This window comes from Ovis canadensis, chromosome 12 (assembly GCF_042477335.2).
Source record: "Ovis canadensis isolate MfBH-ARS-UI-01 breed Bighorn chromosome 12, ARS-UI_OviCan_v2, whole genome shotgun sequence".
Classification (NCBI taxonomy): domain Eukaryota; kingdom Metazoa; phylum Chordata; class Mammalia; order Artiodactyla; family Bovidae; genus Ovis; species Ovis canadensis.
The window spans coordinates 33,976,536-34,097,506 of record NC_091256.1 but is presented as its reverse complement, the minus strand read 5'-3'; the positions used below and the strand labels follow the sequence as shown (position 1 = coordinate 34,097,506).

Below are 120,971 nucleotides of genomic sequence, written 5' to 3'. Positions count from 1 at the left end.
ACCGACCTTTGTTGTCAAAGTAATGTCTCTGCTTTATAATATGCTGTCTAGGTTGGTCATAGCTTTTCTTCCAAGCAAGCATCTTTTAATTTCATGGCTGCAGTCACCATCTGCAGTGGTTTTGGAGACCAAGAAAATAAAATCTGTCACTGTTTCCCCATCTATTTGCCATGAAGTGATGGAACCGGATGCCATGATCCTGGTTTTTTTAATGTTGAGTTTTAAAAAGCGAGCTTTTTCAGTCTCCTCTTTCACTTTCTTCAAGAGGCTCTTCAAAAAAAAAAAAAAAAAGAGGCTCTTCAGTTCCTCTTCAGTTTCTGCCATAAGGATGGTGTCATCTACATATCGAGATTATTGATATTTCTCCTGCCACACAATGGAATATTACTCAGCCTTAAAAAAGAATGACATTTGTGATTTGAGCAACAAGGATGAACTTGGGGGTCATTATACTAAGTGAAATGTCAGAGAAAGACAAATATTGTGTGATATCATTTATATATAGAATCTAAAATATACAACAAACTAGTCAATAAAACAGAAAAGAAGCAGACATAAATAAAGAAAAACTAGTGATGGGGGCAATATAGCAGTAGAGAGAAAAATGTTATTATGGGATTATATGAAACTATGCATGAAATTTTTGAAAATTGTAAAGCACTATAGAATTTAATGAATCTTCCTTCAATTTAAAAAACTGAAAAGAAAATAAAGCATATGAAACTAGGGGGTAAAAAGCAAAGGCCTGAGCAGATGGCTGTGGAGTCTTTCAGTTTTTTTCTGTTTGAGCAATGAGACTATGGTCATGGGTTATTTATTTAATTTAAAAATGTTTAAAAATAAAGTATCTTTATTAATATGAAGGATACTTTTAACAATGCAAACTCTTGTTCCCTTTGATAATTTTTCTTAGCCTGAATTCTACTCTGATAAAACAGTGGGTTTGGCTTTCTAATGAATCAGAGAATTTGTCTTTAAATGGATGAGTTTAAACATTTTACCTTTATTATTGCAACTGATACGTTTGCTATTAACTCTGCCATATTATTTTATGCTGTCATATTCTAATCACGGTGCCATGCTTTTGAATACTGGGGAAAAAAAAATAAAAAACATTGCTGTTTTCACCACAGGTCAGCTCTCCCGTGCACCAGAAATACAGCCTAAAAAAATACAGACAATATTTGTTTTGGCTTGTTTTAACTTTTGGCAGTGCAATAAAAATCGTGATAGGGTTGGGTTGTTTTTTTTCCCCGATGCCTCAGAAACAAAACAAAACAAAACAAAAAAACTAATATGGTACATTCTACCAGGAAGACAGAAAACCTTCCAGGACTTACCATCAGGCAAATGAAAGTCACAGGCACTTTTATGAATTTGGTAAGTGCTTTAAAAAAAAAAAAAAGTAAGCGCTAGTAACACACTTCTTTTTTTTTAACATTGTTTTTTTTTTTAATTTATAATTTTTTTTTTTTACTTTACAATACTGTATTGGTTTTGCCATACATTGACGTGAATCCTCCACGGGTGTACTTGAGTTCCCAACCCTGAACCCCCCTCCCATCACCCTCCTCAGTAACACACTTCTGCATAAAATTTTCTTTAGGAGAGCAAAGGTGGGGTGTCCAGGACGCCCAAGGTTTGAAGGTTAAGCAGCTGGCCCACCGCCGCAGGGCGGTATCAATAATCCGACGAATATGTTAAGGATGAACTGTGCACACAAAGTGGATTGGAGGACACCTGAAGCCAGAATGATTCCTGAATAGTTAATACACCTTTCGTTTTGACTTCAGGAGACTGGCACCTACGTAGAGCTTGAAGAAAACCCGGAAAGTGGAGTGCAGAGTCCGAGCAAGTGGGGAGTCAGAGCCGGCGACAGGCAAGCAGCTGTTCTGAGCCTGCGCGGAATTAGCCGCATGCTCAGTAGCCGGGGTAGGGTTGCTCCGCATCTGCTGTTGACCTAGCCCAGGAGGGTGAACGCTGCTCGGGACCTGGTGCCTGGTATCGCTCTTCTGGTTACCCCTGAAGGGTGTTTCGTCTGACTTGGTCCCAGTCTTGTCACCGTAAGTAATTTTCTCCCCTTTGGGTCAGCGCAAGGGCCTTAGGCAGATCTGAGTAGTTTACTCGTCCCATTAACTCCATCCCTCTGCACAGATACGAAGAGTTTCAAGGGGGTTATGTAAAAAATAGTAATAATACTAGTAAAAATTACGTCAGTCAGGGTGCCTCTCCAGATACTTCAACTTTGGACCGAGATTCTTGAGGGTCAGTATTTTGATTGTTTATCCATGCTATTATTTTCATGCCCCTGCGTCTTTTTATGGCTCTATATTGTTGAAATAACAAGGCAAACCTGGATGGAGTTTAATACACTCAAATGTAGAGACTGCCTTACGCCTAAAATTAAATTTCGTAAAATTAGCAGACGTTTTTCCTACTGTCTTTTCTGGTTAGTTCACTTGCTTGATATGTTTGGATCTCCTGAAAATGTAGTTGTTAGTTTAAGAGGTGTGTATATTTTACTGCTCATAAGATTTTCAAAAAAGAGGTTTGGCCACTTTATATCCTTGGTAATAATGATCAGGAGGATTTTCCCTCACTCTAGAGCCAACATTGGCCGAATTTTCTTACCTATGCCTGTCTTACAAATGAACAATCATTTCTCATTGGTTTAGATTGCCTTTCTTTCATAATTAGTGAAGTTGAGGGTTCCCTGGTGGCTCAGATGGTAAAGAATCTGCCTGCAGTGCAAGAGACTTGGGTTTGACCCCTGAGTGGGGAAGATCCCCTGGAGAAAGAAATGGCAACCCACTCCAGTATTCTTGCCTGGAAATCCTGTGGATAGAGGAGACTGGGGGGATTACAGCCCATGGGGTCACAAAGAGTTGAACATGACTGAGTGACTAACACTTGAACATGTCATGATTTAATGGCTTTTACTTTTATTTTTCTAAGACTTGCCTATTGTTGGTGTCATTTACCCAGTTTTATTGGATTATTCATCTTTTGCATATTGACATATGTAAGTCCTTTAACAAAAATTAGCTCATTTGTCTAGTACGTAATACAAAATTTTTTCTCTGTCACTCATCCATTTGCTTACGGTATTTTGATTATATAAATGTTTTAATTTTTATGCAGTCAGATATATCAATTTATTATATAATGGATTCTTGGTTTTAGTCATGTTTAAAAGTCATTTTCCAAATTTATAAAACATTTCAGTCATGTTTTATTCCTATGCTTTTATGTTTTCATTGTTCAGTCTTAAAATCATGCTTTGGTCTGGAATTTACATTGCTATAAAGAGTGCAAAAAGATTCCAACATTTTTTTTTAGAAAATTAGCAATTAACAGTGTTTTGCACAATTAACTTTCCTCCATGATTTAAGTTACAACCTTTAGTGGATTTGGATATAACTCTGGAATTTGATGTCATTAATTTGTCTCAAATTCTGTCCAGGACTACACTTTTAATTACTATAATTTTATATCATATCCTATTTTGATAACTGGTGAGGAGAGTATCTCTGCCCATTGTTTTTTTTTTTTGCTTTGCCTTTTTTTTTTTTTTTTTTTTAGAATTTGCTCTGTTACAGTCAGGTTCCAAAAGAGAAATAATCTTAGTATTTTGATAGGGAATTCATCATGTATTTTAAGTTCCTAATCTCCATATGTTCACCACATTATATTGAGTTCAAGAAGCCACTCCCAGGCTCTGGGAAGAAATGGATCATTTGATTTCTATTATTTCTGTCCTTCTGAACGAACTCTGTTAGCAATTATAAAGATTTCTTAAGTGATAGGATGTTAGGTTGACTGCCTTAAATGTCATACAGTTTTTTTTTCCTGCTCTAAGCCCAGAATGTTGTGAAAAAGACCCTGAACTGTGTGTGATTCAAGGTCATACTGGTTATCACTTTATATCCTCAGTCAAAATAACGTCGCAGAAGCTATAGGGATTTTTTGCCCTTAACGCTGTCCTAATGTCCCTGAACTGAATGTCCCTGCAGGATAGTCAGTAATGAGAACAATCATCGTAATAATGGTTAGCCAGCATTACTTAGTGTTTACTTTGTGCCAGGACTGATTTAACATTTATAAGGACTCTATGTTACAATATTATTGTTAGCTCCATATTACCGCTTGAGGCACAGAGAATTTTAAGTGGCTTTCCCAAGGTCACAAAGCTAATGTGTGCCAGAGCGGGGAATTGAACACAGGAGGTAGTCTCCAGTGCCTGTGTCTTTAACCCCTGTTGTGTGGTTCAGTCCCTCAGTCATGTCTGACTCTTTGTGACCCCATGGACCGCAGCATGCCAGGCTTCCCTGTCCATCACCAACTCCTGGAGCTTGTTCAGACTCACGTCTGTTGCGTCCGTGATGCCATCCAGCCATCTCATCCTCTGTCGGCCCCTTCTCCTCCTGCTCTCAATCTTTCCCAGTATCAGAGTCTCTAATCCCTGTACTGTTTTTGAGTGAGCTTTCAGAGAGACATGCTCACAAAAGATAGTGTTTTAGGACCCAGAAGGTGTAAAATTGACAGAGAAGGAGGTACAGCGGATGTAATCTGAACTGCTGTAAGGAAGTGACAAACTTGCCGAAGGAGCTTTTTGGCCTTGCTTTGCCTTCACCTTTGCCATCAACAGGTAATTCTCATTTTGGGTGTGGGAGGGGACTTATCCTGTCTATAATAGGAAGGTCTTTTACAGGTTTTGCAATAATATGACTAGCTATATTTTCTTTACACAAAGAGCCAAAACTCTGTTCATTTATTTTAAAAATACTTAAGAAAATTACTAGGGCTTGGGGATAGCCTAATATCTTATCAGTAGTTCAGTATGGATCAAAAGAAGTACTTCAGAGGAAATAATAGAAATATTCTCTCCTTTGCTAACTAAAAGTGATTTGCAAGATCTCTTTATAAATCATTGTGCTTTACATCAAACCTGATTTTTTGCATTCTTATAAAACTGGTGTTTGTTTTAAAGGGTGATTCATAAGTATGGTACACATTCACTTTCTGAAGAATGTAGTAAGAAGACAAAGCCTAAAGCTGTTCTTTAGAAAGAAAATACTGTGGTCTTGGCAAGCAGAAAAGGAAGTGGCTTTAGTCATATATAAAGCTTGCCAAGGCTGGGACGGTTACTGAACTGGTTCAAAGGTAAATGATATCTGTGAAAAGTTAGAACATTATGCAGTGTGAGAAAATGATCTGCCTTTCACAGATGGCATTGTATAAAACATGGGGACTGAAAGAGCTCACGAGCACGTTAAAATATCCTCAGTGGTTAAGACACCTGGGGAGTAGAGATCAGCTACCTGAAGACTACTTTTTCCAGCACAGAAAAAAATCAGTTCCATGGCTGATCATGGATATAAGGGAGTAGAGATAGGTCAACAAAGTGTTTGCTAAGTCCTTCTCCTGTGTTCTGAGTTATTGCTGAAGTATTAATAGTAATCATTGTAAAGAGTTTTCCACATTAGTGCTCAGTATGCCAAGAAAACGAATCTAACCTGATTATAATGTAATAAGATAAACAGGATTCAGATACAAAGAACCCATTTTGTTTTTATCTTAGTTGCAGACAATTTCTACGTGTTCACATACATAGAAACCCATTTTATTTTTATCTTAGTTCAATACTGGTCCCAGTATGATATTCATTACATCAGTTTCAGTTGTCTTCCTTCTGAGGGGTTTCACATGTTTATTTCACATGTTTATTGTCTCAATTATGTTCATAACCCCCGTGAACAGAATGTGAATGATAGAAAAAAAGGTGTCAAGAGGTTAAAAAGTGCATCAGATTAAATATGCAGTCAGAAATTGGTGGGAAAATGATGGCTATTGCTGAATTAAGGTTAATAATGTCTTTTCTTTCTGTGTTGTGTTCCCTTATGGCATTGAAATCATGGTGACTTGATTTGGTCAGAAGTGAGAGAGTTTTTGTCCCAGATTGGTTCCCCCTAGGCCCAAAATACAAGACAAAGTACAGGGACTGAGCACAAGAGGGTCATAAGGGAGTGTTCTCAGGATTCCTCATGGGAAGTGTGAAGGAACTAGGAATGAGCCAGCGGGCAGTGGGGGTGGGAAGCTGGGCCGTGGTGCAGCCCCAGCTAAGGCTCAGCTCACCCAGTGGGCATTTGGAAGCTAGGATGGCCCATTGGAATTGGGGCAGCAGCCCAGTGGAAGTGAGCAGTGGCCTTTTTGTCTGCCTGTTGACCTGTTTTGGGTGAAATGACCCTTCTCAGATAAATTCCCAAAGAAAAGTGGCAGCCAAAGGCCATCTGTGGATGGCCCTTTCAGCAAATGGGGAAGTAAGCGATTCAGCCTCAGAGGGGACATGAGTAGTGTATTTCAGCATCAGCATCAAAATCACCAATAAGAATATACAGAAGAATGTATATGTATAACTGAATCACTTTGCTCTACAGCAGAAATTGATACAACTTTGTCAGTCAACTATGCTTTAATTTTTAAAAGTCAGTGAGGTTGCAAGATTTGAATCTGTATTTTCAAAGAGGAATGTGTTTGATCCTGGTGGTGGTGGTTTAGTCGCTAAGTTGTGTCCGACTCTTGTCACCCCATGGACCATAGCCCACCAGGCTCCTCTGTCCATGGGATTCTCCAGGCAAAAATACTGGAATGAGTTGCCATTTCCTTCTCCAGAGGATCTTCCCGACCCAGGGATCGAACCCTGATCTCCTGCATTGCAGGCAGGCAGACTCTTTACCAACTGAGCTACAAGGGAAGTCCCATACTTGATCCTAAAGACTGTTTTTCGATATTTTTTGTTGGGCCAGGGGCTACATGACACTCCTCACTTTCCCGAATGATTGGTCTTCACTCCTGTGACCATGCTATCTGTTCTATTTGTCTGCTGCTGAAGTGTTAGTTGCTCAGTCGTGTCTGACTCTTTTCGATCCCATGGACTGTAGCCCCTGAAGTTCCTCTGTCCATGGAATTTTCCAGGCACGGATACTGGAGTGGATTGCCATTCCCTTCTCCAGGGGATTTTCCCTACCCAGGGATTGAACCTGAGTCTCCTGCACTGCAGGCAGATTCTTTACCATTCTAGTCACCAGGGAAGCCCCTGGTTAAATAACTAGCGGATGAAATTTTATTTAATGTCTAAAGGAATATTCATTGGGTTTCAGAAACTAAATGTAATTACATGCAACCCCTCCCCTTTTAAACTATTAATACGTCCCACATAAGGGCTTCCCAGGTGATACAGTGGTAAAGAATCCACCTGTCATTGCAGGAGATGCAGGAGGCTTGAGTTCTGTTCCTGGGTTGAGAAGATTCCTGGTAGGAAATGGCAACCCACCCCAGTATTCTTGCATGGAAAATTTCATGAACAGAGAAGCCTGACGGGCAACAGTCCAGGGGGTCGCAGAGATGGATACGACTAAACACACACACACACATACACACATACTTCCCACGTATACACACATCACTTATGCTATTCATCCCTCTCTTGGCATTACCTGTTTTATAGACATTAGGTTATAGCATCTCACCCGCAGCCCAACAAAATATTAGCTCTCATTAGGGCACATAGTATATTTTTAGCCCCTGAACCACCTTTTAATGCACAGGATTTGCACATTACACACATCATACATCAAACATTTCACATGCTCATAGGCCTAAACCAGTTACCTCTATGCCTCAAAGTGTCCCACCTGCTGAGAAAAAGAATACTGCTGAATTTATTGGGAGAGCTGATGCTGAAATGGAGCCTTTTCCCAAGTCTCTTTCAGTAGATGTTTATTAGAGAATCCACACAGTTAATTGAAGCAGTCCCAAGGAAGAGCTCAATATCTATGTGTTGAACTGAATTCAGGTAAATGAAACCAGCAGCTGGTTTTGAAAGTAACAGAATATTTCTCTTGATTTCCCTTTAGGGCCCATCATGGCATCCAGTCCCACTGTGTTGATGCGGTTGGTGGCTTCGGCATATTCTATTGCTCAAAAGGCAGGAACGATAGTCAGGCGTGTTATCGCTGAAGGAGACCTGGGTATCATTGAGAAGGTACTGAAAGTCTAATCTCATTTCATACTACCTCCATTATTGTTCCTTGAGGTTTAGGTAAAAGGATGTACTAATCTAGACACACTCAATAGTTGAAATAGTCAGTGGCTTCCTTGTGGAGACTGCAAGACCCTTAGTTCAAATGGGTTCCACTTCTGCTCTGAAAAGGACTCCAGACTTCCTACATCCAAAGCTTTCATTTGTATGACCGGATCTTCTGACCACTGTCCAGCTCCAGAGCACTGGGACCAAGCTTCATATCCTGAAATAATCTACTTCAGATAGAGTCGTGCTGTCCTTAGTGAACTTGACATATTTGGTCAAGTCTGGTATTTAAATAAATATCCCTTATATTCAAAGCTTTTGATGTTTTCTTTTTTTTCTTCATGGAGAAGACACCTAAAGCAAAGTTTTTCTTTCCAGTATGATAACTAAAAACTTGAGTAAATTATCGGAAAGATAGTTTAGAATGGTAGTTGATTCTTAAAAGAAGTCTCACCCTGTATGTGTTCTAGTTTAAAACATAATTTCTTCCACAGGATTTGTTATTTCACATTACAAATTTGACTTCTCATCATAATCTTTAAGAAAGATTGTATTGTAGTTTTACAAAAGTGGGAAAATTTTAGGATATTATAAACATTTTAATGGTTTGAAATAGAGATGTAGTTAAAACACTACTTTATGATAAGTCAAGCATCTACTTAAGGCTACTTATATAAAAAAATAAGGACCTTATATACAAGTGAAAAAAAAAAACAACTTAGAAATAAGTTCCTGTGAACTAATTATAAGATTTTTAGCATAACTTCTTTTAAAAATTAAGACTAAAAATCACAAGAACAAGTAAAATAAATCTCATTTCTTTTTTTGATAGATTCATGGCCTTAATAGTATAGGAAAGAGATATATAGGGTATTTTGATCTTGAAGTCAAAATTGATTTTGAACCAACCTTTTAAAAAAATATTATAGTACCTCATTTTCCATTTTCAGAAAGTACTCATTTTATATAATATATAAATGACATCTTCCATCCCTTATCCTGAACCTTGGTTGATGTACTCATAAACTCTGAACATTGTCAGTGTTACCCCCCAAGTTTTTTTCGTTATTCAGTTTCACCCTGGAAAAGGGTCATTGGTGACAGATCAGAGGATTCTGCTCTCTTTAGCCATTAACTTAAATACAGTATAAAAACTTTATTGAATGCATATTTCCCAAAGTGTTGTTGAAGAGGAGGCTGAAAAAAAGGATGCTGATCAAATTTGTCAATAAAAATGAAGCTGGGAGGGCTAGTTAATGTATTGAATCACAGAATAAGTATTCGAAATAGTTGCCAACTCTGAGAAAGATGGGCCAAATTCAACAATATATTACAATAGGAATAATTATAGAATCCCATATTCTGTGTTCAAGTACTTAGGAGTGAGTCTGATTCAAATTTGTTTGAAAAAGAGGTTTTAGTTGATCACATACATGCTCAGTGACAGATTAACAGTGTAAAACAGCTACTTTAGAAGGCTACTGATCTTGCTATCTTTTCTTTCTTATCATTTTCTCTATTATGAAACATAGGAAGTGGAAAAAATTATTAAAAAGTACAAAATCATCTATCAGGCCACCACTGCCAATATTTTGTATCATATCTTTGCGTATTTTCCCCTTAGCATCACTTTGTTTAAATTGATTTTCTGTTGTGATTATATTAGATGGGCCACTTTGTAGTGTATAGCTAAAGAGTAATAGAAATACAGTGTTCAAGTTAGAAAAAGAGATAATAGGGACTTCCTTGGTGACACAGCAGCCAGGACTCTGCACTTCCAATGCAGGGGACACAGGTTTGATCCTTGGTTGAGGAACTAGATCCCATATGCTGCAGCTGAAGGTTAGCTTGCCATAGCTAAAAGGATTTACATGCTGCAACAAAGATCAAAGATCCTGCCTGCTACAGCTAAGGGTTAGCTTGCCATAGCTAAAAGGATTTACATGCTGCAACAAAGATCAACGATCCTGCATGCTGCGGCTAAGACCTGGCACAGCTGAATAAATAAATACATATTTTTTTAAAAAAGAAAGGAAAGAAAAACAATAATAACTTCACTGTCCTCTCTACTGGTCAGATACTCTTGGTACTTTATATCCACTTGTTTACACCTCATTTTAAAAGAGACAGGACAAAATCAGATTTGTCACACAAAATATCCAGAATGGTGAGGTCTGGCACTGTGTCAGTAGAAAGAGCAGAAAATGTCTTTCCTAGTGAGTATTTGGGATAGCTTTCCTCATAGAGTTGAATGACTGTCATTGCTTCTTTCCCTCTGAAGCAGTGGTCCTTAAACTTGACTGCTACGTGAGTAATCTTCAATTTCAACAAACCTTTATAGTAGTTTCATTCCACAGTTATTTTCAGAGCACCTACTATGTGCCAGGCACAGTACTTTAGGAAATAGAACAAAGTTCTCTGCCTTTGCAGCACTGCATTCTAGCACAATTGTTCTTTGCATTGAGATAAGCAGCAAACTTCAGTGTTGCAGAAAAAAATTTGATTTTCACAATCATTCCTTATCTCATTACAAAGTATTACCAAAGTTCTTCCTGTTGAAGATAATCTGTTCAGTTCAGTTTAGTCGCTCAGTCGTGTCCAACTCTTTGTGACCCCATGAATCGCAGCACGCCAGGCCTCCCTGTCCATCACCAACTCCCGGAGTTCACTCGGACTCACGTCCATCGAGTCCGTGATGCCATCCAGCCATCTCATCCTCTGTCGTCCCCTTCTCCTCCTGCCCCCAATCCCTCCCAGCGTCAGGGTCTTTTCCAATGAGTCAACTCTTCGCATGAGGTGGCCAAAGTACTGGAGTTTCAGCTTTAGCATCATTCCTTCCAAAGAAATCCCAGGGCTGATCTCCTTCAGAATGGACTGGTCGGATCTCCTTGCAGTCCAAGGGACTCTCAAGAGTCTTCTCCAACACCACAGTTCAAAAGCATCAGTTCTTCGGCGCTCAGCTTTCTTCGCAGTCCAACTCTCAATCTGTAAATCCACCTAAACAGGCATGTATAAATTGCGACATATCCTAACTGGTTGAAAACAAGATGACAAAGCGGTCACTGTGTTTCACAAGTGTGATTTTACGACACGTGGATTGAGTTGAATGCCATAGGTGAGCTAGGTAGTAAATATTACTGCTGTTCACTTTCATATTTTTTATAGTTTTAAAATAAGAATTTTGAAATAAATAATCATTCTGAGGACCTCTTGAATTATTAGAATTAGGATTAGTGAGTGAAATTTATAGAAGAATCCATATCAGAATACTGTTAACTGCCTTGAAAAATGTATAAATTTCCTGTCAACCTGCTTGAGCCAAAGATGAATGTAGAGATCTGATAAAAGAAATTTGTGAGCTGGGGCAGAAAATGTTCTAAATAATTTAAAAGTTCGTTTCCAAACTTTAGCCACTAGAGGTCCCATGAGGAAAACCAAGCCAAGAAACTAGCTGACTCATATGATGTTAAGCTCCATCAGTCTTAAAACAGACTGTAATTTAAATGGATATAGATAGTCACATGAGACATCAAAGAACAACTTTATTAGTTCTGCTAAAATGTACTTTCTTTGTTGCAGACCTGTGCAACAGACCTGCAGACCAAGGCTGACCGATTAGTTCAAGTGAGCATATGTTCTTCACTGGCACGGAAGTTCCCCAAACTAACAATTATAGGGGAAGAGGTGAGACTTGTCAGGGGTACCATGGTTTTTTTTTTTAATCCCTGTTCACCATATGGATTTGTAATTGTCACTTTTTATACACTACTTTTATGATTGCAAGCATTATATGTTTGTGTTTTAACATAAACATAACTGTGATGTTCCTTGGACTTTCAGGAAAATGTCTGCTTTTAATATTTTGGTCTATTTCTAGACCAGATGTCTCAGTTCTTGACCATAGACAATGTGGTTATGCTTGTGACATTCAGCATACAAAGTATAAGATGAGCAGAATTATCCAACTTTGAAATAAAATGAGTTTTGTTCCTGTTTTTTTGGTGTTTTTTTTTTTTTCAATTAACACTTACTTGCCTATTTATTCAAAGACTAACACTGTGAAGGTGAAGGAACTGACATCTCATATATTTGAGAGTAAGACATAGCTGATATCAGAGCCACTTGTGTAGATAAGTGTATAATACTTGAACATTCTTTTGTTTTTAATCCTTGTTCAGGATAATGAAGTTAGGACCCTCTGTAATCAACTTTGATGAGCCATATGTGATTTGTTTCTGCAGTTTTTATCCATTAGCTTTAAAAGCTCCAAATAGAAATGGTAAACAGAACTAGCGAAACCTATGATGCTGTGTTACTTGTTACTGAGACAGAGGGTATTCTGTAAACAGGAAATAGCTTCAGTCATCACCAGTATTCCCTGCTTTAGGATCTGCCCCCTGAAGACGTGGATCAAGAGCTGATTGAAGATGGTCAGTGGGAGGAGATACTGAAGCAGCCGTGCCCATCACAGTACAGTGCTATCAAGGAGGAAGATGTATGACCCATACTATTACTTACCTCTCTATTAATCTTCTGTTTTTGTTGTAGTAAAGGAAATAAAATCTGCCATCATAATAAAAAGTCGGTAGTTATTAAAAACAGGGCAACCAGGAACCTGAAATCTTTTAGAGCCAACATAGAAATGTCTGGCGACCATATGGGATATCTCACCTATTAATTTTAAGTTCATTTTCTTATTCTATTGATTTCCTCTTCACTCTAAAACTGTTACTAAAAATACATTTGGGGGAATTCCCTGGTGATCCAGTGGATAGGGGCTCTGTGCTTTCATTGCTGGGGCCCAGGTTCAGTCCCTAGTCAGGGAACTAAGATACCACAAGCTGCATGGTATGGCCAATAATAATAATGATGATAATGATAATACTTTTAGGGAGAAAATCTAATATGTTATTTAGTAGATTTGATAGTAAAACTTTTCATGGGTAATTGGAAAGTGATAAAATGGATCACTGCCTTATATTTTTGGAAGGCCGTAAAAATTACCCCTCTTGCTTTTTATAGTTACTTAAATCTGTGACTTCAGATAGCTATCATACTTCTTTAATGTTGGCGTTTTAGTTTATGTAACACACATTCGCTGAGCACATACTATGAATAAGGTGCTTTGTTCTGTAATATGGAGTATAGAAAGAAAAGACATGATGTCTTCCATCAGAAATATGCCCTTATAAATTCACATCAAGTGTTGTAATTCTAGTGGTTCATGACTGTGTATCCTGAATCATTAGAAGTCCTAAGAAGAGACGATTTTTTATCTATTCTATTTCAGTCTTATAAATGATTCATTTTTCTTGGCCATATATACACTGTGTCCTTAAGAGAGTCAAACTGTCATTATTTTTTCTAAATCAGCATTTATATATTAAAATGAGTAGTATCCGCACAACACATTTTTGGTGCCACTTTAAAGGTTTCCTTGCATCACAATCTGGAGCTCAGGATGTTCATGGCAATGTGTTGTAGTTGTTTAGGTGACAGTAAATTTTTACCAGTTCAGCATTTATATATTGTAAAAAGTTTTGTTGAAGTACAGTTGATTTATAGTGTTGTGTATCTTTGATTACAAAATACTTTTTTACTATTTTTCTTTCATTATTACAAAACTGATGACATTGGCTTAAGTCTCCCGTAATTTCGGAAATGAAAAAGATAGTTTTTAGTTTATCTATTTAAATCCTTTTTTTTTTTTTTTTAATTTCTGGGGGTTTTTTTTGACTGTCCTGTGAGGCTAGCAGGATCTTAGTTCCCCAATCAGCAATCAAACCTAGACCCATGGCATTGGAAGTGAGGAGTCTTAACCACTGGACAATCAGGCTATTTCCACTTTTTAAAATTTTATATGCTTAATTTGGACACGTCCTCTTTTTCAGCTTGTGGTCTGGGTTGATCCTCTGGATGGTACCAAGGAATATACCGAAGGTTAGTATCTCTTTTGTATTTGTCGTTTATATCTGTATTTGGCAGCAATAGGACTAGTATATGACGTCCAGTTCAAATACCAATCCCCCCAGTACTCCACCAGTCCCACCCAGAGGTCCCATACACAAGGATAACTGACATTAAGCCAGTATAACCAAAGAGACTGTACTGAACCCCCAACTTTATTAGGTAGAAAAACAAGAGCATTGCTGCACTGCCTTGCTCTGCCAGCATCCCGTGGTGCCTGTGCCTCACTCCCGTCCTCTGAGAACTGCTGTCTCACTTCACAGCATCACCTCTAAAGATGGGTTTTGAAACATAGTGCAATATTTCTCCCTCCTGAAGTGATCTAAGATGAGCAGACTTAGAAAGCAGCGAATTAAAGTTGGCAGCATTGAAGGGAAATGGACCAGGCTCGGAGCCAGAGTGGTAGATTTTAGGAGCACAGCATAAGCTTAGACTCTTATTTTTGAAAGGAAGATTAGCGTAGGTTTTCTTGTATTGGTTCTCAGCTTCATGGCTTAAAAAAAGAAAATGTCTCATAATCCCTAGAAAAAACTTTCTCTGTCCTTGGACGAGACACATCTACAAGTGAATTCCATAGTGTGTATGTGTATTTGTCCAGAAAACGCCTCTATAATCCATTGAGAAATAGGAGAGCTCTAGACAGTTTCAGTGAGTATAAGAGCGGCTAAACAACTGGTTCACATCTCAGCCCCCACATCCAGAAAGGTTGATTAACTAGCTCTGCAGAGGAGCCTAAGAATCTGTATTGAAAAAACGGAGCCAGTTCATTCTAATGCCATCTTCCCTGGTGGCTCAGATGGTAAAGAATCTGGCTGCAATGCGGGAGACCTGGGTTTGATCCCTGAGTCAGGAAGATCCCCTGGAGAAGGGAATGGCAACCCACTCCAGTATTCTTGCCTGGAGAACCCCATGGACAGAAGAGCCTGGAGGGAAACAGTCCATGGGGTCACAGAGTTGGACACAACTGAGTGACTAGCACTTTGTTTCACTTTCATTCTGATGCTGCTTGTTAGTTCATCGTCCCCACTGTGAGACATCTTAATTTAGAGACTTGAAATACAAATCTAGATGGGAATCCTCAATCAAGAGTGATCTAGTAGGCAGAAGTGAGTCAGATGGTGATAGAGAGGGACACAGAGGAAGTGGAGTTATGGCTGATGTACTTAATTGGTTTACAGGTTATTACTAATGAGACCGTGTGTATCAATCAATTCAATTAAGTGGCCATAGTTCCTACTCCTATCCCTGGTCAGCACTCTCTTATAATTTGTGTATTTTGGCAGAAGTAGGTTTAATCAAGGATGCTGCTGCTGCTGTCGCTTCAGTCGTGTCCGACTCTGTGCGACCCCATTGACAGCAGCCCACCGGGTTCCACCGTCTCTGGGATTCTCCAGGCAAGAGTACTGGAGTGGGTTGCCATTGCCTTCTCTGTAATCAAGGATCAGTCACTTCAGTTCAGTTCAGTTGCTCAGTCATGTCCGACTCTTTGCTACCCAATGAATTGCCGCACGCCAGGTCTCCCTGTCCATCACCAGCTCCAGGAGATCACCCAAACTCATGTCCATTGAGTCGGTGATGCCATCCAGCCATCTCATCCTCCGCTGTCTCCTTCTCTTCCTGCCCTCAATCCCTCCCAGCATCAGAGTCCTTTCCAATGAGTCAGCTGTTCGCATGAGGTTGCCGAAGTATTGGAGTTTCAGGTTTAGCATCAATCCTTCCAAAGAAATCCCAGGGCTGATCTCCTTTAGAATGGACTGGTTGAATCTCCTTGCAGTCCAAGGGACTCTCATGTGTCTTCTCCAACACCACAGTTCAAAAGCATTAATTCTTTGGCGCTCAGCTTTCTTCACAGTCCAACTCTCACATCCATACATGACCACTGGAAAAACCATAGCCTTGACTAGACGGACCTTAGTCAGCAAAGTAATATCTCTGCTTTTGAATATGCTGTCTAGATTGGTCATAACTTTCCTTCCAAGGAGTAAGCGTCTTTTAATTTCATGGCTGCACTCACCATCTGCAGTGATTTTGGAGCCCCCCAAAATAAAGTCTGACACTGTTTCCACTGTTTCCCCATCTATTTGCCATGAAGTGATGGGACCAGATGCCATGATCTTAGTTTTCTGAATGTTGAGCTTTAAGCCAACTTTTTCACTCTCCACTTTCACTTTCATCAAGAGGCTTTTTAGTTCCTCTTCACTTTCTGCCATAAGGGTGGTGTCATCTGCATATCTGAGGTTATTGATATTTCTCCCGGCAATCTTAATTCCAGCTTGTGCTTCTTCCAGTCCAGAGTTTCTCATGATGTACTCTGCATAGAAGTTAAATAAGCAGGGTGACAATATACAGCCTTGACGTACTCCTTTTCCTATTTGGAACCAGTCTGTTGTTCCATGTCCAGTTCTAACTGTTGCTTCCTGACCTGCGTACAGATTTCTCAAGAGGCAGGTCAGGTGATCTGGTATTCCCATCTCTTTCAGAATTTTCCACAGTTTATTCTGATCCAGACAGTCAAAGGCTTTGGCATAGTCAATAAAGCAGAAATAGATGTTTTTCAGGAACTCCTTGCTTTTTCCATGACCCAGCAGATGTTGGCAGTTTGATCTCTGGTTGAATCACCGTAAAATCCTTACCTTTATTGCAAAAATAACTCGGGAGCCATTGATGTGCTGCTGCTGAGTCATGACGTGAGTTATGTAATTGATATGAATTTTCTTCTTTTTAGGTCTTCTTGACAATGTAACAGTTCTTATTGGAATTGCTTATGAAGGAAAAGCCATAGCAGGAGTTATTAACCAGCCATATTACAACTACCAGGTATTACTCTTAAATGATACCAAAATATTTTTTCAGATAAATAATTATGGTGTTCTAAGATTCTTAATGCTATCGAATCTAGTGGTTTCTAGCTTGGTTGCACCTGCAGTCAGGGGGAACTTTTCAAAGTAAGGATTCCCAGGTCACACCCCAGATGTACTGAGTCAGACCTCTGGGGGGTGATGATACCAGGAATGTGTATGTATTTATGGGACTATACACAGACACACTGTATGTGTTGTATATGTTTTTTTTTTTACATATGCCTTATGATTCAAATCATAAGCAAAATTTTGGGAATTACTGCTATGGTTCTTGATTAGCTTGGTCATTAAGGCACCTGATTTACAGGTGGTGCTTGAAGCACGTTGAAGAAATGAACCATTTCAACCAAGAAAAGAGGCTAGCTGTGTTGTTTTGCAGGTAATTGCACATAATGCCTAAATTATGGTCAGCGTTAAATAGATGTGCTCTTGCACTGTTTCCTCTTATTTTGTCTCTCTAATCTGCTTTGACTTTCTACTGTACTCTCAAGAAATTGTCTTCTGTAGAACAAGAGGCTAATGTACTTCCAAATCAGGAATATTACCATTAGATCACACAAAATGTTAAAGGAAATTGTTGAAATAAGAGATTTACGTTAGTAAATCTTCAGAGAAAAAAGATTTAGTAGATCTTTAGAGAAAAAAGTAACCAGAGTGGGGACTATTACTTCTGAATCTCTAAATTGAGTTAAGAGCAGGATTTCTACTTCTCAGATAACTTTGGGTTTTTCCTACCGTGTATATGATTATAACTTTTTTAGTTACAATCATGTGTTTCTTAAGAGTGTCATGTAAACTTTAAGGTAAGCTAATACTGTTACTTAAAAGAGAGGCATTTAATTCATAGATAATATTGCAATGCATGGCACCTTTTTTCGAAAAAAAGGTTTAAGTGCTTTGGAATTACTAAAAATTTCCATCATTTCTTTCTGAAGTTAGAATACTTGTATTCACTTTCCACAGAACGATGAAAATCAGAAGTTAAGGGAATCCAGGAATGACGCAAAGGTGAGAAAAATAGCTAGGCTTTTGGCTCCACTGGTAGGTAGAAAGAAGTAGGCAGTTTGTGATACCCCAGGCAGCCAGTGTCTATGCCATTTCCCAGCTCATTTTCCCCTGTTCTGCTTCTTTCCTTTGTTACTGTCCCTTTACCGCCTTTCCTTCTGTATACTCTCTTTCTCTTTGTCTCGTCCTTCTCTCTTGCTTATGCCTTAAAATTTGTTGCAACAAGGAGAAAAGTCACACAGCTTTGTTGGTAGTTTTCAAGGCTGAATGTTCAACTTAAAATCTTCATCATTTATCAAGAGCTTCCTGTGTACTGCCAGACTCAAGGATCTACATGCATTATCTCGTTCTGATACACACCATCATTCTTTAAGGACACCTTCATCCCCATTCAAAAGATGAAGACACTGAGACAAATAACTTGCCCTGGTTGGTCACTGGCAGATCTGGAATCTAAACCACAGTCCACACGCTATACCACTCTCTTAGTCACATAAAGGACTTCTCACAATTCAGACTGTATTATTGCTTCTAACAGATACTGAAGCTGGGAAGTACTCAAATTGAAAGAGCATGGCAGAACCTACTGTACAGCACAGGGTACTCTACTCGGTGCTCTGTGATGACCTAAATGGGAAGGAAATCCAAAAGAGAGGGCATATATGTGTATGTAGAGCTGATTCACTTTGCTGTATAGCAGAAACTAACACAAGATTGTAAAGCAGCTATCCTCTGATAAAAACTTTTAAAAGAAGAATTCTGAACAGGATTAAATTAAAAAAAAAAAAAAGAGCATGGCATAGTGCAAAGAAACCCAGTCTGTCTGAACATCAGAGCTAGCTCCTTAACCATTATGAATCTTACTTATCTCATCAGTAAGATGAAAGTGTTAGCCTTTATTACACCCAGACTCTGGGTACTCTGAATGAGAGAGACAGTGAGAGAGGCTGAGAGATCAGGAGCTCAGAGGGAGGCTAGCCGGCTGCCTCGTGGGGTTTGCATTTACCTTGCCAGGACGCCAAGAGTCCATGGTCTCATCCTCTTTGCCTTCATGTTCATTTACACAGGGCATGTGAGCTTTCTATGGCCCAGAATACTCATGTCCCCTATTAAGTATGCTTTCTTTTGTTTTTCAGAATGATTGGAGAGCTGAATTAATAAGTAGGGGTTTTTAAAAAATGTTTTTATTTACTAATTTTTTTAATATTTTTAATTTTTTGGCCACACAACACGTGGGATCTTAGTTCCCCAACCAGGGATCTAACCCACACCCCCTGCATTGGAAGCATGGATCTTGACCAGTGGACCGCCGGGGAGGTCCCCATGAATAGGTTTCTTAAGAGTATGAAGTTGGTCTTGGCAATTGAGCTGAAGTGTAATGAGCACCAGAGCCCATCAGTACGCTGAAAAGTCCAGCCTCTCCTACGGTGTAGACACGAGAGCAAACAGGAGAAGCAGGCGAGCATGCACTGAGCCCCAGTGCCTGTTCTTTGGTTCCTCTGTTTCCCCATTTGCAGAGTGCTCTCAGCACTTTGGAGGCCAGCCTCCTCCTCGCCTGTAAAGAACCACCTTGCCAGTGACATGCCCCTCCCCCAGGCAGTCAGTCCCTTTCCAGGTGACTGATGATTGGATAGGTGTAAAGGCCTGGCATTTCATCCCAGTTTGCAATATGTTCTCCCCAGTTTGGTACAACCCTGAGGAGCCATTCGGGCTCCAGAGCTCCCCCTGGGGTCGGCTGAAGCTGTGGCTTCATAGCTCAGTTTCTCCCTCTGCCCACTCACACCACCTCCCCTCCTTTGCACAGTGTGGGTCCCAAGGGCACTCCTTCACAAACACCCTTCTTAACTCAGAGCCTGCTTCCCAGGGAATCCAACCCTGCAACACAACCATCTTTCACTGTAACAGCACCCAGAATACTGCTCTAGGGTAAACAAGATGATATGTGTGAAAACATTTTGGCAAGTGCACAGAGGTAGATAGTCTAGTTCAGTGATGACAGATACTGGCTTTGAACACAGACGAGCCTCAGTTTGATTATGATCTCCCTAGAGTCCTTGGAGAAGGAAACGGCAACCCACTCCAGTATCCTCGCCTGGAAAATTCCATGGACAGAGGAGCCTGGTAGGCTGCAGTCCATGGGGTCGCAAAGAGTCGGACATGACTGAGCAACTTCACTGTACTATATACTATAGAGTCCTTGGTCAGGTTACTGAAAGATTCCAAAATTCATGCTCCTCATCTGTAAAATAAGGATGATAATACCTATTACATGGGACTGTTCTGAGGATTAAATGAGATAATACATGTAAAGCTCTTAGTACTAAACATGCCTGGTACATGTTTAGTATTCAGTAAAAATACATGTCTGTATATCTACTCTATTGCTATAGTGATATTTCGATGACTTTGTGTTAACCATTTTAGGCATCAGGTTTAGTTTCCTTGAAATACAGGTTATGTTTTTCTGTGCAAAGCCTATCGTTATAATAATGTGGTTGAAAATTCTTTGAGCTCTGCAAAGGAAAATACAGATTCTGGGATTGCATTGTCATTGTCATTTTACCACCATAATTGTCAGTGAGATTTTTTAACCCTGACCCCATTATCCATGGCCACTTTTCAGCATTAGCTTCTTGAGTCACTTTGTCTCTATAGCAGCCAAATATGTTATTACCATTTCCTGTTCCCGTAGTAATGTGATCCCTGTTGTTCCTTGGACAATCAAAAGTAATCAATACATGGTATTTCATTTCCTGGGAATTTATGTACCTTTTGCAAAACAGCTCTTTGCAAATACAATAATGAGGCCGTTGGATTATCCTAAGAGGACCAGGAATCAGTATGTGATATTGCCTTTCCTGAAGACTCCAGGCAATAACCAGAAGTTTCTTTCCATACTTTTGAAGTCCAATTATTATTATTATTATCATTTTGGCTGTGCTGCATGTCTTGCAAGATCTCAGTTCCACAACCAGGTATAGAAACTGGACCATTGCAATGAAACCCAGATCCTAGCCACTAAGCCACGAGGGAACTCCCAATTATTAACCAAAACAACAATGAGAATAATCAGTTGATCCTCTCAGGAAAATTTCTTTGTCGATGATACTGTTTTGTACTTTATAACATTACCATTTTTTTTTTAAATCATGCTGCTGATATAACTAAATGCTGTATTTATAATGAACCTTTTTCTCTACATGATGACAAGCTTTGCTGTTGTTTCATCTGTTTACACAGGCAGGACCAGATGCTGTGCTGGGGAGAACTATCTGGGGAGTTTTGGGTTTAGGTGCCTTCGGGTTTCAGCTGAAAGAAGTGCCCGCCGGCAAACACATCATCACAACTACCCGGTCTCATAACAGCCAGTTGGTTACAGACTGCATCACAGCTATGAACCCTGATGATGTGCTGAGAGTGGGGGGAGCAGGAAATAAGGTATGCAGATCTGTCCATCATCTCCTCTGAAATGCAACTGAATCACTGAAAGAAATAACTGAGCTTTTACAAAATGTGAAATCAGTTTGGGAGAAGAGAAGAAGGATCGTTATTTGCCATTAAAGACACATTTCAGTAACATTTGATTTTTTTTTTTTAACCTAAGAGAGTTCAGTGATAATATAAGTCATTTGCATAAAGCCCCCTGCCTGTTGCCAGTCCTTATTTTCTCAAGGACCCTCTTGGATTACTTTCTAGATCTTCTACAGACTCTGAGGATGGGCCTGCCTGCCCCTCCCTGGATGCCTCCCCGCTTCATTCATTTAGGCCCACATCCTGAGAACATGGTGAAATGAAACACAGTTTGATCTCCATCCCTGATCTCCTCTCATCTGATTGCCCCTTGGTTATCATCATGATGACATCCTTCAGGCGTCTCAAATTCAGCATCCCCAGCTGGAGCGCATCCTCTCTCTACCAGCGCCCAGATGTGTTCCACTCGCTACTTCCTGTCTGCTTAATGGCATCGCCATTTTCCTACCTCTTCTAGCCAGACACCTGAAAGTCATCCTCCTTCCTTCCTCACATCCTATCAATCTGATCCTACTTCCAGATCTTTTTAATTCTCCTCTAAAGTCTCGTCCATCTCAACTGCCAGTGCCCTAGTTGAAACCTATCAATTGTCCTGCATCCAGACTTTACAGCAGCTTCCAAAGTGGTTCCCCATTCAAGGCCATGTCTCACAGTGCCGCTAGAGCGATGAGAACACACAGCCTATCATGGCACTCCCCTGCACCACATCCCTGGGTGATTCCACCTCACAGCAGTTGAGAATGGGATGTAAATTCCTCTATATCCTGACAGCCAAATGCCCCTAAGCATGTGTTTTTCACACTTGTGTGTCAGGGGCAACAGATGATAAATATTTATTGAACTGAATGGAATTCATTTCTCCTCCCTTATCCTTTGGAAGTGGGCTTCCCTGGTGGCTCAGATGGTAAAGAATCTGCCTGCAGTGCGGGAGACCTGGCTTCAGTCCCTGGGTTGGAAAGATCCCCTGGAGGATGGCATGGCAACCCCCTCCAGTATTCTTGCCTGGAGAATCCCCAGGGACCGAGGAGCCTGGCAGACTACAGTCCACAGGGTCGCAAAGAGTTGGTCACGACATGAGCGACTTTGTAAGCAACTAAGCACACACACCCTTTGGAAGCAATAATCAGCTATTTCTAGATTTTTCAAAAGCATTTGCTTATAAGAGGGTGAAAATTGGAAGTAACAGTATTTTGAAAAAAAAATTTTTTAAACATCTCAAAGTAAAAATATATTCTTGAAAAAAAAAATATATATATATATTCTTGGTATTCCCTGAAATATGATTTCTCTTTACTCCTACTTTTGTAACTACAAAACCCATTACCTCTTTTATTCCCAAGGGGTACCACTCCCCATTGGAACAAAGTCCCCATCCTGCACAACCTCCCACCTCTTTTTCTTCTATGAAAAGACTTTGTTGGGCAGTTCTTAACCTTTTTGCGTCAAGGACTTCTTTGAAAATCTAACAAAAGTTACAGCTAGCCCCTCTTCTCTCAGAAAGTATTCCTGGCACAGTTCTTGGCACATAATAAAGACTTGACGCAGATTTCCTCAAAGAAAGAGAAAGCTCTTACTCAGAAGTCTACAGCAAGGTTTAATGGTTTGAAGGTGTTCTTGAATATAGTAATCCTAAAAAGAATAGCAGGTTACCTTGTGTTCACTGACATTCTTTCTCCTCATTCTCCTGGGCTGGTCTTTTCATCTCAGTATTTGCAGTCTGAATTTTATAGTACTAGTTATTTCACAGTGTAACCAAAAAATAAGCCAAGTGGCAAGTTTATGTCTAGAGTCACACAGTTTCTATTGGCAACCTTATTTTTATATGAATATTACAGGTATTAGTAACATGCAAAATTCACACTTTGGTAGCAGAAATAGTAACAAGTATGATTCTAAAACGTGGCTTCCCAGGAGGCTCAGTGGTAAATAATCCACCTGCACTTCAGGAGATGCAGGAAGTGCAGGTCTGATTCTTGGGTTGGGAAGATCCCCTGGAAAAAGAAATGGCAACCCACTCCAGTATTCTTGCCTGGAAAATTTCATGTTCAGAGGAGCCCAGTGGGCTGCAGTCCATGGAGTGAAAAAGAGTCAGACTTGACTGAGCATACACACACGCATGATTCCTAAACAAAGACTTATGAAACTGCTTGTTGGATTAGTCAGCATCACACATCTATTAGAACTTATCACAACCTATACACTACTGTGCTGGCTGATATTTCTGTCTTCTTTACATAGTAATGGTCAAATTTTTACAAGACTAAAAAACTTTACTTTTTCTACAACAAAATATATACAGTTTTCACAATAAAAAGAAAAACAACATAAAAAAGGGAAAACTTTATTTTCCTAACTTGGAATATGAAGAGGCTTCAGATAGCCTTCTTATAGCTTATTTGACTACTTCCCCCCCACTCAGATCACTGTATAATTACACATGTACTCTGTATGTTTCTTCATAATACGCGTGTCATTTATACCTGCTGAAGGCTTTAACCTAAGTTGAGCCTGATTGAGGAATCGAAATGCTTGAGAAAAAAAAAAAAAAACTAGCAGTTTCTCTTTATTGGTACCTCAGTCATTTCATAGTCAAGGGGTTATTACTCTCTTAACCTTACAGATAATTCAGCTGATTGAAGGCAAAGCCTCTGCTTATGTATTTGCAAGTCCTGGATGCAAGAAGTGGGACACCTGTGCTCCAGAAGTCATTTTACATGCTGTCGGAGGTTAGTCCATTTTATTTGGGGGAATTACAGATTTTATACAGTTTTCATATTATGCTGGGACATAATATTTCAGTAGTATTATTTTACCTAGACTCTTAAAATGTAAATAATAGAAGGAAAGTTAGAGATTATACGGTCTAACCCCTGCATTTTATAGGTAAGAAAATAGATTTCCAGTAAACTCATTCTTTAGTTAGTTTCTCCTTTGGACCTTGATCTGCATGTAGTTAACTTAATGAAATCCTTATTAATGTATGGCTTTAATGCTTTTAGGGGTTTTTTCTCTTGAAAAGCAGAATATTTATTGTGATTATCCTCACCTCAGTTTCTTCTACGCCAATATTGATAAATGTCTCAGGGCTAGTGCTGAAGATCATAGACTTGGAATTTTTTTTCTGACTCCAAAAATACTACAAATATATACATAGCAAGATGATTTTTCACATTCAGATAGACATCAGATCACATCTGTATTGTGGCAGGGGGTACCACAACGTGTGGCTCATGGGATGTTAGTTCCCCAGCCAGGAACTGAATCCGGCCACAGGCTTCCCTTGTGGCTCAGCTGGTAAAGAATCCACCTGCAATGAGGGAGATCTGGGTTCGATCCCTGGGTCAGGAAGATCTACTAGAGAAAGGAAAGGCTACTGACTCCAGGATTCTGGCCTGGAGAATTCCATGGACTGTATAGTCCATGGAGTCGCAAAGAGTTGGACACAAATGAGCAACTCTCACTTTCACAGCAGTGAAAGCACAGGGTCCTAACCACTGGATTGCCAGGGAACTCCTGTGATCTCATCGACTCTTAAACGCTCGATTTTCAGTCTCTCATTTCTCCTGGTACATTATTGCATCAGTGCCTTGTTAGCACATTACATGACAGGGAAGTTAAATGCATCACAATCCGTTCTCATTCTCATTAGGGCTTCTCTGGTGGTCCAGTGGCTCTGCACTGCCAATACAGGGAATGCAAGTTCAGTCCCTGGTTGGAAAACTCAGATCACACATCCTGCACCTGAGCCTGCCCATTGCAGTTACTGAGCCCATGCCTGACAACTGTAGAAGCCCGTGAGCTGCAGCAAAGACCCAGTGCAGCTAAAAATACACTTTAAAGGGGGAGAGGGGCTGGCGGGAGAAAATGCAGAAAACAAACAAAAATATTAAATGAAACTGTAATATGACAGTTATATTTTATGAACATACTTCAACTGTTACCAAATGAAGTGTTACTGATAAATGGTAAAATGAAGGAAATACTTTAGAAAGGAACTGTGGGTGATGGAATAGAATCAATAGGAAAATAATCACTCCAGAAAAAGAGAAGTTAATTGATACCAAGAAATAAATTGAAAAATTCCTGTTTTGTAAACCAGATTTCTGTAGGGTACAGAACCAGTTGTTACCTGAATTTCATTCTTGTCTTTCAGAGGAAAGTAAAAAGTTTCCCTACTCCCACTGGACATCCCTGATGGTCCTGTGGTTAAAATCCTGCGCTTCCAGTGCAGGGGTATGGGTTCAATCCCTGGTTGGGGAAATAAGATCCCACATGCTGCACAGTAAGGCAAAAAAACAAAAAAAAAAAAACTAAATTATTTTAATCAAGGAGGAGAAAATAATGACAGCCTTTAGTTAGTCTTAAACTGCAACAGAAATTAACACTTAACCTTTGCGGTCCCTCCTCATCTTCCTTATTTTATCCAACATTCATTGTATATTATTACATAGGGAAGCAAGAAACGCTTAGATGATCTGATCAGTCATTGACATTGTATTGATGTTTTTCCACAGGCAAGTTAACCGATATCCATGGAAATGCCCTTCAGTATAACAAGGAGGTGAAGCACATGAACTCGGCCGGAGTCCTGGCCACACTGAGGAATTATGACTATTATGCAAGTCAAGTTCCCCAGTCTGTTAAAAATGCACTTGTTCCTTGAAGGGAAATCTCGTCAACTCAGCCAGGAGAAGGACTTGGTTCTCAAAAATAATACATTTTAAAACTAATTGAATGGAATTTGAGCTCTACTTTTACTTCATTGTTGATCACCAGTTTACATTTGATTACTTAGGAGGAGGAAGTAGAATTTTTAAATGTCTTGATAAATCAATCACCCAGACCAATTTTGACATCTGGAAAATTTGCAAAGTCACTCTGTGTCACATTTCTTTTCTTCCTTTTATTTGGTGCAGTGAAAGAAAAGTTTATTTCCAATTTGCTGTCCTGATCCATTGTTGAATCAACATTCCTATTTTGTAAACCAGATTTCTCTAGGGCATAAAACCAGTTGTTAACCTGAATCTCATTGTCTTTCAGTGTAATGTAAAAAGTTTCCCTACTCCCATCCTGAATACATTAAAATGTCATTGTATATGTTGAAGAAACAGATTTTGGAGAAATGTTTCTTTATAATAAATTATTTACTTTTAGCTCTTTCTCTTATTCACCAGCTTTTTTTGTCTCAAGTTATTTGAAAATGATATATTTTCTACTGTGGGCATTACTTTAATCTTACAGCATCATAATGCAACCTAACTCTGGAAAGTTGGGTAATTGACCCTAATCCTTCCAAAGGGAGATTATAATACATGCTATCAAAATTATTTGAACATTCTGCCTACATTTTTATATTTTAAGTCTCTGTCCCATACTTTTAAATAATTTTTCTGTTATTGGACTAAGCAATTGGTTTAAATTAATCATCCCCTAACCCACTCCAGTGTTCTTGCCTGGAGAATCCCAGGGACAGGGAGCCTGGTGGGCTGCCGTCTATGGGGTCGCACAGAGTCAGACACAACTGAAGCGACTTAGCAGCAGCAGCAGCAGCAGCAACCCACTACATGTCAAAATTACCTGGGAAGCTTTTCAGAAAATATGAATTCACAGCCCAGTGATATTGATTCTTTGTTTCATCCTGCATAATACTTTAAAATGAGTGAAAATTTTACACTCTATATTTCCAAAATAAGATCATTAACACATTTGAACAGGGTATGTCCATATCATGATAATGATATTTGGCTTACCCTTATAGTTTTAACTGCATATTTCCAATATTTCTTACAGAAACTAAATTTTGATTCACTGTTTTTTCATTTTATATTTTACTGGAGTATAGTTGATTTACAACATTGTCTTAATTTCAGGTGTACCACAAACCCATTCAACTATACATATACACACACTGGGTTTCTCTGGTGTCTCAGACGGTAAAATATCTGCCTGCAATGCAGGAGACCTCGATCTGTGGGTTGGGAAGATCCCCTGGAGAAGGGAATGGCAACCCACACCAGTATTCTTGCCTAGAGAATTCCATGGACAGAGGAGCTCGGCAAGCTACAGTCCTTGGGGTCCCAGAGTCAGACAAGACTGAGAGACTAACACCCACACACACATATACATACATAGATTCTTTTCCCATATAGGTTATTACAGAGTATAGAGTAGAGTTCCCTGTGCTATAGAGTAGGTCCTTGTTGGTTATCTATCTTATATATAGTAGTGTGTGTATATTAATTATAAGATCCTAATTTGTAACATCTCTCCCATCCCATGTTTCCCCTTGGGTAATCATGTTCAGTTCAGTTCAGTCAAACTGAACTGAATGTCTATCGAGTTGGTGATGCTATCCAACCATCTCATCCTCTGTCGCCCCCTTCTCCTGGCTTCAATCTTTCCCAGCGTCAGGATCTTTTCCAGTGAGTCAGTTCTTTACATCAAGTGGCCAAAGTATTGGAGCTTAAGCTTCAGCATTAGTCTTGCCAATGAATATTCAGGACTGATGTCCTTTAGGATTGATTGGTTTGATCTCCTGGCAGTCCAAGTGACTTTCAAGAGTCTTCTCCAACACCACAGTTCAAACGCATCAATTCTTCAGCACTTAGCTTTCTTTACAGTCCAACTCACATCATACATGACTACTGGAAAAACCATAGCTTTCACTAGACAGACCTTTGTTGGCAAAGTCTCTGCTTCTTAATATGCTATCTAGGTTGGTCATAACTTTTCTTCCAAGAAGCAAGTGTCTTTTAATTTCATGGCTGCAGTCACCATCTGCAGTGATTTTGGAGACCAAGAAAATAAAGTCTCTTGCTGTTTCCCCATCTATTTGCCATGAAGTAATGGGACCAGATGCCATGATCTTAGTTTTTTTGAATGTTGAATTTTAAGCCAGCTTTTTCACTCTCCTCTTTCACTTTCGTCAAGAGACTCTTTAGTTCCTCTTTACTTTCTGCCATAAGAGTGGTGTCATCTGCATATCTGAGGGTGATTGATATTTCTCCCAGCAATCTCGATTCCAACTTGTGGTTTATCCAGCCTGGCATTTCTCATGGTATACTCTGCATTCTAAAGGAGATCAGTCCTGGGTGTTCTTTGGAAGGAATGATGCTAAAGCTGAAACTCCAGTACTTTGGCCACCTCATGCATAGAGCTGACTCATTGGAAAAGACTCTGATGCTGGGAAGGATTGGGGGCAGGAGGAGAAGGGGATGACAGAGGATGAGATGGCTGGATGGCATCACCGACTGATGGACGTGAGTTTGAGTGAACTCTGGGAGTTGGTGATGGACAGGGAGGCCTGGCATGCTGCAATTCATGGGGTCGCAAAGAGTCGGACACAACTGAGCGACTGAACGGAACTGAACTGAAGCAGGGTGACAATATATAGCCTTGATGTACTCCTTTCCCGATTTGGAACCAGTCTGTTGTTCCATGTCCAGTTCTAACTGTTGCTTCTTGACCTGCATAAAGGTTTTGCAGGAGTCAGGTAAGGTGGTCTGGTATTCCCATCTCTAAGAATTTTCCACTGTTTGTTGTGATCCACACAGTCAAAAGCTTTAGTGTTGTTAATGGGGACTCAGCAGTAACTTGAAGATAGCGCTCACTAGAGAAGATGATGGAGTGCTGTTTTCCAGGACACCCACCGTCCAGCAGGAAGTCTTAGTGGCTTTGACACCATTGGCCCCTGCCCCTTATAACGAACTCTTCGCACTGTCCTGCTTTTCCTCTTCTCCCTACTGGCCACTCCTACTCAGTCTCCTTTCTTGGTTTCTCTTTGTCTCCCTTTCCATGATTGTCAGTATTCACCATGATTCTGTCCTAGGTTCTCGCTAGGTGGTCTAATCCACAAATAATGACTTCATTGATGGGTCTTTTACCTAGAATTCCAATATCTGTGTCTAGTTTAGAATAATCAAACTCTAGATTTCTACACCCAAAATCCTACTTTGATGTTTCACAGGTGTCTCTGAATTTTCATGTGTAAAAATTCTTAATTCTTCCCAGTGTGTACTGCTGCTGCTACTAAGTCGCATCAGTCATGACTGACTCTTTGTGACCCCATAGACAGCAGCCCACCAGGCTCCCCCGTCCCTGGGATTCTCCAGGCAAGAGTATTGGAGTCGGTTGCCATGCCTCTCTCCAGGGGATCTTCCCAACCCAGGGATCGAACTCAGGTCTCCTGCACTACAGGCAGATTCTTGCCTACTCCTCTTTATTTTACAAATGCCCAAGTCGATCCTGATAACTGGCCATGTTTGGCAATTACCTCTTTCTAAGAATAGAGTTCTCTATCTAAAAACAGTGAACTAAACCTAATTTTAAAAAAAATCTAAATGCAATGTGAGAATAACTCTGAAGGGATTTTCTGTAGGCTCCTATATAAAAACTTGAGTTATCCAGGTGGCATATTTGGAAGTCTGCATCCTCTCTTCACTCCCATTGCTTCTATATTAACTCACACACTCATACCCCTTTATTTCTTCCTTGAATCACTTCAGTGTCTTCCTGACTAGTCTCCTTTCTACACTTATTCCTCTCCAACCCATCTATCGCTGGCCCCATGTTGACTTTAAAAAATAAAGTAAAATCCATTAATATCACTCACTTCCTCAGAAATCTTGTATTGCTTGCTATTGCCTTTAGGATAAAATGCAAGTGAAGTATAATGACATGAATCCCTCTTTTTTGGCATGCAGCGTGTGGGATTTTAGTTTTCTGACCAGGGATCAAACCAGGCACCTGCTGCATTGGAAGCATGAAGTCTTAACCATGGGGCCACCAGGGAAATCCTGACATATGAGCCTCTTGATGTGACAGCTTCTTCCTTCTCTGGGTTCACCTCTGATTACCAGCTTAACACTGCAGCCAGGCTCAACCATTTAAAGTTCCCCCATGTTTTCTCTCACCTTGGCCTCTATTCCATCATTCATTTAGTCGACAAATATTTTTTGAGGGACTTCCCTGGTGGTCCAGTGGTTAAGACTCTGCTCTTCCAAATGCAGGCAGCAGATTTGATCACCTGCTGTATGTTAGGCATAGCTCTCGGTATTGAACACTTCAACAGCGGATGTAAGTCTGTTTGTTGAGTCATGGTCTTGTAAAGCAATGACAGAGAGAATATTATACATAATATGATACAGATAAGAAGGAAATGAAATTATTTTAGATTGTGGAAAGTGGCTAAACAGGAAACCAAGGAGGAAGAAGAGCTGGGAAGCAGCTGGGGCCAGGAAGGGGGGCCAGGAAGAAGATACCCTCTAGATAGAGCGGGGATGTCTTCTCTGAGGTGTGATGTCTGAGGTGTGATGTCTTTGTTATACTAAAGAGGTTAACAATATCAAGAGCTGGGTTTACTAATGCAAATAATTGTCTCTGAGGAGAGAAAGAAAAAAACAAAAACGTAAAGAAAGCCAGAGTAGGCTGAAGTAAGGTGAACGAAAGGAAGAGTGTTAACAGTGAGGTTGGTGAGGTGGGCAGGGGCCACGTCATTAAAAGCAAAAAAAAAAAAAAAGGTTTTTTTTGGGGGGGGGAGGTGGGCATGTGGGAATTCCCTGGCAGTTCAGTTGGTTCGGACCCCAGTTAGTTACAATACTGTGGAGGGCCTGGATTCAATCCCCGGTTAGGAAACTAAAATTCTGCAAGCCAAATGGCACTGCCAAAAAACAAATAAAAGCTCTTTTTTTAAAAAAAATTGTAAGGGTTGAAGTGAAATGAGAGTGATTACTAGAAGGTACAGATATTTCAAGTTTAGAAGATAATAGTATTGAAATACTCCTTTACCTTATCTTAAAGATTTCGTCCAAAGGGAATTTTAATGGGGAAAAAAGTAGATTTCTCATGTGTGTGGAGAGAGATTGATGGACATTCTACTTCAGCTATTAAATTCTTAGTGATGACTATGATATTGGAAAGGGAAATGAAGCAAAGAGAACCCATCATATCTAGCAATCAATTTACTGGAACCACTTTGTGAACTTTTCCCAAAAGTACGACAGCCTAACAGCATCTAAAGAGAAGAAGCATCTGCCAAAGAACATGATGCTGTTGGTTTTATTAATGCTCGATAAAGAGAAGGGTGATCACAATAGCAACTTTCATAAATTGGTAATGATGCTGGAACACTTTCCATGCCAATGGTAGCTGCAGCCTTTACGTCCTTCTCAGTCACCTCCAGATAGAACTCGTGCAGGATTTTAGATACCATGGTGCCTGAGGAGTTGGTGTCCTACTGACTGAAGGGGTCCACCATCCCCAAGTCTCCCAAAAAGGCCTTGAGGCCCCAGTTCTTTTCCAGTTTCAACTGAGGTTAAGTACAAATCCAGATCACTCTTTTCCATATTCTGTGAGCTTGGCCCAGGCTATTACTTTCTCAGTGGTGAGTTTATCCTCAAGCTTCTGCAGACAATTTACTCCATTTGGCAGCAGCAAAGTCACTCTTGGCTCAGCACGATCAATGAAGCTTGGATCAGCAAAATGATGCTTGCTTTGTATGGTATTTCCGGGATCTTGGCTTGCACATCGTTTAAGAAGGTGAAATTAAAGGACTTGCTTTGTTTTATCCTCTGCATGGATTTGCTCACATCCTTGTTCAGCTAAGATTCTCCCCCTTCTGTGTTTTCTTTATCAAGGTCCTGGTTGTGCTGCCCTTTAAAATAACTATGTCCCACCAGAGCCAGGTTGGCAGAGTGAAGCCTTAGAAAATGATATTTTTTCATTTGTTTGTTTTCCACCCAGGAATTAATCTTATTACTTTCTTCTACAGTATTTGCAACAGCAGATTCCATGCTGACTAGGTAAAATTTCTTAACAGTATCCAAGTACTCCTGAAGAAATTGACACATCATTTCTCTATAGAGCCTGTTGGTGATGTTCAGTTCAACATGAACTGGGTTTCTTTAATTTGTGGGTTTCTTTAATTGAGTCAGAGGCTTTTGGAAAACGGAGATGCACATTTCCTGGCTTTTTGGCATGATCTATTGTAGCTCTAAGTCTTGTGTTCATTAAAGTACTTCATTTTGGATGCAGTGTTTTCTGAAGCCTCTACACAGAGCTGGCCTCAGGCTGATGAAATACTGATGATGAAAAGAAAGCATTGCCCTCTTTTGACTTTTTGAATTTATGAAACAGATCAAATGCAAATTGGGCATTTGCTTCACTGAGTCATGTGCTATCATTTTCAAACTGAAGACCTATTATACTTGTAATTTTTTAATCTATATTTTCTTCATCTCAAGTTTTCTTTCCCATGAATTATTGAACTGCAGAATTTTTACCTATAAGTATTTTAAAATAAAATATTCCTTTTAAACTTGAAAACAATATGTATTCACTAAGGATATTTTCGCAGTCTACATAAGCTTTCTAGTAGCACTTTCACAGCAGTTGTGAAGAAAAACAAGTTATCCATAATCACCATTTTCTTTTTTAGTATCTGCTAAATCTGGTACATATAAATGACAACTTTTGTAGACAACTTTTATAATTATGGTTTTCTCTGCACTGCCTTCTATAAGAGGCACAGCTAGAGGAGAGGACTGCTGTTGATGCCAAAAATCTTGACTCTCTGTGCACCAACGCTGAAAAGAAATATGGAGACAGAATTTTGGAGAAATGAGAAAAATGGATTCTATCTTTGCCTGGCAGGGGGGAATACACAGCAGGCAAGTGCCTCAAGAACTGTGCCCCCTTCTCTGGGGAATAGGGGGATGTTTTATATGTCAATGAAAGTCTTGCTTTTTTTTTTTTTTTCTTTTGCAAAGTTTCAAAATGGCCACAGCAGGCATCAGTCAAGTCAGTAATTGGATCTGGTGTCACGAAGTTATCAGACCTGACCATCTTTCTGAAATTGCAGAATGCTCCCAGAGAGTATAGGGGGAGAAGAAAACCAGGTGCAGAGTACAATTCATATGGAGTCGGAAAGTAATCAGCTTTGTTTAGCCTTGTGAAGAGTGAATCCAGCCACAAGTGTTTGTCAGTAGCAACAGCTAAAGAATAGCCAGGATTACTTAACTCTTTCAGGCCTGTTTATTTTGTTTCCCCAGCCTGTTCATTGTTTCCTTACTTTCTTTGTGTATCAGAAAATCAAAGTCTCATTTTCCTTTAAGAAAAGTTTCACCTTTATTTTTGCTGCAATACTCTGCAACACAATCAGGTGCATGATTTTAAAAATCTGTATACAGTAAGACGGTGAAGAATTTTAAAACTTTTGTTGACTTAAAAAAATGTACAGTGTGAGAGTTGCTAGTGAAGTTTTATCTGGGGCAAAATGAAGACTGCAGCTCAGAAGACAGCGCCACAGATAGCTCCGAGAAACTGCTCCAAAGAGGCAGGAGGGAAGGTCAGTATACACGTGATTTTGGTGAAGGAACAGTACATGTAGTCGAGCACACATCTTTTGTAGAAGGTTACTGCTAGTTACAAGGAACAGTCATCACCAGGACGGATATTAGTGCTTTTCTAGAGATGAGATACAAGAATTGGGTTCATAGAATCGGCTTCTGAAAATATCTAACTATCTGAAGACCTGTCCTGCACGCTTTTCCCAGAGCACAAAATGCCTCGTTTCTGCACTCCACCCTGAACTCCTACCAGGGGGTGTTGAAGGTCAGCAGCTGCACATAATTTAATCCCTGTAGCGGTAGATGGCAAGTGCCCACGGCAAGTACCAATTTGTAGTTTACACTTCGTAACAGCTAGTCTGCAAAGATTGCCCATTTATTAATTTCCGAGAACTGCTGTCAGACATGACCACACACCAGGTGGCTTAAAGCAACTGAAATTTATTCTCTCACAGTTCTGGAGGTCATTAGTCAAAAATCAAGGTGTTGGCAGAGTTGGTTCCTTTTGAAAGTTCTGAAGGAGACCATCCCATACCTCTCTTTCACTCCTGGACATTTCAGTAATCCTTGGCATCCCTTAGCTTGCAGCTGCATCACTCTGCTGTTTGTATCTGTCTTTCCCTCCATGAGTCATCTCCTTCTCCTTTCTAGGATGATGTCCTCATGAGATTCTTAACTTTATCACACACGAAAAGCCTCTATTTTCCAACAGTCACATTTACAGGTACTGGAAACTTGGACATATCCTTTCCAGGGAGCACAAGTCCACCCACTACAGTCCCCTGTGAACCACACCTCCTGGCAGTCATGCTTTTTGTATAGTCAGCCCTCTCTTTGGCATCTGTGAGGGCCCTGTGACTCGTTGGTCACCAGTCTAGTGCCACAGAAGTGATGCTGTGTGACTCCCGAAGAAGACTTGCAGTCTTCACCTTGGTCATTAAAAAAAATATATTTATTCTTATGTTTGGCTGTGCTGGGTCTCCATTGCTGAAAGTCTTTTCTCTAGTTGGGTAAGCATGGGCTTCTCACTGGGGTGAGTTCTCTTATTGCAGCATGGGCTCTAGGGCACATGCGCTTCAGTAGTTCTGGCTCCCAGGCTCTAGAGCACAGGCTGAATAGTTGTGGCACGCGGGCTTAGTTGTGGAATCTTCCCGGATCAGGGAGCAAACCCGTGTCCCCTGCATTGGCAGGTGGATTCTTTTCCATTGAGCTAACAAAAAGGTCCCATCTTGGTCTTTTTGAACCTCTACTCCTGGGGCAGCTAGCCACTACTTATAAAGTCTTTTCTGCCCTGCCTGAGGTATAGCATGGAAAGGATCTGAGAAAATGTGGAGAGTAAGCAGAGCTTAGGCTTCCAGACTTCCCATTCCAAGTACCAAGTAAGAGTTTATATTGTAATTTCACAGATGGCGCTAGGGGTAAAGAGCCTGTCTGCCAATACAGGAGACCTAAGAGACATGGGTTCCATCCCTGGGTCAGAAAGATCCCCTGCAGGATCCCACTCCAGTATTTTTGCCTGGAGAATCCCATGTACAGAGGGACAGGCCACAGTCCATAGGGTTGCAGAGTCAGACACAACTGAAGCAACTTAGCACATCTGCCAACAATCTCCAGTTAAATAGCACCAAATGACCCTACCCAAATTCCTAACCCACAACAATAGGCGATATAATAAAACAGTGGTATTGCTTTAAGCCACTAAATATTATGGTGGTTTGTTAATAGCAAGAGATAAACAGAAAAACGTACTTTGAATTTCTCTTTTTTTTCTATTGAAAATAAATAAATCACATATTAAAATAAGGAGATCAATAAGTTACATAAATTTAATTATAAAGAACCGGCTTCTAAATAAAGCATCAAGAATCCTGTTAGGTTAGGAACTAGTTTAAATTATTCCTCTTCCAGTTCTTACAAAACCATATATGCAGTTTACATTTAACTCATGTTTTTAGTTTGCAGGTCTTCATGTCTGTTATTAGGTGGGTTACTGAGCAAGCATGGTGTATTATAGATTGCTTTACACACATTCATCCACTCATTCATTCATTTCAAACTTAAAAAAATGTTAAATAAACAATGTATCAGTTTCTATAGTATGTGTTGAAACATTTTATGGTCCCCTCTCTATAAGACAGTTTGAGAATGTCTCTGTATTTAATTCTGGTCTATTAGCACAGCTGTGGCACCCCATTTCGGTACTCTTGCCTGGAAAATTCCAGGACGAAGGAGCCTGGAAGGCTGCAGTCCATGGGGTCGCTGAAGGTCGGACACGACTGAGCAACTTCACTTTCACTTTTCACTTTCATGCATTGGAGAAGGAAATGGCAACCCCACTCCAGTGTTCTTCCCTGGAGAATCCCAGGGATGGGGGAGCCTAGTGGGCTGCCGTCTATGGGGTCGCACAGAGTTGGACACAACTGAAGTGACGCAGCAGCACCAGTAGCAGCACAGCTATGTTTTCTTCATCATACAGTAAATATTTTTCCTCTTGGCTTTGATTCTAACTTTTTAGATCATCCCAGGTGGTATCAGTGCTAAAGAACCCCCCTGCCAATGCAGGCCACATAAGAGGCTCAGGTTCGATCCCTGGGTTTGGGAAGGCCCCCCTGGAGGAGAGCAAGGCAACCGACTCTGGTATTCTTTCCTGGAAAATTCCTTGCACTGAGGAGCCCGATGGGATACAGTCCACGGGGCTGCAGTCAGACATGACTTAGCAACTGAATACACACGTAGCTTCTCTCTTGGTGTCACCTTTTACATTCTTATTGTCTGTTTTCCTCAATTAAAATGATGTTTTCATCCTGTTTCTCAATGAGCAATTGAAGGATTTACTCCTCAGAACAAGATGAGGCAATTAAGTAAATAGTTCAGTTCAGTTCAGTTCATTTCAGTCGCTCAGTCGTGTCTGACTCTTTGCGACCCCAAGAGTTGCAGCACGCCAGTCCTGGTGGGCTGCCATCTATGGGGTCACACAGAGTCAGACATGACTGAAGTGACTTAGCAGCAGCAGCAGCAGCAGCAGCAGCAGCAGCAGCAGCAGGCCTCCGTGTTAATCACCAATTCTCGGAGTTCACTCAAACTCACGTCCATCGAGTCAGTGATGCCATCCGCCATCTCATCCTCTGTTGTCCCCTTCTCCTGCCCCCAATCCCTCCCAGCATCAGGGTCTTTTCCAATGAGTCAGCTGTTTGCATGAAGTGGCCAGAGTACTGGTGTTTCAGCTTTAGCATCATTCCTTCCAAAGAACATCCAGGACTGATCTCCTTTAGAATGGACTGGTTGGATCTCCTTGGAGGCCAAGGGACTCTCAAGAGTCTTCTCCAACACCACAGTTCAAAAGCATCAATTCTTCAGTGCTCAGCTTTCTTCACAGTCCAACTCTCACATCCATACATGACCACTGTAAAAACCATAGCCTTGTCTAGACAGACATTTGTTGGCAAAGTAATGTCTCTGCTTTTGAATATGCTATCTAGGTTGGTCATAACTTTCCTTCCAAGGAGTAAGCATCTTTTAATTTCATGGCTGCACTCACCATCTGCAGTGATTTTGGAGCCCCAAAAAATAAAGTCTGACACTGTTTCCCCATCTATTTGCCATGAAGTGATGGGACCAGATGCCATGATCTTCGTTTTCTAAATGTTGAGCTTTAAGCCAACTTTTTCACTCTCCACTTTCACTTTCATCAAGAGGCTTTTTAGTTCCTCTTCACTTTCTGCCATAAGGGTGGTGTCATCTGCATATCTGAGGTGATTGATATTTCTCCCAGCAATCTTGATTCCAGCTTGTGCTTCTTCCAGCCCAGTGTTTCTCATGATGTACTCTGCATATAAGTTCAATAAGCAGGGTGACAATATACAGCCTTGACGTACTCCTTTTCCTATTTGGAATCAGTCTGTTGTTCCATGTCCAGTTCTAACTGTTGCTTCCTGACCTGCATATAGGTTTCTCAAGAGGCAGGTCAGGTGGTCTGTTATTCCCATCTCTTTCAGAATTTTCCAGTTTATTGTGATCCACACAGTCAAAGGCTTTGGCATAGTCAATAAAGCAGAAATAGATGTTTTTTTCTGGAACTCTCTTGCTTTTTCGATGATCCAGCGGATGTTGGCAATTTGATCTCTGGTTCCTCTGCCTTTTCTAAAACCAGCTTGAACATCTGGAAGTTCACGGTTCACGTATTGCTAAAGCCTGGCTTGGGGAATTTTGAGCATTACTTTAAATAAGTATGCTTTAAACTTGGTTGAGATCCCAGGTGACCTTGTTTTCCATTTTGCAGGTCTCTCATAGATCTGGTTTCCTGATAGCACTCAAACTAGTTGGTCATGAAGCAAGCTCACATTTCTGTACTTGCCCCCAAATGGAATAAATAAAACCAATTCTAGTTTGTTGGTGAATTTTAATAGGCAAACATATGCAAGGTTTTGTTCTTAAGTCCTTTCTAGGCAGTGCTTTCCACAAGGACAGCTCTTTAGCTCCAGGCCCAGAGCTCTTGCCTCATCCTCTTTGCTCAGCAAAAGCCAAACAGTAAAAAGAAACATTCAATATTTAATATATTCTTTGTTCTAAGAAGAAGAATTAACACATAGTTGCAAGAACACCTAAATTTTGTAAGATAACAGATGCAAATTTATTTTCCTTGTTTCCCAATTTGTAATTGTATTTTTCCAAGTAAATTCTGTATCACTCCCACTCCCTGGGCAATCAATGATTTTGCATCCTCTTTCCCATACCAATTATGATAGAGTGGGAGGGACCCCCAGTATGTGCCAGGCACTGTGGGGAATCCAAGGATGTCTAAGATAAGGTTTCAGCAAACAAGAACATAGAGAGCTAGAATTGTGCCGCAAAGAAATCAATTCAACAAAGAGAGGCAGAAAGGCAGAGTGTGGTATGCATATAATCACCTGGAGAACTTGATAAAATGAGATTAGGGATCTCATCCTCAGAGAGTCTAATAGGAAGGTAGGGTGAGGGAAATGGTCCTATTCTGATGCAGGTGTCTTAGCTTCTGGAGGCTGGCCACAAGTAAGATGTAGCCATCTGGTGATGGGTTGGGACAGGCACAGATGACGCCTTACTATATAGCTTACTATATAGCTATAGTAAGCACTCGAGGCTCATATTTAATGTAAGCAGCACTCCTTAGTGAAAACAGAGATGTCTTTAGGAGGCTGAGATGTATTTTTGTAATCAGTTCTTGGCCCCTTGAGCTATAATACCAGCCCCTGGAGTATGCTTGCAGGGCACTTGCCAGCACACACGTCACGAAGTTTAAGAGGACAGATGACCTCTGAAAAGCATGCTTGCACAGCCCAGGCAAATAGAGCCAAGACAAATCGGGGCAATGCCTTTAAACAATGCCTTTTTATAAATAAATCCTTCATTTTTCAAGTTCGAAGGTAATTCTTGAAAATACACTCTTCTTTTGAAAACACTGAGGAAACATCATAAAAACCCTCCCCCATCTCCCATGTAACCATGGCTGTTGGTGTACATGCTTCCAGGACTTTTTTGGTGTCTATATACAGTGCCCCGGACAGTATGATCTCAGGTGGCCTCGGCTGCAGCGGCCTGAAGCAGAGTTTCTGGTTCCCAGCTAGAGACCGAGGTTGGGTCGTGCAGTGAGAGCTGCCAAATCCTAGCCACTAGACCAGTGGTCAGGCCCTGGCCCTTCAGCTCTGCAGAAATGAATTCCCACAAAGACAGAAAGTAGGGAAATAAAGTGTTTATTAGGAGGTAAAGAGAACAGTACATATGGAGAGACACACAGGTGGACTCAGACAGTTGCACCTTCGTGGCAGTTTAAATCACTTTTGTGGGGCATTTCTTCCAGGCTTCCTTTGGCCAATCATCTTGCTTTACCTGGTTCTGAGTCTATTTGGTTTATCTTGGGATCCTCCCATCTGTGCATGTGTATCTCTCAGCCAAAATTGATCTCTCAATCTCTTCCAGCAAAGAGGCCTATGGGTAGCTTGACATCACTCCCATTTTGACCTCCAAGCTTCCCAGTCAGCAGTCTCCTTGACTTCAAGAATAAGAAATGTATAGTCTCTTATCTTTTATCTGAGCAGGGCCCAGCCTCCTCTCTTGATTGAACTGCTATGGATATTTTGGAGTTTCTGTCATAGGGAACGAACTCCAACTGTTCACCCTGGTGGGGGGCCCATCACTCTCCTGCCTCAAATCCTCCCTGAGAGATGTACACCCCAAGAAAACTTTATTGGGAAGATGAAGGGCGAAGGTCTGTCTTCTGTAGCTTCTTCAGGCTGGCAAGGGGCTTGTAGACCCTACCTAGCTGGGGTCACACAGCTCTTACCCTATCTCATTAAAGGGGCCTCAAGGTGGCTTCTGTTGTGATTGTGGCAGGATCTGCCTTGGGAAGTGGCTGGAGTCCCTGCATCACCATTGTCCTGTGATGCCCTAGAGAAAACAAACTAAGTAATTAGCGAAGTAGGGGCTAATGATCAGTAAGACTGTTAAAATCAGAGGCTCAAGCACGGTTAGGAATAAGGTCAGCATATGGGCCACACTGATTTATATTTTTCCTAGTGCCCTGCTGTCTTCTCTACTGTTGCAAATCTGCAACTAAGACGTTTCAGTCCAAGAAGCAGGCCTGGGACCAACAGGTTGAGGCCTTCCTTCTTGAGAATAGAGAAATACTAAACGTTTAACATAAATCAGTATGGCTGAAACCATGAAGAAGGTTATAAGAAAATGGAAACATCCAATCAGAAAGTTTTTCATACCTTGCGGGATCCAGGAGAACAAGTTAGAGAACCAGCTTTCAAATTCCCCACCCATACTGAATAGTGAGGATTGGTGGTCAACTGTCTGTTGAAGCCAGGTGGCCTGCTGTTGCGTTTTCTTAATGTCGGTCTATACCTGGGAAGAGGTGTTCATGTATGTGCAACAAGAAATGTTGGCAACTGTCATACCCCTCCTTGTTTTGCCAACAGATAAACCAGGGCCAGACGGTTGTCAAATACCACGTTGGCCAGTGAATCTAGAGACTTCTGTAAATTAGTAAGAGAGTTAGTGGTATTTTTAGCTATGGTGGTTAAGAGTAAAAGATAAGTTTTGAAGAACATGTTGATGGCCGGCTACCCCCCACCATGGTAACAAGGTGTATGCAAAGAAATAGGCATCTCCATCTAGGATGCCACCAGGTAAACCTAGAGTTAATCGGGTAAACGGGTTTAGTAAACTTAAATTCATTTAAAGAGTGAATTGAGAAAGGAGTAACCAAAGTTGCCAGCATATACTGTGTGGACATGGAGTTACTGTGCAGGCAATTAGTGGCCCATGGTTTCTTATCTACCTGGCATACCAAAATGTATCCTGGTGGGGTACAATAGACTAACAAGTTTAAGGGTTTAAGAGCTAGCCATCCAAATCTATTGTTACAGAAATGTTCTGCAACCATATACCCAACGCCTTCCATCCATGTTTGTCCTGGTATCTGTTCCCTTAATGCGGATCCTTTTTCCTTCCAACTTTTCTCTTATTAGGACAAGCAGCTTCAGGCCTAAGGTGAATTCTTACAGGCTGGGCATTTATGGCCATTCTAGGGATTTCTTTGTCCCCACACTGCTGGACCCACTTTCTGTACAATATCGCTGGGAATAGGACCTTGCTCTTCTGCCTGGTCTGTCTTAGTCAGTCAAGGGAAAGTATTGCAGCCTCCTTACTGGAGTATGGCCCTGATAGAGCTCAGAAGATCTCTTTCCAGTAGTGGGGTGGGACACTCAGGCACAACTAAAGAGGCACATGAAATCAACTGCTGCTCACATTGACAAGTGAGAGGCCCAGTAAAATAATGGCTGTGAGGCTTTCTATTGATACCAGTTACAGTACAGCTTTTGGAAAAGGGAGGTCCAGTGTGAGAAATTAAGACAGACTAAGTGGCTCCCATGTCATGTCAACTAAGAAACTGATTTTCTTACCTGCCATGTCAAGGACTACCCGGGGCGCCTTGATGGAGATAGACCTCTTGTTAGGGGGAACCATCAGAAGCTACAATCTCTGGACCACCTTAGTCATCCAGCATGGCCACTTCAGGAGTGGGAGTCCCTCTCCCCCTTTGGGACTGAGGGCAGTCCCTCTTCCAATGACCTGCTTGTTTGTAGGCTAGACATGGCCTGGGGGAGGGAAGCGGGGTTCTTTCTGGCAATCTCGGGCCCAGTGGCCAGTTGACTTGCATTTGTAGCATTCCTCCTTGTTGGTCTTACCTCCAGACGGACAGTTGGACTTTTTTGGACCCCTTGGGTTGTCCTGAGGTCGCAAGACGCGGCCGACAGCAATGGTTATCAGTTGTGCATGAGCCCTGGAGTGTCTTTTCTTCAGCTTTCCCTCTGAAGCTTGGTCTTGATTATTAAATACTCCAAGGGCCACATCCAGGGGTTGAGGCATGGAAGTCTGTGGGTCAAATTCTAACTTTTGAAGTTTCCACATATTAATAGTATCAGGGGAGGGCTGGCTGATAAAAAGTGTTGTCCCAGCAGGGACTGACCTTTGGAAGTAGAGGGATCAACTTCCTAAAAGCCTCCACAAGCTGCCTGTGATAGAGGGAGCTGGATTTTCTTTTTTTTCCTGGGTCACTCCTTTAACCTTCTCACAGTTAAATGACATTTTGATATACTTTATCATCTCTTTTAATACATGTTAGATCATGAGCTTCCTGGCTTCTGTCCCTGTCCAAGAAGTATAATTCTGAGGAATTATGTTTGGGACTGCATCTCCACCCAGAGCGTATTCAGGTTGGTCTCCGGCAAGTTACTCAGCAAGCCTCTGGGCTGCTGTCCAGATTCTGTTTTTTCTCAGAAGTACAGTAAGTATTAGGTTGGCCAAAATGTTCACTCAGGTTTTTCCATAACATCTTATGGAAAAACCCCAATGGACATTTTGGCCAACCCGACAGGACTCCTTGGACATCCTACCAAGTTAAGTCATAACCAGAATTAGAGCATGACTCTTCATGAAATCCTACTTGGGTCTTCAGAAAATCATTTGTTTGCTTTGGTCTAAGTTGGTTATAAAAGGGTACTCTGAATGTCCCACCATTTGCTACTTCCCTAAGAGGGTGCAACTTCCCTGATCCTGGGTGATAGGAAGCTCCACTGGCGAGAGGACAGAGGGACTAGTCTCTCCTTCCTGGGGTAACTGAGGGGATGAAGGGACATGGGGAGGTAGAGTTTGGGTTCGGTCAGATGGATCTGGAAAAGGAGGGATACTGTCAGGAGCAGGGGGAGCTCCAGGTATCCCCCTCAGAGATGGGAGAGCTTTGAAGGGGATCATCTAAAATGATGTTGTTTTTTTTTTCCTGGTTCCCCAGGTTTTGAATTACAAGAGCCACATAGGGTGGAATTTTGGTAATGGACCATGAAAGCCTGACTAGAGGGACCCTCAGTCCACTTTCCCATCCAGTGGCAATAAATATGCAATTGCAGAATGGCATTATAGAGACCCGCCTTCAGGTTGTTTTTTTCCATTCCCCAACTTATATGAAGGCCAGGCACTGTTACAGTAGAACTTAAGTTTTCCCTTTCCTAGACTTTCTGTTAACCTGCAACCGAGAAAGCTCCAGGAAATGGAATTTGTTGTTCCAGAAACATTTGCTAGGAGACTTTGACCTGAAGGAATTCAGGGTGCCCCCCCAAATTCCTTCCTAACCTGATGGAGTTTCCAAACCTCTACCGTCCTATAGGCTTCTGAACACCTCTGGTTTCCCTGAGTACCTTTAGAAGGTGTCTTCCCCAGGTGGCCAGGGGAGGACATTTGAACCACTGCTGACTGGCTGCTAGCACTTTCCTTAGGAGGGATCCCTCGTCTGTACAGTTTATGTCCTATGATAAGTCTTCTTACGCTGGGGTGTGTTCCTCGTGACTGAGCATCTACCAAATTTATAATTCTGGCTTCTGGGTAGCGGCCAGCCTGATAAGCTGTCTGTAGCAGTGTGTATGCTGCCAAGGTCTGGAGTGAAGGGGGTCCATCAGTTGCAAAATAGAACCCTTGAAGAAACTGGAGTCGGGCACTATGGAAGATGGCACAGGGTTGAAGGCTCAAGGGCCGGGAGGCAGAGAAATTCTCACAGTAAATTTCTGGGCATTGAGTGAGGTGAGACACTAGACAGCAGAAAAACCCAAAATCCTTTGCCCTTTCGTCCTGGCAGGTGTAAAAGAACTGGGCTTCAGCTGATGACTTGGTTTCACAGGCAGCATTGGGTTTGGCAGTGGCGGGGACGCAGTTTAGGAATAATATCCAGGAAATCCTTCCCTAAAAGGTTGCCAAGAGATGAAGTGAGAAAGAGACCCTGTTGTGCAAGTAAGGTGGGAAGGAAAAGCCTGGTGGAAGGTTCCATACTGGACAAGGACAGAGGGAGAGTGGGTGAGAAAGACCCCTTGAGCTCCTGCACGTTTGGAAATCACATTTCCACCATGTCCCAAAGGACAGAGTCAACTGTCACCCAAGTGTTATTTGAATCTGCACGGCTTGGGGGACCCCTCTGCCATCCTCAGTGTTGAGTAGACAAAAATTATGCCCTGTGGGTCTTGAAAGTGAAACGGAGAGTGAGAAAAAGAAAGCAGGAGCGAAAGTCAGTGGCCTCAAGCCACAGCTGGGTGAAGCCCAAGGTTTACCTTGAATTCCTGGGTTTCAGCACCAAATGTGATCTTGGGTGGCTTTGACCTGCCACGGCTTGAAGTGGGGCTTCCTTTCCCCGCCAGAGATTGAGATCGGGTCTCCGCGGTGAGAGTACTGAATCTTAGCCACTAGACCAATGGTCAGTGACAAGGCCCTGGCCCTTCAGCTCTGCAGAAATGAATTCCCATGAAGACAGAAAGTAAGGAAACAAAGAACACGTTTATTAGCAGGAAAAGCATACAGTTCGAGTGGATACACGGGTGGACTCAGAGAGTTGCACCCGCTTGGTAGTTTGAAGCATTCTTGTGGAGCATTTCTTCCGGGTTTCTTGGGCTAATCATTTCCATTTGTCTGGTGCTGAGCCTGTGTTCGGTTTAACTTAGAATCCTCCCACGTGTGCAAGTGCATCTCTCAGCCAAGATGGATTCCAGTGAAGAGGCCTACGGGTAGCGTGACATCACTCCCCTTCTAACCTCCAAGGGGCTACAGGGGAAGGTCTCCCCGATTTTGAGCATGATAAATACGTGGTTTCTAGGCTTTTATCTGATTAGGGCCCAACCTCCTCTCTCAATCATTCTGCTATTGATATCTTGAGAGTGTCTGGGGGTGGGGCACCGAGGGGGCGCAGCTACCTCCTGCTTCAACTATACGAGCCCGTTTGTTTCAATTCTGGCTTCTGGTGACCACCCATCACACTGCAGAAACCATCTCACCATTTACTTTTCTCACTTTGGGATTCCCTGGTGACTCAGATGGTAGAGAGTCTGTCCGCAATGCGGGAGGCCTGAGTTCGATCCCTAGGTCAGGAAGATCCCCTGGAGAAGAAAATGGCAATCCGCTCCAGTATTCTTGCCTGGAAAAGCCCATGGACCGGGGGAGCCTGGCGGTCTACAGTCCACAGGGTAGCAACGAGTCAGACACGACAGAGCGACTTCACTTTCACTTTACGAAGTGTCGTAAAACGTCTTCCGCTTCAGTGTCTCTCCTTGGTCACCGGCTTGGAGCCCGTTGGCCACGTTGGCCCTCCTGACCCTAGGAGACCTCCAGGGCCTACCGCTGGAGGGAGGGGCGCGCGGTGATGACGCACTGCGCTGTGCGGCAAGACGCCGGCCGCGGCGCGGGGGAGGGGCGAGGGTTGCGGCAGCGTCAAGCCGGCGCACACCACGTTGCAGCTTCTTGCTTTGGGCAGTCGGTTGTGTTTCAGGTGGCCGGGCAGGCGCGCTGACAGACCGGCGGACCGGTGCAGATGGCGACGCTCTGTCTGACTGTGAATTCGGGAGACCCTCCGCTAGGTAAGGGGCCGCGGCCGCAGACCTGTGTGGGTTGCATCAGCCGGGGGAGGGAGCGGGGCGGGGAAGGTCGCCGCGCCCGGGCTTGGCGCAGTGGCGGTCCTGGTCTGGGAGGTTAGGCCTGCCTGTCTCCCCGGAAATGTACACGCGGTGGGCTCTGCACCCCTCGCCCTCGGTCCCTGGTGGGTGGATTTGCTCCTGAAGACCTTTCTGGGCGTGGAGGTGGGCGCGGCGTGAGCAAGGCGACATGGGGCTCAGCTTCGGACCTTCTCCCCCAGAAAGATGACTCCTAGCTTACTCTTCTCTCCCTTTTAGCAATAATGTCCCCTGGATACCAAGAGCAGGACGTAGACATTACATTTTTAAAACTTAAAATCCTAGTACTTCGTTCCCTCTCTTTTAGCGCTTTCCTCCAACTCCACTTATCTTTATTTACCTCCCTTGCTTCGTTCTCAGAAAAGCTTGTCAGTTCCATTAACTCAAGTTTTCTTCACGTTTCACTGGGTTCAAAGGAAACGAGGAAGATGATCATAGAAGCATTTAAAATTTTAACCGTGGTTGCGCTTATAGTAATTAAGGTGGCAGGGTAATTGCTGGAACACCCAAGTACACTGCAGCCTGATGGGGTTGCTTTACTACACACCCGATGGATGTAGTAAATGTCAGAGCAAGGGTGGGACTTGCCATCTTCCTGATACATCTTAAATTCGATTTGGAATTGCTTATTTAACGTGGCTAGGGTTACTGTGGGTAGATAGCTTAGACTTTCAGCTATTTTTTTAAATTGCTTTGAGAAATTACACAGAATAATTTGATCAGTTTATTGAGCTTTTATTGTTAATGCATTTCTTAATATAGACACGCAAGTACTTTTCTAATATTTGAAAGGCCCAGATATAGTCGGCCACATCGGGCTGATGCACTTAGTACTGATGTACTAAGTATAGTACATTCTCGTTACAGGGTGTTTTGAGCCTTTTGGAACAAAAAGCACAATTGAATGTTGTTTAAAATTATTTTTTAAATGGTGTTTTAGCATATTGGTTCCAGTAATTATGGGCTAGCCTTACACAAAAATCAATAAACTCTAATAAAAGAAATGGGTTTGATTCTGCAGTTGAAAAGCGCTAGACAGTGTGACCTCATGGTTAAGAGCAAAGACATTTGGTTCCTGGAGATCTGGGTCCATCCTGCCTGCCATTTGCTAGTTGTGGAACCTTGGCAAGTTCCTTGTTTGGCATCTTCACAGCTTCCTTGTTTAAGAAACAAGGAATAATGTCTTCTACTTACTGTTGATGGCCAAAATCAATGAAAACTGTAGGTCAGGTTCCTGACACACTGTAGATTTTTAATAAATAGCTAGTTTTAACTCATGTCACTTAGAAAAGCACCATGAAGATGATAGACCTGTTTCCTTAGTAAATTATGAATTTGAGAACCATATCTTCAGTATTCTGGAAGGAGGGTCTTGAAAATTTTTGTTGTCCTTATGAATTATAGACCAATTATAGGATATATAGTTCTATTTGCTTTTCTTCATCTTTTTTGTTTTTGATTTTATTGTTCCTAGTTGTTTAATTCGAGTACATTTTGTCTTTAATCAGTAACATTAGATGAAACATTTAGAAAAACGTTGCATTGTGAGAATTTCTCTATTTTATATGCATTTACCATCGTTTTTTTTTAATGCTAATATAATTTTAGACTTAAAAAGTACAAGACTAGAACAGGGAACCTTTTTTTCTCTAATGCCTTTGAAGAACATACTGCAGATAATACTGCTTCGACACCCCAGAGTACACCAAAGTGCATCTCTCTCAAGTAAGAAAGCTCTTTATGACCTCACAAGGCCATAAAAATCAGGAAATACTCGATACAATTCTCTCATCTAATGCGCAGATCCATTCAGATTCCTACACTCACTGTTCCTGTGTTACCTCTGTAGTTCAAGGATCAGAATCTAGGGTCATGCTGTGTGCCTGCTTCTCACGTCTGCCCAGTTTCTTTCAACCTGGAATGGTTTTCTAGTCTTGCTTTCATGGGTTTGACCTCCATGGAGATTATACTTACTTGAAGAATGTCAAGGTTGTTTCTCGTGGCTTCTCATGACTAGACTGAGGCTCCGCGTCTTTGGCAGAAGTAGCACAGAAATGATTCGTTGTTCTTCACTGCAACCCATTGATTAGTGCCTGAGTTTTTTCCCATTAATGATGATCTAATCTTGAGTACTTAAGGTGGTTTCTGACAGCTTTCCTCACTATAGAGTTTTCCCTTGTGCAAACAAGCTTTTTGTGGGGAGATGCTCTGGGACCAGGTAAACATTCTACTCCACATCAAACCTTCACCCACTGGTTTCAGCATCCACTAGTGCTTCCTCCCCAACTTGATTATTAGTAAGATGACGCCAGATGGTGATCTTCCATTCTGCTACTTCTTCATGTATTACTTGGAAATTTTTGTGTGTGTGTGAGATCTTTTTCTCATTAAAAAAATATATATAGGAAAATATACTCAATAGGTTATACTCCATATTATTTTTCATTTTCACTTTTTTCACATTATCAATTTCTTTTTTTTTAATAATTTCTTTTTATTATGTAACATTCAGTTCTTTTTCAGTTTCCCCTGGCTGTCTCAAAATTAACTTTGTACAATTGGCTAGCTTTGCATCATTTTCAATTGAGCGTTTTTATTTTCGAAATTAGTTTTGAGTTCTTTTTTTTTTTTTTTTGGTGAATTGCCTAAAGTTCACCAGTTTTAAGTTATAAATTGATTGACAGATATGTATAATGTGTAACCACCACAGTTATGAAGTAAAATATTTCCCTCACTTCAGAAAATATCCTCATAGAACTTCATATACATCGTGTGTGTGCTGGTCGCTCAGTTGTCTCCGACTCTTTGCGACCCTGTGGACAGAGGCCTGCCAGGTGCCTCTGTCCATGGGGTTGGTTCTCCAGGCAAGAATACTGGAGTGGGGTGTAATTCCCTTCTCCAGAGTTCATATACGTTGGGTCATGTCAAATTATTTTGTGCATAGGATAATTTTTTGAGATTCATCTATCTTGTTGCTTGTAATAGATCATTAAAAAATTCTGCTGTGTAGGATTCTTTGCTATGGATACTCTAAAACTTAGATTTTTTACTTTAGTGGTTAAATTGGCCCTGTTTGCCAGTGGGAGCCCCTCCGAGCTGGCCAGTGGGTCCTCTTGGCGTATCTCTTACCATTCTTTGAGTACTTCTTGGTTTCCAGCACAGTGAAATTTTCCAAGTTTGTTTTATACCTTCTCTAGCACAGCCCTGTCCCCAGTGGACCGTGGTATTTAGAAACCAGTATCTGGGTGCTTGTTGTCTGTCTTTGATAAATTAAGGACAAAGGATTAATGAATATTTAGTAAACTTTATGATATGCTGAGAGACAGATGACACTTCTTAAATTTGAGTTCTGGCCTGCATTAGACCTGCATTCAAAGCCTGACAGCTACATATTTACTCAAGGGCTTTAAGCTAGTTGTTTAACCCCTCCACACCTCAGTTTCTTTGTCTATAAAACAGAGGTAAAGGTGCCTACCTCTTAAGGTTACTCCAAAGATTAAAAGTGTTAATGAAGGTAAGGCACATAGCACAGTCCCTGCCATATAGTAACCTCTAATGCTTTCAAGGATAGCTTTTATACAAAGTACTATTCTAATTTATTCTTTTCTCCTGAGGGAGGGAAAGGTTCATTTCCCTGTCCCTAGCTGGACACTGAGCATTTTCAAAAGCGGTTGGATTATGCCAGGGAATGGTTTCTGGTTTGTTACTTCTCTAAGACCAGAAGGCCATACTTTGCATCTGCAGACTACTGGGGAAAAAATTTACTCCTCACAGTACTTAACATTGTTTTGTTGACTCATCCTTATTGCTTTATGATTCAGGTTTTAAATACTGCACTGTTTATAAAGAAGTCTTTTCATCTCATTATTTTTAGGAGCTTTGTTGGCAGTGGAACATGTGAAAGACAACGTCAGCATTTCTGTTGAAGAAGGGAAAGAGAATATTCTTCATGTATCTGAGTAAGTGTATCTTTGCTTTGGGTACTCAGCAGCATTTTTTAAATATTTAGAGTTAAATGTTGCATGCTTGTTTTACTTGCTGACTGGTAGACTATCCCTAAAAAGGAACATACTTTTCTTTCTTATTCAAGAAGAATTATATCCAACCAGCACAGCATTGTAAAGCAATTATTCTCTAATTAAATAAATGTAAAAAAAATTAATATCCAGAGACTTATATTTGTCGGCAAAGTATCTGATCACATGTATAATCTGTCTAAAAGAAACTGGAAATGTACAGAAAGGTATATGTACATGTGTTTTAATTCTTTTGTAATTCTGGTGGAAAATTAGAAGTTTAATAAAATTAATAAGGGGAAATAAATTTGATAAGTCCACAGCATAGAGTATTAGACATCTGTGAAAAAAGACTTACAAAGAATTTCTAATGTGGATATGTTCATAGTCTAATGTTAATAAAAAAGCAAGAAATAAATGTGAAAGTATATATCTCCAAAGAAAAAAACTGAAAAGTATGCAACACCTTTAATAGTATTTCTGAGTTTTAGAGTTGTGGGGTGTTTTTTCCTTTTTACTTCTCTGTGTTTTCAAAATTTTCTATAATGAAGGTATACTGTATATTCTTTTTTTTTATATTGTATATTCTTGATTAAGATGGATTATTTGCATCTCAGGTATGTGGAAGATGGCATGCCCTTGGATTTACCTCTTTCTTTTGGAACTCACTGAAAATAATTGAAACGGAAGGGAAATAATTCTCTTGTTTAGGAAAACTGAGACATAGACACAACCAGGTTTCAGATTCTTTTAAGGAATCTTTGCCAGATCGTGGCACTTGAACCAGGTTGAAAGCAGGCTTCAAGGGTATTCTCAAGCACGGTACAGATATGGAAATGGTTTAAATGGTCTGTAATGAACTGACAGAAAGACTTGTATTGGAGAAAAGGCAGCATACAGAAAACATCCACTCAAACACACCCTCCTTCTCCCCCTGACCTCCTTCCTCCCATTGTAGTTGCATCAGAACGTTGATTAGATCACTTCGTAGTGTTTATACTGGGAGGATCCTGTAAGTTGGAGCCACTGCTGAGCTACATACCATGATTGCTTCTCGTGTACAATTTTTACTTTTCCGTGGAATGGTTGTTTGCCTTGTTCTCTTCTGAAACCTTTCTGATCCCTATGTTTTCTGTGGGACTTGAGGAAGCTTGTGGGCATCTTCTCTTAGGATCCAGTATTCAGAAATTTCATGATAATATGCTTTAGTGTGAGTCCATTTTTCATCTGTTCTACTGGGTGCTTGCCTGCTCCCTCTAATATGGAAACTTAGAAATCCTCTTTTGGGGATTAGAAAATTTTTTCTTTGATAACTTTCTATTTTCTGTTCTTTATGTGTATGTTTGGATTAGTCTTACTTTCTTCAAGGATCACCTTCATTTTCCATTTTTTTCCCCCCATTTTTTTTCACTTTCTGGAGAGGTCTTCAACTTTATTATCTCATTTTTCTATTGAGTTTTCCTTTTTACTGTTGTATTTTTCGTATCTGAGAGTTCTGTTACTTACTATCTAGGTAAAGCATCCTGTTCTTATTTTATGATTACAAACATAATCATGTTTTTTCATTGCTCAGAGGAAATTTATGTATTCACTTTTAAACTTTTCTTTTCCTTGATTTGTTCACTTTACATGTGTGTGTTTATTTTGATCACTATCTTTTGAGTTACAGGCTTTCTTTAAATGTTTGGTAACTCTTGATGGTTTTCTAAGATTTTGACTGGGAGTTTTAGACTCCAAAGTTCTGAACTCCAAGGTGGACTTGTCATTTGTGAGCTTCACTCTGGGTAATCTGACTGAACAACTTTTCATTTGAAGGAACTTTTGGTGTTAGTATCCTTGGTTCTTTTCCTCCTGGGTAGATCAGATTGTGCAGAGAAGACTTCCAGTGTCCTGTTTGGAAGGTGAGGATGGGCTGGGGCCAGCATATTTTGGAAGCTGAGGGTGGGAAGAAGGCTGAGAATCTCAGCATCCAGTGTACGTTTATTCTCTTGTTATCTCTGTCACCCAGCTTGCCACCATGCCACATTACCCCCAGATTGAGAGACCGTCTCTTTTCGTCTTTAGAGAATAAAGCTCCAGTTTTTGCCAGGACTGGGTAAGAGGAGTAGCCAAGCTGTAAAGAATAGGGGTTAGAGGTATCTGTATTTCTGGGTAAGTTTTAAGTAGACTTTTAACCAAGCCTCCTTTAGTCCCTGGTTTTATTGATTTGTAAGTCTTTTGAGGATCCTGAAGTTTAGATTGGATTGGTTTTCAGCTTTGTCCATTGTCCAGTTAAGATTCAGTTTTTTCAGGCCTGGTAACTCCATCTGCTTTCTAGCTTCTGAAAATTTATTGCTGTTGTCTCTTCTACCTCATCTCTTTTTCCTGATGAGTTTGTGTCTGTGTCTTTTTAAACGTTTTACGCGACAGTTTTGGTGAGGTTTGATCAACTAGCTTCTTTATGACAGCATATCCTTGGCTTCATTGCCTTTATTTATTTTAAATCACTTTATTCTTGATATCCCAATTGTATTTTTATATTTTCACCACTGAATAGACATGTAGAAACTAATAGTGAGAAGGATCAAACATCATATAGAGGACTTCCCTGGTGGTGCAATGGACAAGAATCTGCCTGCAGACACAGGAGACTGGGGTTCAGTCTCTGGTCTGGGAAGATTCCACATGCTGAGGAGCAGCTAAGCCCGTGCGCCACAAGTACTGAGCCTGAATGTGACAACTGCTGAAGCCTGCATGCCTGGAACCTGTGCTCTACAAGAGAAGCCACCTCATTGAGAAGACTGCACCACAACGAAGAGGAGTCCCTGCTCACCGCAGCTAGAGAAAGTCCACTCACAGCAACAAAGACCCAGTGTAACCAAAAGTAGAATAAATGATTAATGAAAAAAAACCAACAAAACACCATATAGATAGTGAATTCACTGAAGTGAATTATTTTATTTAGCTGAACATCTCAAAACAAATTAGTGTTTGATAGATTTTAGAACCAACTAAATCTATTTTTTTCATTATAGTAGAAAATACTTGCTATATATAAGATTTCTGTTTTTACATTTTTCACATGTCTCATGACTTACTGATTTGTTAGAGCCACAGTGATATTTTATCTCATGCTTATATTCCAGAAATGTGGTGTTCACGGACATAAACTCCATACTTCGCTACTTGGCTAGAATTGCAACTACAGCAGGGCTCTATGGCTCTAACTTGTTGGAACATACTGAGGTAAGGAAGGAACATTTCCTTGGGTGTGTTTTGGTTTGGTTTGGTTTGGTTTAGGCTTCCGATTTTTTGGACTATTACTCTGTTTAAGGGTATTGGATAGTAACAGAGTATTAATCATAGACCAAGTTAGGACTTCTCATCTGACTTTATTTTCAGAAAGAAAGTCTTTGCTCCTAAGTTTCTACTTTCACACCCGTACTAGCTGTCCTTTTGGGTCACTTAGTTCTGTCTTCCTCTTCCTGGAGTCCTAGAATTTCATAGCTGGATGTGACTGCATAGGTTATCTTATATAGCTTTCTTACTTTACAAATGGGGGAGCAGGCCTTGAAAAGTTACATGGGCCCAGGGTCATACACATTTTCCTTTTTAAGTATACAGCTTATTTAGTTAACTATAGCAATAGCAGATTATCTTTCAGTATGGCACATGAGATGCCTTTTTTTTTTTTCCTGTTTGCATTCAGCTCTAACTTTCGTAAATCTTATAAAATTCAAAATACAAAGAATAGTTAGTTTCCAAGTATTTACTTTAAAATTCTGCAAGTGGATAAGTATGTTTGGCTGGGTACCATTTGTTGAGTTTGGTCAGGCTTGTTATTCCTTCCTGCTTCCAGTTCTCATTTTCCTTTTTCTTCCCTGAAGTGCCTCTTCACACTCCTCGGGGGAAAAAGAGAAAACATAGGAAGATAGCACAATATGTGTTTAAGTGCCAGTTTAGATGCCTGCAGACAATCACAGTCAAATCCACGTAATGGTAAATTCTTTGATTGAGATAAGATAGGCACGTTTCTCACTGAAGTTGTTTGTTTGCTTATTTGTTTAAGTCTAAACCCTGGGATGCATTTCTTTTCACAGATTGATCACTGGTTGGAGTTCAGTGCCACAAAATTGTCTTCTTGTGATTTGTTTACTTCTGCAGTCAACGAGCTCAATCATTGTCTGTCTCTGAGAACATACTTAGTTGGAAACTCCTTGAGCTTAGCAGATTTATGTGTTTGGGCCACCCTAAAAGGTATCAGTAATTCTTGAAGAATTTCTGTTTAAATTATTTAATATTTTGCTGGGTCAGGAGTACACATATTTCTGTGTATGTGAACATCTATCTGTCTACCTGGTGGTAGTCACTTAGGATTTTCTGATGAAGGAGTGACCTCCCTGGCTACTTTCTTCCTAGCCAGTTGCAAGAATTCCCCATCCCCTGCTGTCTGTGGAGGTTGGCACTATCTTGCTGCCTGCAGCCCCTCTCTTGCCTTTGGAACTGTCCTTGTTCCTCATCGTTTATGTCAGCATCTCTCCTGCCTCAGCCATTGCTTGACTCCAGTTGCTTTGCCTCTGATTGCTCAGTATGTGGGTGAGGGGAGTGAGCTGGAATTGTCTCTCTGAGAGATCACTTTTTCCATCCTCTATGAGTAGTTTTCAACAGATCAGAATATGGGATTGATTGAGAGAAAGAGGGCTTGAATTTTCCCGGTTTATTTAAAAGAAAAAAAGAAAAACTGCAGATGCAGCAAATATGCTAGAATGTTTTATCATTCTTTAAAGAGTCAGACACGACTGAGCGACTTCACTTTTACTTTTCAAATTTGGGTTATATGAGGATTTTTTTTGTTTAATATTCTCGTTTTTTTTTGACTGTGCCCTGTGACTTGTGGGATCTCAGTTCCCAAACCAGGGATATTGAACCTGTGCTCTTGGCAGTGAATGTGCAGACTGCTGGGTAACTCCCTCTCTGTACTTTTTTGGTGGCTTAAACTTTTCTCTAAATTAAACTGTTATAATAACAAGCAACTTAAAATGAAGGACTTTTCTAGTTACAACTTTTCATCTATAGGTTTATGACATTTTTATCTACTTTGATTTTTGAATTAATATTCATAAACGGAAGGTAGTATCTTATGGAGGCAGCTTTGTGATGCTAAAGAGTTGCATAAACTCCTTCAGTACCATTTTTGATACTACATCTGAAGAAAAGAGCTACTTCTTGATGTTGATTTTTTTTTTTTTCCTGTAGTTGATACACTCCAAGCTTTTCTTAATTATGGAATGTAACATTGGCCTAGTGTGTGTGTGTGTGGCAGTGGTGAAGGCAGGATTTAGGATTCACCTTAGTGAATTAAAATGAAAAAAAAATTTTTAATTAATTTTTGTGAATTCTTAAAATATGCCAAGTATTAGAAATCATTGCCATGTATACCCAGATTTTTAAAATTTCATTATAGAAGCATAGCTTTAAACCATCTCATTTACTTAAATTAACCATGACTAGAACTTTGCTTTTGATTTTTCTGATATATTGAGTGCTTTTAAACTTACGTTTGCTAATAGGAAATGCTGCGTGGCAGGAACAGTTGGGACAGAACAAAGCTCCAGTTCATGTAAAACGGTGGTTTGGCTTTCTTGAAGCCCAGCAGGCCTTCCAGTCAGTAGGTACCAAGTGGAATGTTTCAGCAACCAAAGCAAAAGTGGTAAGCCTTAAAAAACATTTTTTTAATGCTGACATCTTATCTGCCTGAGATCCTAAATCTGAGAAGAAAATTATGTTCATAGTTTCCCCACCCCCATCAATTAAAAAGGATCTTCTTGGAAGAATCTGCTGTTGAATCTTGCGTTGTTTTCACCTGTTTGACTATATTAAGCTTTAATTTCATAATTATATTTCTAGAAGATTGTGATCATCCAGTGTGTGTTCCTTTGGAAATCCAAAGTCCATGTTACTAAAATCTCACTATTTTATAGCTCTACCATCTTTTCTTCCTCCTATATCTTCTGTTCTCTGATTTTTGAACCATTGTGACCATTGAGTCCTGAGCTTCTGTAGAGCCTTTTTGTTTATTCTGTAGGAAGATGTAACATAGAGAACAGTAGAAAAAGGTCCTCTTCTTCAGCTACAGTTGCTCCGGTTTGATCTATTTTACATACTACGCGTGTGTAGTCAAGTTAATTTTTCAAGGTTTTCTGATGCTGTAAAATTTGAAAACTACTGCTTGCTTGTATAAAGACACTAGAGTCATCTCAGTTGTTCTGCTAAAAATCCTCATTCTGCTTTCACCACTGTCCACCTCTAATTAGTCAACAAGCTCTGTTATTACTTCTCCTATCTAGAGATTGATTTTTCTGTCTCCAGCTGTCGATTTTTATTGACACCTCATTACCCTCTGCATGTTTTAAGACCGTAGGCTCATCACTGAACTTTTTTCTTTAGTCCCTTTTATTCTGGTTGAGCCTTTGCACTGTCCCAGGTATCGTTTTAGAAAATACAGATAAGTAGTTCTGTACCTCTGACGATTCCCCATTGTCTGAAACATAAAAGTCAGCATTATAAGGACCTTCAGGTTTGGACTTAGTCGACTCTCTAGTGTCTTGCCTGCCCACCCGACATGCGTTCCTAGCTCTCCCTCCCTTTGAGTCTTACCTGTTCTGTTACTCCTTCCCTTAGAATGACTTCCCTTGTACACTCTCCATCTGATACACTTCCACTTATTTTTTGAGGTCCACCTTGGTTCGTGCCTCCTTTTAAGCATTTTCCTGATGACTTTAAATGCTGTTGGTTGACTTCAGCTGATTTTGAGTCTTCAAGTGCGGGGACAATAATCTAGTCAATTTTTCCTCATAACCATACTTGGTGCATAGTGGGTACTGATATTCAGTGAATTTATTCTTAAACATTTAACCATGTAACTGTTTTTGTTGTTTTGCTTTTCAGGTTCCTGAGAAAAAGCAAGATGTTGGGAAATTTGTTGAGCTTCCAGGTGCTGAGATAGGGAAGGTTACAGTCAGATTTCCTCCAGAGGCTAGTGGGTAAGCAAATATAACTTACAATTGGATTCATTTAGTAGAAAAGCTTTAAGACAATTACCAAATATTTTATAAATCAATAGGTTAATATATAGAAGAAAACTGGTAGGATTTTTAATTTCGGGAGTTAAAATTCTAAATATGTTAATGGTTGTTAAATTATTGATACTTAATTTCTAAAAATTTGTAGTTTTAGCTTATTAAATCAGTAGGAGAGATAGCATTTTAATTTCATTCCAGGCAGAATTTTAATTGTAAGTAGAAAAATATCCATTAATAGGGAAGTTTTATTTACATTTTGAGATTTTGGGGGATGTCCTTTAATAAGGGTTTGTATTTGTACTCTCAGCATTCCTTTCAGTTATCAGAAGTTATGGTAAATTTAAGTTATTTTTTTCCCAAATAAAGCAGGTGGAATCCTGAAAAGCCAGTCTTACTCATTTCTTTCTACTATTAGTAGGCAAAACCCTTTTCACTCTTGGCAGTCATGGAAAATAATAATATATGACTAGCTGGTTAGGGCAAAGGCTGTTCTGGCTGGAGCCACTGGTGTGGGTCTGCCTGGGTCCTTGCCCAGCACCCCCTAAGGCTGAAGGATGTCTGCCTTTGCACGTGTGTCAGCCTCTGTGAACCATCCTGGACAAGCTTTGTGAAAGAACATGGCCAGTGATGCTAATATAATAAAAGGCCTTTTATTAAAGCACTTGGGAATCTCCAATGGCTCAGCTGGTGAAGAATCTGCCTGCAGTGCAGGAGAAACAGGAAACTCGGGTTCGATTCCTGGATCAGGAAGATCCCCTGGAGAAGGAAATGACGACCCACTCCAGTATTCTTGCCTGGAAAACCCTATGGACAGAGGAGCCTGGTAGGCTACAGTCCAAAGGGTTGCAAACAGTCAGACACAACCGAGTGACTAAGCACACACACACAGTCAAAGCAGTTAGCCTCAGAAACTTAGCCACTGAGAAAATATTGTGCCATGTTTTATAAATCAGATGGGTTCCCCCCCCCCCCACATTTTGTTTAATTTGAGATTTTGCATTCTATAACCTAGTTCTTACCCATCTGTGCCAAATGCAGTATGTAGACAAAAGGAAGTGGCAGATAACGAAACGGTTCTATTTTAGCTGTTCTTACTGTAGTTCTTCCCAAACTATTTCATACGTGTCATTAATAGCAAAACCAGTTTTACAATTCCACAGTTTCCCTTTGCTGATTTAGGTGGTGAATAAAGGATAAGTCAGAAGGAAATGAAAGGCAGATAATGGTTCTGGAACAGACTGGATCATTAAATGACTGACCGGTGGAGTCAGTCATAAATAGTCCTTATTTTACATTGTTTAATTCCCTCAAACGTCCTGGGTCCCTACCATCCAATATCCTGCCCTTGTGTTCTTGGTGTGAGGGGTCATGGTTGTCTATTGGGTGGTGACTTGAGTGGTGTGATAAAAGTTAGTTTTTTAGCCGTAGTTATGCTATTTGAACATTTGTACCTTTTGAGTTTTTTAATATTTTCTGTCACTTCTTGGAGTCATGAGCTCTGCATTTTATTATTTACTATATAAAATACATTTATTCTGAATTACATCAGCTGAATACAGTTTGGGGGTTTGGAATATAAGTCAGTGTTCAGGTTTAGAAACATTCAAAATCTTGATTATATCCCTTTACACTGCAAAACAAATTGTCTTTAATTAGTTTTTTCATCTTTGTTTTTTCCTGTGTCATTCATGAAAGGCCAGAAGGCTTGAATTTTGCCTTTTATTTGTATTCCTATCTAACACACAGATAGATAGCACCTGTTATGTGCAGATACCTAGCAAACACTTTACATGTAGTAACTTATTTAATCGTGTCAGCCCTGTGAGGAAGGCACTGTTGTTATCTCCAGTTTTACAAACGGTGTAAGAAACTGATTCATACAGCATTTTAGCAGCTTGCTAAATCCAAACCTACGCTGTCTGACTCTAGAGTCCATATGACTAAAATTATATGCCTGTGTGGGAAAAGCCCAATATAGCATCAGTACTCACTAAATGCAGCATGGAGCTTATTTTCTTTACCTCTCAGGTTGTCTGTTGAGCGAGATAGTGGTCTTATGAATATTTCATAGTCCTGTTTGCTTTTTTGCAGGTTAGAATTGCACACATTTCAGATTCAGAAATACTATCCTTAAGTAAATAGTTTGATTTCATTACTTCTCTTAAGATTGTATGTAAAGCACATTAACTGTCAGTTAGTAGTTACTGATTATTAGTCTTTTTCTTTCTCTTCATAACATGTTATGGGGTGTAACACTTTCAGTGAAAACTGCACAAAGTATTTCTGTTTCATTTTCAGAACTCACATTCCTTTGTTTTGTTTTTAATAAACTTTAAGTTTGGAAATAGTTTTAGATTTATAGAAATATTATAGAAATAGTTTAAAAAAAGTTCCCTTGTACCTGTACTCAATTTTCTCTAATGTTAACATTTTTCATTACCTTCGTCAAAATTAATGAACCAATTTTGATATATTGTTAACGTAAACTCCATACTTTGTTGTATTTCATTAGTTTTTCCCTAATGTCCTTTTTCTCTTCTAGGGTCTTATCTGGGCTGCCACTTTGGTGGTTTATTTTATGCAGAGAGTTTTGAATGCTTTGCATTGTCCTTGTCTGTGTTAACCTGTGCATATAAACCCTTTAACATTGAATCATTGATCTAGAATGCTGCATGAGTATCTTCAAAAATGATTGATTTTACAAATGATATAAAGGCATACAAGTGGTTGTGCTTTTCCCTCCTCTCTTGACATCAGCTGAGATCAGAGGTGTGCATGAAATTAGGTGACTTGGAATGGTGCAGTTGTGGCTGCTGTTACTGATGAAAAGTCTATTTCCAACAGTAGTGGTGTAGAATGTTGCTATTGCCCACTTCACTGAAGAGGAGGATGTTGATATGTGATATTATTAGCCATGCCTCTTATTTATTTTATTCTATGTAATGGTCAACTGCCCATAGAATAGAAAGTGTTTTCATAGATTGTGATCTGTGGAATGTTGGTACTGGATGAAACCTTTAAGATCATTTAGTTAAAGTCTTTTTGTTTTGGGTTCTGAGAAAACAGAAGCCTAGAAAAGTAAAATGGCTTTCCTGAGGCTTCCTAATTTTCATGTGCTCTTCTATTTAATTATCAGAGCAACGGTGGCATCCTCAGGGGCCTCTGTCTTCTGTGTGGAGAGCGGGTGTCCAGTTTTCGATCGCATCAGGTCTTATTAAAGAGACATACTGCCGGGTGGCATAAGCAGTTTTCCCGTAACTAAATTACCTTTCGTTCCTCAGTAAAGAAGGAACATGGAGATTAGCCTTAAGGTTTGATGTTTGCAAATAACTTGCTCCTTTGTGATTTTTTTTTTACATACGAAGTTGTGTCTTACAGTAATTTACTAAATGTTGTAGTTTTTTTTTTTTTTCCTTCCTCAGGGTCAGATTTTCTATTACAGTATTTCTTGTTAGCTACTAACATAAGACTGGAATACCAACTAGAAGGGTTTTTGTTTAGTTCTCCTCTCCTCGAAAAGGTGAAGTTTAGGAATGTCGTTGAAGCCTGTTACTAAGTCTCCCTGTAACTGTTTCTGCTGCAGTTACTTGCACATCGGGCACGCAAAAGCTGCTCTCCTGAACCAGCACTACCAGGTCAACTTTAAAGGGAAACTGATCATGAGATTCGATGACACAAATCCCGAAAAAGAAAAGGAAGATTTTGAGAAGGTAATTAAACGTGTACTAATGACCCTTTGTCGGTAAAGTTAATTAAAATTAGAGGGTGACCTGATACCTTCATGGTGTGAAAATAAATCTTGTTCTCATAACTTCTTTTGCTCTTCTGTAAAAATATATATTTGTCTGAGACTTAAACCAAGAGTTACTCAGTTCCCATATGAAAAAACTTCAATTTATCTTTTTTCTCTTCAACTGTTACAAAGTTTATTTAAGTGCTACATTTTCTTACAAGTATCAGTTTCTTAAATGAATTGGTTCCTAGAGTCAGATTTCCTTTTTGTTATATAATTTTATAAACAAGCAAACACTAAGTAGGTATTGGAAAATGTGATGGTTTCCTAGCCTCTTATATCGTCTATTTAGAAGCACTGTATTTCTATTTATTTATTTTATTTATTTATTTTTTGTTGTTGTTGTATTTCTATTTAAAGAGAGGACGAATAATTGTCAGCACAGCCAATAATAATCAGCTTTTTCAGAATAAATGGAAAGCACCATGAGATCAGCTTTCTCAGCTGAAAACTTGGAGGCTAGTATAACAAATTTCTCTCTCCCTCTCTCTCTCTCTTTTTTTTTTTCCTTTTTCTTTTCTGGTCTAATATACAACTTCCACAACCATTTTCAGGCTGTGTAAGACTGATGGTGTATTATTACATTTGTCCAAATGCAGTATCAAGGATTGAAAATACACAAGAAAATAACAAAAGATAAACTGGGGATTATTTTGGATTCTTACTGCAGGTTATTTTGGAGGATGTTGCAATGTTGCATATCAAACCAGATCAATTTACTTACACCTCGGATCATTTTGAAACTATAATGAAATATGCAGAAAAGCTAATTCAGGAGGGGAAGGCTTATGTCGACGATACTCCTGCCGAGCAGATGAAAGCGGAGCGTGAGCAGAGGATAGAATCCAAACATAGAAAAAACTGTAAGGCGCATTTAGTGTTCTATATTTTAATTGATATTCTTCTTGTATTCCGCTTCAGTAGAAAATTTCTTTTTCTAATGAAAGATGTTGGTTTGAAACACATTTGGGAATATGTTTCATACATTAATTCATCTCTTAGAAATCTTTTCCCTTTCTCTGCCATCTTTACATTGTTACTTACTGGCATCACAAGTGCATGTGAAGTGTGTATGGTCTCAGCGTCTCACTTGCTACCTGTAGTCTTTTTTTTTTTTGTAGTCTTTTGCATTGCTGTTCAGTTCTTGTGAATGATTTCTTCTGCAACTTTCTGTGATTCTCTCAATTTAAATATTTAGCCTTTCTAATTAGAATGTTTGATGGTAATGTTAGCCATACCCAAATCTTCCTGTCAGCCTGTACATGTGAAGATGCTATGTAAGCCTCATGCTACCCTGTGTCTGAAATACCACTTGACAAAAAAAGTATGTCTTGGTTATTACTTATCCCTGAGCTTCTGAGTCTGGTTATTTTTATTCTGTAATTATGTTGCAGAACATCTTGAGTGTCACATTTAGGAAATACAGTAGTAAATTCAAATTGTTACAGAAGTCTTGTCTTTCTTTCCCACCTCCCCGTTTTACAGTTTCTTTACATTTTCAAAAATGATTAGCAATTGGACTTTAGACCTCACTTGATTCTTTGAGAGTTGGTAATGTGTCCCTTGTATCTTCAGTAGTTTCCACCGAAGAATCGTTTAACAGTTCTTTCTTACTCATACGAGGCATATGAGTCCTAATATAGATAAGACTGTGTAGTCAGTAGGGATATAGAGATCTTCTCCCCCTGGGATAAACTTCTGTTACTCTGTTTTCTGTCATCTCTCTTTTTTTTTTCCTGAATCTTCAAGAGTAGCCTGTTTTCCAGTGGAATGGCCAAAGGTGCTTTTGGGGAGCCCGCTAGCTCAGGCTCTGGGCCCAGATTGTGTTCTTTAGATGGACATGGGCTGCAGCACCAACCCCTGGGCTGGGTCAGACCAGTGTGTCCTCTGGGCAAGAGGTGGCAAAGGAATAGAACGCTTCTGCTTCAGACACGCAGTGTTCAATCTGAGGAGGCCTGGCCAGTTGTGTCAGGATGGGAACATGGAAAAACTGGATAAGAGAAACCTTCAGGCCTCAGACATCCAGTCTTACCCCTCACCACTACTATATTAGTGGAATATATTGACTTCTAAAATAGAGCGTATTCAAATGTTTTGTGGGACTTCTTTATTAAAAAAAAACAAACACATTTTCACTTGGTATCAGATACTGGAACTATTAAGTACTTTTAAACTAGTGGAGTGTGCTTATAATATAAAGTCAGAATGTGAAAATTTTGTATCAAATTAGAAGACTTAAAATAATTTGTTTTCAACCAGATTAGCAGTGCTGATTAGGTAAACTGTAGTATAACTCTCATTTTATAGCTGTGGAGAAGAATCTGCAAATGTGGGAAGAAATGAAAAAAGGAAGCCAGTTTGGTCAGTCCTGTTGTTTGCGAGCAAAAATTGACATGAGTAGTAACAATGGCTGCATGAGGGACCCGACACTTTATCGCTGCAAGATTCAACCCCACCCAAGAACTGGGAATAAATACAAGTAGGTGTATTGCTTTCGTTATGCTCAGTAGCTTCCTGTGCTTTTGCTTTGAGGTTCTCTGTAAACTCGGGGTAGGGAGTTACTGCAGAGTAGTCAAGAGAGCTGGATTTTTGTTCTTCCATGGATTAAGTGGCCAGTAAGGCAGGCAGCCTAGCCTCCTGGGCTGTCATTCACTTGTCGATTAAGATTATACTCGGTTATTTTAGGATGGTTTCCATCTATAAAGTTTCCTGAGTTTGCCGAAAGTTGCTTTTTATGTACTGATTAGGTATACCATGGTGTGTATTTTTAGATGAAGATACTTCTTTTCCTGTTATAAACTTTGATTCTGCTAGGTGTAAGTTGATTCGTAAATGTGATAGAATTGAAAATTTAAAGAAATGTGAACATTACCAAAAAATATGTGTTTTTTCTACTTTCGGTTGATTTTCTGTGTGGGTTTTCAGGTTAACAGATTTTTTTTTTCCTTTAAATGCCCCTCACCCTGCCATTAATTTATATAATAAGCACAGAATGTATTTTCTTATACTTTGAAGAAGCCTGCTGCTGCTGCTAAGTCGCTTCAGTCGTGTCCGACTCTGTGCGACCCCATCCCTGGGATTCTCCAGGCAAGAACACTGGAGTGGGTTGCCATTTCCTTCTCCAGTGCATGAAAGTGAAAAGTGAAAGTGAAGTCATTCAGTCGTGCCCGACTGTTAACGACCCCATGGACTGCAGCCTACCAGGCTCCTCCATCCATGGGATTTTCCAGGCAGAAGTACCCGAGTGGGGTGCCATTGCCTTCTCCTGCCTATTGCTTACAAATACTGAATTGTAACTCTTGAAGAGATGGGTGACTGTAAATGATTACCTGGTTTCCTAATGTGATTTTCTTTAAACTTGGGGGTGCAAATGTGTACGTAGACAAACACTTCATGTATATATGGGTGTGTGTGTGTTTATATGTCCATTTTTAACAGGGTATTTACTCCTTGTTTTGCTAAACAAATACTCTGAGTACATTTGGAAAAGTATATTTGGATGTACATTTTTAGTGTCAAATAATCTGAAGCCATAGTGTAGTAGCATCTTAATTAAATTGTATCTTAAAAATTAGAAGGTATAATGCAGTGATATACCTTAAAAAATTCAAATGAAAATGCGTGTGTTGTATACATTTTTTAAGACAGAAATTGTTTTTACAACTGTTCCATTTCAAGTGGAATTACCTACTGATTTTCTTCTCTTTTACTTTGTCAGAGAAGGAAAAACACTGTTCTTGAATGCATTTTTAATTGTGAAGGTATTAAAGCTAGAGATTTACTTGTGTGGAATTTATTTAAGATACTGAAAAACTCAATTTCCTCAAATTATTACTTTCCTTCCATGGTATACATTGGCTATTACAGAAGTATGATTATAGAATTCACTGCAGCAATATCCAATTATTTTATAAATTGCAAATTAGCCTTTTTGTTTGTTTGAATGTTGAGTAACTGATTGATTGTCCTGAACATCTGATAAAATATTTTGATGTACTTTGAGTATTATGACTCATAACACCTGTTGTTTTAAGAAACTCTTATTTCGTAAAGAATTATATTTTAGTATTGTTGCTTATAATGTCTAAGATGAAAAGGGTAAAATTCTTTACTGATTTTCAAAAATACTCTTTTTCTAGTGTTTATCCGACATATGATTTTGCCTGCCCCATAGTTGACAGCATTGAAGGTGTTACACACGCCCTGAGAACAACAGAATACCATGACAGAGATGAACAGTTCTACTGGATTATTGAGGCATTGGGCATAAGAAAACCATTTATTTGGGAATACAGTCGGCTGAATCTCAACAACACAGTGCTGTCCAAAAGAAAACTCACGTGGTTTGTCAATGAAGGACTAGTAGATGGATGGTATGTTTGCTGTTATCTAGAATTGAGAGGAAGTAAAACTAATTTTAAACTGCTTAGAGGTTTGGGGAGGATGAATGGGAGGGGTTGAAATGGGTATGCCTGTTGGGTTTCTGGTCCTTCTCTTTCTTTTATCCAGTTTCTCAGGTATTCCCTTTTGTTTTAATGCTGCAAACATGGAGTGCCCATGTTTGGGACTAGAAAAAGTTTGAAAATCTCTGAATGAAATCTGTTCAGTTGCGTCACCATACTTAAAAGCCTAAGAATATTTTTTTAACCTGAATTAACTAGAATGTGTGTATTTTTGTTAGCATCATGTAATAGTGACACATACTAAGTATGTATTGAATAATGTGTAATTTTAGATAATTACTCTGGAGCAGAATTTGATAAAGGGCAAGTTTACCTTGGGCCCCATACAAAGGGTGTTATTGCAAATGTAACTGAAAATTGCAAATCTCTACAGAATATTAATTAACCAACATATATCTTTTTTACAACCCAGAAGACTTTATAAAGTGCGTTTGGACATGAATGCCAGAATAACCGTCTCTTATCTGTGTCTCATGGTCATATGTAGAATAGAGACCTTGAATGTTTGTTAAATGAAAAGCAAATGAGAATGTTGTAGTGCTTGGGTTTTCTGTATTTGAAGATGTCCCCTCTGTGTCTTTTTTTCAAATGTACTTTTACTGTTTGCAGTAGTACATTTATTTTACTTAGTAATAATTGACTAGTAATTAGTATTCTGCCTAATTACTGTAACCAGCTGTTAGTTCAGATCCTTAAGAAACTGACTATAATATTCAGAAAGGTATTTTGTACTCTCTGTACCTACATGTTGGAAACATCTCCTGGGTTCTTAAAGCTTGCCTGTTTCCCAGGGATGACCCACGGTTTCCTACAGTTCGTGGTGTGCTGAGAAGAGGGATGACGGTCGAAGGACTAAAACAGTTTATTGCTGCTCAGGTGAGTTACGGTTTCTTTTCCAGCTTCTCAGTTTGGACTTTGAAAAGGATTTAATATCCTTTTGGTCTTTATTTCTGTTGTTCTTTCTACTCCTTGCTTGTTCCTTGCAATGCAAGAGCAGAGTGTTTTTGAAAAAAATAAAATAAACCCCAATAATAGTGGAAAATTGAGAATGTCCTAAACTCCTATGCTAGGGTTGGACAGAGGCAGCTGTGGTGTTTCTACCCAGTGAAGTGTATGACTGTTGACGCTTAACTGTTCAGGGTAACCAGATTGGTTGTACACACTTAACTGTTCAGGGTAACCAGATTGGTTTGTACACACTTCCACTTCCAGTGGAAGTAAACTTGTGATTATTGATTGGGTTTATTTTCTAGCTTGCTTAACATAAAATATTCTAGTTCATACTTCTTTCCCTTGAAGCCATTTTTTAAATTGTTTTTCTAGGGTTCTTCACGTTCAGTTGTGAACATGGAATGGGACAAAATTTGGGCATTTAACAAAAAGGTACATGTTTTGACTCTTGGTCCTCTTTTCTCTTGTCTAACTGCTAAGTAATAGAATATACGTAGAATTCATTAGTGTGCTCATAGTAGTGAAAACTTTGTGAAGAATAGTGTAATTTTGCAGATTTTCAGGAAAATGGAATGTTTTTACTTTTTAAACATGTAACGTGCATTAAGCTGATAAACTATACCAAACAAGTAACAATGATCAAAACAGACAAACTTGGAGTATTAGGGAATGGTAATAGCTTTTTCCTTGAATCTTTTTTGAACACTTTGCATTTCATTTTTCTGCTTTCAAGCTGCGAGCTCTCTGTAAGAAGGTATTACTTAATGCTTTTATTTGGCTTACTTATTTAGCACATAGCTTTTAGCATATTACATGTTATAACTTGAGATGTTATACAGCTTTGAAGCACAATCACATTTATATAAGGGACTTGCTTATACAAACCCACTGAAAATGCATTATTCCTAGATTAAAATAACATGTCCTCTAGTTTTCTTAGTGGCAAAGGGAAGACTTGGCTAACTCCATTCACCTATTCCCTTGTGTACTTAGAGGACATAGTTTTAAAGTTACATGTTTCGTTGAATTATATCAGAGGTTCGTTAATTATAATTCCTGTGTATTATTGAATCTAGCTTTAAGAAAAAAACTGTCTTGAATAAAAGTCAAATGAGGAATACTGCATATTGACCTTGTTAATTGGAAGCAGATGCTTAGACACTATAATAAGGCAAATCATTAAAGTGCCATGTTTTAAACTATGGTTTCTGTGATTGTGTTCTGTAAATTCTCTTTTTTCCTTTTTAATTTGTATTGCTGCTTGATTGTGCTGATGCCTTGCTTCAAAAAATAGATGCTTGTCTCGCATGTGTCTTGAATTTATTTTATTTAGTCTTTTGTGTTTAGTCAGTTTTTGTATACATAAGGGAATTATTAATTGGTTCTCTCTGTTGCTGCAGTTACTAATAAATGCACGCAAAATTAACAGGCAAAGTTAACATTGGTATTTGTTACATTAATAACCCATGTACACTTGGGTTCAAATATGAGAAATACATTTCACTACAGGCCAGTAATTCTGCAGGGTCTGTTACGTGAACACCATATTCCCCTATCTTTCCTTCCATTTTCTTTCCTTAGATAAATCACATTCAGCTCTTTCAGACAGTTTTTTTGGGTATTAATTGCCCAGATCTCTAAATGACGTGTGTGTTGCTACTTCTTGATTTTTGTTTGTTTGTTTGTTTTAGGCATCATCACAATGGAAGATGAGAATTTAGGTGGTCTGCTTTTTCTCATAACTTGTTGGCTTTCTTGTGGCTAATCGTTTCATTTTGTTTCCCTCATTTATTTCATTTCTCATTCTGTCTTCGACTCTGCACAAGCTGTCTAAATTTTCTACCAGCATGTTCACACGCCTCAGGTATCTTTTCACTCTGGAGACTTCTCTGCCAGGGCCTTCGGGGCTGCACACATCTGATCCAGATGAGAGAACCGCTAACTTCTGAAGCCCCGCCGTCTTCACAGGTTGTCCTTCCTCCTCATCCCGGAAATTCCCTGTGCGTCTGTTCTGAGCTGGGTCACCTGGTTCATGGGTCTTCCTTTTCTTCTTCTTGCCTTTTTGCTTTGCTGTACTGTATCCTCTGTACCTCCCTGTGAAGGGGAGCGTGGGATGAGGATTGTTGAGACGGTGTACAGGAGCAGCTTCTTCGCTTTGAAATTTCACAGGGATGCGCCTGGGCTGGGTCTGTTTTCACTCCTGTGCATTGGAAGAACATGTGGCTTCCAGACTGAAAACTCATTCCTTCAGTTCTGGGAAAGTTTCTTGAAGTCTGTTTTTTTTTTTTTTCTCTACTGTTTTGTCTGTCTTCTCTCTGAAATGTTTCTTGAGCACATGTTGGGCCTCTTGGACTATTTCTCTAGTTTCTTTTTTCTCTTATTTTCCATCTCATCTTTTGGCTGTCCTTTCTGGTAGATGTACTCAGCCCTGTCTTATCAGCTTCTGTTGAGGTTTTCATTCATGCTCTCTTGTTTCCAAGATTTCTCTTGTGCTCTGAATTTTCAGAATAACTTCCTGTTCCTATTTCATGGTTGTAATATTATCAAATGGCATTTGTTTCTCATGTAACATCTCTTTCCTCCAGGTTGTTTATTTTGGTTTTTCTTTGATAATAAAGGGATTTCTCAGATACCTGGCTGGTGAGCCTTGGTTATCTGCTCATCTTTAACACATTGACCGAGAGAAGCCCTGAGAGAAGACTAGGCTTGTCAGCTGTACCCCTCTGTAAGGTAGTCTGGTGGGGCCAATTAGTTGAAAAGCCTCCATTCAGTAACTTTCTATCTTATCTCTTGGACTAGGCAGTTTTTCCAGAAGAACTTCTTTAAGCTGCCAGAAGTGTGAAGGCCTGACTGCCGGGGTTTTGGAGCTGACCAGGGGAAGACTCGGGCCTTGATACCTAATATCACACCTTTTCTTAATACCCTGGTCTTAGTGCAGAAGCTTCAACTTCAGAGGAAGAGACTCTGGACTCTTTGGAGTAATTTGAAACCACTGATCCAGAGATTTTGAGAATTGTGTACAATTTCAGACTGAAAAAAACTCAAAATTTTTTTATTTTTGACCATGCTGTGTGACATACAGGATCTTAGTCTCCCACCCAGGGATAGAACCTGTCTGCCCTGCATTGGGAGCATAGAGTCCAACATAACCACTGGACTGCCAGGGAACTCCCAAGACTTTAAAATCTTCTAGTCAAGACATCTCAAACTTGTCTGATCCTAACCATCCTGTGGAATGCTTGTTTAAAAATAGATTTCTAGACTTCAAATAATTAGAATCATAGTCCTTCAGGGTTAAGTAGCCTAAAAATCTCTGCCAGCAGGCTTTCTTGGTTGCTCAGTGGTAAAGAATCCGCCTGCCAATGCAGGAGACACGGGTTTGATCCCTGGTCTGGGAAGATCCCACACATGTGGAGCAGCCAAGCTCCTGCGCCACAACTATTGAGGCCCTGCTCTAGAGGCTGAGATCAACCACTGAAGCCTGCACGCCCCAGAGCCCGTGCCCAGCAAGAAGAGAAGCCGCTACAGTGGGAAGCCCATGCACCGCAGCTAGAGAGCAGCCCCCGCTCGCTGCAACTAGAGAAAAAGCCCGTGCAGCAACGAAGACCCGGCACAGCCAGTGACTAAATAAATAAAATTTTAAAAAAGCTGTGCTGGCCAGTGCCCTAAGTGGGCGTTGTTAGTCAAGTGTGAGAAGCTGTCTTCTGCTCTCTTTGTCAGCTGAGGGAACTGAACTGAAGTAAGTTTCTCAGGTTGGGTCAGCTAGGTTTAACATCTTTAAGAGGAGAAACTGAATCTTACTGGCATAAATAACTAAACTGAGTAGTCACGAATTAAATCTGTGATCATTCTAACCAAGTAGACGCTGAGGGAAGGAACCTCTTAACCAACAAGGATGACTTTAAAACCTCAGGGAAGGACAGGATGAAACAGTAAGTTTAGAAGGAGGCTGACGCTGATTTAGTACTGGCATGAAATGTTAATATAAGCAGGTAAGGAGTAGCAATCAAGGTGAAGTTAGATGGCTTTTCAAACTTTTCTTTCTGACCCTCTGCACGTGGTTTCTTCTCTGAGTACATCAGAGTTTTACAGGGAAGCAGAAAAATGCTGTCAAAGCAATCAACAACAGCATAATACCAGCCAAACAATAGCAACAACAAAAACCCCAATATAAACCCAAACAAACAGAACCAGGTTTAATTAGCCATACCACTATTTCCTGCATCCTTCTAATGGGAAGAAAGTGATTTTTATTACTTTACTTATCTGTTTGACTTGTCATGTGCTTCTGTCTACATTTTTCTTGCAAATGCTTTATCTAAATACTGCTGTTGTGATTGGTCATCATGGATAATTTTAAATTGAATAGAGAAGTGAGAAAAATATATCAGATCCAGAAAGGGATGCTGCTTCTGTTTTGGTGGTAGAGGAAGCTAGAATGTAATGGTTACCACCATTCATTCATTTCACCTGTAAATACGTATCCATTTCATGTATGTTCCAGGCCCTTGCTAGGTACTGGGAACACAGTGGTCCCTATATATGTGTGTATGTGTATATATATAGCATGCAGACCAGGAGAAATATCACGTTTACTTTTAATCTATATAATTGCCTTATTATAGTGACCTAACGCTATTTGCTTCTGGTGGTGGGATGTCGCCTAACACTGCTGATAGAAAATATCTCTATTCCTTCACAACAGTCTTCCCTAACAGTACAAAATGGAGTATCACATTTACCTGTAGGATTGCTATATCACCCCACAGAATAATTTTGCTTTCAAATACCAGAGTTAAAAAATTATTTTCAAAATATCTCTTCTCATATTATGCTTTATCTATTGGTTTCTTTTCACTTGTTGGTAGCTTTTCTTGGAGAGGAACTCTAAATCCTTCAGGTAGTCTTTGCTTATGATTATTTTTTTTTCCCTACTTGACAGCTTAAACATTAGATAACAGTTGGCAGGTAAACCAAAAATTAGTAAATGCAGTAACAAAGAATACCAGTTAGTAGTTCTGTGCTATTACTTATTTTATTGATGAAGTTTTAAAAAAATGTGTGACTTGTTTTCACACAAGGATGCCTTTGTTGCAGGTTATTGACCCAGTGGCTCCACGATACGTTGCATTACTGAAGAAAGAGGTGGTCCCAGTGAACGTCCCCGAGGCCCAGGAGGAGATGAAGGAAGTCGCCAAACACCCGAAGGTCTCCCTGCAGTCTTACCAGTGATGTCCTGTCTGTTAAAAAAGGAGCAGGATAATCACAGGGAAAATGTGCTGAGGTGGCAGTAGCATGACTTGGGGATAATTTCTATCCAGCATCATTTGTCAGGATGTCACACTAATTTTTAAGTTTTTAAAAATTTTTTATACAATTTTTAAAGATTGCTTTCTATTTATGGGCTTCCCTGGTGTCTCAGATGGTAAAAGAAATCTGCCTGCAGTGCAGGAGACCTGAGTTCGATCTTTGGGTTGGGATGATCCCCTGGAGAAGGGAATGGCTACCCACTCCAGTATTCTTGCCTAGAGAATCCCCATGGACAGAGGAGCCTGGTGGGCTATAGTCCATAGGGTCGCAAAGAGTCAGACACGACTGAGTGACTAACACTTTTTTGTTTACACTTACTACATAGTGGCTGTATTCCCCATGTTGTACATCCTTGAGCTTCTCCTACACCTGTTAGTTTGTAAGTTTGTATCTTTCACTCCCTCACCCCTGGATTGTCCTGCCCCCGACCTGTTCTCCACTGGTAACCACTGGTTTGCTGTCTATGTCTGTGAGTCTGCTTTTTTTGTTGTTGTTGTTATATTCACTAGTTTGTTTTGTTTTTTAGATTCCCCGTAGAAGTGATATCGCACAGTATATCCCTTTATTTTACTGTGTTTTTATCTGACTTACTTTGCTTAGCGTCATGCCCCTCATGTCCTTCCGTGTTGCTGCAGATGACAAAATCTTTTCTTTTTTATGACCGTATAGTATTCCTGTGTGTGTGTGCGTGTACATGTACACACCACATTTTCTTATCCATTCATCTGTTGATGGGCATTTAGGTTGCTTCCATATCTCTGCAATTGTAAGTAATGCTGCTGTGCACATTGGAGTTCATGTATCTTTTTGAGTTTGTGTTTTGGGTTTCTTTGGATATACCCAGGAGTGGAATTGCTGCATCATATGGTAGTTCTACGCTTAGTTTTTTGAGAACCTTCCATACTGTTTTCCACAGTGGCCGTACCGACTTACATTCCCCTCAGCAGTGTGCAGGGGTCTCTTTCTCCACATACTCGCCAACAGTTGCTATTTGTGTTCTCTTTTTGATGATGGGCATTCTCAAAGGTGTAAGGTGATATCTCATTGCGGTTTTAATTTGTATTTCCCTGATGATTAGTGATATTGAGCATCTTTTCATATACCTGTTGGCCATTTGCATTTTCTCTTTGGCACAACATCTGTTTGCTGCTTCTGTCCATTTTTAAATTGGCGTTTTTGTTTTCTTGATGTTGGACTGTATGGGCTATTTAAGAATTTGACACTAAGTGAAAAGTAAATAATTTTGTGGATTTCTTACTGAGGAAGTTTATTCTCGTAGTATTGTTAATACTGTCCACTGAAGCGACTTAGCAGCAGCAGCAGCACATCATGCAGAACTGTTACACTCAGTTGGTGCCTATTTTTTATTTTGTAGAAATAGCACATTAGCATATAATAAGAATTTATTTCTTCCTGGAGATCTTACATAATCCCTGCTCTTATCTCTGTGTGAAAGCTGAGATACATTTTTTATTAACTGGGTTGCTCACTGTTGCCTTTGCCTTTAAGCCAAAACATTTGACCTAGTAGTATTGAATCAGAGCTGTGTCCACAGTCTATCAATCACACAGCCATTGGCTCTGATTTTGAAAATATCAGTGAAGTGAAAATGATACCTATTTGTCTAAATTGTGACTATAAATCTAAATACAAGTAGCATACAGTTTCTCTTAGTTAAGCCCTGGTCGTTGTCTCACGTGGTCATGACTGCTAGGTTGATAATCTTGAAGCAAAAATAGATACTTTGGTTCCAGTTTTGTGAGTTGTCTGTAAATATCCTTGTTGTATAATGAAGCTTATATCCATAGACTAACTCAGTTGTATACTAATCCTCTCATAACTATGTTATGCTCATAGACTAACTCACATACTGATAGTATGCTTCATTGTTGCTGTCTAGTTGCTCAGTTGTGTCCAGTTCTTTGGGATCTCAGGGACTGTGGCCGGCCAGGCTCCTCTGTCCATGGGATTTCCCAGGCGAGAATATTGGAGTGGGTTGCCATTTCCTTCTCCAGGGAATATGCTTCATGAAGAGCTATAAATGTCCTGAGTTGTAGCTTTATGATTGCCTTTCTCCGTATGACATTAGCTTCTTTTAATTTTGAAGACTTTGTTTAATGATACGCCTAATGAGATTTGGGGAATGTCTGTCTCTCTGTGTGTGATTGATTAATTTGGCTTTACCTTTGCCTTTGTTTTTATCTGATTGGTTCAACCAGGTGAATGGTGGTTCCTGATATGTGATATCACCCACTACAGTTAGCTTAAATGTGAAGCTAACTTAATGTGTTAAAATTGAAATAGTGGTAATAAAGCTTTTAAGGGTGCTTGTTTGTTAAAATGATAGTTATAGTCAGATAGCTTAGTTAATAGTTAAAGAATCTGTAATAATAAAGAATAGGTAACAGTTAAGTAATTGATTAGGAAGCACTGATGACTGTACCACCCAGTTTGACCTGTGGAATTTTCATTATAATTTTCCTCACAAAATGTTCTATATTTAGCCTGTCAGTATTCTGTTCTGAGCCCAGCATAGCATAAGTTGTTGCAGCATACTTATTTTCCTCAAGGGCATTGGTTCATTCAATGAACAGTTATTAAATACTGGTTATTTAAGATTTATTCGAAGGATCTTCTTATACTTTTTTCTTTTGATTTTGTTCAAACAAGAATCTGAAATTTAACCAATGTAGCATTCTTCTTCTTCCGCATGTCTCTTTTCTTCATATAATACATACTGAAATGGCAGAAAGTTTCTTTCTTACATGTATACTGCTGTCCTTAAAATTTGTCTCTAAAACGTGAAACATCTGTTGTTTCCTGCTAGGATGACATCTGTTCTTATAATGTTCTATAGCCACTGATGAGAAATGACTTTATTTTCCCCTTTGCTGCAAAAGCAGTGAGATTTTGAGTCTAGCTGAGCAGATTCTGGTTGGAGGGACACAGAAAAGTACAGCTTCAGCCCTAAAAACAAAGAATGAGTGTTTTAGGCTGGAAGTAATCTTGGGGCAGACCACCTCATCTGACTCGATTACATTATTGTGCAGGCATCTCCCAGGGTCAATTAACTGGGAATCAGATTGATATAGAGGACTTCTCTTTGTGTGAAGGAATAAAATGAATACATATAAATTTGCATACTGAGTTCAATAGTTAAATGTTGCAACCAACACACTCTCTTTTTTTTATCAATCAGAATCCTGATGTTGGCTTGAAGCCTGTGTGGTATAGTTCTAAAGTTTTCATCGAAGGTGCTGATGCAGAGACATTGTCAGAGGGTGAGATGGTTACATTTATAAACTGGGGCAACATCAACATTACTAAAATACACAAGTAAGAACTTTTTGTTTGTTTTCAAATAAATATGGGAGAGAAGTCTGTGATGTTTATTGATTTATTGAAAATTACCTAATTCAGACCGATTTCATGATGCTGGCTATTAAATCTCCCCATGCATAGATACTGCAAATTCTGGACACACTAAATTTTTTCCCCCATGTATGTTTCAGTTATGTTTATAGAATATTAGAATATTAAGGTGTCTTTTGCTTGTGATGTTGGAAATGACTACCGTGCTTAGTCACTCAGTTGTGTCCAGTTCTTTGCAGCTCTGTAGACTGTAGCCCACCAGGCTTCTCTGTCTGTGGGGATTCTCCAAGCAAGAATATTGGAGTGGGTTGCCATGCTCTCCTCCAGGGGATCTTACCAACCCAGGGATCAAACCCAGGTCTCCTGAATTGCAGGCAGATTCTTTACCATCTGAGCTGCCAGGAAAGCCTGAAAATGACTACATGTAGATATAAAAAATAGTTCTACTATTTAGGGCCCCCCTTTTATTATCTAATTCTCAGTATACAGTTGCATGATGGGAGAGATCCTTGGGAATGTATATATAGCATTCTTTATCCTAAAATCTACTTTAAATTTAATTAGCTTGCCAGTTATTATAGTGGGACATAGTATGTTAAGATTAATTTAGTAGACTCTGAAATCTCAGTTGTCCCATCATTACATATATTTTGAGTAATTGCTAAATGTTTTGAAAACAGTATTTTGGCTTTTTTAATGCTTACTTCAGGTGACTTTAAGATTCATAAACATGTTCATGTTCTTTATTGGATGTATGTGGGTCTGGCATATACTACTATTTTGATAGTAGGGCTTATACTTTATTCATCTCTTAACTAGTTCATGTCTGGTACCTACCAGAAACTCAGAAAGTGTTTGATTGAAATTTTTCCAAAGAAAATTCCTTATTTATTACAGGCACAGAACAAAATAATGCCCTTATGACAGTGAAGGTTTGTTTTCTGAAACTACTTTTCAATCTTATTTTTAGAAATGCAGAAGGCAAAATTGTATCTCTTGACGCAAAATTGAATTTAGAGAACAAAGACTACAAGAAAACCACTAAGATCACTTGGCTTGCAGAGACGGAACACGCGCTTCCTGTCCCAGCAATCTGTGTCACGTACGAGCACTTGATCACGAAGCCCGTGCTGGGAAAAGATGAGGACTTTAAGCAGTATGTCAACAAAAACAGTAAGGTAGCCTCCTAAAAGAAACCCTATTTCATCTCCCTCTGTGTTAACTTTTCTTTAGAATTTAAAAATATATATATATTTATTTATTTATTTTTGGCTCTCCTTTGTCTTCATTGCTGGGAGGGCTTTTCTCTAGTTGCAGTGAGTGTGAGTGGGGGCTACTCTGTAGTCGCGGTACGTGGGCTTCTCATTGTGGTGGCTTCTCTTGTTGTGGAGCATGGGCCCTGGGGCACACAAGCTTCAGTAGTTGCGGCTCCCAGGCTCTAGACTCAGTGGTTGTGGTACGTGGACTTAGTTGCTCCAGGGCGTGTGTAATCTTCTGGACCAATTATTGCTCTTGTGTCTGCTGCATTGGCAGGCAGGTTCTTATCCACTGTACCACCAGGAAAAAGCCCAGTGCTCTGATAATTTTAAGACCGTGTATTTTGGCCTAATATCATCTTTACAGCATGAAGAACTAATGCTGGGGGATCCCTGCCTTAAGGATTTGAAAAAAGGAGACATTATACAACTCCAGAGAAGAGGCTTCTTCATATGTGATCAACCTTATGAACCCGTTAGGTAAATCAGTGTAACCAGACATTTAAATGAAAATGCTTTAAGTTCTCAGAGTAAATAATATTTCAGAAGTTGAAGTGCCACTAAAATAATGTACCTGACATTATTCTCTGTTCCTGTTTCATCTGTTACTCTGTATTTTTTTTTCACTTTATTGTAACAAGTGTTAACATTGAAATAGCATAATATTAACAACTTTTACTTCTAAAACGAAACCATCTTATAATACATCTTCATGTGGTCCAAGTAAAAAGAAAAAATTTCAATGTTATCTTTAGATTAAATTATAGCTTAACTATCTTTTCTTTATTGTGTATTTTGATTAGGTATATTGTAAAATATAAATAGTGCAACAGGGCCCAGAGGAGTGGGAGACTGGAAAGTGATAAATGCAGAAGGCAAAATTGTTTCTTTTTAGGGTGATGTAAACGTTGTAAAATTAGATAGTAGTGATGGGTTGCACATATGTAGCCATTGAATTGTATATTTTCAAAGGGTGGATTTTTTGGTATGTGAATTATATCTCGGTAGGGCCATATTAATGGCAACCCACTCCAGTATTCTTGCCTGGAGAATGCCATGGACAGAGGAGCCTGGTAGGCTACAGTCCATGGCGTCGCTAAGAGTCAGACACGACTGAGCGACTTCACTTTCACGCATTGGAGAAGGAAATGGCAACCCACTCCAGTGTTCTTGCCTAGAGAATCCCAGGGCCAAAGTAGCCTGGTGGGTTGCTGTTCATGGGGTCGCACAGAGTCGGACAGGACTGAAGCAACTTAGCAGCAGCAGCAAGGCCGTATTAAAATATACTGAAGAGATATATAGGATTCTCTTGTTATCAAATTCTCTTATTTTTACTCTGTGGCATTTACTATAAAATTTGAATTTTTTTTTTTTTGCACAGGGATAGTTTTAGGGGTGGTGGATTCTGCTAATTACTGTACCCTTTAGAATTGAGAAATTCTAATAAAATAAATGTTTTATAGAAATTTTTCTGCTTATAAGCAGATTAGTTGTGGTACGTGGATGCATTTCCTTTAAATCAAGAGTGAGACATGAATATCCACTAATGCCATTTCTGGTGGCCAAAGTAGATATACCTTTGTCCTGCACTTATTTAGCAGGTTTATATCCATGAAAGTTCATAAATTGAAAGTTTATGATTAGCACTGTCAATTTTTATTTATATATTTGTTTTAAAACTACTCCGAAGAAACTCTGATGTGAGTAACAGAATGGACTATCTACTTATACTTTGAAAAGCATTAACAGTGCCATTGAATTAATGCAGGAATTCAGTTGCTGTTCAGATAAACTTTTTTGTCCCTTCATTTTCTTTTCAGTCCATATAGCTGCATAGAAGCCCCATGCATTCTGATATACATTCCTGATGGACATACGAAGGAAATGCCAACATCTGGGTCAAAGGAGAAGACCAAAGTAGAAACAACAAAGAATGAGGCAAGTAACTGACTTCTATGGATATGTGTCTAATCAGTGATCTTTCTGTCCTAGGATTTAGACTTTATTTCTTTTTCTTTGCTTTTAAATAAAGTCTTTAATATATATATAATATGAATATAGAAAAGTATGCAAATTATAAATGTCAATCTTTTAAAAAAGTAAAAGCCTTAAGTGTTAATAACTAATTCAGGGTTGCACTGCTAGTATGTTGGTACTGGCAGTGGTTTATTCTCAGATTTGTTGGGTGTGTTATAATTTCTTGGGCTTCCTTGATACCTCAGTTGGTAAAGAATCTGCCTGCAATGCAGGAGACCCCGGTTTGATTCCTGGGTTGGGAAGATCTGCTGGAGAAGGGATGGGCTACCCACTCCAATATTCTTGGGCTTCCCTTGTGGCTCAGCTGGTAAAGAATCTGCCTACAAGGCGGGAGATTTGGGTTCAATCCCTGGGTTGGGAAGATCCCCTGGAGAAGGTTACGGCTACCCACTCCAGTATTCTGGTCTGGAGAATTCCACAGACTGTGTAGTCCACGGGGTTGCAAAGAGTCAGACATGACTGAATGACTTTCACTTTCACTTTCTCATTTCTTTAAATAGTCTCCTAATGGTAAAGATTTAGCTTCAGGTTTTTACTATGATAAAAAGCACTTCATGAATATCTGTGTACCTCTACCTTTGTTTATTCCTGTTACTTTTTATTAGGATACTTTTTTTTGTTTTTTTAAGGAATAAGGTTGTTCATTTGAACTTTAAGAAAAAAAGTTTTTTGACTGCGTCACGTGGCTTGCAGGATCTAAGTACCCTCATCAGGGATTGAATTCAAGTCCCCTGCAGTGGAAGCACAGAGTCCTAACCACTGGACCACCAGGGATTTCCCTAAACTTTTTAAAGAGATTAGCATTTTAAAATTTTGTGTTTATCTTAAAATATTATAAAATAGTTGATAAAATTTTGTGTAAAGCTATTTAACACAAATTAATAATTTTATTTTTGGTTTTCTGCGTCTGTAGGCATCTACACCTCTCAAGACAAGATCGGCTCCTTCTTTGAGTACTTGTGCTACATCTGAGGATTCCTTGGTCCTTTACAACAGAGTTGCTGCCCAAGGGGACGTGGTTCGTGAATTAAAAGCCAAGAAAGCCACAAAGGAAGATATAGATGCAGCTGTAAAACAGCTTTTGGCTTTGAAGGCTGAATATAAGGAGAAAACTGGCCAGGAATATAAGCCTGGAAATCCTCCCGCTGCAGCAGGACAGAATGTTTCTTCTAAATCATCATCAAATATTGTGGAAAGTAAATCTCTGTATGATGAAGTTGCCGCACAAGGAGAAGTGGTCCGTAAACTGAAAGCCGAGAAAGCCCCTAAGGTCAGTATCCTGGAAGGAGTTTAGACATGTTGTTGGTAACCTCATGAGGTCCAGCAATCTGGCCAGTCCCATTTTCTCATAAGACGTGTTGTCTGTAGACTGTCTGATTCAGTATTTTGATGTAACAGTCAACATTTACTGATGCATGCTTGTGCCAGGCTCTGGAAATACTGATGAGACACAGCTGACCATCTAGAGGGGGAGAGGGGCTGAGGAAGAACCGTATGCAGGCTATAATCCTGGGTGATATATGTAAATTGCTCTCAGAAGTGTCTGTGGCTGTAAGTGGCAGGGAAGGAAGAAACAGAAAGAATATTGAAACCAGTCCTGAAGTAGAAGAAGCCCTTTAAGATGAATGACTTTCAGAGGAGGTACTGAAAGTCCAGCTCTGTGGTTCTCAAACTTTATTGTACATCAGAATTATTGGAGAGCTCGATCAGAAACAGGTTGCTGGGTTCCACCTCTTGAGTGTCAGCTCCAGTAAGTCCAGAGTGTGCAGAGGTTGTGCATTTGTAAAAAGTTGTCCAGGTGATATTGATGCCGCTGTCCTAGGACTGGATATAGAAGATAGCACAAGCAAAAGTTCAGGGTGCATGCAGGGAATAAAGAATTGTCTGTCGGTGACTATTTCAGATTTTTTGTAGGGGAGCCCTCAAGTGATACCACGTTTTGACTGAAGTATACATTTCATTGGGCTTCCCTGGTGGCTTAGTAATTAAGAATCCACTTGCTGATGCAGGAGACATGAATTCGATCCCTGGGTCAGGAAGATCCCCTGGAGAAGAAAATTGCAACCCATTCCAGTATTCTTGCCTGGGAAATCCCATGGACAAAGAAAGGAGCCTGGCAGGCTACAGTCAGGACTTGGAAAAGAGTTGGACACCACTGAGCGACTAAATAACAGCAATACATTTCATTTCATTTCAATAATATCTTTAGGCAAAACGTTTAGCCAAGTGGGTGGTAGCACTGATTTTGGAACAGGATTGCTTGCTCAAAATAAGAGACAAAAGGAATGGCATCTGTGATAGAAAAATCATGTTTAATAATCAGGGTATGTAGTTTCTATACTCAGAAAGTAACAAGATCTAAAATATCAAGTTAACAGTACTGTAACTGGATAAGCTACCAAAAATTATAGAATGTGGGTTGTGGCATGAACATGGAGAGATGTGATGGACCACTGGGCCTGACTTACGTAACTGGAGATTTGTTCTAAAATCCTCCTGGGGATCTGTTGTCTCATCAGTGTCCTGGGCTTGGGTTGGAGAATGATTGAGTGACTTGTGATTGTAAATTCCTCACCTCATTAACGAGTTTTTCTGCTTCTGACTGGAGACTCTGTACCCTAAGAGTCTTCCATCTGTGGACCTCTGCCTTCTGGTGAGGAGAGAAAATGCTTTGGGGAGATCTTGGGACTTTGCTCCAGCAGTTATTATTGGTATTTTCCTGTCTCTCTCACTGTGAAGTATGAGAAAGTTTTTCTCTTTAATTAGCCTGTTGAAGCTCTGCAGAGCTGTGATGCGCTAAAACAGCTTTGCTTCAAGGAGTGAAGACTGATAGATGTATTGTTGGGGATATAAATCCTTGCTATTTCCTGTCTTGTGGTGAGGTTAGGAGCATTTTGTACTCTTCGTATATCTCATTTACTAAGCATGGTCCCCTTTCTAGATGTAATTTGAGGGGAAGGACTTTGATCTTTAAACTCCTTCATTCTTAGTAGAATACATTGATATCCTGGGCTGATTTTTAGTCAGCTGCTTGTATGTGGGGTAGTAACAACAGCACCAAGTATATTGAGTTGGCCTAAAAGTTCATTTGAGGTGGTCCATACCATCTGAATGAACTTTTTGGCCAACTCACTACTTAGAGTAGCAGCCAACTATGTCTCCCATCTTGTTGGGTTAATGGACAACATCCATTGAACAGCACTGTTATGAAAGCCAACCTGTGGGTCAAAAAATCACCTAAATTTCTTTGGAAATTGGGGAGGTACTTTGACTACATATTTTTTGATAATGGTAAGTGTGGTACTGCATCTTACTTCACTGTAGTTTGCATATTGAATGCCTACAGTGTACCATATCTGTTTCAAAATGTTACTTATATATCTATATTTTTTTCTCTAAATGCTGAAATAGTAAATTGCTCTTTTTCCTAGAGAACCAACTCAGTTACTAGGAATGGAAATTGCTAGTCTAGTCTCAGTTACTAGACTCCATTTGGAAAGGCGCACTCTGCACTGATGCTTTTTTTGCATTTAATCCTCACAACAACCTTGTCAAATAATACTCCTTTTTTTTATTTGTTGGTTTTAGTAGCCAATGAGAAACTGCTTCCTGCAGTGAACATAAAAGTAAAATGTGAACATACAAGTAACTTCATGAAGTTTGCGAAGCCTAGATTCCAAGTTACTTCCAGTTTACTTCAGTTCAGTTCAGTTCAGTCAGTCTCTCAGTCGTGTCCAACTCTTTGTGACTCCATGAATCGCAGCACGCCAGGCCTCCCTGTCCATCACCAACTCCCGGAGTTCACCCAGACTCAGGTCCATCGAGTCCGTGATGCCATCCAGCCATCTCATCCTCTGTCGTCCCCTTCTCCTGCCCCCAATCTCTCCCAGCATCAGAGTCTCTTCCAGTGAGTCGACTCTTCGCATGAGGTGGCCAAAGTATTGGAGTTTCAGCAGTTAGAGGCATTCTAAGCACCTGTGAGGGGTGGGGGTCATGGTTTTACTAGTTTGTTACTATTCATTAAGCAAGTTTATGCTGGTTTTACATTAATGATTTGTCTAAGCCTCTTAATCATCCATTTCCCACAGAAGTAGTTTCTCAACCACGTCATGTTACCACTCAAGTAAGGAAAGTGGTCGGCTGTGGCTGAGGTTTTTTTTTTTTTTTTTTTTAAGGGCTGAGGAAATAGAATCCACCTTTAATGAAAGGATGTGGCTGAGGTTTTATAGTTACAGGTTTCCATGAGAGTTTCTTTCTCTCTTTCTCCCACTCCCCTTTTCTGTTTCACGATCAGATTGGTGATTCTGTGTAAGAACCTTGAGGCATGAAGGCAGAGTATTAGCATAACGCGGGCAAAGAATAACAACCTTCACGTTCACCCTCAGTGCCCCTTCCAGTCTGCTTTGTGCTCCTCTCTGCTCTTCCGCCTGCCCAGGAGGCTTCTGTGTTAAAGTGGTAGATCGGGCAGATAGCGTGTGAGGTGAAATTCACGAATACGCCCAAGATTTCATAGCTCTGACTGCTGAGTTACTTTCATAGTTAAGGTCACTATTCAAATTTTACATATTAACTTGTAAAAGTTTTAAAGCCACAGGTCCAAAAAATAAAGTTTTGGTTTTGAACAGATTTCTCTGGTCTGAAATTTGAGTGAAACGTTTTGAACATTAAATAATACCTTATGGAAAAATTTGAACAAATCTTCTGGCCAACCCAATATTTTTTGAATTGGGAGTCAGGAACTGGTAAATCAAAGTTTTTATGGAACACTTGTGACACTTGAGGACAGGGCTAGCCAAGCTGACCTACACCTGTGTTTTGTGAGTGAAATGTCACTGGAACACAACCACACTTACTAGTTTACATATTTTGTCTATGGCCGTTTTTGTGTTGTAATTCCAGAGTTGCATAGTTGCAGCAACCTTGCAGAGCCTAAAATATTTACTGTTTGGCCCATGCCCTTTATTGAAAAAGTTTTCAGAACATCTATAGTTGAAGATTTTTTAAATTGGAGTAATAAATGGCAGCAAAATCAGATGATTACTACATTAAATACAAATAATAATTCACAGTACTTCTGTGACAGTCCAGTGGTTAAAAGACTTCACCGTCTAGTACAGGGTGTGTGGGTTTGATCCCTGGTCAGGGAGCTAAGATCTCACATGCTTCAGGGTCAAAAAACAGAGCATAAAAAACAAGCAAATTGTAAAAGATTCAATAAAGACCTACAAAATGGTCCACATAAAAAAAATTCTTAAAAATAGTTCATAATTGTCTGGTCATGTCAAACCTCGCCTATGTGGTGGGGGTGATGGCACCTTTCACTTCTGCAGTTGTAGCATTTTGATTCTCAGTACCTTGTATTTAAAAAGTATTTTTTAAACCTTTTTTTCCCACTGATCATTGAGGTGCTAAGGCTATTTTGAAAGGTTCTGTTCTTGCTAATTTTTGTTTTTGTTCTTACTATTTTAAAATTGGTTAACTTTTTATTAAAGTTCCCCCCTTTTCCCATGGGGAAATGTTTCCACAGTGGCTGCTGCAAAAATAGTTTGTATACGTCTCATGTGTTCCAGCCAACTGTGTTCTCATCCACTTTGTCCATTTTCAGTCATATTTTAATATCCTACTCTCAGGGTTGTTTTTACTTCCTCAAATTCCCATTTTAAACCTTTACTGAAGGTTTTTCAGTAGGCTGTTTTCGTTCTCATTTATTTGCATCAGCAATTATTTATTGAAAACTTTTTTTGTCTGTGTTGGCACATTAAGTAAGTTTAGAACAGTCTTTGTCCATTAAAGACTTAAAATCTATTAACAAGTGCTAATGCTGTTGTATAGTCGTGTACTGAGTAGTATCATCCAATTCTGCTTTGTAAATGCCTTTTAATACAGAAAATTAAAATATTAAAAGAAATTATTTTTTTCTCATTCTGTGAGACATATTCAGTAATAATCACAGATCTCTTTTAAAAAAGCAGTTTTTGTGGCTCATTAGCAGGATTCAGTTCAGTTCAGTTGCTCAGTTGTGTCCGACTCTTTGTGACCCCATGAACCACAGCACGGCAGGCCGCCCTGGCCATCACCAACTCCCAGAGTCCAGCCACACTCATGTCTATTGAGTCGATGGTACTATCCAACCATCTCATCCTCTGTCATCCCCTTCTCCTCCTGCCCTCAATCTTTCCTAGCATCAGGGTCTTTTCAAATGAATTAGCTCTTCACATCAGGTGGCCAAAGTATTGGAGTTTCAGCTTCAACATCAGTCCTTCCAATGAACACCCAAGACTAATCTCCTTTAGGATGGACTGGTTGGATCTCCTTGTAGTCCAAGGGACTCCCAAGAGCCTTCTCCAACACCACAGTTCAAAAGCATCAATTCTTCGGCACTCAGCTTTATAGTCCAACTCTCATATCCATACATGACTACTGGAAAATCATAGCCTTTACTAGATGGACCTTTGTTGGCAAAGTAATGTCTCTGCTGTTTAAAATGCTGTCTAGGTTGGTCATAGCTTTTCTTCCAAGGAGCAAGCTGCTTTTAATTTCAGGGCTGCAGTCACCATTTGCAGTGATTTTGGAGCCCAAAGAAATAAAGTCAGCCACTGTTTCCGCTGTTTCCCCGTCTATTTGCCATGAGTGATAGGACCAGATGCCATGATCTTAGTTTTCTGAATGTTGAGCTTTAAGCCAACTTTTTCAGTCTCCTCTTTTACTTTCATCAAGAGGCTCTTTAGTTCTTCACTTTCTGCCATTAGGATGGTGTCATATGCATATCTGAGGTTATTGAGATTTCTCCCAGCAATCTTGATTCCAGCTTGTGCTTCTTCCACCCCAGCGTTTCTCATGATGTACTCTGCATGTAAGTTCAATAAGCAGGGTGACAATATACAGCCTTGACGTACTCCTTTTCCTACTTGGAACCAGTCTGTTGTTCCATGTCCAGTTCTAACTTGCTTCCTGACCTGCATATAGGTTTCTCAAGAGGCAGGTCAGGTGGTCTGGTATTCCCATCTCTCTCAGAATTTTCCACAGTTTATTGTGATCCACACAGTCAAAGGCTTTGGCCTAGTCAATAAAGCAGAAATAGATGTTTTTCAGGAACTCTCTTGCTTTTTAGCAGGATTAAAATTACCTTTTAAATTTAGATCACTGTCTCATATTTTCTGTAATGTAATGCATACTATAGTGATTAAGATCAAAACTCTAGAACAGCAGTCCCCAGCCTTTTTAGTACCAGGGACTGGTTTCATGGAAGACAATTTTTCCATGGACTGGGGGGTGGGGGGGGGGTGGTTTCAAGATGATTCAAGCACATTACGTTTATTGTGCTCTTTATTATTATTACATCAGTTCCACCTCAAATTATCAGGCATTAGATTCTGGAGTTTGGGGATCCCTGTGTCTAGAATAAACCCTAGATTAAAATTCTCACTCTGCCACTTACTGTGTAACTTTGGGTATGGTCCCTAATCTTTCTAAACTTTTATTTTTATTTTTTTTATAGAGAATTAACTAAGATGGTCCATAAAAAGCACTTAGCATCATATCTGGTACAGAGTAAATAGGCCATAAAATGATGGTGACTTATGTTTTATGCGTCTAATCCCTTTCTCTCAAGAATCTTTGGTTACCTTCTAAATCATCAGAAAAGACTGCATAGCAAGTAGTATGATTTCACCCTGTTTTGAAAAATAATCTGAGTAGATTATTTAGATGGAGAAGGAAATGGCAACCCACTCCAGTGTTCTTGCCTGGAGAATCCCAGGGACGGGGGAGCCTGGTGGGCTGCCATCTATGGGGTTGCACAGAGTCAGACACGACTGAAGCGACTTAGCAGCAGCAGCAGATTATTTAGATATCTAGAATGTTCCATTTCCCAATTGGAGAAGTATATATAATTTTGGTCTTTTAGAATATTTCATTCAGTAATGAAGTGGTTTTCCCATACTAATTTTCTCCTTTGCCACACAAGGGTTTTTTCCTTTGTGAAGTGTGTGCCATCTGACTTTGAACTGTAGTCAATAACTGCTTGTGGTGTAAAATGGAACTTCTTTCAGATAGGTGTCTTTGTAGAAATAGCTGCAGGGGAAGTCCCTTAACTCTTTTTTCTATGTTCTTTCATTTAGCTGATGGAAGATTCTTTTTTTCTCAATTCTTATATGTCTGATTAACTCTCTGTCTCTTTTCTTAGACAGATAGATTTTGCTTTGAAAACACTTGCAGTTCTAAAGACGATATAAGCAAGAGACAGGTCAGAAATACAAATCAGACAACCAGCTCTTTGCAGTTTCTCCTTTTATCCTCCTCTGTGATACCTGCTGCGGCACTCTGACAGGCAGGAGAATTGTATCATAAATTGCGGCACTGTGACAGGCAGGAGAATTGTATCATAAATAGCTGGACAAGGAAATGTCATTTGCTATTTTGTTGATGCAATTCTTTGAAGATATATGGATTCTTCCTGCTTCCCTTTGACCCCATCTTAACATTCTTTCTGTTTCTCTTGGGTTCTTCTTAGCTATTTGGAGCATTGTTAGAATGTAGCAGTAAAACTTGTGTAAGCTATTTGGGAGGCACTTTTTCTCTGATGGGATTGATGCTTCGGCTTTCCAGCGGTAGAGTATGCAGTATAAGTATGTATGTAGTGTAGTCTGTGGTTAGGTGGTGTCTCTATGAAGTATCCAGCTTGGCCTGTGTTGATGTCCTCTGCTGAAGTCACAAGAATCTTCCTTTTGGCTGAGTGTTTCATTCGTCTTCACCATAATTAAGTGGAGGTATCAGAGGCTGATATATATATGAAGTGAATATCTAAAACCTCAACATACACTCTCATTTCATTGTAAATTTTTAAGAGTGATGTAGTTATTCTTTAGGTGAGCTCATACTGGTTTTTTCTAATGGTATATTTTGTGTCTGTTAAATGGGCTGAAGAAAATAAGAATTTGTACAGGCAAATTATGATTTTGCAAATTCTGACACTATTACAGTTCTAAGACTTGGAAACTGACTATTTGCTTGGATGTTCTCCACTTTGTCTGTTTACATATATGAAGTTAAAAGTTACAGTATTATATGTGTATGACATTTATGCTTATTTTTATGATTTGCATATAGATTTATGATACTTATATTTTCAACTTTTCTCTAGCTTTGATGTGTTACTTTAGGCTGATTATTTGACTCCTTTGTGCTTGGATTTCTTCATGATGATTATTTACAGGGATATTTTGCAGTAATTAATGATTTTTAATACTAATTGAAATTTTCAGAAATTTCAGAAAGCATTAAATATTTGTCTTTTTTCCCCCTTTTCTCACAGGCTAAAGTAAATGAAGCTGTAGAATGCTTACTGTCCCTAAAAGCTCAGTATAAAGAAAAAACTGGGAAGGAGTACGTTCCTGGTCAGCCCCCATCATCTCAAAGTTCAGATTCAAGTCCACCCAGAAGCTCTGAGCCTAGTGGTCCAGAAACACCAGAAGCCAAACTACTTTTTGACAAAGTAGCTTCTCAAGGAGAAGTAGTTCGAAAACTTAAAGCTGAAAAAGCTTCTAAGGTTGGTGTGGTATTACATTTGTGTGTTTGTTTTGTACATTACAGGCTACTTTCTTTGTCTGGAACGCTTTCTGCCCATCAAACCTAGTTATCCTCTACTCTTAATGTCAGTTCTCAACTCTTTTATCTTGCCTTTTAGGCAATCGTTTGTTGATCCTTTTCCCACCAACTAGGGTTGACTGGACATGCTCATGGACTCTGCTGTTCTCTGACGTAACACTTCAGTTCAGTCACTCAGTTGTGTCTGACTCTGCAACCCTTCTTACTACAGCACGTCAGGCTTCCCTGTCTTATCACTAACTCTCAGAGCCTACTCAAACTCACGTACATTGCATCGGTGATACCATCCAACCATCTCATCCTCTGTCCTTTTTCCACCTTCAGTCTTTCCCAGCATCAGGGTCTTTTCCAGTGAGTTGGTTCTTTGCATCAGGTAGCCAAAAGATTGAAATTTCAGCTTCAGCATCTGTCCTTCCAGTGAGCATTCAGGACTGATTTCCTTTAGGATAGACTGGTTTGATCTCCTTGCAGTCCAAGGGACTCTCAAGAGTCTTTTCCAACACCATAGTTAAAAAGCATCAATTCTTCGGCAGTCAGCTTGCTTTATAATCCAACTCTCACATCCATACAGTGACTGCTGGAAAAACTGTATCTTTGACTAGACGGACCTTTGTTGATAACTGTCTCTGCTTTTTAATATGCTGTCTAGGTTCAGTTCAGTTGCTCAGAGGTGTCTGACTCTTTAAGACCCCATGAATCGCAGCCCGCCAGGCCTCCCTGTCCATCACCAACTCCTGGAGTTTACCCAAACTCATGTCCATTGAGTCAGGGATGCCATCCAACCATCTCATCCTCTGTCGTCCCCTTCTCCTCCCGCCTTCAATCTTACACAGCATCACGGTCTTTTCAAATGAGTCAGTTCTTCACATCAGGTGGCCAAAGTATTGGAGTTTCAGCCTCAGCATCAGTCCTTCCAATGAACACCTAACACTGATCTCCTTCAGAATGGACTGGTTGGATCTCCTTGCAGTCCAAGGGACTCTCAAGAGTCTTCTCCAACACCCCAGTTCAAAAGCATCAGTTCTTTGGCTGGCGCTCAGCCTTCTTTATACTCCAACTGTCACATCCATACACGACTACTGGAAAAACCATAGCCTCGACTAGGGACCTTTATTGACAAAATAATGTCTCTTCCTTTTAATGTGCTGTCTAGGTTGTACATTACAGGCTACTTTCTTTGTCTGGAACGCTTTCTGCCCATCAAACCTAGTTATCCTCTACCATTCACATTCTTGTGAATGTCATAGCTTTTCTTCCAAGGAGCAAACGTCTTTTAATTTCATGGCTGCAGTCACCATCTACAGTGATTTTGGAGCCCGAAAAAATAAACTCTCTCACTGTTTCCACTGTTTCCCCATCTATTTGCCATGAAGTGATGGGACCAGGTGCCATGATCTTCATTTTCGAAATGTTGAGCTTTAAGTCAACTTTTTCACTCTCCTCTTTTACTTTCATCAAGAGGCTCTTTAGTTCTTCGCTTTCTGCCATAAGGGTGGTGTCATCTGCATATCTGAGGTTATTGATATTTCTCCTGGCAGTCTTGATTCCAGCTTGTGCTTCTTCCAGTCCAGCGTTTCTCATGATGTACTCTGCGTATAAGTTAAATAAGCAGGCTGACAAATACAGCCTTGATGTACTCCTTTCCCGATTTGGAACCAGTCTGTTGTTCCATGTCCATTTCTAACTGTTGGATCTTGACCTGCGTACAGGTTTCTCAGGAGGCAGGTCAGGTGGTTTGGTATTCCCATCTCTTTAAGAATTTTCCATAGTTTGTTTTGATCTACACAGTCAAAGGCTTTGTCATAGTCAATAAAACAAAAGTAGATGTTTTTCTGGAACTCTCTTGCTTTTTTGATGATCCAGTGGATGTTGGCAATTTGATCTCTGGTTCCTCTGCCTTTTTGAAATCCACCTTGAACATTTGGAAGTTCATGGTTCATGTACTGTTGAAGCCTGGCTTGGAGAATTTTGAGCATTACATTGCTAGTGTCTGAGATGAGTGCAGTTGTGTGGTAGTTTGAGCCTTCTTTGGCATTGCCTTTCTTTGGGATTGGAATGAAAACTGGCCTTTTCCAGTCCTGTGGCCACTGCTCAGTTTTCCAGATTTGCTGGCGTATTGAGTTCAACACTTTCATAGCATCATCTTTTAGGATTTGAAATAGCTCAACTGGAATTCCATCACCTCCATTAGCTTTGTTCAAAATGATGCTTCCTAAGGTCCACTTGACTTTGCATTCCAAGATGTCTGGCTCTAGGTGAGTGATCACACCCTCGTGGTTATCTGGGTTATGAAGATCTTTTTTGTATAGTTCTTCTGTGTATTCTTGCCACCTCTACTTAATATCTTCTGCTTCTGCTAGGTCCATACCATTTTTGTCCTTTATTGTGCTCATCTTTGGATGAAATGTTCCCTTGGTATCTCTGATTTTTTGAAGAAATCTCTAGTCTTTCCCATTCTGTTGTTTTCCTCTTTTTCTTTGCGTTGAGGAAAGCCTTTCTTATCTCCTTGCTATTCTTTGGAACTCTGCATTCAAATGGGTATATCTTTCCTTTTCTCCTTTGCCTTTAGCTTCTCTTCTTTTCTCAGCTATTTGTAAGGCCCTGTCCTACAACTGTTTTGCCTTTTTGCATTTCTTTTTCTTGTGAATGGTCTTGATCACTGCCTCCTGTACAGTGTTGCGAACCTCCGTCCATAGCCTTCAGGCACTCTTTCAGATCTAATCCCTTGAATGTATTTGTCACTTCCACTGTATATTCGTAAGGGATTTGATTTAGGTTGTTCCTGAATGGTCTAGTGGTTTTTCCTACTTTCGTCAATTTAAGTCTGAGTTTGGCTATAAAGAGTTCGTGATCTGAGCCACAGTCAGCTCCTGGTCTTGCTTTTGCTGACTGTATAGAGTCTCTTCATCTTTGGCTGCAAAGAATAGAATCAATCTGATTTCAGTATTGACCATCTGGTGATGTCCATGTGTAGATTCTTCTCTTGTGTTGTTGGAAGAGGGTGTTTGCTATGACCAGCGCGTTCTCTTGGCAAAACTCTGTTAGCCGTTGACCTGCTTCATTTTGTTCTAAGGCCAAATTTGCATGTTATTCCAGGTAGCTCTTGACTTCCTACTTTTGCATTCCAGTCCCCTATAATGAAGAGGACATCTTTTTGGGATGTTAGTTCTAGAAGGTCTTATAGGTCTTCATAGAACTGTTCAACCTCAGCTACTTTAGCAGTACTAGTTGGGGCATAGACTTGGATTTCTTTGATACTGATTGGTTTGCCTTCTGTCATTTTTGAGATTTCATCCAAGTACTGCATTTTTTGGACTCTTTTGTTGATCATGATGGCTACTCCATGTCTTCTAAAGGATTCTTGCCCACAGTAGTAGATATAACTGTAATGTGAGTTAAATTCACCCATTCCAGTCCATTTTAGTTCACTGATTCCTAAAATGTCATCTTGTCATCTCCTGTTTTACCACTTCCATTTTGCCTTGATTTATGGACCTAATATTCCAGGTTCCAATGCAGTATTGGACTTTACTTTCATCACCCATCACATCCACAGGTTAAACACACTATATTTTAATTATTGTCTTTCTTGGCTGTAAGAATAGAGACCTATATCTATCAGTGCCTGGCACAGTGGAGACACTTGATGCATACTCTTTGCGTGACTCATCCTCCTAAAGCTCTGTCAGTCTCAAATGGCAGCTTTTACTTTGAACTTTTGGCGTAGTTTGCACTTGTCCTGTTATACTATAGGAGTAGGATTTTTGGTACAAATTCACAGGAGTAGAAAACAGTCGTTACAGGTTTTGAAGTTTAACCAGTAATATAGAAGCTTGATTATTGTCATTTTTATAATTGTGAAATGTTCAACTTCTGTCCTTTACAGACTCATGTTAAAATGCAGAATACATGTTATACCTTGTGCTTTCCAGTAGAACTTTCTGAGATGATAGAAATGTGCTCTAACAGTTCTGTCCAGTACCATAGTCACTAGCCTCTGGAACTGTTGAGCAGTTGAAATGGGGCTATTGTGACTGAGGAATTGAATTTTAAGTTTTATTTACTTTAAGTAGCTGCGTTTGGCTAGCGACTATTCTTTAAACAGAGCCATTATAGTACAATTTTTTAGTAACTTTTCAAGTTCTCTTCCTACTTACCATGTTCTCTTATTCATTTCAGCAGTTAGTGTATTTAACATCCTCCACCGCTAGCCCTTACCCCTCTGCCTTTGTGTTTTCAGATGTGCTTGTAAAACATCGGACGTCGGTGCTTAGATAGCGATTGGAATTAAATGCTCTCTTCTCTTTTTCCTCTCTGTTAAAGGATCAAGTAGATACAGCCGTACAAGACCTCCTTCAGCTGAAAGCACAGTACAGGTCTCTGACAGGAGTAGACTATAAGCCTGTCTCTGCCACTGGGGCTGAGGAGAAAGATAAGAAAAAGAAAGAAAAGGAGAATAAATCTGAAAAGCAGAATAAGCCTCAGAAGCAAAATGACACCCAAAAGAAAGACTTCTCTAAAAACCAAGGAAGTGGGCTGTCACCAAATGGAGCAGGGGAAGGACAAGGGCCTAAGAAGCAGACCAGGTAATAAACCGGAAGCTTCAGTTGAAGTGAAGCAAAGTTTTAGATGAATTCAACTTTATTGAAAAAACCTTCTTTTTGGTTAGTTTGACTATCACATTAAATTGGAGAATGCTAAATGTATAATATCAGCAGATAGCTTCTGTTCATTTTCTGTATATTTAAATGGTAACACATTCATTTGCTTGGTTCAAGAATCTTAGAATATAAAAAGCTCAGTGAAATCTCAGTCCTATGCTTGTTTCCCATTTTCCCAGTTCCTCCAACCACCATGATGAACTGGTCACCAGTGTTACTAGTTTCTTCTCTATCCATCAAGAGATTTTCATTCGATTACACAAGTAAAAACAATTACATGTATATGTATGTATTTTGGGAGAAGACCCGGATGCTGGGAAAGATTGAAGGCAAAAGGAGAAGGGGGCGACAGATGAGATGGTTGGGTAACGTCACTAACTGAATGAATATGAGTTTGAGCAAGCTCCGGGAAACAGTGGAGGACAGGGAAGCCCAGTATACTGTGATCTATGGAATTGCAGAGTTGCCTATCCACAATGTAGCGACTGAACAGCAAAAATGTTATTTTTTTCTCTTTTTCCTCCCTTTAACACAATTGTTAACCTAACTATACATATTGTTTTTTACTTTAGCAGATTTTTCAAATGAAAATCTTTTGTGAGGACTAAATGAGAACTTCATTTGAAATAGGTTTTTAAAATGGTTGGTTAAATATGAAACAAACCTGGTTTAGAGATGACACCCACTGTGGAATAAACAGTGTTTCGATATTTCCAATCCATGTGAACAATAAGATTCCTCCATTATCCCCATCCCAAAATTAGAGTGAACTCTATGTGAGATTCTCTCGAAGCTAAACCTGAGCTAAGCTGATATTAGCAGCTACTACTTAGAGATACTTTGGTGTTAAGATTTTTTGGCTGAATTTCAAATCCTGCCTCTCATCTCTCATGGCATCCTGTCTCTCGTCTCTCCTTAAACAAGAGAATACAACTGTGCCTTTTCTTGCACATCGACTAGGTGATCAGAATTATAGAATAGTAGAGGCGAGAACTCTGATGCGGGGAGGAATTGGGGGCAGGAGGAAAAGGGGACGACAGAGGATGAGATGGCTGGATGGCATCACTGACTCGATGGACATGAGTTTGAGTGAACTCCGGGAGTTAATGATGGACAGGGAGGCCTGGCGTGCTGCGATGCATGGGGTCACAAAGAGTTGGACGTGACTGAACTGAACTGAACTGAGAGACGAGAACAGAACATTTTACCTTTTACCTTCTGACTGCTTGTGAAAGGGCCAGACTTCATGTAGACATTTTGCTGAGATGTGTCAAAGTGAAAAATGGAGAATTCAAATGTAAATACATTCAGCTTTTAAGCTAGTAAGCCAATAAATTCTAAAAAGATGGACCTTTTATAAGACATAACTACTGGGTAGACTTTCTGTGTGAATTTTAAGACTGCAGTTTGCTGAATAATTGTCAGTGTTTCAAAAAAAAGATTATTGCCTAGAATAGTTTTGTATTGTAGACCTAATTTATTTTGGAGGTATCTATCTCTGTGACTTTTATTGATTGAAATTAAAAACTTAAAGAACATGTAAGGATATATATACACACACACATATACACATTTGTGTATTGACATATGTATATATATATAGCCATTGTTTTTTACTATTTACAGGTTACTTACAGTGAGACACTGATGTTACTCTAATTTATCTGGATTGAGATTGGCAAAAACTTCCTTTTATTTTTTAGTGAGAATAAATTCTGTCTTTACTACAAATAAGTAGTAATTTATAAAGAACTTATAAAATAACTGGGATTCCCTGGTGGCTCAGATGGTAAAGCGTCTGCCTGCAATGCAGGAGACCCTGGTTCGGTCTCTGGGTCAGAAAGATCCCCTGGAGAAGGAAATGGCAATCCACTCCAATACTCTTGCCTGAAAAATTCCATGGACGGAGGAGCCTGGTGGGCTACAGTCCATGGCGTCACAAAGAGTCGGACACGCCTGAGTGACTTCACTTATGAGGTAACTTATAAAGAACTTTGTAAAGGAATGTCTGCGTTAAAATCATAGCTTTTTGTTAGGTTTAGCTTTCCTAATTTTTGTGGACAGTATCACACTACCCTTTAAGAAATGACTATTTTCTAGGATGAAAATATAGGGATGAATACAGAAGAGATACAAACATAGAAATAACTCATACTGAAGAAAAACAAGCCATTTTGAAGTTTTGGGGTTTATTTCTGTTCAGCCTCAAAGCAATTGCTGGATGGAGAGATTTATATTTTATTTTTATATCTACAGGTTGGGTCTTGAGGCCAGAAAAGAAGACAGTCTTGCAGATTGGTATTCTCAAGTGAGTATGGGCTCAGTTGGTTTCTTCTTTTAAATTTCTCACAGGCTGCTTACATTTAGATTCTGAAATCCAGATACAGAGCAGTAATGTATAATGCCTTTAGTAATCCATGGTATAGTCATGTAACGTGTTTTCAAAGCATGCTCACAGAAAGTATTGAACCGAGAAGTGGATCTATGAGATAGTCATTATTTTTGTTTTGTTTTTTTTTGGTGAGGTGAAAGTATTAGTCCAAAGTAACAAAACAGTAAAACAGCAGAAGCAAGATTAGGATTCAAGTCTTACGAATTTAGAGCACTCTTGTTTCTGAGAAGGGTCTAGAAAGATCCATCTTAGATGCATATAAAGAGGATTCACCAGCAGGGAAAGCCTCCAGACTTGAAGCTTGACTCTCATACTCTTGGCACTTACACTGTGATTTTGGTTCAATTTAGGCTTCATAGAATGTATTTTTCTTTTAAAAAGGTCATCACAAAGTCAGAAATGATTGAATACCATGATGTAAGTGGCTGCTATATCCTTCGTCCCTGGGCATATTCCATTTGGGAATCCATCAAGGACTTTTTTGATGCTGAGATCAAGAAACTCGGTGTTGAAAACTGCTATTTCCCCATGTTTGTGTCTCAAGGTGCATTAGAGAAAGAGAAGACTCATATTGCTGACTTTGCTCCTGAGGTAAATTTTTGCATTTTTCTCTTATAAAGTCAGAAGTATATTTTCAATTCACACTTGAATAGTAATTTAAAAGACAGGTTACAGCAGTCAACTTAGAGAAATGTAAAGCGATTTTAAAAAATTATATTTCTTTCATCAGTGTAAATCATGATTCTTTTTGTTACATTAATTAATTAACCGGCTTTTACCTTTCAGTAAAAATTACAAATGCTGTATGAATTATAATTTATAAATTATAAAATATTATGATTTTCTATTATGAAATATAAAAAACTATAAAGACAGTAAATACCTTTTCTCACAGTGAACAGTAATGGTTATTTTAACTTGCTTAATTGATATATAGCAAAACTTGAAATAGAAATTTGCCTACATCTGTGTTCTTTCTCTAAAGTGCTGTTTAAAAAATGTATGAAAAATGATTTTATGTTGCTAGGTTGCTTGGGTGACAAGATCTGGCAAAACAGAGTTGGCAGAACCAATTGCCATTCGTCCTACCAGTGAAACAGGTGAGGATGGGCCTTGAACACAGGAGAAAAGCTCACTGAACATTAGAGACAGCTTCCAGAGTTGAGTTTCACCTTTTATTTTGTGATATTTATAGTTCCTGTTAATGATACAAAATTTAATGAATTTTAATAAAGATGAGTGCAGATTTGAGTGGCATAGAATTATGTTCTCTGATAGTATGCTTTGTGGAGCTCTTTGTCATCCAGATAAAGTTTTTAAAAAAAAAAACCAACAAAAAACACTTGTATCATTTTTAATTTCATGCTATAATTTTTCAGAACTTCCCATAGAGTCTTATTCTTGGAATTGATTATAAAATTGCAAACACTAGTGTTTTATGCCATATTGACTTGAAATTAATCATTTTCATGTTACATTTATATAGAGTTTTTATAGGTTAAAAAGTGATTTCATTTACACTTTGTATTATTCTCACAAATGTGTAGTTAGGAAAGTAGAGACAGCTACTGTTGTCTCCATTTTGCAGGTTAAAGAAAAAAGCTCTCTGACGGGATAAATGGTTTTCCTAAAACTACACATAAGAATTGGCAATACCACTTGGAAAGTTCAAGCCTTTGGGCTTGTCAGTGTCTTTGAAAGTGGTTATCCATCTTTAGAGCTAATGGGATTGTTTGCTCTTTATTTGATACTTTCAGTGATACTCTTAATAATGATGCATTATTAAAATTGACACCAACTTTTTATTTTCACATGGCAGATTGGCAGAGTTTTCTTTTTATTTACTAATTGTAGATAATCCTGAATAGGCTATGATAAGACAAGTGTCTTCACTTAAATTATCAGTTCATGGCAAGAGCTTTCAGACTCTGGGTAGACGCAGCAGATAGATTTAATGTAAAGTTTGAGAGCTGCTGCATTTAGCAGGTTATTTAACTTCTCTAAGCTCAGCTTCCACATTTTCATTGAGGTGATATTTATTTTGTGGGTTGAATGTGAGGATTGAACAGTGTAATGAATGCCAAGAACTTAATCTACAACATAGTATATACTGTAAGATGTTCACTTAGTGTCTTTATAAACAAAACACTGAGAAGTTGTCAAATGTAAATCTCATTGTGAAGAACATAAAATACGGTCGGGTTTTTCCTTGACTAATCCATTTTATGAACTACAGTACCGTTCACTCACTGGCACAGATACAGCGCTTTTGTTCCTATTATGTTGCTGGTTTAATGGTACCAGCCTTCAAGGGGAATGACTAACTGCCCATGCTTCCCTCTGTCTTTTCAGTAATGTATCCTGCATATGCGAAGTGGGTGCAGTCCCACAGAGACCTGCCCATAAAGCTCAACCAGTGGTGCAACGTGGTGGTAGGTGCACTCCCATCTTACAATTCTTCATTCTTCCTCTTAGCCATTAAAAAAAAAAAAACAACACATTTTTTTTTCTTGCTTTTATAGTCAAAGGATTGGGAATATGAAAGCATTTTTGAAATATTGATATTTTGGATCACAATTAGGATTTCTGATTGCTTACCACATAAAGTTGTCACTAAAAATTGAAAAGCTCTAACGATCAAACTGTGTTCTTGCCTCTTCCAGCGTTGGGAGTTCAAGCACCCTCAGCCTTTCTTACGTACTCGTGAATTCCTCTGGCAGGAAGGGCACAGTGCCTTTGCTACATTTGAAGAGGCAGCAGAAGAGGTAGAACAGTTGTGTTCCGTATCAATTCTGTTCTGATTCTTTGTCCAGACAATGCATTGCCCCCCCGCCCGCCCCCAGCTGTGAGTAATGCAGTGCTGTGTACATAGTAGTAATCATTCAGTAAATAAGTAAGTTGAAATTTGGTCTGATTTCGAAGTGACATTATAAGACAGCTTTCTGGTATAAATTGTTTTGTTCCTTAAAATTTACCTATCACCTCTTAAAGTTAAAAACAGGTTAATTCAAATGTGTTAATGTTCGTTGCTCAGTCACGTCTGACTCTATGCGACCCCATGGACTGTAGCTCACCAGGCTCCTCTGTCCATGGTATTCTCGTGGCAAGAATATTGGAGTGGGTTGCCATTCCCTTCTCCAGAGGAATCTTCCTGATCCGGGGACTGAACCTGGATCTTCTGCATTGCAGGCAGATTCTTTACTGTCTGAGCATGAACTTAAGGAACTGCTTACTGAAATTTTATTAGAAAATGTACTGCTTCAAATTTTCAGATGAAAATAGTTTTGGACTTCAACGTATAGAAGAAATTATAATATCATGGGTGAAATTAATTATTCTTCAGGATGTCTTCACCCAGGTTACTGTGTATCTTTCATAAGCATTCATTTTTCTCTTATATTCTAAATTTATGTACATTATAAATTATTCTAAAACATAACTAATGAGAACCTACTGTATATCTCAGGGGACCTTATTCAGTGCTCTGTGGTGATCTAAATGGGAAGGAAGAAGAGGGAATAATACAGCTAATTCTCTCTGCTGTACAGTAGAAGCTAATGCAACATTGAAAAGCAATTATACTCCAATAAAAATTAATTTAGAAAAATGCTCCATTTCTTTGAGTTCTGCTTTGTCTCTCGTAATGAATTCACGCTGGCTGCTTTAACCTTTCCAAGAAAAAAGATTTTTGTTGTTTGAAGTGCTTTCCCCACCACAGTTAGTTTTAAATAGTATAGTTATTATAGATCTATAACCAATAAATATAGCATAAATTTGAACACTTTTACATTTAATGTGTTACAGGTTTTGCAGATACTTGACTTATACGCTCAGGTATATGAAGAACTCCTGGCAATTCCTGTTGTAAAGGGAAGAAAGACTGAAAAGGAGAAATTTGCGGGAGGAGATTACACCACTACAGTGGAAGCATTTATATCTGCCAGTGGAAGAGCTATCCAGGTATCAGACTGCCACAAAGGATTCCTAGGTGACTGAAAGCATAGCCATGAGCCAATCTGATAAGTTTCTTCTGCCATCAGAGAAGTAGACTCTTTTTAAAAAAAAATCAATGTATCACATGTTTCTAGGTCGTATTATAATTTCAGGCCAATCTGTTCCATTCCCCCCAAATCTCCGATGTCAGGTAAGTCAAGCTTGTATCCTGAATTACCAGATCATGGATATATTTTTTTAAACCTTTGTAATTAAAGTTACTCCTATGAAAGGGTCTGCTCACAGCAGAAGAGGTATAATAGTTGTCTTCTGTATAAATTCTGATAGAATTTTTTTTTTTTACTAATCTTAACTCTTTTGTATCAGTTATGTTTTAAAAACTCATTTAACATAAAAAATCAGGGAAGATAAAGCAGATCTAGTGCCATGCTAAGGTGTGTGGTCTTAACAGTTGTTATTTTCAAAGGCAAAATAGGTTGTTAAAAGACATGTTTCTCTATTCTAGGGAGCAACATCACATCATTTAGGACAGAATTTCTCGAAAATGTTTGAAATCGTTTTTGAAGATCCAAAGACAGCAGGAGAGAAGCAGTTGGCCTATCAGAACTCCTGGGGCCTGACGACTCGAACTATCGGTGTGATGACCATGGTTCACGGGGACAACGTGGGCTTAGTGCTGCCGCCCCGTGTAGCCTGTGTTCAGGTAGGGAAAGTGTTCCTGCTCATCATCTCTTTTATAAAATTCAAGCCACATTTAGTGAAGAAAATTGAAAAGTGTGCTTTTCTGAATGTCATTCAGGTAGGTTTTGCTAATATGGAAACAACACAGAATACAGTCTAGATTTCAGTGTGTGTAACTGTGTATTATTCATGTCACTGTTTTCTGCCCTTTAAAATTTTCTACCTGCTTTATAAAACTTCTAGAAATTATTTTTTGAAATGATTTATAATAAGTTAAATGAGAAACAAAAATGCATTCAACATGGACAAATAATATGCAGCTCATTGCTAGATGTTCTGTGTAGACCACAGAAGTTGATTTCTGTGAAGATTTATAGTCACCAGGAGGTTTTGATTTGTGAGTACTAGGTGGTGATTGTGGCTTCATTATTTTTGTATGATGCTGCTTTGTATAAATTTGTGATATCATGCTGGATTCTAGGTGGTGGTTATTCCCTGTGGCATCACAAATGCACTTTCTGAAGAAGACAGGGATGCTCTACTTGCAAAATGCAATGATTATCGAAGGCGGTTACTCAGTGTCAATATTCGAGTTCGAGTTGATTTGCGAGATAATTACTCACCAGGTTGGAAATTCAATCACTGGGAACTCAAGGTAAAGGCTTCCCTTGCATGTTTTACTCCCACTCTCCCAATTTGGCAGTTTGTTGTTTGAATAAAAATGAACTTGAAGACCTTGTTTATGGTTAACAAGCCCCCTATGGTTGTTACTAAAACGTTTATATCAAGAATTCATAAAATAAGTTATTTCAGTAGTAAGACTATCAGAATCAGGGTGCATGGACATCAGCTATTAATAGCTGTCATTGGTGCAGCTAGTCAGGCAGTAATTTCACACTACAGTTTCACAGTGGTTTGTTCATTCTTTGTATGTTCAAGTCTAGTCTAAATTTTGGTTTAAAGTTTTTGATTTAACTTTTGTTGCACAGTCATTAATAGGTGATCTGCATTCTTTATTCCATTTTTCAGACTTCTGGGATTTAACTTTTTCTTAATGATGAAACAGCAAATCTTGTTAGAACTAGCAGTTAGGAGTCAAGAATTTATAAACTCATATTACAGGCAGTGGATAGGAAGAGGTAGTGAGGTTGCAGGTTCAAGCTAAGCAATCTTAGCCATACTGGGATTATTCAGTATTAATGCATGTTGGGTTCCCAAAGTTGCTCATCTCTATCTCTTTATTTGTTTTAAATGGCCCCTCAGATAAATCTCTGCTGAAGGATAGTAGTTATATTGATGCTGCTTTCCTTTTGTGATATATTTTTTCCTTTACCTACTCTCCTACCTTTAATAAAGACTTTAAAGTTGTGTAAATTTCCCTTTAATTGCAGTCTTTTTTACTTACTTGGAAATAGCAAGTGTGTGATTTCAGTAATACCTTGTTTAAACCCATTTGTACTTGCCCAAGGTACCAAAAAGAAACTTCTCTCTTGCTACTAACTGGACTGAAAGGTAAAAAATAGTCATCCACGCTTGTGGGCCTCTCCTTTGGCTTCCTCTGATCTGTCCCCGCTCTCCCTTGCCCAGGAGAGGATGTAGTCTTAGTGCATTTTTCTTGTCATGTCTCTTTAGTTTCTTTTAATCAGGAGTAGTTCCTCAGCCTTTCATTGTCATCTGTGGCATTTACATTTTTGTAGATATAGGTCAGTTATTTTATAGAACGTTCTTCTGTTTTGATGATTACTCATTAACTTTTGCCTTTTCCAGTAACTTTTCTTCTCTCTTCCTGCTGAGGGTAGTCTCCCACTTTTGATTTTCTGATTTTCTGCACTGATTTTTATTTCTTGCCTGGAAAATCCCATGGACGGAGGAGCCTGGTAGGCTGCAGTCCACGGGGTCACCAAGAGTCGGAAACGACTGAGCGACTTCACTTTCACTTTTCACTTTCATACATTGGAGAAGGAAATGGCGGCCCACTCCAGTGTTCTTGCCTGGAGAATCCCAGGGACAGGGGAGCCTGGTGGGCTGCCGTCTATGGGGTCGCACACAGTTGGACACAACTGAAGTGACTTAGCAGCATGCATGCCTTAATTACCCTGCAAAACATGAAGCTTTGAGGACAGGATCTCTTTCTTATTCATCTTTTTAAATCTCACTGCACTTAACACTATTTCTTAATGCATGTATCAGTTCAGTCTCTCAGTCGTGTCCGACTCTTGAGACCCCATGAGCTGCAGCAGGCCAAACCTCCCTGTCCAACATCAACTCCCTGAGTCCACCCAAACTCATGTCCATTGAGTTGGTGATGCCATCCAACCATCTCATCCTCTGTCATCCCTTTCTCCTCCTGCCCTCAATCTTTCCCAGCATCAGGGTCTTTTCAAATGAGTCAGCTCTTCGCATCAGGTGGCCAAAGTATTGGAGTTTCAGCTTCAACATCAGACCCTCCAATGAACACCCAGGACTGATCTCCTTTAGGATGGACTGGTTGGATCTCCTTGCAGTCCAAGGGACTCTCAAGAGTCTTCTCCAACACCACAGTTCAAAAGCATCAATTCTTCAGCACTCAGCTTTCTTTATAGTCCAACTCTCACATCCATACATGACCACTGGAAAAACCATAGCCTTAATTAGATGGACCTTTGTCAGCAAAGTAATGTCTCTGCTTTGTAATATGCTGTCTAGCTTGGTCATAATCTTCCTTCCAAGGAGTAAATGTCTTTTAATTTCATGGCTGCAGTCACCACCTGCAGTGATTTTGGAACCCCAAAAAATAAAGTCTCTCACTGTTTCCACTGTTTCCCCATCTATTTGCCATGAAGTGATGGCACCGGATGCCATGATCTTCACTTTCTGAATGTTGAGCTTTAAGCCAACTGTTCATGGGGTTCTCAAGGCAAGAATACTGAAGTGGTTTGCCATTCCCTTCTCCAGTGGACCGCATTCTGTCAGACCTCTTCACCATGACCCGTCCATCTTGGGTGGCCCCACACGGCATGGCCTAGTATCACTGAGTTAGACAAGGATGTGGTCCATGAATGCATATATACATTGGATGAGTAAAGGGAAACAATAAAATAATGTGAAAGTATACAGTGTTTTGTTCCAGAGTGTTGTTATTTTATAAAGTAAGTCTTCTCTAGGGGTTAAATCTTTTTTTTTCTAGAGTAACATTTACATTTTTTTCTTTGGCTTCGGTTTGGGGGACGACTGATCAGCTGAACTGTGTAGACAGGCTCCTAATTTAAATTCAAAACAATTATAGAGGATCATTCACTCAAAAAAGAAAAACGTGTTAAAGTTTTATTTGTCAGGAAGTTTCTAGCCCCTTAAAGTAGGTTCTCTCTTAAGCCTTAATCCACTCAGAGAAAACTCATTATGTGGATTCACAAGGATGGAACATCCACAAGGCTTAAACTTGCATATGCTCCTTAAGCTCCTTTGTAAGAACCCTGGGCTCCTGGGGAGTGGTTCTCAGAGTGCAGTCCCAGGACCAGCAGCTCAGCATCACGGGAGAACTTGGTGAAAGGGAAGGGAGAAGGCACTCAGGCGTGTCCAACTCTTTGTGCTCCCAGGGACTGTAGCCCGCCAGGCTCCTCTGTCCATGGGATTCTCCAGGCAAGAATACTGGAGTGGGTAGCCAGTTCCCTTCTCCAGGGGACCTTCCCAACCCAGGGATAGAACCCACGTCTCCTGTACTGCAGATGGATTCTTTACCATCTTGGAACTTGATAGGATTACAAATTCTCGGGCTGCGTCACTGGCCCTACGGTGTTCAGAAACTCAGGTGGCGGAGCCCAGCAGTGTGTGCTTTGACAAGTCCTTCAGTAATTCTGATGCTCAAGGGAGCAGCCAGAGCCAGGGCCTTCTCACCAAAGCACACCATGTGCCATGAAGGGGCCCAGGATGTGCCATGAAGGGGCCCAGAATGTGCCAAGGAGCCCACTCTGTTTACCCCCGTGTGCCGTGCAAGTGTGATTTTCCATGTGTGCTGTTATGTGAGAGAAGTTAGGAACAGCAAGCTGGACAGCTGCCCTCATGTTTCCCCATTAAACTCTTTCCCAGCTCAGAGCCACTCGGGCAGTACCTTCTTTCCTTAGGTTTATGCCTTCTCATTGGAATACGTTTCTGAAGTGTATCAGGAACATTCCCTTCTCTTTAAAATGGTTTGCATCTGTCCTTGTGTTTCGGATGCTTGTGATTTATAGCAGGTAAAGCCATGACATCAGTCTGTTTATTCAGTTGGAGATGGGCATGTGCCATTTTTCACTGCTTTTTTGCTTTCTAGGGAGTCCCGATTAGACTTGAAGTCGGGCCACGTGATATGAAGAACTGCCAGTTTGTAGCTGTCAGACGAGACACTGGGGAAAAGCTGACAATTGCTGAAAATGAGGCTGAGACGAAGCTTCGTGCTATTTTGGAAGACATCCACATTAACCTTTTTACCCGGTCAGTTCCTGAGAGTTGCTTGTATCTCCCGTCTTCTCATTGTGCTCAGCCTTTGAGATCTCTACCAAGGAATCCGTGATTGTCCCCACGGGAAGTCATCTTTCCCTCCGAACTCCCATGGTTCTTAATTGGCCTTTCTGTTTGGTTTTTTGACTTGTATTGTGATTATTTTCTATATGCTTTCTGCTCCCTATTGGGTTTGGAGTGATGGACTCTTTGTCCCTTCGACTGATTTGGGTTCATTTTAGATCCAGGCTTTTACGATACATCAGATTTGAGGGGCAGAAGTACTGATTCTCACTTGTTGGGTACACATTAGCAGCACCTGGGGAGCTTTTCAAACTACCTGTGCCTGGGACCCTCCCCGAGAGGTTAATTTAACTGGCCTAGAGGGCCTGGCACCTTAAGTAGTAAACGCCCTCTGGTGGTGATAATATGTCACCAAGGCTAAGAACCTCCTGAAGGGGGTTGGGTGATGGCAAGGCTTGAGGCTGCCCTGACCTCTGGAGAGGGGACTTTTAGAATCACAGATCTCAAGGCAGAGGCACTAGAAGATGGGTGGCCTATGGGTGGCACCTTATTTTCTTTCCTGTCCACCTGAAGCAGAGAGGAAGACCTGTGGCCACTGGGGATAGAGGCTCAGTTTGGGGTGGGGGCCCTTGCCTGCACCTTCCTCGTTTATCCTCTAATACCTGTGTCTCATTCATGTTCATCTTCAGTAAATCTTGCACATAAGGAGTGAATCAATTTTATCCTTGGCTTTGGTGCTTTTATGTGATGGTACGCAAGTGAACTTGCTTTTGTTGGCTGGTTTGCCTTAAAAGGCGAATGATAATAGGTCTCTTGAGGATGACTTTCATGGATTTATTTGGCCAACAAATGCATAATCCATGTGAAGTTCATCTGAACTCCAAGCAGGAGATACTGTCCGAGACGCAAGATTAGAAAGCTGCCTGTCCTCGTTGCTGTCGCCTGAACAGTGCTCTCAGTGCAGTGATCCTTCTCCAGAGACTCTCTTCAGAGTCTCCTGGGAGCTTTGAGGACAGAAAAATACCTGGGCCTTACACTTGGAGACTCTGATTGATTAGTTTTAAGATAGAGTCTGGTCATCTGTATTGTTAAAATGCTCTGTGTGATCCAGATGTACACCCCTGGTTGGAAAAAACACTGCTTTAATGGCTAAAAAAACAGGACTTTTTAAAATTGACATTAAAAAAAATTTTTAATAGGCTAATTACTTTATAATATTGTGGTGGGTTTGCCATACATTGACATGAATCTGCCACGGATATACACGTGTCCCCCATCCTGAACCCCCCTCCCACCTCCCTCCCCATCCCATCCCTCAGGGTCATCCCAGTGCACCAGCCCTGAGCCACGCTGTCTCATGCATCAAACCTGGACTGGCGATCTGTTTCACATGATAATATACATGTTTCAATGCTGTTCTCTCAAGTCATCCCACCCTCACCTTCTCCCACAGAGTCCAAAAGTCTGTTCTTTACATCTGTGTATTGACATTTTAATTCAGTAAATTTATTAATGTAAGTTGCTTACATTAATAGTGCATTTTTTTCCCCTTCTTAAGGCTTCAGCCCTGGAAGTGGCATATTCCTTTCTGTATCTCATTGGCTGTAACTTAGCCACTTGGGCCCACCCACCTCACTGCAAAAAAGTCAGAAGAAAGGGAAACAGGTTTGGTGGACAGCGAATAGTCATGGTCAGGGTTCCCACAGTCTAGCCCTGAGGTTCAGAAAAGAAACATATGCCTTCTCTTCACTGGTCCCACCCGTGAGTGCTCCTGTGTGATGTGTGACTGTCAGTGTGGAAGAGAATACTTATTTCATTTCTGGAACCTGAGGTTCTTACAGAAGACTTACAGAGTATGTGAAGATAGCTTGAATAATGTATATTTATGTGTTTTTTCCTTTTTAAAACATTTTCATGCCTTTGTGTTTGATTCTCACAACAATTTGATCTGGTGGTTAGATGAGTATTTTTCCAATTTTATAGAAGGGAAAACTAAGACCAGAGAAGTTTAAATAATAACCTAGACTGGTAGGTAATAAGTGGTAAAGCCAGGAGTTAGAATATTGATCAGCAGATATTTAATGACTATGACAAAAGTAATTGTTACCTGCGTGTGCTTGGCAAATTTTTTAACATTTCCAATAATGGAATGATGAGCTAACTAATAACTAGTGATGAAGTTCACTGAATGTCACTGCTGGAGACAAATTGAAGTTCATGTTGAATTCTTCTCAATTCCAAGGTGTTATTCTTTCATTACATTATGCCATTAAAAAAAACTTTGTCATATTAGTAAGAAAAAATATGTATTCACTTCTAATTCTGGGTAGCCTGTGGCTCAGTGGCAAAGGATCTGCCTGACAGTGCAGGAGACGCAGGAGATGCAGGTTTGATCCCTGGGTCGGGAAGATCCCCTGGAGGAGGAAATGGCAACCCACTCCAGTATTCTTCCCATGGTCAGAGGAGCCTGGCGGGCTACCATCCATGGGGTTGCAGAGAGTGGGACACAACTGACCTCACGTGTGCTTTAGTTTATTAGTAAGAAAAAATATGTTTTCTGATTACTTGATAGGGCTTCTGAAGACCTTAAGACTCATATGGTTGTGGCTAATACAATGGAGGACTTCCAGAAGGAGCTCGATTCTGGGAAGGTAAGAGAATTCTGAAAATTTTTTAATATGAACATATTTCAGTGAGTGGTATTTTAAGACTCATTGAATTTATGTATCATGTTAATCCCTTTTTCAAAGCCTGTCGCATAAAAGGTTTATATATTATTCAGCCTCTATTTTCCATTGACTTTCCTGCAGCAGTAAAATATTCTGTCATTTTTGGATAACACTGTGAACTGATTTTATAAAAGCTTTCTCTCATGTTCATTAGGCTCATTGAATGAGTTTCATTCTGTATGACCCCTAATATTTTCATTATTGAAAAATTTCATTTTGTTTTCTCAGCTTAAGTTCCTAAAGTAAACATTGTTTTATTTTTATTTTTTTTTAGCAATTATTGTTGTTGTTGTTGTTTTAATTTTAAAATCTTTAATTCTTACATGCATTCCCAAACATGAACCCCCCTCCCACCTCCCTCCCCACAACATCTCTCTGGGTCATCCCCATGCACCAGCGCCAAGCATGCTGCACCCTGCGTCAGACATAGACTGGCGATTCAATTCTTACATGATAGTGTACATGTTAGAATGCCATTCTCCCAAATCATTGTTTTAGTTTTAGAAATGTAATGGGAAAATTCCTAAAATAAGGAATGCCTGTTTCTGATCTCTCAGTGTATATACTTACCCAGATCTTAATTGATTGATCTTTCTGAATAATAATTGAAAAATATTACTCATTTCTAAGTTTGTTTTTGAGAATGAGTGGGTACTACTGGATTCCGTAAAACTGCACGGGTTTTCCTAATGGCTCTTTTAAGATTTTATCAGTTTTGTGTCCTCTGTATATGCAGATGTTCCCAGCGAAAACTTAATTTTCATAAAGAAGAGGTTTCAGTTTGTAAAATTATTAATTACTGGAATGAATCACTTATGAACTTTAGTATTCTGGTATACATGTTTACTTATACAGCCTGTTCTGTGTCCCCAGATTATAAATGAGAAAGCCACGGGCCAGAGTCTAAATGAATTACCCCAAGCCATACAACAGCAGGCCTATTATTAGAATTTGGGTCTCTCTTCTGATTCAGCCTAATGTACTTTTTCTCTGTATCTTTTTAAAACATTCATCCTTAGGGTGTAAGACAAGATTTTAGTTGGTTAGTTGGTTGATTTTAGTTGATTTTAGTTGGTGATCATTCACCTCTTAATATGTCTGTCAATGAAAAATAAGTACAAAATAGTATCAAAATCCCCTTCTGATCTATAATTGTATAGTATTTAGCCTTCTATTATTCTTGGTTGCCTTGGTAATCTTCCGCCTGTCTGATTTCCATCATCTGCCACTTGACTTCAAACTACATATTTCATATTTCTGTTTCTTCTAGCCTTTTTGCCTGAGAATGGACACTGTGTATGTTTTTTCTTCCACTGTGACTTATTTACTTTTTCTAATTTTTTTGTTCCATAAAGTATTGAATTTTATGATTTCCTTTATTATAGAAATATGGTAGTCATTCTTACAGTAAAGTCTATTAAAGACATTGCATAAGAGTTAATAAATCAATAGAGTAACTTATCAGTTAATCCATTGCTTTCAAAGAAATGAATCTCAGCAGATATTAGTGGAATCATATTCTAATATTAGATAAGCTGTTGGAGAGATTTCAACATCTGTCCTGAGCCAGAATACAGTATTTTGGTTGTGTGTCCAAAGATCACATAGAGACCAAAACGACTGTTGTTTCTTGTATTCAGTAGTCAGTTTCAGCTCCCATCTCACCTCTTGTTGGTCAGCTTAGCTATGTTGACTGACTGTCAAGCAAGCTTTGAAGCTGTGGTAAATAACATTGGATTTACTGGGAGGGGAGGAGGAAGGGATCTTTGGAACTTGAATGTAAGTGAGAGTTTGATTTTCTACCCTTCCTTGTTGGTATAAATGAAAAAAAATTTTTTAATATATCTGATTTATAGGACTTGATTTTAGTAAATTTTTCCAAGGAGGTGGTCTTAATTGAATGAAAAATAGATGTCATTTATATGTAACATATACTTGTTACTGTTGACATAAATATATCATTAATCTGTTGATCATTATTTCTATTACTACATTACTATTTCTCATCAGTAACATTTCTGTTGAAGAGTTCAAGAAACTATATATTGCAAAAGATTTTGTCTTTTTAAAATATAGATGTAGAAAAAAATGAGATAAAAAGGTAAAAACCTTTCTATGGCTGAGTAAATCACCTAAAAATGTGTATTCTCCTTTCACATTAATGAATTATGTGCATAAATTTCAGATCTTATAAAAAGCTTTGAGGCTAAAAAGAATTGAATCTTTTGGTTTTTGTTCTTCACAAAATTATCATTTATGAGTCCAAATACATCTAATAACAACTTTGGTTGAATTTGTTTACTTACATACTTAACCATTTTAAATTAAAAAAATGTTTTTTAGAAATACCTTTTCAAGTCTTAGTGATTTTTTTTTCCTTAGTGCAAAGAAATAAAGACTACTGTAAAATTTGTTAATATTATAAAAAATATAGCTTTGTGTTGTACATTAACAAAAATAAAATTTCTAAGAAACTAAATTTAAATTTATTGTTACAATTTTTGTAATTGGGTTAGTATTTATATCATTGCATAATTAGAGACTGATTAAGGATTTCCCCCCATTCTGTTTTTTAGAATAAATTTTAAATAATACTTTTAAGAATGTTCAGTTTTTGCATGCTTTTTATTTGTGTAAATGCTAATGATTTAGTAAGTTTCAATACAGGGAATTAACTTTGTTAGTTCAGCTCTTATGTCTGTAGGTTTGGTTTTTCTTCTGTTTTCATTGCAGAGTTTCTATGTTTAGATTTTACATTATAAATTTATATATCCAATAATTAACTTTATATTGTTTGTATATAAAATATATTTAATTATATGAACTTCCGTGGTGGCTCAGACAGTAAAGAATCTGCCTGGAATGCAGAAGACCTGGCTTCCATCCCTGGGTCAGGAAGATCCCCTGGAGAAAATGGCGACCCACTCCAGTATTCTTGCCTGGAGAATCCCATAGACAGAGGAGCCTGGTGGGCTACAGTCCATGGGGTCACAAAGAGGTGGACAGGACTGAGCAACTCACACTTTCTTTCACTGAAAATCAGTTTACTGTTTGTCTTCTCCATCCTCCTGATAACCATGGAGCCAGGTAGAGCAGGTGGCAGTGCAGATTTGAAATGAGGACGATTTGAAATTCACTTTTTGTTCCTTCTCTTCAGCACTGTGTTGCAGCCAGTTTATTTGGTCATTTAAGTGTATTACAAAGATGTCTTTGTTATGTGCAGATGTTACATGAAGTGTGGGTTTGGGATAGTGGAAAACATTTCTTTCCTATCTCGGGCATCTCTGAGCAAAGTTCTAGCAGGTTTGCAAGGTGTCATGGCCTGAAAAGGGCTGGGAAGCCTGTCCTCCTTGCTTGCAGGTTTAATGCAAAACTGAAATGTTCCTTTTATAGAATAGAAGGAGTTGTAAATACTGAACATTTTTTTCTTATTAGATTGCTCAGATTCCATTCTGTGGGGAAATTGACTGTGAAGATTGGATCAAAAAGACTACTGCCAGGTAAGATAATTATGTTTAACAGATAAAACCTATGAGGTATTGAAGAATACAAATGCATGGCATAAACGAATGGATTTTTTATTTGTTTTTAATTCAGGGATCAAGATCTTGAGCCCGGTGCTCCATCGATGGGAGCTAAAAGCCTGTGCATTCCCTTCAAGCCACTCTGCGAGCTGCCGCCAGGAGCCAAGTGTGTGTGTGGAAAGAACCCTGCCAAGTACTACACCTTGTTCGGTCGTAGTTACTGAGGCAGAGAACAAAACCCCAGCTCCACCCCTCCTCACTTTTTAAAAAAAGAATTGATACTTATCTTCCCAGATAGAGACAGTTTTATGATTTTTTTAAAAAATAGAAGTTCTAAAAGGAAGTCACATGAGACAAATACCTATTCTTATGCCTAAATCAACAGTGGAAAAAAGACTTTTCTGTAACCAGCCCCGATAATAAATATCATGAGCTAATACTGTTTCATGTATTCATTTGTTTCTGAAATACCTTAATTCTGTGCCACAGTTATTCTAACCGTTCCGCTCCATGTAGCCCTCTTGTTTCAGACCTTGCACCACCAATTTCCCATTTCTTCGTGTTGGAGTGCTTCCTTTTGGTAACTCCTTGGAATTTAAAATTGCCCTTAATCTTTCTGTTTAAAAAGTAAAATACAACCACAGATGTCCCCAAAGAGATTTCTCTTGAACGTCTCTATCCCTCTTGTTCTTCCTGGTTACTGTGGGGGTTTTTAAAACACCACTCATGATTTACTAGAGTGATAAGCCCTCCTCACCTCTACTTCCAACTCTGTGCTTTTACTCACTCACCCTGCTTCTGCCCCTGCCCACCCCTCTCCCCGCCCTCCACACTTCTGTTCTCACAGAGGTCACACTGCCACTTCTGCCCGAAGCTGACTGCTTAGTCCTTGTCTTATCTCACTGCTTTAGCTATGCTGCTAGAAAACATTGCTCTTCCCACCGCCCCCCCACTAAAATCACTCTCACGATTTGCCCTCTTGCTTTTGGCTCTTCTCTCTTTCTTTTCTTCTAAAATGTATTTTCTTACTCTCTGGTTGTGCTGGGTCTTCGTCGCTGCGCTCTGGCTTTCTCTCGTTGCAGTGAGCGGAGGCTGTTCTTTGTTGCATTGCTCAGGCTCCTCGTGGCAGGGGCTAGTCCTGTTGTGGAGCGTGGGCTTTAGGAGTTGTGGTGTGTGGCTCCACGGTGCGCAGGTTGCAGTAGCTGCCGCACGCAGGCTCAGCAGTTGTGTCTCGTGGGCTGTAGAGCACTGGCTCGGAAGTTGGGGTGCTCTGGTTTAGTTGCCCTGCAGCACATGGGACCTTCCCGGACCAGGGGTAGAGCCCATCCGTGTCCCCCGCACAGGCAGGCGGATTCCTATCCACTGTGCCACCAGGACAGTCTGTCTTTTTCTTAGTCATGTGTCTTCCACTGGCTTCCTTTCCTTGGCCTGCTTGTTAAGACATCAGTGTGCTGTGTCCATACTTGGCCCTCTTTTAAGAATTTTTTTTTTAAAGTGGACTATTTTTAGTCTTTACTGAACTTGTTAAAGTATTGTTTCTTTTTTTTGTTTTGGTTTTTTGGCTGAGAGGCATGTGGGATCTTCGCTCCCCTACCAGGGATCTGTCCTGTATCCCCTGCTTTGGAAGGCGGAGTCTTAACCACTGGCTTGCCAGGGAAGTCCCTGGTTACTCTCCTATTCCTTAATCAGCCTCATCTCATCCTGTGGTTTCAAGTAGCATTAATAGGATGATGTCTCCTAACAGCTTTCTCTCCCAGACTGAGCTTTAGCCCTCCATCCCAACTGCATGTTGGGCTTTCTTGAGTGTTGGATCAACATGTCAGATCAACCTGTCTCAAAAACCTCATTTCACTCTACTTCCAGACCTGTTCCTCCTACATACAATATTTCCTGCCCGAAAGATTAGCATTATGAAAATGGACCTCGTCATTTAAACTAGAACCCCGAGAGTCCTCCTGGCTGGCTTCTCCAGCACCCATTCAGCCACACTTAGTTGGCTGTGAAACCTATTCCTGTTACCTCTGATGTCTCTTGGGTCCCTCGTTTCACAGATCAAGGTCACCTTTTCACCTGTTATCTCTTACACTGATCACTCTGCTGCCTCCAGTTTCATCTCCAGGCCAGACGATTCCACATTCCCACTGGTGTTTTTTTCTTTTTTCCTAAAGTACAGTATGTTGAGACATTTTTTTCCCCTTAAAGTCCTTTCGTAGCTCACCATCGCTAACAGGATAATGTCTCTTTCAGTTCAGCCTACCTGTGTAGTCTCCGTCTCCTTTTCAACCAATCTAGTAGAGTCCTTTGCAACCTAACCATTTGGGATTCCCTATAAACCACACGCTATTTCTCACTTTGGACCCTTTGCCTGCAATGCCTTTCATTCCCCATTTCTTGTCTACTTGGTTTATCTCCTTATTTCAGAGCCCTGCTCCATTTAATATGTTATCCCACTTGGTGGTAATAAATATAAAGGGAAAAGTTTCCAAAAAAGGACTTGAAATTTGAGCTGTGCTTTGGAGGGTGAGTAGAATTTTAATAAACAGAAGAGGAATCTGGCAGAAGGAAAAACATATGCAAAGCCTTTCAAAGTATCTGCTGTGCATAAGAACACAGCAAAACTATCCTTAAGTGGTAACTTATCATAGGAAAGCAGATTATATAGAACATGCTTTCAGATGCCTAGCTTAATGAGATAGGTGTCTGAGCCATACTTTTGTACTCAGGATTATTATTGATATATGGCAGCTCAGGATGTTTTATCTTGCTTTTCTACTCTTAGTAGCTGTGTAAACTTTCGATTCCTTCAGCTGAAGGAGAGAAGATATATATATATATTAGGAGAGAAGTTATATATCTATATCATAGTTACTCTACCTCATAAAGTACTCAGAACACTGAGCACATAATAACAGGTAGTGTTAGTTACAGACAGTGATGCAAGGTCACTTGGAAGTTGCTCCTGGGATACATAGCTCTAGTTAACTGTAATTACCTTGGTGCCTAGGAGTTTGTTTTTTGTCTGCAAGTTAATAAATTCTTTAAAGCAGCAGTCCTCAACCTTTTTGGCACCAGGGACTGGTGGAAGACAATTCTTCCATGGACCGGGGAAAGGGGGATGGTTTCAGGATGATTCAAATGCATTATATTTATTGTGCACTTTTTGTTATTACATCAGCTCCACCTCCAATCATCAAGCATTAAATCTGGGAGGTTGGGGACCCTTGCTTTGAAGGACAAAGTGATTGTTACGTTTTTGCCAGTCCCTGACAAAAGCCTGAAAAGTAGATAAAAGACTGTAACCACATTTTGTTCTGTGGCCCCTGGCTGTTTTGGAGGCAGTGGCCATCTCTGACACAAGACAGACAGATCCCATGCTATTTATTGTTTGAAGCTTCAGATCCGCAAAACCAGTCACAGAAAAGCTTGACCTTTGCTGTTTTAAAGAAATGCTCACGACTTAAAGGAACTCTCCAGAAAGCAGTTATGTTAGGAAAGGAATCCTTAACCCCAAATCTATGTGTGATAAGTTGGCTGTTTTCTTAAATTGAGGTTCAGCTAAAATATCAACACTCTTCCAAATATCTTCAGCACAGTGGCGCTTTTCAAGAAGGTATGTCAACCTGACTGCAAACAATATCCTTTGAGAAACGATCACTATTTTCTACTTGCAGACTGCAGTCACCAGCTAGATACATGACTGACAGGAAAGCGACTGTGTGCCTCATATTCGTGGTTTTCAAAGAGAAAGCAAAGAGGTCAAGGTGTGTTTACTGCAGGCACTGCTCGCTGTGATTTCTGGTGCAGATCCCGTATTAGGAAACTCTGGTCCATCTATGATGGTGTGTTTAGAATAATTCCTAAGTGTGTCAGTAAATCCCCTGAAGCCTTCATGAAAATTGGGCAATAACAGCAGCTCATTTGGCTGCTAGCGGCGAGGTCAGCAGCAGTGGAGCATTCCATACGACAAGCAAAGAGGCATTATGATTTGAGAGCCTGGATATACCACCCTGCTTATATCTGGTTTTCGTTACCAATATTAGTCATCTGGTAAATAACTATATAACTTTTCCTGTTTATTTCGATAGTTGGTGATTTTTCACTGATACGTGAGTGAGATAAAAGTATAAAGCTGTGGATTTAACTGTCGAGTTCTTTTGTATTTAAGTTGCAGTCATTGTCTTTTAGTGTGTGGAAAGCAAAAACATTTATTTTTTATTGAAAGATAATTGCTTTACAGAATTTTGCTGTTTTCTGTCAAACCTCAACATGAGTCAGCCATAGGTATACATATATCCCCTCCCTTTTGAACCTCCCTCCCATCTCTCTCCCCATCCCACCCCTCTAGGTTGATAACAGAGTCCCTATTTGGATTTCCTGAGCCATACAGCAAATTCCTGTTGGCTATCTATTTTACATATGGTAATATAAGTTTCCATGTTACTCTTTCCATACATCTCACCCTTCTCCCCTCTCCCCATGTCCATAAGTCTCTTCTCCATATCTGTTTCTCCATTGTTGCTCTGAAAATAAAAGGAAAAATCTTCGTTTCCCCACACTGAAGGGCTTCTCTGGTGGCTCAGTGGTAAAGAATCTGGTTGTCAATGCAGGAGATGTGGGTTCGATCCCTGTGTCGGGAAGATCCCCTGAAGAAGGAAATGGCAACTCAGTCCAGTATTCTTGCCTGGGAAATTCTGTGGACAGAGGAGCCTGGAGGTCTGCAGTCCATGGGGTTGCCAAAGGGTCAGACTCGACGTAGCCGCTAAACAACCAAAACATAACCATGGTGCTCAGCGGCTGCCAGGAGCATCAGGGATCTGCGGAGGCAGCTGCCCCCGCCCTGTTATTTTCAAATGTGTCTTTGGCCCTTTGTCACTTTTACTGCATCTGCAAAGTGCTTGTCATTTATTTCTTTAATGAATTGAGTGCCTGCAATGTACAAAGTGTTAGAGCAGTAGAGAGTTAAACATGTGTTTTTTTTTTTCCTCTTCTTGGCTTCCTCTCCTCAAAACAGTTCTAGCTTAGATGGAAAATCAGGCCATCAAGAGGACAAGGAGAGGGACTGAGCGTGGGAGGCCACTGCCCAGTGACGGTGACACTGATCATCACGAGGGGGTCCCTGCCAATAGTAACCCTGAGAACAACCCTGCCCTTGAGATGACAGCAGCTGGAGAATGCGACCCATCGCATTCTGCCAAACCATCAGGCTTAGAACAACAGGCACAAACACATGTCTGGGGCTCAGGAGGTGATGTGAAACCAGTGGCTTCGTTCAACCCGACTGAAAAATTGAAGAGCTTGGAACATCAGTCGTACTGAAATGATAAAAAAGAGTCTGAGATAAATAAGTCTCAGATGATACAGCTCTATTGGCAGAAAGTAAAGAGGAACTGAACAGCCTCTTAATGAGGGTGAAAAAAGAGACTGAGAAAACCGACTTAAAACTCAACATTCAAAAACCTGAGATCATGGCATCTGGTCCCATCACTTCATGGGAAATAGATGGGGAACAAGTGGAAACAATGACAGATTTTATTTGCTTGGGCTCCAAAATCGCTGCAGATGGTGACTGCAGCCATGGAATTAAAAGATGCCCCTTGAAAGAGAAGCCATGACAAACCTAGACAGTGTATTAAAATGCAGAGACATCACTTTGCTGACAAAGGTCTGTATAGCTAAAGCTATGGTTTTTCCAGTAGTCAGGTACAGATAGGAGAGTTGGACCACAAAGAAGGCTGAGCACCAAAGAATGGATGCTTTCGAATTGCGGTGCTGAAGAAGACTCTTTGAGATCCTTTGGTCAGCAAGGAGATCAAACCAGTCAATCGTAAAGGAAATCAACCCTGAATATTCATTGGAAGGACTGATGCTGAAGCTGAAGCTCTAATACTTTGGCCACCTGATGTGAAGAGCCAACTCATTGGAAAAGACCCTGATGCTGGGAGAGATTGAGGGCAGGAGGAGAGGATGACAGAGAATGAGATGGTTAGATGGCATCACCGACTCAATGGACATGGGTTTGAGCAAACTCCAGGATATAGTGAAGGACCGGGAAATCTGGCGTGCTGCAGCCTACGGGGTTGCAAAGAGTTGGGCACGACTTAGCAACTGAACAACAACAACAACAAAATCTCACGTAATAGGGTCACCAAAACTAAACTTTGTGATTAAGAAACACCTGTTGAATGAGTGAGGAGCTTGGGGTTCAACAGACTGGTGACAATGTTAACACTGACATTACTTTACGTGTACTAAATATGTAATTGGCTTCTCAGGTGGCACAGTGGTAAGGAATCCACCTGCCAATTCAGGAGACAGGGGAGAGGCAGTTTCGATTCCTGGGTCAGAAGATCCCCTGGAGCAGGAAATGGCAATGCACTCCAGTATTCTTGCCTGGAAATTTTCATGGACAGAGGAGCCTGGCGAGCTATAGTCCCTGGGGTCGCAAAGAGTTGGATGCACCTGAGCATGCCCTTGCATGCACACAAATACGTAATTGTACTATGTTTCCTTCCATCATTCATTTTCTCACTCTTCTGAATAATTATTTCAGAAGCTTTTCTCCCTTCGGATTTTCGGTACTTCCCCTTTCTGCCTTTTGGTTCATCATGCTGATGTCTATTTCACTAAGACGATAGAGACAATACGAAGAGACCCACAAGAACCCCCACCATATCTTCCCCACTCAAGTGTCCACATTCCCACCTTCTCTGCTATTTCAGATGAACTATCGTCTTTCTAAAAAATTTATTTTATCATTTGTTTTATTAAAATATAGTTGATTTATAATATGTTGGAGAATGAAATGGCAACCCACTTCAGTATTCTTCCTGGAGAGTTCTATGGACAGAGGAGGCTTGCGGGATTACAAAAAGTTGGACATGACTGAGTGGCTAACACACACACGTTGCATTAATTTCTGCTATATGTTAATAGCAAAGTGATAGTTATATATATTTCTTCATATTCTTTTCCATTATGGTTGACCACAGGATATGGAATATAGTTCCCTGTGCTCTACAGCGCTGTGCTTAGTCACTCAGTCATGGCTGACTCTTTGTGACCCCATGGACTGTAGCCTGCCAGGCTCCTCAGTCAATGGGGATTCTCCATGGCAGGGATACTGGAGCGGGTTGTCATACCCTCCTCCAGGGGATCTTCCCAACCCAGGGATCAAACCTAGGTCTCCCACACGGCAGGCAGATTCTTTACTGTGAGCCACCAGGGAAGCCTAAGAATACTGGAGTGGGTAGCCTATCCCTTCTCCAGGGGATCTTCCCAACCCAGGAATTGAACCAGGGTCTCCTGCACTGCAGGCGGATTCTTTACCAACTGAGTTACCAGGGTAGCCCATACAGTTCTATCCAGTAGGACTTTGTTTTTAGAAGGCAATGGCACCCCGCTCCAGTGCTCTTGCCTGGAAAATCCCATGGATGGACAATCCTGGTAGGCTGCAGTCCATGGGGTCGCTAAGAGTCGGGCACGACTGAGTGACTTTACTTTCACTTTTCACTTTCATGCATTGGAGAAGGAAATGGCAACCCACTCCAGTATTCTTGCCTGGAGAATCCCAGGGACAGAGGAGCCTGGTGGGCTGCTGTCTATGGGGTCACACAGAGTTGGACACGACTGAAGCGACTTAGCAGCAGCAGCATATGTGTTTACATCTGCTAATCCCAAACTCCCAATCCTTCCTTCCCCTACTCTCTCTCCCCCTTCAGTTCAGTTCAGTTCAGTCACTCAGTTGTGTCCGACTCTTTGCGACCCCATGAATTGCAGCACGCCAGGCCTCCCTGTCCATCACCATCTCCCGGAGTTCACTCAGACTCACGTCCATCGAGTCCATGATGCCATCCAGCCATCTCATCCTCTGTCGTCCCCTTCTCCTCCTGCCCCCAATCCCTCCCAGCATCAGAGTCTTTTCCAATGAGTCAACTCTTCACATGAGGTGGCCAAAGTCCTGGAGCTTCAGCTTTAGCATCAGTCCTTCCAAAGAAATCCCAGGGTTGATCTCCTTCAGAATGGACTGGTTGGATCTCCTTGCAGTCCAAGGGACTCTCAAGAGTCTTCTCCAACACCACAGTCCGAAAGCATCAATTCTTCGGCGCTCAGCCTTCTTCACAGTCCAATTCTCACATCCATACATGACCACAGGAAAAACCATAGCCTTGACTAGACGGACCTTAGTCGGCAAAGTAATGTCTGTTCTCTGTGTCTATGAGTCTGTTTCTGTTTTGTAAATAAGTTCATTTGTATCATTTTCTTATATTTACATATAAGTGATACATGGTATCTGGTTTTCTCTTTCTGATTTACTTCACTTAATATGATAATCTCTATATCCATCTATGTTGGTACAAATGGCATTTCATCCTTTTTATGGCTAATATTCAATGGTATATATAATATATACCACATCTTCCTTATCCACTCATGTGTCAGTGGGCATTTAGGATGTGTCTGTGTCTTGGCTATAGTAAATAATGCTGCTGTGAACATGGGGGTGTATGTATCTTTTTGAATTACAGTTTTGTCCAGATATATGCCTAGGAATGGGGTTGCTTGATCATATGGCAATTCTATTTTTAGCTTTTTGAGGAACCTCCACACTCTGTTCCATAGTGGTTGCAGCAGTTTATATTCCCACCAATAGTCACACCCCCTTTAGCATTTATTGTTTGTAGATTTTAAAATGATGGCCATTCTAAACTAGTATGAGGTGGTATCTCATTGTAGTTTTGATTTGCATTTATGTAATCATTAGCAATATTGAGCATCTTGTCATGTGCCTGTTGGCCAACTGTATGTCTTTGGAGAAATGTCTATTTAGGCAGATGAACATTCTTCTCATAGCAGAGGGCATCTCCTCCACATGTGCACTAAAACTCCTCAGCTCTGGCCGCCTTGATGGTGACACTTCAGCAGCTCTCTCCGTGTATCATCACATCTTCTTTCTCTACTGGATCTTTCCATCAGCTTAAAAATGTGCTGTTACCTTCCCCAACCTAAAAATACCCTTTCTTGTCTCCATATTCCTTTTGCTTTGCAAAAGGACTCCTTGAAAGGATTATCTGTACTTGCCACCTCCAATTTCTTCTCTCTGTTCTCTTGAACTCAGTTCATGTTGTCGTTCAGTCACCAAGTCGTGTCCACCTCTTTGCGACCCCATGGACTGCAGCGTGCCAGGTTCCCCTATCCTTCTTCATCGCTCAGATTCATGTGCATTGAGTTCAATGATGCTGCCTAACCATCTCAGCCTCTGCTGCCCCTCTTCTTTTCAATCTTTCCCAACATCAGGGTCTTTTCCAATGAGCCTGCTTTTTGTATCAGGTGGCCAAAGTATTGGAGCTTCAGCTTCAGCATCAGTCCTTCTAATTCTGGGTTGATTTCCATTAGGATTGACTGGTTTGATCTTATAGTCCAAGGGAGTCTCAAGAGTCTTCTCCAGCACCACAGTTCAAAAGCATCATTTCTTTGGTGTTCAGCCTTCTTTATGGTCCAACTCTCATATCCGTACATGACTACTGGAAAAACCATGGCTTTGACTAGACAGAGTTTTGTTGGCAAAGTGATGTCTCTGCATTTTAATGCACTGTCTAGGTTTGGCATAGCTTTTCTTTCAAGGAGCATCTTTTAATTCCATGGCTGCAGTCACCATCTGCAGCGATTTTGGAGCCCAGGAAAATAAAATCTGTCACTGTTTCACTTCAGTTTGCCCTCTAGCTAAGGTCACCAGAGGCCTCTATAAGGTTAAATACAGTCATCATTTCCAGTCCTCAGTGCTTCCTGCCCTCTCAGCATTTGACCCAGCTAGTTCTCTCCTCTTTGATACACATTCTTTCCTGAGTACAGTAGTCCTGAACACTGTGCTGTCCTGGCTTCCCTTTAATCTTTCTGGTCCTTCTCTCTTATCTACTGGTATCTTCAGTTTGTATTTGCTCTCATTTCCTTGGTTATCTCTGGGCATCTTTTGACTTCTAAATCCGTGTATTGTCAACTCTCAGATTCATGTATTCCCAGCCTGTCCCCATCTGCTCTGAACTCCAGACTCCCTTATTCAACTCTCTGTTTAGCGTTTCACCTTGGATGTCTAATAAATACACCAAATGACAGCATTTCCACCTCTTGCTCCCACGCTATTCCTAGAGCTGTCACCTGTGTTTTACCTTCATCTCACTTTGCAGCATCATTCTTTCGGGCCAAAAACCTTAATGTCACCTTGACTGCAGTAATTATCACAGTCTGGTTGTCTAGAAGTCTCACTGTTAGAATAGCAACTGAATTGGCAATGATTTATGAGATGCCAAGGAAATTATTAGGGCTACATCTAAGTAGTCATGTTTTAGTCAAAATCAGTGTATTGATCTTAAGTTCTTCAGATAAATAGAACCAGTAGGATATGCATATAAATAGAGACTTATTAAAAGGAATTGGTTCCTGCCATTATGAAGGCTGAGAAAGTCCCAATGTCAACACAGCAAGCAGAGATCCAGGAGATCCTATGGTGTAGTTTTAGTCTAAAGGCCCGCAGGCTCTAGACCCAGGAAGAGCCAAACTTTCAGTCTGAGCCTGAAAGCTGGAAAAAAGCCAATGTTCCAGTTTGAAGGCAGTCAGTTGGAGGAATCTTCCCTTGCTTGCAGGAGAGTCAGCCAATTTGTTCTGTTCAGGCCTTCAACTGATTGGATGAGGCCCACCCTCATTAAGGATGACAATCGGTTTCACTTAGTCTACTGATTCAGCTGTTAGTCCCACCCAAAAACACCTTCATGGAAACACTCACAATAATGTCTGACCAAATGTCTGGGCACCTGCAAACCCAGTCTAATTGACGCATAAAACTAGCTATCACAGTGGGACTTCAAATTC

At 40.0% G+C, this 120,971-nt stretch overlaps 2 protein-coding genes across 5 annotated transcripts; both read left to right on the top strand.

Annotated features, from left to right (window-relative positions):
* The first annotated feature begins 1,663 nt into the window (after positions 1–1,663).
* On the top strand, positions 1,664–26,606 carry BPNT1 (3'(2'), 5'-bisphosphate nucleotidase 1). Of its 4 annotated transcripts, XM_069544626.1 has the most exons (11): positions 1,948–2,063; positions 4,521–4,648; positions 7,917–8,044; positions 11,669–11,773; positions 12,477–12,584; positions 13,981–14,029; positions 16,782–16,873; positions 17,881–17,925; positions 21,163–21,360; positions 24,074–24,179; positions 25,968–26,606. In XM_069544626.1, the coding sequence occupies exons 3-11, from the start codon at positions 7,925–7,927 to the stop codon at positions 26,114–26,116; spliced, it is 972 nt and encodes a 323-aa protein (XP_069400727.1). In that variant the 5' UTR covers positions 1,948–2,063; positions 4,521–4,648; positions 7,917–7,924; the 3' UTR covers positions 26,117–26,606. The 4 variants fall into 4 exon arrangements, with proteins under 4 accessions (XP_069400726.1, XP_069400728.1, XP_069400729.1 ...); XM_069544625.1 differs by lacking the exon at positions 4,521–4,648 and having other exon boundaries at positions 1,664–2,063; XM_069544628.1 differs by lacking the exon at positions 17,881–17,925 and having other exon boundaries at positions 1,890–2,063.
* An 18,780-nt stretch (positions 26,607–45,386) lies between these two features.
* EPRS1 (glutamyl-prolyl-tRNA synthetase 1) lies at positions 45,387–110,545 on the top strand. The gene is made up of 32 exons (XM_069545374.1): positions 45,387–45,730; positions 49,698–49,782; positions 52,965–53,064; positions 53,919–54,075; positions 55,389–55,528; positions 56,767–56,861; positions 60,484–60,610; positions 61,364–61,556; positions 63,001–63,172; positions 64,833–65,066; positions 65,948–66,032; positions 66,480–66,539; positions 71,205–71,315; positions 74,617–74,753; positions 75,760–75,967; positions 76,413–76,525; positions 77,866–77,983; positions 78,996–79,352; positions 87,396–87,629; positions 92,012–92,274; positions 94,606–94,657; positions 95,123–95,332; positions 95,769–95,841; positions 97,094–97,173; positions 97,405–97,506; positions 98,546–98,701; positions 99,201–99,398; positions 99,858–100,031; positions 103,665–103,825; positions 106,428–106,506; positions 110,020–110,084; positions 110,182–110,545. Exons 1-32 carry the CDS (start codon positions 45,685–45,687, stop codon positions 110,330–110,332), a joined length of 4,536 nt encoding a protein of 1,511 aa, XP_069401475.1. The 5' UTR covers positions 45,387–45,684; the 3' UTR covers positions 110,333–110,545.
* Positions 110,546–120,971: the final 10,426 nt, after the last annotated feature.

Coding starts and splice junctions, on each gene's coding strand:
- BPNT1 (XM_069544625.1), top strand. CDS start 7,925: ATGGCATCCAGTCCCACTGTGTTGATGCGGTTGGTGGCTTCGGCATAT. Junction 8,045..11,668: donor ACCTGGGTATCATTGAGAAG/GTACTGAAAGTC, acceptor TCTTTGTTGCAG/ACCTGTGCAACAGACCTGCA. Junction 17,926..21,162: donor AATCCAGGAATGACGCAAAG/GTGAGAAAAATA, acceptor CTGTTTACACAG/GCAGGACCAGATGCTGTGCT.
- EPRS1 (XM_069545374.1), top strand. CDS start 45,685: ATGGCGACGCTCTGTCTGACTGTGAATTCGGGAGACCCTCCGCTAG. Junction 53,065..53,918: donor ACTTGTTGGAACATACTGAG/GTAAGGAAGGAA, acceptor TTCTTTTCACAG/ATTGATCACTGGTTGGAGTT. Junction 63,173..64,832: donor AGAACTGGGAATAAATACAA/GTAGGTGTATTG, acceptor CTCTTTTTCTAG/TGTTTATCCGACATATGATT.